Source organism: Micromys minutus (genome assembly GCF_963924665.1).
Source record: "Micromys minutus genome assembly, chromosome: 27".
Lineage (NCBI taxonomy): Eukaryota > Metazoa > Chordata > Mammalia > Rodentia > Muridae > Micromys > Micromys minutus.
This window is the reverse complement of record NC_137962.1, coordinates 6,877,966-7,022,144: the sequence shown is the minus strand read 5'-3', so window position 1 is coordinate 7,022,144 and position 144,179 is coordinate 6,877,966. Positions and strand designations below refer to the sequence as shown.

The following is a 144,179-nucleotide window of genomic DNA, read 5'->3' as shown; positions in this document are numbered from 1 at the left end:
GCCGCCTCTTCCTTTTATAGCGATTTCTGGCCGCGCCGGGGCCGGGCTGCTACCGCTGCTGCTGCTGCTGCCGCTGCCGCTGCTGCTGTCGCCGCGGCAGGGCCGCTCGCGAACCTGCGGCGGGGACGCGCGAGCCGCCGACCCGGAAGCGGCGAGTGTGCACCGCAGGCTCCCGCCGCCAGCTCGCCCGCCCGTCCGACCGCCAGGTACGTGCGGGGCCCGCCCGGAGCCCGCTGCGGCGTCGCCGCCCTGGTACCCCCTACCCCCGGCTGCAGGGAGGGAGGGAGCGCCTGGGGCGCCGAGCACCCCGAGGCTGGGGCGCCGGGTCCGAGTGGCCGTCCCTGGGCACACCCCTCTTGCAGGCTAGGAGAGCGTTGCAGGGCCAGACCCGGGCGCCGCGCTGCCCTCCGCTAACTTCATTTGGGGGTGGGGGTGTTCCGGGCCACGGCGGCTGAATTGAGGAACCAAAAGGGCGAATAGACTCGCACCAGCCTGACTTCCTCCTGCCCCGACCCCCGCCGGCGTTTAAACAGCACTTCCTCTTTGCCCGTTATGTTTTCATCATCATCATCATCGTCATCATCATCGCTTATCATTTTTTTTAATGGAAGTTTAGTGATCAGAGGTGGAGGCATTTGCAGCTCGCAGGGCTTTCCGGGGGTCGTGCGCACACAGTAGGTCTGGAAGGAACCTGTGTGTCCTCTGAATGTGGGTCTTGTGTCTGGGGTGGGAGGAAAGAGGAACCCAGACTTCCTTTGCAGGCAGAGCCCTAGGGGGTTGTCTCAGATCCCCCACCCTGCCTCTAGAAATGGAGGGGTGGGGGAGGGCTTGAGTGTGAAGGTGGCGCAGCAGGGAGAGTCACGTGGATGTGCACCTCTGTCTAATTCCTGCTTCTGCCATTCACTAGCTTTGTGACCTTGGGCAAGTTGTCTACCTTCTCTGGGTCTTCGGCTCCTTGTGTCTGTAAAATGGGCTGCTTTGAGTTCCCGCCTGCAGTAAATGGGACTAGGTGTCCTGGCCTTGAGGTACAGGTCCGGAATGTCACCTCCCCTTTAATGCCTTCATCCCCTAAGACACGTGCCAGGAGCACAGGGAAGCTTCCTATAGATAGTTGTGAAATGAATTAGTGGCTGGTAAATTTCGAGAAGTGAACCAGTGACTTCCTCATTTTTGCCTTCTTTGCCCTTAACTTCCATTCCATAATCATCAGAGCCATATTTTGTTACCTCAGCCTCCAGAAACCCACGGATCCCCAGAGGAAATAGTGACTCCCTCTGAAGACACTTCCACTCGGATTTTGATTGAGACTCTCCCTATTCTTAGAGGGTTGTATTCAGTGTGGATAAAAAGGAAGCTTTTTTTTCCTTTGCTATGGCCAGATGACAGTGGAGGTGGCAGGCAGGGCTGCCAGCTGGAATGATTTCCCAGGTCCTGGGCTCCATGTAACTGGGAAGGAGGCTAGGGAGAGGTGGCTTTTCTCCTGTGGGAGAGCCTGCAGAACAGGTCAGCTGGCTAGGCTTTCCTCCTGGGAGGCACTTTGTTATAAGTATGCTGTAGATTATGAGTGTGAGTGTGTGTGTGGGGGGGGGAGGGAGACAGACAGACAGACAGATACAGATTGAGGGAAGAGAAGAGGGTGGGTATTTGTGCACTTTGGGAAATTTTAATGAAAAGTTGTGATGTCTGACAGCCATTCCTCCTGCTCCTCCTTTTTCATGTCCAAAGCCTTGTGTGCATGTCTCTGAAGACCTTAGAGGAGGCGGTGATATCCCACCCAGGCAGGCAATAAGTCTGAGAGCGACTGCTACTTGTTTTGTTTATTTCTTGACGTGTTGAGACAGAATCTTATGATGGGTCACAGGCTAGTCCAGAACTTGTGGTAAACGTTCTGGCCTCTGCTACCTGAGTTCTGAGACCACAGGTGTCCAGCTAGCTCACTTCCATCAGTTTAGAGAGGCAAGCAGGCGTCTCCACACAGACACTGCTGCACATCTCGTGTTCGTGCACATGTCCACACAGAGACACTGCTACACATCTCTTGTTTGTGCACATGGTGGCCACAGTCACCTGCGTGGCCAGAGAGAATCTTTCCATTTTAGCCAGACTTGGAGTGACTGCAGGACTTGCCAGGACTCTCAGCCCAGGAGAGGGGGTGCAGAATCATGGGTTAAGCCTTGGGGCTGCAAAACTAGCCTGGGGTTCTGGTGGTCCTCTGCATTCTGAATGCCTTTTTGTCTCCTTGACAACTGTGCCTGACTTATGCTGGGAAGATGTACCTGCTTTCTGACAGAATGAATAAGAAAGTGACGACTTCCCTTCTGTGCCTTGTGAATACATTATGTCTACATCCCAAGGTCAACATCTGGTCTCGAAGTGACCTTTGCTGTTGTTCTCTGGTTCTTTCTGAAGTAAAAAGTCATGGCTCCTAGTCCCTGGCAGGCCTTGCATAAGAACAGAGAGGCACAGAAAAGCCTCCCAAGGGACACCGATGCTAGGAGATTATGGCCACATGTTCAGCATCTCTGCCATCTCTTTGATTGGAGAGACCACCAGTCTTGTGGCTTTGCTGGTATGGGCACTTGGCTATCTTTAACAAATCCATCTGAGGCTGTGCTGTATAGACTTAAAATGGTTGCATGAACTGGGTGTGGTGGTGCCTACCTATAATGTAACACTGGGGATGTTGAGGCAGGAAGGTCACTGGTTCAAGACCAGCCTATGCTGTGTGGTGAGTTGCTGTCTGACACAAACGCCCACAACTTCAGTTCATCTGTGTGGTCAGACGTACATCAATATCACCTTGAAGGTGAGACAGTTCCCACTGCACTGGGTAGCTGTAAGAGGGTAGGATCCCCATTTACACCCCGTTTACTCTTGCTCACACATGCACATCCAAGGTTTTGTGCAGTGTTCTTATCTGAAAAATGGGCAGCTGAGTCGTGTGCTTGAATCTGCGTCAGTTATGTGATGGAGTCCCGAGAACAGGACGGTTGGGGCAGCCGTAGTGGCAGCCTTGCTGGTCAGAGCATGGACAGAGTGAACGCAGGAACCCCTCTCTTTTGTAACTGCAGTGAAACTTCCAGAGGCAAAGCAGAAGGCCAGGGGAGGAGGACTAATAACTTCCCTAAGTTATTAGTTTTTCACAGGTTGCTGAAGACAGTGTGTGAGCTCCTGTGTATCAGTAGCCCCAGGGACAGACTTGCTAGTGCATGTCACCCCCACCTCTCTCTGGTTTTCTCAACGCATCCAACCTCTATGTGCTTGTGACACCCCTCCCTTATCATCTAGATTCTGGGTATCTTCTTCCTGCTTTTAGCCAAGACTTGACTTCCCCTGTATCTCAAGTGGACCCAGTTTAAATGGTTTTTAGTAGAGCTTTAGAATTTAGACTTAAGATAGATCAGAAGGCTAGATGGCCTTGGGTTAAAAGCTGACTCCCTAGTCAAGGATAAGAGGGACAATTACCCATACCCGACTACCAGCCCACTCTCCCTTCCACCATCTTTATCGATTTCCAGAGGCACTGAGGGTGTGCGTTTGGGGGCCAGATTGACCACATTCACTGCCTATAGACTGCTTACCTTGAACAGAGTCCTTCCTGTGTCTGTGGACTCCCTTCATCTGTAATGAAGAGTCATGCTGGCCACCTGATCTGGCACTGGGATCAACACAGGGTTGATATGACAGTACTGCATACAGTAGGTGCTCTGTAAATGTTTTTGCTTCCTCACCTGAGGTCACCATCCTGTCCCCCGTACCTCTCCTCTCTTGTTCTGCTTGGGAAGCAGCTCTGGACTGGGAGGCTGTTCCTAGAAAGATCTGGAGTCTGCAAGCACTTGGAAGTCCAAGAGTGTTATTTTAATCCAGTTGGTGACCGGCTGGTGTATGGGCTTCCACTGAATGAGAGAAATCCCTTCAGAGCTCGTTGGGACTCAACGGACGAGTCACCCGCTCACATTCTGTCCCATTTATTCCCCGCCCCCACTTGTCGGAGGCTTACTAGCTGCCATCTGCTCCATGAATATTGTTCGTAAATATATAAATAATCGAAGTCAATGAAGTCTGCTGGAAGAAATGTGGCCGAGAATGGTTTTTATAATATTTAAGATAATCTGAAACTATTAGAGTTGCAGTTAAAAACAAACAAACCGGAGTTGTGATCAGAAAGGCTCCCTGTCACGTCAAAAGCGAAGGGAGAGTGTTAGTGGAATGTGGAGAAGGACCTGGGAGCATCTCCTGTGTGTGGGGTGATGGGGTGAGGACAGCTCGATCCAAGGGACAAGGACCAGTGCTAGTGTGTGAACCCCAACTGGGCATCCTTGAGACTCAGAAGGGCTCTGAAGTGACCCATGCCTCAATTCTCTCTGGAGTACATACATTCCAGGTCCTAGCTGGTCTTCCATGGAAGGTTCCAGAAGGTTACTACAGCCAACCTCTTTTTAAAACTAATATGTATTATTTACATATGGTATGGGTTTTATTATGAAATGTATATGTACACACACACACATTCATGTCTTTTTGTTCATTTTGATGACTGTCAGTTTAGTAAGGGTTGTGTACTGGAGAGCCGGCAAGTCTCTCTCCTCCAACAATCTTAAACTGCGTGTAGTTTCGACCCAGTCAGTGAGAGGTGGGGCCGTGTGAGCTTCTCCCTTTCACGGCAGGCTGTTGATGGGCCACATCATGCCCCGAAGTCAGATCCACTTGCTTTCTGTACCTTCTGCCCTCCTTCCTATGATGCTCCCTAAGGCTAGACTCTAGGGCGTCCTGTTAATGCCCACAGTTTGAGAGGCCTCACGTGAGACGAGCGGTTCCCAGCTTGGGTGTGGCCGAGTCACTTATGATGCCTCTGCTCTGTGAGCCACATCCAGTAAGGCAGGCTACAGGGATGCAAACCTGAATCGTGACCCTGTAGGTTGCCGAGGCAGCTAGTAGCAGAGGCAGGTGTGTTGGAAACACATTGCTAAATGCCCAGGCCCAGGGTAGACCTCAGTGTAGGGCAGTGCAGCTGATGGAGAAGGAACGCTCCACTACCTGTCAGCAAGGGTCTCCTCAGCCCGGGAGAGCCAGAAGGGGGTGCGGCGGAGAGAGTGAGCAGACGCAGCGTTCCATGAAGTCTGACTGTGGCCGAGCTGAGGACCTCTTTGAATTTCTAGAGTTTTAACTCAACCCTGTCCTCTCATTTAAACTGACAAGGCAGGGGGAACCCAGAGGCAGCCTTCTGGCTGCAAAGGCCACTTTTTCCTCCGGCCCACTGGGACTGTCTGCTCGTACCTCAAGAGTGACTGGCGACTCTGCTTTAGAGATAGTAGGATGCTGGGGTCCTCGATGTCCCCCTGCCCCTGATATTCTCAAGATGGGAAGAGCGATAGCTTTGAGATCATCCCGTGGAATACGAAGCTCTTCTCATCCTGTTTGCTTAGGGTAGGGGAGGACATGGGAGGCCTCCGTATTTACTTATCTGCCAGGAGTCTTATGCCACTGACCTTGCATGGCCACTTGGGACTTTCTAGGATTTAAACTGGACCCTGGCTCTGCCGCAGTACTGTGTGGTCTTGGGCAGGTCACATTGCCGCACTGAAGCAGAAAGCTGGGCTGATGTCCCTGCTTCCTGTACCTAATAAAGCATCCTAGTGTAGATGCTCTGGCAACGCCCCCTTCTGGGGGACACACAGAGCCAGGTTCTTGGAGATCAGAGATGGCTGCGAATGAATGTCCTTAGACTGTCGGGTGGCCTTATGGAACACTAGATGTTCTGCAGAGGAGGTCAGCATCTTTGAAAGGGGCCAGTGGTGTGGTGGGTTGAGACGCGAGCCTCTGGAGCGAGGATGTCTGACTGACTGAATTCTCTCTTCTTGCAAGTTGTGTGACCTTGTTTGGCATCTCAGTGCCCATTGCCCAGAGTTGTAGCTCTTTGAAAAATATTTCCCGGAGCTTGGCTTGGGGTTGCACATCCAGGTGTTGCTATCCCTTGAGTCCCCAGGGCTAGGGCTCGGAACCTGGGGACACTGGTTGGAGAAAGGTCTACTGCCGTGACTTCCCCGGCCCCGGCGTTGCTCAAAATCAGGGCGAGGTAAGACACGTGGAAGTGAAACTTGGGCGGTCATGTCCCACAGTGTCTGCCCTGCTTCCCTGCATCAGCCTGTTCTGTGCTGTTCTGTAATGCTGGGCACCAAAGCCCAGCTGGAGTACACTCGGATCTAAGAGGCTTCCGAAGGCAGTGACTCATCAGACGGCAGTCCTGTGTGTTCTGAAATGTGTTTTACAGCCATCCCCGAGCACTCATTCCTGCCTGAGATCTCTCCTGCCGTTCAACAAAGTAATAAAACCAGTAGCTGCTGTGTGTGCTCCAGGCCTGTGATGCTGTCTCTTGGGGGAACAGACAGGGTCTGGCGGCCACTCACACAGTCCCTGTGGGGCCTTAGGAGGGAGTTTGGGTTTTTTTTCTTCTGACTGACTCAAGCCCAGCTCAGTTATCTTCATTCAGATGCCAGGGGCCAAGAGGGTGAAAGCTCTGTGATGTCAGACAGTGCGTGCATTCTGCCTTTTGAGTTTGGGTAGCCTATCTCTCAGACACTTGGTGAGGCAGATCGTGTTTACTGTGACAGTAGTTGAGAAAATGGAGACAGCATAGCGCCTGATAAGGACAGCAGGAGCTCAGACATTCCACATCACCTTAACTGCTCACTTTTCCCTCACCTCCTTCAAGGGACCTGTGACCCCACCAGGAACAGAGGCTTTCCTGGTAGGATTTCTCCCTAGCATCCCGGAGAATAGTCAGCCTGAGAGTGCCCACTCGTAGGCCGCCGTGTGTGTCTGGTGGTGACTTATTTCTGGTTGATGTGCATGCACAGGTGTGAACCACAGCTCACTAGTTCACATCCCACGAGTGTCACTAATTTGGCTAGGCTAACAGACCACTGGGCTCCAAAGGTCTTCCTGTCTCTGGCTCCCTGGCATTTTGAAACTGCTAAACCCTTTTCCTAAATGTGGGTTCCAGGGATCAAACAAAGGTTCTTTACCTGCTGAGCTAACTCCCCAGCCCCCCATTCCTCTTGACACGTGGTCGGTTTGGTGGGATTTGTAGGTGCAGCACGGGCGCATGATTGGCATTTGTGCGGCCTGTGACAGTCACCCCTCAGGAGGTGACGAGGGCAGAGGAAGACGTCACAAGGCTCTCGGTTCTGGTGGGAGTGCGTGAATCTGAGTGGCGGGTTGTGGGGTTTGTATACAGGTCCACGTATGTGCACATGCACTTAGCAGGCAGGTCTGGGATTCACACCCCCTTTACACGCTCATGCTCTACTGCCTCCCCTCGAGAACTCGCCAGAACTGTGCGTGCATTCCTTCCACAGCATTTCTTTGCTCACACCTGGGGTGTGTCAGACCTGCCCGGAGGGAGGCCAGGCTACTTCAAAGGATGTTTTTAAAAATGTACTTATTTGGGGGTATATGTTTGAGACAGTCTCTCGTTGGAGCTCGGGGCTCTGTCCCTGCTCACCAGTGCTGAGTGGGGTTCTGGAAGTCTCGACTCGGCTGCTCCTCTTATGTCAGGGCTTTACTGTTTGAGCCGTCTTCCCACAGCCACTTAAAATAGTTAGTAGAGAGCCTCATGCATCTCAGATGACGACGTTAAGCCCCTGATCGTCCTGTCCCCACCCCCCAGCTATTGGGGTTACCGGTATGTGCTGCTGTGCTCACTCTGTGGGTTGTACTTTATGGGGTACTAGAGATTAGAACCCAGGGCGTTGTGCATGCTAGGTAAGCACTCTACTTAACTGATCTACACCCCACCAAACCCAGAATCCCAACTTTATTGTTTGTTTTTGAGACATGTCTCACTGTGTAGCCTGTCTGCCCTGGAACTGACTATGCAGAAAAGGCTCTGCTTCCCAAGTGCTTGGATTAGAACCACAGGCCACTAATCCAGCATAACATCCTTATTTTTAAACAGCACTTTCAAGACATGCTAAAGCCCGGTCCTTGATGCCCATTACTGGTGTGACAGTGTGGACAGTCCATTACCCTTTACGGATGTCACAGAGTCTGTGTGGGTTAGGGTCTGGTCGGTTGGCCTGAAATAGGAAAAACCCTGAAGGTCACCCAGGTATCTTCCCCAGCCTTTATCAGGCCATTGCTCACACAGGAAATAGGATGACTAAGTCCTGAGCCTTGGGCCAGACAGAGAAAGAGGAAGTGCTTTCCCTTGGGAGGGTACTGCCCTGGGGGCCTACTGTCCCAGTGTTGAGAGGTCAAGTGTCCCTGAACAGTGTGACCCCATGTGTCTTTGTGAGACTAACATTGAATCTCTTCCAGAGTGGTACCTGTTCAGACATGCAACCATGGTCCAGGAAGGTGATGTGAGTTTCACAGTATCATACAGGAGCTTGAAAATCATGAATGAGTTCCTGGGCCAAGGGCTAAGCCCTGCCGAGGGTCATGCAGCCAGTGCGTGATTACAGGAAAAACTAGTTCTCTTGACTAGACTGTCCCGGAGAAGTGGGGTGTGAGCTGTTGGGTCTTTGAGTGACCATCAGCTTGGGGCACCGTTTTCTGTTGTCATTTGAGACAGGATGGTTTTCTAATAGCCTCCAATTAACAGTCCTTACTTAAGACTCAGAATACCACAGAGAAGACCTGACTAGAGAGTCCCATCTTCACCATGAAGAGTGGAAGGCAGCCCAGCAGGCGGAACTTGACAGAGCTAATGATTTCTCACCTAGCCCTCCCCCAAAGGACGGGGCTCTGCACACAGAGCTGAGTCCAGAGGCTGTGTAGTAAGATCGACACTCTAATGTTCACATTGAACTGTGGTAGACAGGACCCATGCAGGAACAGCACCTGGGAACCAGGAAATGGTTCAGTGAGGAGGAGATCACTGGGGCTTGCTGGCAGCTAGCCGAGTTCAAGGCTCAGTGACGGACCCTGATTTAGAAATAAGGCGGAAAGAGAACAGTAGAATCTTTGGTATCCTCTGTGCACATAGACACATACACAGAGATAGATGCGTACGGAGAGACACACGGACACACACCAGTGGCAGCACTGAGTGTGGGGAAAAAAGGAAATACAGATGAATATGTAACACAGCACAAGAGTACATGTATGTGCTATTTACAATTACCTATCACTGTTCCAAAATATTCTCTCTCTCTCTCTCTCTCTCTCTCTCTCTCTCTCTCTCTCTCTCTCTCTCTCTCTCTCTCTGTGGGGATTGAACTCAGGTTCCTGGGTAAGCAATTGTTCTACCACTGAGCTAAATCAACAACCTCCCCCCCTTCTATTGTAGGATCTCATGTAGCCCAGGCTGGCCTCCAGCTCACTGTAGTGAGGGTGAACTTGAGGTGGTGGTCCCCCTGCCTGCACCCCACAGTACTAGTCATAACCCATGTACAACCTTGCTCAGTGTCTTGGGTGGTGGCGCTCAGGGCTTCTGGTGTTTTAGGCCTGTAGTTGACCAGCTGAGCCACATCACAGTCCCCACCCCTAAGGTTTCTAAATGAGTAGAAGGAATTAGAAGAAAATGAGTCTGAGGGGTGCGTTTGAATCTGCCGTAGGTGAGCAAGGTGTCCATTGTGATACACTGAGGACATATGCAGTGTGTGCTACACTGAGTGCTTCTGGTACCCAGGCTGGGTTGTGCAGGTTTGCTGTGCCTGTCCCCTGTCACCCCAGGGCTGGGGAGTCTGATGGCTCTTCAGGAAGGTTTTAGGGGTTCTGGCTATCTGATGCAGAACAAAGAGGACAAGAGAAGTGACCTCTCTTTCCCGACTGGACAAGGCCTGACTTCGTGTTTTTAAGGAAGAGTTTGAATCACACAGCGAGTTTGTGGTTATTCTTTCCCCTTCTTGGAATTGATCTGAAAGCGCTGGTACAGGGTACACTTGCGCTTGGTCCCCAAGGTCCCCCTCCAGTAGGACTGTTTTGTTCCAGCAGCTTCTTAAGGTAGCAGTTGGGGTGTGGGAAGTGGGGAGACCACGTGTATGCTCTTGGCTTGCCTTCTGACCTCCCTTCATCACGGTCGAATGTTCTCTGCCCTCTCTTCCTTCACGATAGGCAGTGTGGCCTGAAGTGTAAGATCATCCTTGGCTTAACACATTGAACACTTTCCACAAAACAAGGAGCCTGGCCTTTTGTATCCCCTTTCCCACTTTACATGGCTTTGAGGAAGGGCATCTGTTTGATTCCATCTGCTGGAGTTTTCTCCAATGTCTTGTAGAACTCCAGGCAGGAAGAAGAGTTGGGAACACCTAGGATCACCTGAGTTGATTGGTAGAGGAAGACTTGGTGCTGTAAAAAGTGTCACTGTGTGAAGGCTGCCTTGTTGGTCTCTGGCTGTGTCTTGGAATGGCACTTGTGTATACTCTGGGGACTGATATCAGGAACCAGCCATCGTTACAACCTTCGGTCTGGCTGACTCACTTTTGGGAATCTCTCCTAAGGACACAGTAGCAAATACAGGAAGAATGTTGTCTGGAGACCTTCAGCTCAGCCGTTACCTGTACAACTTGAATAGAGATGACAGAGTGTCTGACAGGGCCAGGTACTTGTCACTTGTGGTCACAAGGTTGGAATGGACATAGGGCTTCTGGGAGCCAGGGCCTGAGGGAAACACACAAATGGTGTCAGAAGGTCTGGTGAGGGCTGAGAATCCAAATGGGTTTCTGGTTTTTGTATATTCTCTGCCGTGTGATTGCAATTGCATCCTGTTCTCCTTCCTTCCCCTTCCATTTCCCTGGCCTCTCCTTTTCTTTTCCACGGATCCCAGCACTTTACCATTTCCAGGGTAAAACCCGTCAGTCAAAATTACTGCATGTGTTTATTTTAACTTATTTTATGTGATTGTGTGTCAACGTGTGTGTGTGTGTGTGTGTGTGTGTGTGTGTGTGGATGTGTGCGCGCGGATGCACAGATGCCAAGAACACTTCAAAGGAGTCGATCTTTTTTCACTGTGTGTCCTGGGTTGTCAGTTGGTGGCAAACACTGTTACTCTCTGGCCCAGCAGCCAATTAATTAATGAAGCCTAGGCCTTGTTGAGGTCTGGTGGCACTATGAGCAGACAGCTGGCCCGTTTGACATGATAGGCCAACCTCCCCTAGGTCTACACACACTTTTTCACTCAAGACTTCTCTAGAATCACTTTGCTTCCTCCCAGTGAGCATCTGGTAGGATTGATGAACTCTAGACGGACCCAGTTCAGAAACGGTGTGAAAATTATGTAGACATTTTTTTCTTTGACAAAAATGAGTGACAGCTACTGACAGACAGTAGCTGAGGGTGGGCTGGGTGGCAGGCAGGATCGGTGACCTCAGGCTTTCAGGCGCCTCCCTGGCACCTCTGTCCTCTGGGTTGTTTGGGGTTGTGTCTTCCTTTCTGAGCAGGCCAGAAGGAGGCGGCAGCTGAAGGTGCCCCACAGGGGCCATTCTGTGCTGAGTGTGGAATTGCAAATTCCCAGACACCCCATGGCATTTAAATGGCATCTCCTCAGGCTCCTGTGTCTGTCATGCGGCCCACTTGTCATCTCCGCCTGTGTCCCAGAGGGAATCGGGTTTAAATGCCTCAGACATTTTAAATTTCCCTTTTCAAGCACTGAAGATTGCCCACAGGGCCGTGTGTTTGTTGGGTAGGACCTTTGTGTTTAAAGGAAGGGTACAGAGCAGCCAAGGTTCTCGGTACCTAATTTATGTCTGGTGAACAAGTGTACACATTATATTTCTGCTTCGGGTGGACAATTCAAGTTGATACCTTTTAAATATCTATCTCAGTCTTCTCTGAAATCTTCCCTCCTTCCTCCCTTTATTTCTTCTTTCCTTCCATTCATTTTGAGTTTCATGATGTCTTCCAGGCTGGCTTGGAATTCACCATGTAGCTGACCTTCAACTGCATCCTGAGTGTTCTCAGTGCTGGGGTCACAGTGTGGGTTTTTCCCTGTAGTATAGATAGGGCCGTGCCCATGCTAAATGAGTGCTCTACACGGAGCTACCCCTCTGCTCCATAGGTTCATTGTTTCTACATGTATGTGTTTTTGTGGTACAGCATCTGTGTTAGGACCCCGAATAGATAGTTATCACATATCAGAAAAATCCCTGTTTTGCCCTTGGATGGAGGGCCTGACCTAGGAACCAGGTCTCTGGGTGTGTCCTTGAAGCCACCTCCACAGAAGAGAAGTCTTCTGAATGTGGATGGCACTGTGCTATGGGCCAAGATGGCACCAGCATTCACACGCTTGCTTCCTGACTGTGGAAGCTGCCTGCTGTGAGCCAGAATAAGCCCCTTCTGTCTTAATGGCGTTTTCTTCAGGTGTTTCGTCACAGCGAGGAGAAAAGTAGTAATTATACTCACTGCTTACTGGTCTCTCCTGGCCCTGTGCTCCCTGTCCTCAGCACCTCGGAGAGGAAGTGAGGTGTCCCTTGCTTCCCTGGCTGTGTGGAAAGGAATGGCGGAGTGCTTGCCCGCCCTCACTCCTCAAGGAAGACGATGGAAGGTGGAAGGAAAACTCAGATGATGGGGTATACTCAGCTCACTGCATCCTACCCACACTGGACAATTCCGTCAGCTCAGCAAACCCCTGCTGGCTGCCCATCTGCTCTGAAGCATTGGCAACATGGTTTGGTCATGTGGAGCCTCTGAAGCAAAGGCAGCACAAGATGGGCTTATCGATTGAGTCTGTCCATCTCAGGGTGCTAGGCAGCTCTGCTGCGTGCCACACGCACTGTCGGTAGCTAGATTGTTGGTTCTGAGTGTTGTTTCTTGAGGGGATGAGGTGGAGTGTGTGTTCCTCACAGGAGGCCCTTGATTATCATCCCTCCCAACTCTAACCATAGGCCAGGGCGCTGTTGTGTTGCCCACCATGGGGTGTGGCTGCTGTGCCTGTCACAGGGGAGTCTGTTCCTTCCAGTGTCCTCACCGCCACATAAGTCTCACACGTGGGATGAGTCCTCTGTAGCACGGATAATTGAGAGTTCACTCTAGGAGCAGGCATCTGTGAATAGATGAGCCTGAAGAATGCAGTGTGCCAGGTTTGAGTTGAGCTGAGTCAACTCACCGAGTTTAAAATGAGCTCCTTGGCCTGTGTTCTCAGTGGTGACCAAACACTAAGTCCCAAATCTTAAAAACAGAAAGAAGGAAGCCAGGAGTCCGAAAGGGGCTTAAAAGTCAGCATCGCCGTGCGGCTCCTGTCCAGTTTGCGTAAGTGTTGGCTCCACTCTCGTAAACACCCCTGAGGTCAAGCTCACAGGGGCCACGGCTCTTGAGTACTTGAGGAAGCATTTTGGAAAGTTGAAACTTAGGTTGAAAGATTTGTTGGAAGCTGCATGGCTGGTCTGTGCCGGAGTGGGGACTTATTTCCTTAGCCCTGGCTCTGGTCAAGGTCCACACATGTGAATTACAGGCAGGGGTCGGGGGAGGTTCGAAGAGTGATGTCAGAGCCACGGTTTCCTGGGAAGAACCTTTTGAGGAGGTAGGGACATTCTTCCCTTTACTCTCAGTCCTGTGCAATGCCTTGTACTCAAAATTAGCCTGTCCTCATGGTGGCTGTCGACCCTCCCATATCCCTGTTCCTTGACTGGTTCAGCGTTTTCTCCTTTGTGTGACACTAGGAGATCCCCCAAAGATCCTAGAAGCCACACGGAGCCGTCTTGTTCAGGGAACTGAACGTTGAGGTGGGGTGGGACGGAAGTAGATGTGTCTCCTTGCTGAATAAGGACTCTTCTGCCTTCTGATAGCTGGTCATGGCCCCTGTTCTCCTCCCCATCCCACCCCCATGCAGAAGGAACTCTGCAAAGTCTTCTGAGTGCTGAGACTCAGAGAAATCTGTTCTTTGAGGTGGACTCTGAGTGGTGTCTTACTTGGGATGTAGAAATTCTCAGGCTTCTAGGACAGTGTGAGACATTCAGAAGGAAGTAGATATTATGGTGGAAGTCCCCATGTTCCCTTCTCCTTTCTTAGATCTTAGGAGTGATATATGGCCTGGGGTCATGGGTGGGGCAAATCCATGCTATGGGGGAGTGGTTCTGTTCTTCCCATGTTTATAAGCAGGTGTGATGTATGAGCTGGGCCCAAGCTTGGGTTAGCAGCAAGGATTGGTTATTAAGCAGAAGAGACAGGTATTGCCCTCAGATGGTACCAGGCTCGGGGACATATTGCTATGGACACATATAATGTGCTAAAATGTTGTATTCCAAGTTGGCTCTATAAAATTCACTATGTAGCTAAGGGTAGCCTCAAACTTCTGATTCTCTGAGACAATGTGTGTGCGACTATACCTGCTGGGATGCTTTGAGTTGACTATAAACTTGACAGGAATTGGCATCGCCTAGGAAACAAGCTTTGTCCAAGAGATTATCTTGGTTAGATTAATTGAAGTGGGGAGCCTTACCCTGAATGTAGGCAGCATTATTGCCTTGGCTTGGGTCCTGGACAGCATAAAAAAGATGGTCATACTCATCCTAGGATAAGTAACTAGCTCTCTTGCTTTGTGGGTGTTAGGGATCAGAGCTGGGGTTAGGTGCAAGCACTCTGCAAACTGGACATCATCCCAAGCTTGTGCACAACTAAAACAAAGAAGTGTAGGGGCATGGTAGATGGAGGGGTACGTGGAGGGTAGAGGAGAGAGAGGTGGGTGGAGAGAGACGGGGCTACGACTTGGCTGCCTGGGAACTATCCACTGGTTTTCTTTAAACTTAAGCTGGCGGTCGATGTAAGAGGTGGTATTCTTACTCATGACTTCTGTATGTCTTAGATATTTTACAGTAAAAAAAATTAAAATAGAGCTGTGAACAGGAACTCATCTGGAAGCTGCACGTGAATCTTCCTATGTGTGCCTAGCCTTGCTCAGGCCTTGCCAAAGTCACCAGGAACTGTGGAACCAAACCACCTAGAGGATTTGGGGAGGAGATTGGAGGTCAGTGCTGGGAAGTGTAGTTCGTAGAGAAATACCATGGATAGTATTTGATGTTTCAGAGACATCGCAGCGGTCCTTCAGTAGGTCCTTGACTAGAAGCCAGATAGGCTTTGATGAGCAGGGAGATACTTCAGTGTGGAATTAAAACCCAGACAATTGCCAGAAAGGCCCTTGAAGTGTATGGGAGCCCCTGCAGAGCTGGGCTGGTGGTGGACAGGCTGAGAAAAATGGGCTTGTATAGAAATGAGGCAACATGGCTTGCTGAGCATCTTGGGGTGACTATTGTCTGGCATGAGAGGCCATCTGGGACACTGCTGCCTGGCCTGGGGCTGGGAGGCAGCAGCAGAGCCAAGCCCTGTGTTCTGTGGCTTGGGGAGTAATGTATATTCAAGATGGTTTTCTTTGAATGCATCACAGAGCCAAGGAAAGCCCTCGGGAGCAGGATGAAAGCGTGATGGGGAATTTCATCAGTGCTTAATCAAAGGCATTGATTGTTTTCTGGGCCTTCTGCTTGCCCTCTTATTGTTGTCTTTATTTGTGGAAACTTGTTCATTATGGTTTCATTAAGGCCGACCCTGGGCGCCACCCCTCTGAAGCTCCCTTTGATGTCTGGGAAGCCATCCCTGTCCTTGGAGAATCCTTCAGCCTCCTGGCTCCTGGACCTCTTGGCCATTCATCGCAATCTAGGCCACATTCACAAGTTTCGGAATACTGGTGCTCCATGCTGACCTATGGTGTGGGAGGCAGTCTCTGTAAAGGACTCCCACTGGTACCTAGGACAGGGGCCCTTTCAGGTGCCTGAGGTCTCTGGAGATAAGGTGGCCTCAACTTGTGGAATCTTTCATTGGCTTCATGTTTGGGGTACGAACATGAGTTCTTCCTCCTTAGGCAGGTCTATGGGCATTTGAAATGCTGTCTTGGCGTGCTGGGACCACCTGTGGCAGGCGGGCGGGAGAAGGAAGCCACATTGGCTGCATCATCTTCCTGGCCCAGAACAGAGAAACTTTGTACACATCTCTTGCCAGGGAGCAATTAATTTGCAGGAAGTGATGGTTTGCATTTACCCTGGCAACACAGCACCGGGTTCACTTCTGGGCCTCAGCCTCCTGCAAGTTATGCTGTCAGGGCTGAAAATTTACAGCATCTTCTGATTTTATTAGCCAGTCTGCCCTATATTTCATCTGCTTTCTCTTAAACACTTTTTTGTGGGTCTGTGTTTATCAACTCTGAATAAACACACATCCCAAACTTTAATTAGGAAGCTTGCAGCAGCCAAAAAGAAAGTCAGCACTGTTTGTCTTCTTGGGTGACTCTTGACATCAGGGAAGACGAGAGCCCCGCCCACGGTGGGAATTCCGGTGCACTGGAGCGAAGGATACGCCCTCTGCTGAAGCCACAGGTTCCGGACTTTGTCCATTTCTTCAGTATTCATTTTTAAAAGTCTATTTAAAAAAAAAAAAACAAAAAAACAAAAAAACAAAAAAAAAAAAAAAAAAACAGGGTTTCTCTGTGTAGCCCTGGCTGTCCTGGAACTCTCTCTGTAGACCAGGCTGGCCTTGATCTCAGAGATCTGCCTGCCTCTGCTTCTTGAGTGCTGGGGTCAAAAGTATGTGCCACCACCTCCCAGCAAGCTTAATGTTTTTACTGTAGTTTATGTATGTGCGTGCGTATGTATAATGTGTGCGGGGGCACATGAAGGACAGGAAGATGTTTTGGAGTCAGTTCTTTCCTTCTACTTTACAACACCTTGGCTCTGGGATGGAACTCGGGTGCCATGATTACACAGGTGCCTTTGCCTGCTGAGCCCCGCAGTGGCCCGATCTGCCATACCAACACAGCCCTGTCCGTCACTCTGACCTGTGTCTTCCCCGCTTGTCTTCTCCTTCCCTTCATCTCCCTACACAGGTAAATGTTCAAACATGTATTTGTGGTGTGTATGTGTCTGCATGCTCATGCCTGTGGGGGTTCAAGGGTCAACCTCATGATCCTTCTGCCTCAGTTTCCCAATGTTTTGTCCCCAACAGTGAGTTGATCACAGGAGGGGGCTGCTTTGATCCCCGAGGAGGAACCCTCAGTGCTGGCTAGAAGGAAAGTTGGTCTGGAGTCTGCTATTAGCACCTCAGCCATTTTGCTAACAGAAATGTCTTGGGCAAGTCACGTAAGCTGAGACACGTTTCCTGTTCTGTAAACTCAGGGAGGGACGCACCAGGGCTGTACCTTCAGAGTCTTCCTGTCCTTTCCTGCTGGGTTTCTGGTTCTCATGACTCCCCATGTTACTTACTGGTCCTGGGAATACAGCAGTGTCTGTTCCAGATGAGTGAGTGTTCCACTCAAGTCAGGAGGCTTCCGTGGAAAGATGGAGGCCAATGGTAGGGATCTTCTAGCCTTGGGAAGATGGAGGGCACTAGGTCTGGGGTAAAGGGGAGGGCTTCCTGAGGAGGACTTCAAACAAACGGTGTCAGTGGCTTTGGAGCCATGTCATCTGTTCCCAGCTTTATGCAATCTTACCAAGGCACGTCAGACATGGAGGCAAAAGTAGCTGTAGTGTTTTATAAACAGGAAGAGGTGGTGTTGTAGCAGTGTGGGTGTGAGAGCTGTGGAAACACCTAACACATGTTGCATCTCATTTCCTGAGGACCATGGTCTGCCCCAGAGCCCCCAGTATGCTGGGTTTTGGGATACCCTGTGCCTCAGGTTCCCCTCCCCCCAATCTGCCCAGAACTTGACATTTGTAGCTTACCCAGTCAACAACCTTTCCTATGAGGGTCTTCTAATAGCCCCCTAGTCTGTCCTTGGGAGTCTGTCCTTGGGACCATGGTTCTAGGGCTCCTGACTGACTAGGAGGTCACTCGTTGGGATGTGGGAGCAAATAAGTGGGGTAAGGACCTCTGACCCTCCATTGCAGTCAGTGTCCTTTCTGCTGCCACTCAAAGGCTGGAGAGTGGGCATCGTGCCCGGCTCTCTGAAACCCTAGTCTCCAGCGTGGGCACCATTTTCAGAAAGGAGAGAATGAAGGCCTGCATGAACCGTATGTAGGTAATGGCGGTTAAGTTCTCCAGAAAGTAGCTGCCCTGAGGTCGGGGGGGGGAGGGGCTCTTTCTGGAAGTGACCTTTTTAACCACTTGAGGTGTTTTGAAATAGCCAGTACTTCAAATTCTGCTTCATGCGTGGTCTCTGTGGCGAGTGATGGAGAAACACCTCCTCTGTCAACACTGGGCTCTGGGTGGTGTAGACACAGAGGCTTTGCTCTTACATCCTTTCCCTGTCAGCAGTGGCCCGAGCTCATGGATCTGTGTTTATCAGCTTTAAGTTTGGAGGACTGGGGTGTCTCTTGCATGCGTCCTATATTTAGGGGCATGGAGTGTCTGTGTGAGTCTTCCTGCTTCCCAGCAGGCAGCTGTGGTAGACCAGAACACATTTCCCCAGCACACCCTAGGCTATGAGGCCTTCAGTAGGACCACCTGAGGGTGGTCATGGTAAGAGCTCATGGAGGTGGTTCTGTTCTGGGTGGACACATGGTGGCCTGGCTGAAGCCAAGCTCTCCCTCTGCTCTGCCTCTTTTGTTCAGTTTCAAGTGTGCTTTTCCAACTGGCCTCTGTGTTTGGGGATTTCTCATTGTACAGCAAACTCACATACAGAGTTGTCTATACAGTGTTCCTGGTTCTGCTGTCTGCCACTGTGTTATTGATAGGGCAGGAAAGCATGGAGGGCCATAGTGGAGCTTATTTGAGGTGATAGGGTTGCTCTCAGAACTGCTGACCTAGACAGGGACCCTAGACAGGGTCTGTCACCTGAGCTGGGTGTGGCAAGGATGAAGGGAGTAAACTGGGAAGTAGGTGGATGATGAGAAGGTTCTTCATGCAGGAAGCATGTGGACCAGAGAGGGAGTGGCAGAGTCAGAGAGGAAGGCAGAAGCCAAGGATGATCAAACACTTCCATGTCAGGTGCTGTAGTCATGTCAGTAAGGACAGACTCCGGTTTAGGCTCTGCTGGACTCCGGGTCTCTGTTGTGCTTACACTGCCCATGTGATGCCCAAGTATCCATAGACAATCTGGAGTGGCTGTGCCTGCTTCTCAGATGCTGGGTCTGATTTGGCCTGTGAGCTTTAGCTGACCCCGTTCACCTTCACACCCATGCCGAGTGGCTTTTATCCCTTGGACAGTGTGTGCATCTGCTAGGACTCAGGCTAAGCACTGAACACACTCAGTAGAAATAGCTAGGGCACACAGACCTGTTCGTCTGGTCCATTTATCTGATGTTTCCTCAGCAGTCACCCCTGTGTGAGCTTCACCTTCGGCTGCCCACCTCAGTCATAAAATGGCTGCAGGCCTCAGATCTGTTTCTTTACCACATTCTTCTTGACTGGCTTAGGTGAGGTTCTCGCCTGAGCCTGGTGAATGAGAACAGCTCATGCGAACGGACTTTGGCCTAGGTTCTCTCTTCCTTCAGCTACCACAGATCCGGACCAGGTAGCTTGTCCGGTGTGGAGGTTAAGGGAGATCCCGCCAGTCTCTCGCCTGCTGCTAGGAGACGGTGAAACAATTGCTCCATAGAGCACAGAAGAGTGGTGTAGTCAGGCTCACAAATGCTAGAAAAATACCACCTCTGCAGTGATCGAGCATTAGGTCAGAGGGAGGCGCCCACACTCTGCGGCCTGCAGTACGATGGCAAAGTCACTGGAACTGTGGTGGGGCCCTGCCGTCAGCAGAACCTGTAGCCCATTAATGGTGTGAAGGAGGGACACTGAAGGCTCATCACTGATGTGTTCTCAGTACCCGGAACCAGGTGAGGTACTGGGGCGAGAAAGATACTCTGTTCTCAGTGGGTAGAATGAATTAAGGGGTCTGTCTGCCAGTGCGCGTGGACGACAGCCAGGCCCACCCAGAGCAGGGTCAGTCCCATCCTTCATGATGGCCAGGGGATACCCAGGCCACAGAGGAGAGCTTGCTCTTTCTTCTCACCCTGTATCTCTTCACTTTGGCTTTCAGGAGGCTCAGGGCCTGGTTGGGACTGAGTCACGGCAGCGGTTGCCGGCTCTCAGGTTCTCTCTGCTCCCTTCTTCACCTTATACTTTCTTATAAACTGCTTTGGCTTTGTTTGAAGAGAAGATAAAAATGCTAAAGAGAGTTAGCTATAGGGCTGGCCAGTGGGCTCTGGAGCGCTGCCTCCTTTGCGGAGGACGCCTGCATTCCTTACTTCTTGTCTGGGCTGCGCTGGCTGATCTTGGACATGGGGATTTCAGGCTGTGGAAGGCCAGGCCTGGTGTCCCTGTCTCTGCCTCCTGAGTCTCTCACTCCGTGGGTAGGTCTATTGCACTCATGATGTAGCTTTGACTGGTGAGTGACACCCAGTCTCAGTGGCTTTCTGCTTCTATACAAGGGGTTGGAAGGTGGGTCTATTTCAGATGCCCGGGGGACAAATCCTACAGTCAGCCCATTTTTCAGTTTCATCAGATTTTTTTTGTTTGTAATTGGTTTTGTTTATTTTGGACACAGGGTTTCACCCTGTAACCCTTACGGTCCTGGAATTTACTATTTAGATTAGATTAGCTTTGAACTCAGATACATACCTGCCTCTGCCTCCCAAATGCTAGGACTAAAGGCAAGTGACTTCATGCTCCATGCCCTTCACTTCCCGTGTGTGTTCTGCCTGCATGTGTTCACTGCAGGAATGCACCATATACATTCCTAGTGCTGTCTGAGGCCAGAAGAGGGCGTCAGATCCGCTGGAACTGGAGCTACACATGTTTGTGAGCCTCCATATGGGTTCTGGGAATTGGACCAGGTACTGTGTAGAACAGCCGGTCCTCTAACCACTGAGCCATCTCCCATCAGATCTTTTAAAAGGACAAGTCAACTCTTGTTTTCCCTGGACTTAAAACTTTCAGTAGCTCCCTGTCACCACGAAAAGACCAAGCAAATCCCCAGATCCTGCAGCCCAGCCTGCCTTCCCCGGCGCCCATTGCTTCTGCTCTTTCTCTCCGTCTGTAGCTCCCACGTCCTTCTGCGTCAGCCTGTCTGTCCGCCTCTGCCTGGCATCCTGTGCACCTCGCTCTTCTTCCTTCCCCATTTCCTCCTTCCACTTCTGGTAGGCTTCCTTGCAGATCTTTAGATTTACTTTTTAAAGACTGGTTCTTATGTATGCCTGGCTGGCTTTGAACTCCCCATGTTGCTGAGAAAGATCTCGATATCGAGTCCTATGCCATCTCCCAAGTGACAGCTGTTTATTGAGCGCAGGTGGACAAGGTCTCTCTGTATTTACCATATAGACCAGGTTGGCCTTGAGCTCACAGCAGTCTACCTGCCTCTTCCCCCAACGTGCTGAGAACGAAGGCATGCACCACCATATCCAAGAGTTATGCTTGTTCATGTATGCATGCATATATCTACATTTATGTACATAGGTAGGCATGGTGCCCACACACCTTTAATCCCAGCACTGGGGAAGCAGAGGCAGGCGGAGACTTTGAGTGGAAAGTCACCCTGGTCTCTATTGAGAGTTCAGGCCCTCTAGGACCTCAGCGAGACCCTGTCTTTGTTTGTTTGTTTGCGTTATTTTGTCTTCATTGGTGTTTTGCTTGTTTGTATGTCTGTGTAAAGGTGTTAAAAGCCCCGGGACTGGGGTTACAGACAGATGTGAGCTGCTATGTGAGTGCTGGGAATTGAACCTGGGTCCTCTGTAAGAGCAGCCAGTGCTCTTAACCACTGAGTGATCTCTCCAGCCCCCAACACCCTACCTTTAAAACAAACAAACAAACAGAGCCCCATTTATTCTCATGAAATGTGCATGATCAATCTTTGAACATACATTCAGTTGGGATAAGTGTTGGTGGGTCTCCTCCATGGCATTGCTTTGTGCTGGGCATTAGTAGCCACAGAACCAAGGGCTTGGAGAGGCAGCAGCTCTTGGTCTGGCCTCACTCCCTCCAGAAGATGCCACAAAGACAGGGAGTGACTTGTGGTTTTGTTTTTGCCCTCCTGCCTTGATGAGGCAGCTGGTCCAAACCCTGCTATCTTCTGAAAGTCCTTGCTGAGAGAGCAGTGCTTCTTACCTATTTTGGGGGGTGTTTGCAAAAATTCTGTGTCTCTGGACTCACTTTTTAAAGTAACAAATGAGATGGGATTTCAAACCGCTGACAGATTTAGATTTGTGTAAGCCTAAAACTTTTCTCTCTTTTTGAGAACTGATCCTTTATGTATGTGTGTGAGAGGGGATTTTAAATCAGTCCAGACTCCAAGGCCTTCCTCTCTTCCCCTCCAACCAGCTGACCACCCCACAATTCCTCAGGTCCTCCTGGCTTGAGTCATCCCCCTCTCCCCAATCTTCCCTAGACTTAGAAGCCTAAGTGACAAGATCATCCTTGGGTCATTCAGCCCCAGGGCAGCCCCGCTCCACCCTAGGCATCCCTGGGGGTGGGATCCACTCAGGTGGGTTGTACCTGAGCTCTGTCTGTGGCTTTGCTTTTTGGTTTATGGTAGCTTTATTGTGATGAATGTTAGACAGAATAGTGGCCCCCAGTTGTTCTTGTCTTCATCCTCAAAGCCAGAGAATTTGGTTACTTCCATGGCCACAGGTGTGACTGGGTGAGGGACATTTACGTGGGAAGCTGATCCTATTATCCTGTGGAAATCACAAGTCCTAAGTAGACACCCAGGAGACAGATGTAGCCAAAGGTTAGGGACAACAGAGTCGAGGCTGCAATGTCTCCAGGAGCTGTATTCTGCCAGAAGCTAGAAAAGGTAAGGTGTTGGTTATTCCCAGTACTCAGCCTCTAGAGACTGGTCTGTTGACACTTGGGTTACAGCTATAAAACAGTAACTGCCTACAGCAGCTTTAGGAAGGTGTGTTTTGCCTAGTAGAGCCTGCCCATTCTAAGATGTTTTGTCACCTTATGATTGATGTGACAGACCCATTATACTATTTCAGAGCATCCTCCTCAACCATTGGGATCTTACACCTTCTCCCCCAGCCTGAGGTAACCAGGCAACCAGCACTCTGAGCTTTCTGTCAACCCAGCAGAGCCTGTGCATTTCATATACATTAAATGACAGTGGGTGGTCTTTGTTTTGGCGTAGAGCCTCAGACAGCCTAGGCTGGCCTTGCAATTTGCTATTAGTTGAGAATGGTTCAGATCCTAATCTTCCTGCCTTTGTCTCCTAAGTGCTGGGATTACAAGTGTGAGCCACCATGTCCAGCTATTTGGCTTCCTTTTAACTGAGCGTGTATTAAGGGTCCCCCCACATTTTTGTCCGTATCTTATTGGTGAGACATGTCTGTTGTGTGGAAGTCACTACTCTGTGGTGCACAGTCTTTTTATGCTTTCTGTACGTGTGTAGTGAGTAAGGGAACAGAGGGTATTCAGACTCCTTGCTGTGTCTGAGCCACTATGACCTTGCAAGATGCTCTTTGGTTGACTGGTGAAAGAGTAAGAAGACATAGTGACCCAGAGTGTGGCAACTTGCAGGGTCTGGGAGATGCTAGACAGTTTTATAAAACACCCCCACAGCTGCCTATGGTGGGCCGTTTGCCCATAAGGCAGAGAGTGTGAAACCACATGAGGCTCAAGACCAGCAGGGTTACGTCATCTCCAGTAAACAGATACCATGTTCCAGAGCCCCATGAGGTGCCATCTACAGAGAAGATGACATAGTGAACTTCTGTGTGCCTTACAGTTTGTTATTTGAGTTTAAATACATAATGAAGATACGGTCATTTCTAGGTGTTAGGAAGAAAGACAGACTGGGGCCTTTGGATGTGATTTCAGGGGTGCTTGGCATTTCAGCTTTGACATCTGTAAACGGGAAAGTTTGGGGCTGAGGATTGGCCCAGTAGAGTGCTTGTCAAGCATGCATAAAGCCCTGGGTCCCGTCTCACCCACCAGGGTGAACTGGGTGTGGCGGTGTGTACCTGGCAACACCAATTTAGAGATTGAGGTGGGAGGGTCAGAAGTACAAGTTCGTCCTTAGCGATGACAGGATTTGAAGCCAGACTTAGGTACATGAAGCCCAGGGTTAGTTGTGCTACGTACTGAGGGTCTTTGGAATTAACTGTTCACTGTTAAGAGTTTCATTCGTAGGCTCTCTCTCTCTCTTTTTTTTTTTTTTAACTTTTATCGACTTTGTGAATTCCACATGTACCCAGTCCCATTCATCCCTTTGTATCTGTCTCCGCCCTTACTACCCTCCCCTCAAAATCAAGTAAAACAAAACTGTGTTGTCATGAAGCTGCAGGGTTGTGTGTGTCACACATCTACCTGTACTTTCACTGATTCGATGCCTCTGGCTTCCACTATCAATACTGGATCCTCACATGCAGGCCTCTCAGATATCCTGTTGTCCTTCCTGTTCATGGAGATCTGCAGCTTTGGCTCTGCGGGACAGGCATGTGCTCCAGCAGATTGTAGGTGGGGTAGATGTTGGGGTGGACAACTGTCAGCCCCCAGCTCTCCTGTGCCCGCATCACCAGGGCATGTTCTCCAGGACTACAGCCCACCCGGTTCTGCAGCCACCATTACCCCCTTCCACCTTAGGGGCAGCTCTACTGTACTGCCCCGGAAGGGTTCAGGGTCCACTTTCCCAAGTACTGTATCCTTGGGCTCTGTCTCGAGGCCTCCAACTGAAATACAAACAGTGGGCTGTTTTAGTTTTCAATTACAATAGTAAAAACTGTTGTTGTTTTGCTTTAATTAGATAGCAAAGGTGATTGAACACAGGAACTTAGAGTAAGCTAGGTGTTGGAAGCTCTGGAAGCCCTGAGGCACTTGGAGGGAGAGAGTAGGTTTAGAAGGTCCTTATAGAGTGGACTTCAGCCAAGGGAGAACCTAGGGCTTTAACCGAGAAGAGAGATGTAGAACCTGAGCAGGTCGCCTTTGTGCCATAAATGAGAACCTTGAAAACCTGTTCCTTCCAGGTGACAGGCCTGGAGGTAGAAGGACCTCCCAGAGCTGGGAGAATGTTTGGTCTGCGGGCCTCAGCGCGGGAGGGCTGAGGAAGAGGACTGAGTCCTTCCTCAATGATGGATTTTCCCTCGGCACTGAGCATGTCCAGGTGTAAGAGCACCAGCCACTGCAGGATTTACATCATGAGACAGGTGACAGAAGGGACACAGAAAAGATGAGAGTCGGGTCCATAGTGAAGGATAGATGTTCAGGGCCCCACCTTCCTGGCAAGCCACAGACCCGACACTGGGCCAGGACAGGATGTGGGGAGTCGGTGACAGCGGCAGCTTGCCACCCACTGAACACTGAGCCAGTTGCTCTCTGGATTGCCAAGGACACTGACAGAACTTCAGCTAGCCTGAGTCACTAAGGTTAAAGACCTGATTGGGTGGGGCTGCCCCAGTGGCCCATTTGCCGAGATTGGTCTCCTTCTGTCTCTCAGGAAGTCTCTGTTCCAGGTGGCAAGAGGCCACAGCAACTTGGACACAGCCTCAGTCTCCTGCTGGGATAAAAGGCACCCTCCCCACCCCCAGCAGCTTTATCAAATGATAGGAACACACTTATTGGCCAGTCAGAATCTTAGGTCTGTTCTTGAATCATCTGTTAGTTCTGGAAGGTTCCATGCGTTGACTGTCTTCTCGTAGGTTACAGACCACCCCTGGTGGAACACATGGAGAGATAGTTAGAGGGTCCCATAGGAAACATTGGGTGCACTTCCAGAGGAGCATGGAGCTGTCAGGCAAGAGAGCAGCTGTGTATGGCAAAGCATGGCAGGGCCTGGCAGGGCATGGTCCTCTTCCCTGACCACTGACATTTCTGTTCCATTTGGTGATTTGTACTTGAAAGCCAGTAGCTGGAGGGAGGGAGGTGTGGCTGGTTCCATGGCCTGCCTTGCAGTCAATTCTACACAAACCCACCATCCTTTCTCTTTCTCCTTCTCTCTGTTTTCACCTCTCCGGAGGCTCTTCTGTGCTAGTCCTGTAAGTTCCCTCATTCATGCCCTGGAGTGCCAACCAGGACGGCTGACACTTGTCCCTGTGATAGACCAGCTCTCTTGTCTACAAGTCCATGCTGCGTGCACTACCTGCAGCTGGGAGGGAGGGAGGGGGAGGGAGAGGGGAGGGGAAGGGGAGGGAGGGGGAGGGAAGGGAGGGGGAGGGGGAGGGGAAGGGGAGGGAGAAGAAGGGGAGGGTGGGGGGAAGGGGAGGGAGGGAAGAGAGAAGACACAGGGAGAAACCAAAGTACTGCCCCAGCCTGTGGTTTTTCCATGCTGGATGCTGGGAAGTGTGAGGGCATGTGGATAAGGGGGGAGGACTCTGCAGCAGTGTTTCCTTCCCAGCTGGTCTGGAAGCAGGCCAGAGCTGGTGAGCAGCTGAGGGTATCGCTTCCTGCTAGTTAGAAAGCACCATGTGGCTGGGAAGAAAATGCTTTTCCCCTTTGCTCTACCTCACCATGAACCTTCAAGGACGTCCAAGGACCCTTGGCAGAATGGACCTTCTGTAGATCTGGTGGGTTGGGGAGGTCCTGGAGGATGTCAGGAGGTGATTGCTCTGGTAGTGGGCTGCTTCCTCAGGCTCTCAGTGGGCATTTGCCTAGTTCAGGATCTACTATCTTCCCTCCCAGAAGATGCTGAGCCACCTTGGCCAGCCACACTTTATTTGCAAACATTTATTTTGTGGGTCCCCCATCCTTTGCCCAGCTAGTTCAGTTTTATGGGCCTTGGATATCGAACAAATATTTGTCATTCATTATGAAAGTCTTGAATGGAGAATGAAAGTGTTTACTTCTCATTAGTTCTGGGCACGGGGGTGGGGGTGGGGGTGGGGAATGAGGTGCCTCTGGCCATAGGGTTGATCATCAGTGCCAGTGGAGGGACTAGGCACCCAAGAGAAAAGCTAGGGGAGTGGCAAGGGTTAACTTGCCTGGGTATGGGGCTAGGGGCATTGAGACAGATAAGGCCAGGGAGAAAATAGGCCTTCGAGTGGCCAGACTCCAGATCAGGAAACAGGCAAAGAGGGCAGTTTCATTTAGTGAGCCAGGATGAGAGACATCGTTAGGGTCTGTTACTAGGTCATTCCCAGGCTTAGCTGTGTGTGATTTCTAGGTTAGACTTTGTCATGGGTCTGAGTGTAGAAGAAACGGTATATACCTCATTCCATGCCACCTGGGGTTTTCGTTGTCCTTTAGGACTGAGGACAAGGAACCTGTATTTACCAGCTGTCCCTCTGAATGACATCATTTAATCATCTTTATCAAATCTTTAGTGGTAGGTATCACCATCACCATTTCATGGCAGGGGAAACTGAGCCCAGAGAGGTTAAGAAGCTTTTTCCATGTAATCCAGCTACTAAGTGGGAAGCCTGGGTTGTGGGGCTCTGCATATATGTCAGAACCTCTACATGAGGACATTTAGAGTAAAAGTGGATGGTAATAAATGAGACTCCTAGAATGTGTAATGAGGTTTTTATACTGACAGGCTGTAAGAGGGAGATAAATGGGTATTGGGTGAGAAAGGTCAGTGGGCAGCAGCCTGGAGGATAGGGGAGAGGACCCTGAGCTGGCTCCTGTCCCTGCCCTGCCTGTCCTTTCATGTATCATGTGACTTTGTGTGAGTCATGCCATCCCGGAGCGGGTTCCTTCTCACAGAAGCAAGGGTAGCAGCACAGTACTACCTACTGCCATTTCCCAAGTGACGGGGCACTGGCATACCTTGGCTGCCTAGGGCTTGTGGGAAAGAAGCACTTTCTCTACTTGCTCAGCATAGGTTTCTGAGGCCTGGGGAGGTTGGATGGAGGGAAGCAGACTGTCCTCAGATAGCCATCTGACTGTTGTCCCTGAAGTCACTGGGGAAAAGGGGACTTCTAGATAATGCTTCTTCATTGGAGTTCCTCCCCAGCTTGGTTGCTGAGCAGAATGGCTGCTGTGGCATTGGCAGTCAGAGGGAGAGGCTCCAGCCCTGTGGCACCATCACCCAGGAATCCCTGTTCCCCAGGTCTGTGGTGTAATGTTTCAAAAATGCTCCCTGGGTGATTAGGGCCAGCTGCTGTTTCCTCCTGAGACCCACAGGCCATTTCTACCAAGGCACCATATTCAGTACTGGCCCAAGAGAGATTCCCAGTGTGCAGCTGCTTCTGAGGGCCACTACCCTGCCCGGCACAGAGTGGGGTCAGAGTGGCATCCTCTGCAGGCAGGGGGGCTGCTCAGCAAGCGCTATTTCCTCCCAGTACCATGCCCATGGCCCACTGGTGAGCACACTTCTGTCCCATCTGGGGCCCTGCTCGGTTTTATTCGTAGGATACGTTTATAGTTTCATTAAGGTGTATATACTTGGTATGCACAAATTGCCCAGATTTAACTTTCACATCTTGGTGAGTTGAGGCAGTTTCCTTTATCATATTCACAGTGGCGATGGCTAGGCGTCGTCTGATAAAACAAAGGCAGCAAGATGAAGGCGGGGGATAAAAAACGAGGTGTGGCAAGCTCCAGATGTCAGCCCTGGCCTTGGAGACTCATTCAAAATGGACAGGGATTTGGAATTTTGATCCAACTGATGCTCTCAGTATGACATTTTCCTTTTTTTTCCATGAATTTTGTTCAGCTACATGTTGAGAAGTCCTATTTTTAGAAGTTCTTCTATAGACCAGCTGATTTCTGAATATTGATTAAAAGAATGAGAGATGAAGAAAGATTTGTTTGAGATAGTGAGTGATTCCGGGATCTACAGACTCCTGGGCTGGACCCAGGTGTGCCTGATGTGTTCCTTAGCATGAGTATCATGGGATAGATTTCTCTTCCTGGCTGGCTGTATTCCAGTGCCTGTAACATAGGCAGGTAAGCTGAAGGCAGTCTTCATCATAGGTAAAGTTTTGCTGATACCACTGGCCCCAGGAGCCATGTGCCAGATCAGAGCCAGGTCTGTGAATGGGAATGTGTTTAGAGATGCTGAAAGGCCTGGGCGGGCTGTGGAATCCAGTTGCCATCCACTGTAGAAGTGACCTGGTCGGGACTTGCTTTGCCAAAGCTGGGAAAGTCGGTAACAACTTGGTCCCTTGGTTCACTACACAGTTTTTATGTTGATGCCGCTGCTGACTGTCCTAGGAGCTCTAGGCACAAGAAGGAATGTGCTCCCCACCTACCCTAGGCCCAGGGTGGTGCGTGACCACACCCTGGGTGTTGACTCTTGGGGAGCTTGGAGACCCCGAACCTGGGAGACTCAGCAGGTGGAAGGGCTGGAAGTGAGAACTGCCGACTCAGGGATCACGTCAGCAGGACCAGGACCCCAGAGGAGTGTCCTCCATCTTTCAGGTCAGCAGGGACACATCTTTACACCGAGAGGATGTTTGATAGGCGCTTCTCCACTAAGTCAGAAACACTGCTCTTTGTTCATTGGCTAGGGGTATGTGCCCTTTTCCCTGTGTCACAGGGTCAGGGCTAGACTGTGATGGTTCTGGGAGTCTCCATGTCTGTTTAGCATGTACTAATAGAATTCCATCCTTATCTGCCTCCTGCACACCTTCACAATGTGTTCATTAAGTCAGAGACCATGTGTAAGATGGGAGGGACGTGGCTTGTTTGTGGAGGCCTTGGATAGCACTCATGGAGCCTGGGGTCAGTTCCCAGGACTGCGACCGAGACCAAACCTCACTGACGTTACTATTCACATCGTCATGTTAAATCGATGGGTAAGGCTTCCAAATACTTAGCTTTAACACTTGCCAATGTGTTAATCTCTACTGTTTAGTTGCTGTCTTCCTCTTAGGACCACTGGTCTTCCAGGGCTAAGGCCAGTTGGTTACTGTGCTGAAGCCTCGTTAGAAACAAATGGATCTTGCTTGTGTAGACCATGTTGACCTCGAACTCACAGAGCTCTGCCTACCTCTGCCTCTACCTTCCAGGAGAGGAGGCCGTGTGCCACCATGCCCGACTAGGGACAGCATGAATGCAAGCTTACATTCTCTAAGTGTTTGGAAGAAAGGGGAAAACGTTGTTTCGGAACCCGGGGTGCAGTGAACAAGGTCTGTCTAGTGCCCTGGCACCATCTGAAAGATCCATGCTGGGGCCTTTTCTCTTTCTTTCTTTAGTCTTTGTCTTCAAGGGACAAAATTACAGAGTCAGAGGATATCAGATAGTGTGTGTGTGTGTGTGTGTGTGTGTGTGTGTGTGTGTGAGAGAGAGAGAGAGAGAGAGAGAGAGAGAGAGAGAGAGAGAATGTTCATATGTGGGCGTGTGTGCACAAGAATAGAAACTGATAGGAGGTATCTTCCTCAGTAGCTCCACCTTATTTTTGAGCTCTCTCACTGAACTAGGAGCAGAGTGACTGCCAGCTCTCCTGAGGTCCCCCTCTGTCCCTTCCACCCCAGCTGAAAGTGCACATTGCTATGCTCAGCTTTTTATGTGTGTGTGGAGATCGAACTCAGACCCTCCTCTCCTGCTTCCATGCAGCCCTTTCTGACTGAGCCATCTCCCAGCCTCTGATGAAGCTTTTCTACCCAAGACTTCAAAGCAGCCAGATAAATTTGAATCCCTCGGGCAGCCACACTACAGTTTAGTGCTTAGCTGGCCAGAGTAGAAAATGAAACATGAGTTAGAACATGTCTAGCTATGTAACATACTGATATCAACATTAAGATTATCACTTCAGTGACTACTTGTACCAGATGTCCGCCCCGAGGGTGCTTCTGATCTAATTAAAAGTGTCAGGACGGTTACTAGGGGCTAATAGAAAATGGCAGTGAGATTGGGGTGAAGTGTTTGACAAGGGCTGAGACAACCTTTAAAAGTTACCACTGTCTACAACTGTTCTCTTCACTGTCTCCGAGGACACGTGTTGGGGCCGCCACGGCGATTCTATCTATGGCTGTTGTCATTTGAGCCATAGCCAGTGTATATACTTCCCTGGGCACGAGATCCTAGTAGCCATGGCCTCACCTCATCCTAGGACTGTCAGCCACTCTGTTCTTACCGAGAGATCATGACATCGTTTTATATGATCCCTAATGTCTGGGTGGGGGTTGGAGTCTTGTTAATTTAAGACATGGAGTGACGATTTTAGGGGGAGAGGAGGCACAGGGAAGGGAGGAGATGCAGAGCTCAGATGACCCGTAGAAAGGTCCTCTTTTCTTGGCACATAAGGTGGGAGTAATTCAGCCCAGTAGGGCAACCAGACATGGAGATGTTCTGTTTATAGTGAAACCTCCTTCAGACTCAGAAGTTACTTTCGTGGGCTGGAGAGATGGCTCAGTGGTTAAGAGCACTGATTGCTTTTCCCAAGGTCCTGAGTTCAAATCCCAGCAACCACATGGCGGCTCACAACCATCTGTAATGGAATCTGATGCCTTCTTCTGGTGTGTCTGAAGTCAGCTACAGTGTGCTTATATATAATAAATAAATCTTTAAAAAATTGCTTTTATTTTTTGTTTGTTGTTTTGTTTTTCAAGACAGATTTTCTAGACTTCTCATACCCAAAGGTTAAAAGCCTTTCAGGTTCACAGAGACTACAAATTAGAATAAGAGGCAGTTTGTAGTTAGTTGTGATGTTGTTTCTAGGTTACTCAGAGAACAGCTCTGTGTTAAGTGCACATCCATTGAATGAATGGATGCCTGTATATCCTTGGCTTTGAGATTTTCTTCTCCCAAAATTTCGAACATAACTAATTTTCATGAGTTGCTCTTTTTGTGTCTTTTACCCTTCTAGAAGGCCTTTTGTGTGTTCTTGCTACTTTATTACTACATCCTCTTAATCCCGTGGAGCGTGTTCCAGCCTCATTTAGAAAAGCGATGGTGAATTCCAAGTGAAAATAAATCTGAAGACTTTGTTCTAAGTAGTGAATGTTTATTGCATTGTTACTATTTATTAGTCCTGTTCTCGGGGAAAGTTTTACCAGCTGAAAGGCGTGACCCAGGTTTGCCGGGACTCTTTTACAGGGCTCTTGAAATGGAGCAGGGATTATGGGTGTTAAGTTTATAATTTTATCATCAGGAATAGAATGCCATGGTCACCAAAGAAATCTCAAGTGATAAACAAGCCAATAAAGTTCCAAGATGAATTCTCGGAGGGAAGAAGTAATTATTTGAATTATATTTGCCAGTTTAATTAACATTTATTGTCTTCTGGGTAACAGGCACTGCTGGGTACTTTTACATCTGCTATTTTATTTAATTACAAAGAGTTCTTCACTTGCAGATAAGATTTCCCAGGGGCTTCCCTGGGCTAATGAGTTAGCCTGCCTGGTGTTTCTCAGGCCCAGCTGCTCATGGGGATCACCTAGGGAGCGGCCGGGCCATCTGGTGCTGGGGCTTCCTCCTCTGGGGACCTATTTACCTGTGCAGGGTTGGCACCCAGAGCAGCATGTCAGAGCTCTGGACAAGCTATCCAGGTTATTTCACAGAAGAGAATACCACCCTGAACTTCTCAGCAACAGGCAACTGTTGTGACGTTCAGCAGCTGAATTTGTGGTGCCACGTGGAATATACCCGACACCTGTTTTTTTCTTCCCTTTGTCTGTTTCCCATTGAGTGGGGTGTGGGGAGTGTCAGGATAATTATGGAATGAAACAGGCTGGCAAAACGTTTCCTGAAATGTCTGAGCTCCAGAATTTCCCGGGTTAATTTATAGTCTGACTTTCCTCTGCTGTGTTGATCAGAGACATCCTGTAGGTGACTTGCCTACTAAGAGGCTGTGTGTGTGTGTGTGTGTGTGTGTGTGTGTGTGGCTGTGTGTGTGTGTGTGTGTGTGTGTGTGTGTGTGTGGCTGTGTGTGTGTGTGTGTGTGTGTGTGTGTGTGTGTGTGGCTGTGTGTGTGTGTGTGTGTGGCTGTGTGTGTGTGTGTGTGTGTGTGTGTGTGGCTGTGTGTGTGTGTGTGTGTGTGTGTGTGGCTGTGTGTGTGTGTGTGTGTGTGTGTGTGTGTGTGTGTGTGTGGTGGAGTTGCACGTGTACAGGGGTCAGAGAATAATTTGCAGGCAGCAGCTCTCTCCCCGTACCATGGAGCTCAGGCATCTTAACCCACCGAACTTTCTCAGAGAGTGACAGAGACAGACAGACAGACAGAACTAGCACCTTGGTGAGAGTGTAGAAATCATAGGACAAATCTGTTGAGTCAGGTCTCCTATTTTATGTGTTCTTTAGGCTTGAGTGGCAAATGCTTTTACCCCTTGGACAAGCCCTTACTTTGATTTTTTAAAATATTTATTGGGAGCATGCACATGATATGACACGTGTGTGGAGGTCAAAGGACAACTTGTGGGAGCCGGTTTTCTCTTCTACCACGTGAATCCTGGAGATCAAATTCAAATCATCATGTTTGGCAGCAAGCATCCTGCTCAGCCATCTTGACACTACCATCCCTTTGTGTTTTGAGACAGGGTCGTTCACTGTTTCAGGCTTACCAAGTAAGCCAGGCTGGATGGCCAGTGAGGCCCAGGGCTGACTGGGGCCGTTCCAGACGTGGGCTAGGCAGGCTCCACTGGTAAGCAGCCCCGTAACATCTAGTCTCATTCCTCTTGTGCTTGGCTCTGCTTGGATACTCTCCTGCCTCTGGAGAGCTGGGATTTGTCTAATAGCTGTCATTGTGGATAGAATCCCCTTGGGGAAGCTCTGCTCTTATCCAGCTGAGCTAATGGAATACCTGCCTGCCCAAGCCTGTTCTTGTGCCCTCTGGCCATTTTAACTGGACTTGCTCTTGATGGGAGAGCCCTGGGAGGCTGGGAGGTGTATGGCCCCTGAAGCCACAGTTCTGGCACTGTGAGTGCTTAGGGGCCTTCTTCTGTATTCACTGTAGCAAAGGCTGCTGGACCTCAAAAGGGCAGGAAACGTGGGAGTGAGAGACGGTTAGTCACCTGTCTTCAGATGCCACCTTTCTTCTGCCATAGGCACTGTGCCCAGGGTTTGCCTCTAAGCTGTGCAGTGGTCAGCTTCTTTAGTGTTTTTAAAACAAAGCAAGCCAAGACTTTGGTGAGAATCCCCAGACCTTTTCTCATTTAAGGATTTTGTGCAAGGCCTTAAAACGTTTCTCAAGTAAAGAACTTGTCCCCCTGTTCTGTTGCAAAATTCTTGTTAAAGAATCAGAACAAGAGGAATGGAAAAAGTGGCAATTGTATGTCTTGTATGTAGTATGTATATACATGTACAATTTGCTTATGGTATATATGTATGCATGATATATATATGTACCTGTGACATGGGTGAGTATATGTGGGGTATATATATGTGTGTATGGTATATACCCATGTGTGTGGGTATATGAGTTGAATGTGTGATGCATGTATGTAGTATGATAAATGTATGTCATATGTGTATGCATGATATGCTTGTGTGTGTGCATGTGTGCTTTCACATTGTATTTGATAGATATGTTGTATATGTTTAAAAGGAATATGTGTGATGTGTATTCATTGTATGTGTGGTATGTGCTGTATGTGATTTATAGGTGTGTGGTGTATGTTGTATTTGTATATGTATGTGGTATGTTATGTGTACATGAATATGAACATGTGTATAGCATGTAATATGTGTATGTTGTGCTTGTATGTGTGCAGCATGCATGTAGTGTGGTATATAGGTATATGTTTGTAAAATGTGTAGTGTGGGTTATACTTGTATATGGTGTTCATATATGTGTGATATGGTATATGTACATGTGGGCATACACATTTGAAGATATGGGTGTGAGCATGGCTTAGACAGTCTTTCAGTTGAGTCTTTCTTTAAGCCATTTGCAATGAGTTTTAGAGAGAATATTAAAGCATGCAGCAGGAAGGGGAAGGCACTTGCCCCTGTGAGCAGAAACAGAGCTGACAAAGCACACGGGGTTGACAGCAGCAGACAGTGGCCTCCTGAGACAGCGAGGCCCGGCCCCACACCTTTTGTGAATAAAATGAAGTGGGTTAAGTGGCTTCCGGTATTTTCAGAACTCAATGAAAAGCTAAGTGAGCACTCCCAGGCAGCTGAAGATCTGATCATAGAAAAGGGCACTCGCTCTGTTCCACCTCCATCTGGCAGTGAGTGTGTTTAGACGAACCTCTGCCTCCATTTCAAGCTGGAAGCTGGTCACGTGTTAAGAGGGATGTTGTTGAACCCTGGATTTCTGAAAACTCTGATTCCTAAGCTTCTGCTCTAAGAGACTCACTTCCAAGAGTGAGAACTCGGAGGGCACTGTGGATGTTTGCTTCTTCTGTGCAGAACAGAAACCCCAGACAGGAAATGGTTCAGGGACAGAATGACTGACATCAGTTCAGAGTCACGTTGAGCTGAGCATTTTTTTTTCTGGGACCAGGGCTTCTGTAGCCACCCATAATTCCAGGACCGTCTATCTTAGAACTTGGACTCTCAGAGGATGGCATGGCCCGGCCCCACCCTCTACTTCCACAGGCTAAATGGTCCTTAGTTACAGACCTTTGCTGCTTTGCCCTTTCTGTGCAACTTCTCAGAGTAAGCTCTTACTTCCCCATCCATCGCCCCTTTCCCCGGCCTCCTCCTCTGTGGCTAGTGTTATTTTCAGCACTGAGTGAGAGAAGTATTTGAGAAACACCGCTGCTATGTGTGTCTAACCTTTGACCCATGGGCTGTATGCTGCAAGGGTAGTTTGGAATGTAGCCCAACACAACATTGTAAATGTAGCTTAAAACATGATGTTTTAAAGCCTTATTTCATGTACATCTTTTTCTTTGACAGGGTATCACTCCAGCTCTTGATGGTCTGGACTCACTGTGTAGACCTGGCTGTCTTTGAACTCACTGAGATCCACTTGCCTCTGCCTTTCTGAGCACTGAGATCAGAGGAGTTTGCCTGCTTGAGTTTCTGTGTATCAGTTATTTGCAGGTACCTGTTGAGACCAAAAGAGGGTGTCAGGTTCCCTAGAATGGGAGTGATAGTTGCTGGAATTGCCTGATGTGAGTGATGGGAACTGAACCCAGGTCCTCTCGGCAAGAGCAGTAAGCACTCTTAGCCACTGAGTGATCTCTCCAGTTCAGACATGAGATACCTGTGTGATGTTTGTTTTTGTAACTTGATTGTGTAAGTTTCTTTGTTTGTTTTCTCCTTGTTTAGTTTTTTAGAGACAGGGCTCGAAACCAACCAACCAACCAAAAACAAAACCCAAAATTCGCTTTCCTGGAATTCACTATGGGGACCAGGTTGGCTCTGAACTCAAATCCTGCCTCTGTCTCCCAAGTAGTGGGATCAAAGGTGTGTGCCTGTGTCTGGCACTTCCATATTCTTGAGCGTCGTCTTTGTAGATGACAGCCCATGTGGAGATGGCACTTACAAGTCTTCTTCGTAGACCATGTGACTGGTATTGGAGGGAGTCATAGTCAAGGCCAGGATTTAGAGCAGTGGCTTTCCTCGTGCTGCTGTGGCTGCTTAATCATTGCCACTCTTCTTACAGGAGAAGACACCGAGGCCCAGAACCCGAGTCGTCCTTTTAAGGCCACCGCACTGGTAAGTAACAGAGCTGGCATGGGACCCTAGCCACCTAGCTCTAGACCCTACACTGCTCACTCTCACTCTGAAGAAACAACAGAGTGGGCAGCAGTGGCCCAGAGTGACTTCCGCTTGAGCAGAAGTGTCCCTGTCCCATGGAAGGGACAGCACATAATGCATCCTCTCCTTCAGCTGGGAATCTGTAGGCTGTCAGATTAGTAATTTAAATAACTAATTTGGAGGCAAGGTGATACTTTTACACTTCCTGTCATAGGTACCGGTAGCAGCAAAGATTTCTGGGCCATAGACTGTGTAGACATTTCCCAGGTCAGCTCTCACAGTGGCCCCACAAAGCTCAAGGTCATGGAAGAAAGGACCTTGCTCTGGCCATTCAGTATTCACACCTGGCTCACAGGCCAGTGCTGTAACCAGTGTGATTTTTGTCACCCTCTGAGGTCACCTGTGGGAAAGCCATTCTTCTCAAGCTCAAGTGCACCCTGACTGGCAGGGCGAATACATTTTCTGTCTTCTTTCCCTGTGCCTCTTGGTTTCCTCACCACATTCCATGTGGCTGGCCAGCTCCGTGGTCAGCTTCAGCAGTGCATGGAGCCCTATGGAGCCATGCGTGCAGTTAAACACAAATCTTATTCTCTACAGCTGGATAAATGTTTAATATTATATCCAAGTTAACTGCCTCAAATATGAGATTCAGTATTTCCATCATGCTGGAAGGCTCCCTAGAATTGCCTGATTAATCAGCACTATGCTGACCTTTATCATGTCTGTGTTTTGAACTTATACAGATGCAAGCATAATTGTTCAACAAAACAAATATCGCAGACGGTCATGTCACTTCACCTGGCAGACCTCTGTCTTGTAGTGAGTATGCACAGGTGTGGATCTGCTATTCTTTCTGTTAGTCTTGGTTCTTGGTGCCTTTTAAGATTTGAGCATTTTATGCCATCAAGTGTCTCCCATATTTAAATATTGTAATTATCACACAGCATGCCCCCTAAGTCTGAACCACCTCTTCCATATGGTGCTTAGCTCAAGACACCCTGTTCAGGCTAAAAGACGTATGTGATAAAAAGACAGTCAGCTTGTCTTCAGTGTGAGGCCGTATGGGATTTTCGAACCACTTTGAAGTTTTCAGTTCTTATATTATATTCTGATGGCAAAGACTAAAACCTAGGGGGAGATGCATTTCCTAGACATTTTACGTTTACTATTTGTTGCATGGGAAGGGGATAGTATCATGTGAACAATTTTTGGAGCCTGTTCTTTTCATTCTCCTCAGTGCGGGTTCTAGGGATTGAGCTCGGGTCACGAGGCTTGTGTGGATGCTGCCATTACTTACTGAGCTCTGCCGACAGCCTGGAAGCTAGAATTTTAATGCCAACAGGATCGACACATGAATGAGTGGGTTTACTGACCTGGAAGTTTTTGCTGAGATGATACATCATGCTGATTTATTTGCACAGATATTTTCCAGGACAAATGCAGAGTTTATGGAAATAAAAGCATTGAGTCTTGTGGAGTCTGTAACAAAACATTCTAGAATCAACCAGAAATTCAGAGAGACATGTAAGTCAGTGGTTCTGTGTGAGCAAAAGCTGTGACACATGTGGGACTTTTGTAGCCAAAGATTCCAGTGACTGAGGCTTTGATTCTACAGTGAGTCTAGAAGTAAGGCCTGAGAGAAGGTGGGATTGAGAACCCAGGGGCCTTAGAGAAAATGTTTATTTCTTCGTGACCACGGGGCTAGAAAACTTCATGATCTGGAAGTTTATCATGAGTTGAAAGAACATTACCTACAAGAAATAAAAACTTGGTACTGTACTACCACACACACACACACACACACACACACACACACACACACACACACACACACGTCGAATCTCTATCTTTATTACTTATGACATGATGTCCTGCAATCTGAACGGTTAACGTAAGACTTGGTTTAATCTGAACGACAGACTCAGTCTTACAAGATATTTCATCAGTGCATCCCGACAGGATTCACATAAGAGGAAAAACTACCTCCACAGAGTCAGTCAGACACCAAAGACTACTCAAGACAAGCCATTCCAGGATGCTGGTGAATTTAGCCATCCAATAAAACTGTGAAGTAGTATATTTAAAATGACCAAGGATGTCAAAAAGTAAAGTAAGGGGGAGCAAGATCTGTAAGCCAGCTGGAATGAGATGAAATGAAGAGAGTCATTTATTTCAAGTGTAACAGGAGGGTTTTTAAGGAATAACTAGTAAGAAGAACAAGTGAACGATCGTACACTATTATCCTCACTAAGTGTGTGCCAGACACTGTTCTGAGATCTGAGCCCAACTCACTTATTCTCAGAACAAGTTGTGAGGGGGCATTATTGCAGCCATCTGTATTTCTGTTTATTTTACATTTCTAATTAAATATAATGATATCATTGCTTCCCTCCAGCCCTTCCAATATCCTCCCCAGTCTCAGCTTGATAGCCTCTTTCTGTTTATTATTATCACAAACATATAGACAGACACACAGATACAACTCGAGGAGTCCATTTTTACTTTTCCTATGTATGTGGTTTCAGGGCTGACCACTTGTATTGGATAACCAATCAGGGGCTCAGACCTGGGAGGGGCTGATTCTCGTGTCATGTAGTTCTCTGTCTAGGGGCTGGGTCACCATGAGATCTTCCCCCTTCCATGTTAACATGTCTGTTGATATTGTTGTTCAGATCTTATTCAGCAGCCCATTCTTCCTTCCTTCCTTCCTTCCTTCCTTCCTTCCTTCCTTCCTTCCTTTTCCTTCTTTAAAATTGGATATTCCCTGCATTTACATTTCAAATATTGTCCCCTTTCCCTCCACTCCCATCCCCCCTCCCCCTCCACTTGCTTCCATGAAGGTCCTCCCTCTCCCAACCACCCTCTCCACCTCAGTGCCTTGGTACTCCCCATACACTGGGAAAACAAGCCTTCATTGGACCAAAGGCCTCTTCTCCCGTTGATGCCAGACAATGCCATCCTCTGCTCCATATGCAGCTGGAGCCATGTGTGTCTCCATGTGTGTCCCCGTGTGTGCTCAATGGTTGGTGTTGTAGTCCATGGGAGCTGTGGGGGGTTTGGTTGGTTGATAATGTTGTTCTTACTGGTTGCAAACCCTTTCAGCTCCTTCAGTCCTTTCCCTTGGGGTCTCCGTGTTCCGTCCGATGGTTAGCTCAGCATCTCTCTCTAAGAGTCACATAGCAGAACTGCCTGCTGCTCTGACTCTCAAGCGTCCTACCTCCTCACCACTTCTGCAGCGCCGCCCGAGCCGGGCTCCACACAGCCCACTGACCTTGTATTGTGTTCAGCTGTCATCTCTAATTTATAGATGAACAAAAAACCAAATGCGATGAAATCCTGTTATTCACAGCAAGAATTAGGAATAGTCAGCAAGTGGTTAAGGGATCTAAATATAAATGACTAGTAAAGGGGCACAGAGGGCAGTACTTTTCGCCACACAGTGGGACTAAAGGAGAGACCAGAGTAGGGTGCATAAGAATTGAATGTCTTTTGAGATTCCCTGTAATCTTTGAGATCTAAGAATTTGTGAGCATCATGGGTAAGACATTCAGGGAAGGGTGGCAGAGCCTCAGTTTGCACTGTAGTATATGTTGACATGCTGATAAATGTTTACAGCAGTCTCCCTAGGAAAAGGGGGAAAGGCTGATTTGTAGCATTTGGTGATTTCTCTTTTTTGAGATTTTTACTTTGGGTGTTTTGCCTGCATATCTGTCTGTGCACCACGCCCATAGAGGCCAGCGAGGGTGTCAGATCCTCTAGAATTGGGGTTACAGATGGTGTTAGCCAACCATGTGGGTGCTGGCAAATTGAACCCGGGTCCTCTGAAAGAATAGCTAGTGTTCTTAACTAGTGAGCCATTGGCTAGTCCTGTATTTGCTGCTTTCCATGGTGTAAGTATTCCCATGATGACCAGTTTCAGGCTAGCAATACAGTGTCTCCAAACTTGGAGTTAGAAGCTGTGAACGTGGTCAGGTCTCTTGAAACGACTCGAGCTGGCTTCAGCATGTCAATGGCTCACATGTTTATGCTATTTTTAAGCTCTGGTTCTGGGTTGTGCACCTAGGAGCGGAATTTCCAGGAAGTAGTAATGTCACGGGTGATTCATAGGGGCAAGAAGAGACAATGGGACAGGAGCAGAGCTCTGCCCTCTTTCTTCCCCTGTACTTAAAGGCATAACAGGAAAGCAGCCTTTTGTGAATGCGGGCAGCAGCCTGGCATAGTCCTCAGACTTTGACACCATATACATTTAGCTAAACACTAGTGTGACGTCCTCACCCTCCCAGAGTTTATGGCTTCCCCAGACATGGGTTTTGATGGGATTTGCCGTATCAGATATGAGCTCCATCTTGTGCAGTGGGTCTCAACTCTAGTCATAGAACAGTTGGGTACCCCAGGACAGTTGTGCCACCACTGCAGGCATAGAGCTGTCTTGCTTGGAGGGCTAATGTTCTAATTTGTAGGGTTCACAGCAGAGCAAGGCCGCCGATGCCTTTTCTTTACCAGTAACTGCATAGTTCCTTTCATTATCACAAGATCTAGAGAGTAGGAAGGGAACTTGCTCTCAGTTTTACCTTGATTTCTCTGTCTTGCAACCAAGGAGTGTGTGTGTGTGTGTGTGTGTGTGTCTGTGTGTGTGTGTGTGTGTGTGTGTGTCTGTGTGTGTGTGTGTGTGTGTGTGTGTGTGTGTGTGTGTGTGTCTGTGTGTGTGTGGGGGGGCGTCTTCAGGAATAAGATCTTAGGATCTACTTTCAATAAGCCATCAACAGGAGATACAAGAGCCTGTATTTTTTGGGGCTTTGCTAACCAACAACTTATAAGGTAGTTAGGATTTAGTTTTGAGTTGTGAGAAAAGCGATATTCAGAAAAGTAGGCATTCATATATATGGAAAAGAGAGGAGCATGAATATTTTTCATAGCTGTCACCATACACAGCATGGATGCTTGCTTGGCTCTGCTTAGAGTATCGTTGGGAATCTGCTGTGGGTAGGTGACACCTGACTCCGTGTTCTTTTATATTCATTTGAAGTTTTAAAGTTATTGTTATTTATAGACAGTGTTGTTTTATATCCCAGGCTAATATATCACCGTGTATCCCAGAATAGTCCAGAACCAGTGATCCTCCTGCATCAGATAAGTCATTATACCACCACATTTGCTCACATGACACTGTGTGGTGAAGGATCAATTCTACTTAAAAGACTACTTGGGACTAGCATGGAGGTCAGGCTGATAACCCAAACACTTGGAGAGGTAGGCAGACTGAATGAAAGAGCAGGCTGGGCTCCACAGAAGACAGACTGTTTAGGGAGCCTTGGATAGAGCCCTTCCCAAGTTTAGAGGGAGTCGGCAAGTCTCCAGTAGGAACCCAGCAGTAAGTGCTGGGCACTTCTCTGTGCCATCGGGCTTAGCCAGTACATATGCCGCTGTAGGTCTCCTTGGTGTCTGACTCTGCCTGGATTTTCAAGGGATCCGTAAATAGGTGATAAATATCTGTGAATCTCATTTTCAAGACGTGTGTGTGTGTGTGTGTGTGTGTGTGTGAGAGAGAGAGAGAGAGAGAGAGAGAGAGAGAGAGACAGACAGACTTGTATCAACTCCTAGCATGCAGTAGATGAGTTTGGTGGCATTATTTAGAGGGGTTTTATAAACAGGCACTGCTTAGCCATCTAGGGGGATCAGAGGTGTCTCAAGCTTCCCTGCCACCTGCTGCTAATCTCTGGTGCTCTCTACTCCCTGGGTTACTTGAAGGTATTTTGTCATTATTAATTGTCTCAACTTGTAGTCTATTTGCTCTGGAAACTCTGTTTCTGGAACAAATGAATTCCTGATGTGTTTAGCAAGCAACAAAGGTGAGAATTTGTCCCACTGTGTCATCCATTTTTGGACTTATTTGATCCACCCACTGCTTGTCCAGGATGTATCATCAAAGGCCCCAAAGACACTGACTTCTGTTCACTGACAAAGAACATTTATGGCCTTTCTTAGCAAAATAAATGTTCCCAGAGGATATTTCATCATTGCTGTTGCTGCGGTGGAACTCATGAGCTGTTTTATAGAACCAGAGGTTTGTCTTCTTGGCGCTCCTTGGTTAGTTTAGAAATAAGTTCCCTAAGTGGCCTATTCATCTTAAACCTTTATGACACTGTCTGCGATTGGTGAACAGAAACCCAAATAGGTGAGAAGACAAGGATGGCAGCCAGCCTAGAGTCCGGAGATGGGGACGGCAACTTCAGCTTATGGTGGAGATGCCATTAAGGGTAGCACACCCTCTGTCACAGGTTCCCAGTGATAGTTCATTTGGCTATGCAGTTTTCAGTTCTGGGGGCTCAGGGTTCCATTAAGCTCTTGGCAGATGATTGCCTACGCCTCAAGCTGTTATGGGAGGTTTTAGTTTACTGGAAGGTGGGTGTGAATCAGTGGTGATATCTGACTCCCTGAGACAATCATTCTGTCTTCACTGAGTGGAGATGGAGAGCAGGCTTAACTACCCTTGCCCTGGGAGACCCTTCCCTGTTACCCCTCAGGCTTGTGTTGCACTGTGGAGAATTTGACTCAGTTGGAATCTTACTAACTTTGCACAGCTGTAGGAAAGAAAGGGTGGCCACTTCCAGAAAAGTGATGTGGGTCCACCCTCTTCCTGTGCTCGAAGGAACTCAGACCTCTCTTGTTCAGATTCTTTACATCTCCTAACAACTCCAGCTTGATCTGGCCTCTGTAGAAAGGAGATTTGATTGTTTCTTTACGTGAAAAGTTTAAAGATAGAATTTAAGGCATAAAGAATCCGAAGCCTAAAGTCTTGCTGAGTCTGGACACAGTTTTTTATCCATGGATGAAACCCATTTCTTTTCCAGATTGGTGTATCATTTAGCAGTTAGTGGTTCCAACAGGTTTAGAAAGGTCACCTTCCTAATAATCCAGCTGGAAGTCACAGAATTGATCTTACTGTCCCTCTGGTTAACATGCACATGACCTAAACAGTCTCTGCTCCTAAGTGTACTCTGCAATCTGATTCAGCATTCTGGACCAATGCCCGCCCATTGCATAAGGTGGGCTGGTCTCTGAATACCTCTTGGGACACAGGGGCAGAGAATAGGGAGAAGGGCTCCTCCCCTGAAGCAGTCTGGGAACTGTTTTCTGAATGATGGGTAGGTTTTGAGTTCGTGTGTACGGGCTGGGTGAATGAACGGAGGAATGAGCAGAGGAGACCGATAGTGTGGGGTGGTTGTACGGAACTTGCCGTGGGTTTAACAGATGGCGCTTTGTAAAGAAGAGGGATACTGCTTTGAAATCCAGCCATTAAATTAACTGAAATATTTAACAAGAGACATGAGACAGACAGATATGTGATGGCTGCTTCTAGGTGTATGCAGGGCATTGACAGGCAGGAGCAACAGTTGGGTCCCTCTTCTGTGTCCTATGTGCTGGGTAGACACTTCGTTCTCACCTCACTTTAATTTTTATTAGGAAATCAATTTTGCTGACTTGGTTACTTAGTGGTTAAAGGTACTTGGTGTCAGGCCTGATGGCCTGAGTTCAATCCCTGGGATCCAGATGTAGAAGGAGAGAACCAAGTTCTGCAAGTTGTTCTCTGACCTGTGTGTGTGTGTGTGTGTGTGTGTTTGTGTGTGTGTGTGTGTGTGTGTGTGTGTAAGTCCTCCTGCCTTAGCTTCTTGTGCTGGGATTCCAGGTGTACACCATCTTACCTGGGTCTTGTTTTATCCTAGGAATTTGTTTTTGTCAGAGAAAGACTTTGTAGCGAGGTCAGAGTTGTGTCTTCTGACAGACTCACAAACTCCTTTGCTTCCTAGGTCTTTGGCTTGGCTGCTGTCTGCCTGGAAGACTGCCCAGGTCCATCAGGTTTTCCTCAGGATCTAATCGTAGAATCTTGGTCTCCTTGCCTTCTGTATTGTCCACTCATTTAGAGACTCGGTCAAATACTAGGAACCCTCGTTTCCCTAGACTTTCAGTTTCCCTGAGTTCCACATCCTTTCTGGTTAGCTAAACCTCTAGGAACTTGTGACTGTCACACTGATTAGCCTGGGACTCCTGATCTATACATTCGGAAAGCTGGGAGACCTTGTTTAATGTACATACTCTTGTGGGTTGCTGCTCCTGACAGGAATGGGTGTGTATGGTGGAATGGGAAGCTTGAGGCATGCCTTCCCTCTTCCCACTTTCCTGGAGCTATAAAGCCCACCACTGTACACATATGATGACCCTGCTTTCTTTCTGAGTCTCAGAGTGGCGACATGGTCAACAAGGTCAACTGCAAAAAGAGGGAAATACACACTCTGTGGTAGGCCTCTCCTGTTTTTTGACATGGTTTGTTCAACTTTAAGGAGCCCAGTATAATTACCCCACTGTGCAGAACAGGGGACGGGGACCTTGGCTGTACCTACAGCTTCATCCCAGGCCTGTATGGTCCCCTACACCTGGGCCTTCTTTTCAAAAATCCCTGAGACCTTAAATGCTTCTCAAACTCCAGGTGGTTTGATTCTTTCTTTCCATCCATTTACTGGAAAGAAATAAACTTGTTTTAGGGTCTCTGTACAAAAAAAGCTGTAAGACCAAGTTTTAGGGTGACCAAGACCTGTTTGTGTTCTCAGAGAGAACCTGAATCTGAGTTAAATCAACGGAAATGCGCTTACATCTCTGCCCCTCCTTTTAGTGAGTCATTCAGGTTGGATCATCAGGTGGGGTGTGCTGAGCTGCCACTGACGACGCCCAGTTCAAAGGGGTCATCGCAGTGAAGTGATTGACAGAGCAGGAAGCTGAATGGGCTCCAGGCACATTTTCATCAGAGCCCTGGCTTGCTTTCTTGGCAATGCTTTGGGCTCTGCACATCTATCTCCTGGCTTCATTCTCAGCTTCCTGCCCTTTACAGCATCTTGGGATGAAAGAGGTACCATCTCTCTGCAGAGTCCTTGAACAGAATTGTCACTCGTCTCTCTGGCTGGGTCCTCTCAGGACTTGGATCCACTTCTCAGCCCAATCACCATGCAGAGCAGAGGGGACAGCATTGTCTTAGACTGTTCAGGACCCACCTTTGAATTGAAGACAGTGGGTGGCAGTGACAATTTCCAGATGAGATGCGCCACGGAGGCTCCCCCTTTTCTCACGGCAAATTCTCCTGACAAGTCCACACTGGTGGCCTGCTTTGTTTGTTTTGAAAGCATTTTGCACATTATCATAGTGACTCGAATCCAATGGGCAATTATTTCCATTTTACAGGTGAGGAAACCATTGTAGGGAGCTCAGGACACTGCTGGACTTCAGGCACTTGGAAGCCAGCCAGATGTGTCTGGACTGGATTCCACTCTATTTCCCTTTTGGGATAGTTTGTAGAGAAAATAGAATCTTAATAGAGGCCCTAAAAAGAGGTTTCTAATGACTCTTCACAGTAAGCAGGGCCTTGGGCATAGTTACTACTTTTTATTTCAGCTTTTAGTAGGAGAATCCTGTCTGCCTTTTTTGTTAAGCAACTGTGGATGGGAGGAAACTCATTTCCCAGGTTCCGGGAAGTAACAGATAATTGAGTGAGCCCCCAAGAAAAGCAGAGCCATTGTGGACTCACAGTGATTCAGAAGATACAGCCTTAGATGCTTTTACAAAAATGGGTTTTCTCTTCTTTTAACTTCTTTGCCTGAGGCTGCTATTTGTTTTCTTAAGTAATAGAGTAACCATTATGTAATCTATACAATGCCTCCTTCCCTTGGGCCCAAGTAAACTGCGCCTCCAACAATGCAGAATGTCTTTTCATGTTGGCAAAGAGTTTACATAAAGCTAGTGGGAGCCTAAATTAAACTGCCAAAGCAAAGGCAAACAGGCTGGGTTTTCTGGGTTTCTCCAGATACTGCAGAGACAACATCTCACAGCGCAGGAAGCTGATTTGTTGAAATCATTTTGTGCTGGAGCAGGATACAGGCATGCTGTGCTCTGTGCAGAGCGAGCACGCGGTGCCCGGAACCTCGTGGCCAGGTGAAAGGGCACCTGCCTGTTTAGGGGCCCCTCAACTCTCCTACCCCAGCAAACACATTTATCTCAAGAGAAATGAAACAGAAGTGGAGACCCAAATGGTAGGCGGTGACTACCAGTTTAATTTCTCTTGTGACGAGCTAGAGCAGTTGGGGGAGGAAAGGGTTTGTTTGTCTGGCCTACTGGTTCCAGTCTGTAAGCAAGGAAAGCCAAGGCAGGTAGGCACTGAAGAGACCATGGAAGAACCTTGCTTACTGGCTTACTTTTCCTGTCTTACTTTCTTAATACAGCCCAGGCTCTCCTGCCGGTGGATGGCTCTTTGTGGACCAGGCCTTCCTACACTGACTACAGTTAAGGGAATCTGTTATAGACATACCATAGGCCAGTGGTTCTCAACCATATTGTTTCTGTTGCTACTTTATAACTGTAATTTTGCTACTGTTCTGAATTGTAATATCTGATGAATATGCAACCCCCATGGAAAGCTCGTTAGACCCCAGAGGGGTCACGATGCATAGGTTGAAAACCTCTGGCATAGGCCAGTCTGAATAAGGCAACTTCTTAGCTGAGATTCCTTTTGGTCAGGTATGTTGGAGTTGGTGCTAAGTTGACACAAACTCCAACAGTAACTTAGATGCTGTCACCCCCCCCCTTGAGTTCTTGTGACTGTTTTCCCACTTTCGGATTATTACGGAATGGTGCTTTACCTGTGCTTCCATTATGTTCTCTGTTACTGTTCTGGATCATGGACATAGAAGTTCAAAGCGCAGCCTCTGTTCTTAATAAACAGCCATTGGTTGGTCTCCCTGGATTTACTCCCATCCTCTCTCATCTGTGTGATTTTCCAATTCTGATGACCTTGAACATGGCGGAATGGCTCAGCGGAACCTAGAAAAGGTGTAAAGTAAAACAGGGCATGAGAAATGCCTGTGGTTAGACATTTTATCCTTCAACAAGGTTGTTGAGACTTGTTGACCCTAGCTAGAGACTGACCGTGATGGCTGTCTGTAGTGGTAAATATTACTGTACTGTACTGTAAAGAGGTCACCGAGCACCACACTGCTGCAGCTACTCTGTCCTCAGCGGTCTCCCGGCCTCCATGGCTAGCACTGCAGTGGCCACCTGTCTCTCGGTTCTCTTGCTGTGGACTCTGCTCACATTTCCAGCATCCACCCCCTGTGGTTAGAGTCACAATTCCCAGTAACCCAGTAAAATCAAAACTCTATAGGCTTGAAATTTATCAATCAGATTTATATCAGTAAATTCTCACCCCACAAAATATCCACGAAATAAACTCAGAGCCAACTGATATTGATATAAACTCCCCATCTAGATAAGATAAATTGTCCAGTAATAATCCATCCCTTATAAGGTATTTATAGCTAACTGTAGCTATTTAAAGCTACACAGATCTGGGTTGCCTTCTCTTCCTCCGTCTTGGTTTCTTCTTTCTTCTCCTAACTCTCCTGCCTCTCAAAAATTCTGTGCCTGCCCAATCCTTTTCACTGCCCAATCCCAGGCTTTGCCTTATCTTGTGCTTGCCTACAGCTGTGATTAGGTGTGGGATTCAGATTGCTTCCCCACAGCAGAACCTGGCTTTACTCTGTTACAACCACAGCTCCTAGAGACCAGGGTTGATGTCACCTGGGAGACACCAAGTTGTATGTGTACGTGTGTATATGTATGTGGGTAGAAATGTTGCTGCCTCTGTGGCCTTCTATTACAGACTTTAATGCAGAGCTTTTTAAATTCAAAGATGAAGACAACATACTGGCAGGTTTAATGTACAGACTTTGGGAATGAGCATATTCTCTCTCTCTCTCTCTCTGCGTGCGTGCGTGCGTGCGTGCGTGCGTGTGTCTGTGTGTGCATACCTGTGGAGATCAATCTTTAGACGTTGTCCTCCCTGATTTTTAAGGCAAGGGTCTCTTACCTGGCTTGGAATTTGCTAATTAAGCTAGGCTGGCAGGTTGAGCCATAGGGATCTGTCTGTCTCTGACTGTTGCTGAGATTACAAGCACGTACACCACACCGAATATCTTTTTAATGTTGGTGCTAAGGATCGACCTACGGTCCTCACGTTTTTACGGCAAGCACTTTAGTGACTGAGCCATCTCCCCAGCAGAAGTCAGCAGTTTTGAAGCTCTTTAGCTGATTCTAGTTGCAGAAGGCTCTACAGCAGTGTGGTGTGACTATACCATGATTATGGTCTGGGTTTTTTTCTCTATGGAGTGGGGATTGTGACAGTGACAATGGTAATGACTGACATCTCTAGGCCAGGCCATCTGCTGAGTTTTTACAGATGTTCCCACTAGTCCTCTCCGTATTCTCTGTGTGAGGCTGGAGAAGAGAGGAGGGGCCGCCATGCTGATGTCTGGGGAGTTGACTGATGGGCAGGTAAAGGCTACAGAAGAGGCTGCTCTGCTTGTCTCATTCTCCCTGAGAGACCACTGCGGTCGTCCTGCGTCTGAGATTGAGGTTTCTGTTGTTGTTACCACAGCATAACCTGTCCGCATCCTGGTGGATACAGCCGTCCTTTTAATAACCACAGTGGACTGAGGAGTCAATATTCAGGACCATAGTTTGCAGAGTTGTGCATTTGATGTGAGTTTATTTTGACTTGTGGCTTGGGAGGAGAAAAGAGCACAGTAAACCAGGCTATTAATCTAGTCCGGTTGATTCTTCCGTGAAAACCGCTGTGCATGTCTTTAAAAACCAGATGAAATCAATTAATAAAACACTGTCTTGTGCTTTTGCGCACTTTTCTCAGTGCAGTGCATGTCTTGGCGCTCTGTAAACCTCATACTGTTGCTAGTGTGTCGAATGCCTCCCAGAAGGATGGAGAGGCATAAACAGGTCTGTGGGTTACCATCAAGTGAAGAAAGGAGCCGTGCTTATCCAGCGTGCACAGAGTTCTGACTGCACTCTGGATGTAAGAGTTGTGTGGACTGATGGGAGAGCACCAGGGAAGGTGCTCGGGGAGAGGGGGAGAACTGGGACGCCTCCCTCCAAAAAATGACACCAGATACCAAAGCAGGGGATGCACATTGTTTATTAGTAATTATCAGAAAACAAAACAGGACTCTTGTTCATGCCTCAGGGAGTCAGACGGAGCTTTGACCATGAACTCAGTTGTTCTCTGGCAGTATAGACAGGAGCCTCTGTGAGCTATGTGGCCTAGATCTCAGGTCTGGTGGGGTGGGTGGTTTGGATTGTGCTCCTCATAATCAGTTTCTTGACACCTTGGGCTCTCAGTTTTTTAAAATGTAAAATATTAAAGATGACTTTTAAAGTTCTCGCCTTCAAAAATTAGGGAGTTCAATGGAAACCCAGTAGACTGAGGTGGTTAGTTTTATCAGCTTGATACATTCTAAAATTTTTAACCTGGTGAGTCTCAGTGAAGTGTCTCTAGATTGTTTAGGTCAAGTTGGCTTAAAACCCACCCACTGTGAGTGGCACCATTCCCTAGGCAGGGGATCCTGAATTTTGTTACAGTGGAAAAAGCAAGCTTAGTACAGGCATGCATGCACAAGAGTATGCTCTGCTCTTGCCTGTGGATGTAATGTGAACATTGCCTGCAGTTTCCTGCTGTTTTGGCTTCCCTGCTTGATGGAGGGTAACCTGGAACCACGAGCTGAGATAAACCCTTTTACCCCCAAGTTTGTCAGCACATTTTATCACAGCAATAGGAAAGGAAACTAAGACATAGGCACACACACAAAACATGACCTGCTACCTGAAAATGGTAAGCATAGAAATGGATAGAATTTTCTCTGAATTCATGGGTCAAGGCAAGCGTAGGGCTTAAGTTAAAGGCGCTGTTCTCCTTTGCAGCTGAGAAAGGGATGCAGTCTCTTGGTGTCTGTGCTCTAACATGAACCGTGTACCAGGGTTTTAGAGAAGGAGCTTGCTAAACCAGTTTGTGACTTAGACCATATTGATATTCCTCCCCTCCGAATGCAGTATCTCTAACTTGAAAAATGTAACTGTGAGAAGCTACGTTCATTTACACTTTTAGCTCATGTCTGAGTTATCCTGTTGTTTAAAGTTAGGGATTTCATATACCAGTGTCTATAACTAGTGACTCATTTAGGCTACTTGTGAGTGCTATTCCACTCATTCCTCTGTGATGCCTAAACGGGCTCTTGCTTTTAGGGCTGGAGTGACATTAGCCCCCAGACTGGAGTAAGTCAGCGCTGTTGGCCACATATGCCCCCGACTATGGCTGCAGCTGTGTGCCAGGTACATGCTCTGTGTCAGGGATTATACCAGAGTCAGTGCTGGCTCAGGAGTACTGGGTTAGCAAGATGGAATGGCCTTTGCCTACAGGAAGCTCCTAGTGTTCAAGAAACCATTATACCATGTCAGTAACAGAAGGCTATCAACAAGCAACCAGGCTTTTGAGAATACACACAGTAAGGACTCTGACCTGGTTCTCTCAACATCGTAATTGCTGGACATGGCAGAGAGCTCAGGCAGGCAGGTGGGGACTGGAGGTGCTGAAGGCAGTGAAGGGGGCACAAAAAGCATGACTGTGTCTTGAGAAACTTAAAATGAGGCCTTCTTGGGACATCTTACTCCTGTGACTTCTTGAAGCCGAGGGAACAGTCCCCACTTCTTAAGTTTACAGGGTGTTGCGTCTTTATTATTAGTCGGTTGTAAAGCACTGTACCAGGGTAGGATGGTGGCTCCATCTTTGATCCCTGTAAGGGAAGGCTCTTCATGTAACTCTGGGTGCCCCCCAGCAGTGTGTGACATGGAATATCTTCAGCTTGTTCGTGAGCTTCTGTCCGTGGGACTCAAGTCAGAGCAGTGCCATGTGACAGTCCCAAGTGCATGTTTGTGCATCGTTAATGGGGGGTGTGCACCTGGGAATGGTTTAATAGGCACTAAATTGTAATTAAAACTTTCAGGTAAGTTTGCTCTTCTTCAGTGGTGTCGTATTACCTACTTTTCTCTTTTCCCTGTGATCCCGTTTCCAGTCGCCAGGCTTCTGTGCCGCTGGTCTCTTCAGTGCTTCCTTCCAGCTCTCCCGTTCCAGTGGCTGTGTCTGTGTTTGTCCTGCCTACAGCCTTCCCATTCAGTTGCCATCCTTTGAACAATAGACCTTTCTAGACACTAAGGATTCCTCCCTACTCCTACCCTGTGATGGTAGGATTTTAACTTCTCTGGTCTTTCCAACCGTAGTTTCTCCACATACTGTGTACACAGATGGCATCTTATGATATACACGATTTTCCACTTTATTTATTCTTTTCACATAATTGCCATACATTTTGTTTTTTGTTTGAGTTAGGGTCTCAGTTCAGGTTGGCCTTGAACTCAGTTGATTATAGCTAGGGATGACCTTAAACTTCTGATACTCCTGTCTCAGCCTCCAGAGTGCTAGGATTAGATTAGCATGTATCACCATGCCCAGTTTATGAGGTGTTAGGGATTGAAACCGAGGCTTCATGAATGCTAGGCAGGCACCTTAGTTCCCACCTCCTAATAACCATAAAACTTTTTTTAAAAGTGGAAAATTTTATGTGTGAATGTTTTGCCTGCATGTATGTATATATACTACATATGTGCTGCAGAGGCCAGGAGGAGGTGGTAGGTCCTTTGAAACCGAAGCTATGGACAGTTGAAGTCCTCTATGTGGGTGATGAGAACTTAACCGGGGTGCTCTGCAAGACAAGTGAGTTGTCCTTAACCACTGCGCTGCCTCTCTAGCCTCTCAGAAATTTTAAATCAGCAAATGGACTCCTACTATGTGTCAGGCATTGTTTTAGGGGACAAACCAGAACAAAGCAGGCCTTATAGATGTAGGTTTAGTTCATGGAGAGACAGTAGATATGCTGTGCTTTCTCAGGAGCTAGCAACATGTGGAGAAAACAGTATGTCGAAGAAGAATTACAAAGTATCTTCTCCTGTTACTGTGTACTTAGTAACCATATATGATTCTTGCTGTCAGGTAGTGTATTGGAATGTCAGGACCATGAATGCACCGAGAATGTGTGAGTCACCAAGGACAAACCCTTTACTCAGAGATGAGCAAACAGATTCAAGGAAAAGAAATGCCGTGCTCAAGACCTGGTAGCTAAGATAGTTTTTATTCATTCTAAAGCTTCGCTTAGAACCCTATTGTGCTATTTCCCTTTTATTTTTGTTTCTGTAAATAATGCTGCAGTGAAGCATGTGACACCAGCATCACCTGAGTAGAATCAAACACTGAGTTCTTCCACTTGCCAGGTAATGTGCTGTGTCTCTGGCAGCAAGTGTCACCCTCTTTTCAGGTGAGCGAAGCATTCCTGCCTGGCCGAGCCCAGACTGACTCGGAGCCTCTGTCAACAACCTTCCAAGTCTGAGCATGACCACAGGAACGTCAGAAACCGCCCTTCTTAGTTATGTTTCCTGACTTTGATCAAATTCCTGGCTGAGGAGGAAGGGTCTGTCCTGGCTCAGGCTGAGACGCTGTGGTGAGGATCTCCTGGCACCCGAAGCCTGACATGGCCAGTCAGGGAGCAGAGGACACTGCTGGTCCACTTGCAGCATCTCCTTTTTATTCAGTGTGAGACCCCAGCCCAGAAGATCTTTCCTTCGTTTTCCAATTAAAATCTTGGCACAGAACATGCTTGCCATTCCTGTCACCTGTCTCAGCAGCAGATTCTTATGCTGAACTCTGAGCCACCGTCCCCTCAAATTTCAGCTATTCCAGTTACAAACTGTTTACTTCTTTGGTTGATGGGCTGCTGATAGCTCCAGGTGGTGAATGGGCGGCAGGGAGTACCGCTGTGTGGAAATACAGCACTGAAGCAATACACACACGGGGAGAAAGTGGGGAGCCCATGGGAAGCCCGTCAGAAGGTGGGTGCACTGATAAGGCCTTTTGCTTTCTGTGACATTGACGAAAGCCATTTTTTCACCTTACCTCAGACTCAACTAGTTACATATTTCATGCTGTGTCTGTATGGTAACTGTTATATAGTCTCTAACGGTGGTGTGTGTTTGTTGAGGAGGGACAGCTAAGCTGTGTGAGGTAGAACACAGCAGATTAGTATTCAGATATGAGCCATTCTTACCAAAATACACTATCGTTATATAGATACATAATAGCATTTGGAAGGGTATCCATATGTTGTGGGTGGTTGGATCATGCGTATTTATATATTTTTCTTTTTGCTCATATGTATTTTCAAATTTTTGCTCCAGTCAACATATTACTCACAGAGTGAAAAAAAAAATGGTATAGAGGTCCACAGCAGCTCAGTTACTGCCCGGCCCTCTGATTACTCACACCTTATATTTTTGGGGAGTCTTCTAGCAGTTGGGTATTATAGCAGTACAGTGCTCCTGGTCACACCAGTGTGGTAGAACCCACTTCCTCTTCCTCTTCCTGTTCCTCCTCCTTCTCCTCCTCTTCTTTTTAAGCTAAGAAGCATTAAAAATGACAGTTTGTGAAAGTTAAATGCTCTGAGAGCAAGTGAAGGAAAGTAGAGGTTCATCTTTAGGAAGGACTTTGCAGCCAAGAGCTGAGACTCAGCCATGGGAAGAAAAGGTGGATGTGCAGTTCTGAGATGTCACAGCTGATGCAGGAGAGTGGGGTCCTTTTTCCTTGATATAGTTCAGTAAGAGGGCTGTAAAAAGGACCTTCAACAACTCCTAGTTAATGTTTTGTTTAATAGTGGGAAGGTCTTGGGTTTGATAAAGTGTCTTCCTATCCCAGGTCTCACTGTTGGCTCCCATCAAATATTCATTGGCTGCTCGTCCACTAGAGGACTGTGGAGTCTTTGCTTGGCAGCTCTGGCTGTGGAGGAGATGGTTGGAAGGAGCCTCTGGCCTTATCCTGGGAAGAGGAAGGGACAAATTATAGAGCAGGTTTTGAATCTGACCTAGCTGCATCCAGAATTTTGAGGTGGCTTTGGTTCTGCTGTTAGCCAGTGCTGCACAACAGTTCCTTGTGGGACAATGAGCCCCATCCCTGGATGTCAGACAGGTGGGAAGTAGAACACAACTGCTCTCTTTGTGCTTACACATCGTGAGTGTGCAAAGCTGTTACACATCGTGAGTGTGCAAAAGTGTTATACATCGTGAGTGTGCAAAAGTGTTATACATCGTGAGTGTGCTGTCTTGTGGGTTTTAAGGAAACTGGGTAATGTAGCTTAAAGTCAATAAACGTCTTTAGAGTCTTTGACCCAGCAAATATAATCCAGGGAACTTATGTGGTCGTATTTCATCCTCAAAAAGTGGAACAAAAGCCAAGATGGCTGCCACAGCAGTTAATAAGGACAACTCTTTGGGTTCAGAAAGTGTCTTCCTATATAGTATTTCTGAGAGCTCCATGCCATTCCTGAAAGTAGGTAGATTCCTGTCCCCAGGCCAGGTAGGAAACGGGAGGTTAGAGACATTGAATGAATGGTCCTAGTTCACTAGTTCGCTCCGGCTCTGCACTTTGGTATGTGCTTCCTTGCTCTATGGGCTTGCCTGGGAATACAGGGTGCAGTGGCAAGAATCAGGAAGTTGTCAGGAAGGAAGGGAGGCTGATGCTGGAGAAACTGACACTGGAGGAGGTTGAGATGATGTAAGTCCTGGAGCAGGTATTGCTACACAATCCAGAGTTTTATAGTGGCTTTGGCTCTGTTACTACCCTGTGCTTCCCGAGAATGCACATGTGGGGGCGGGGAGGATGATGAATGAATGAATGAATGAATAACTTGAAGTGATGAGGGCATTTAACAGCAGCTTCTGGGAGAGAATTACACATCAGTAAGTTTTCCCCCCAGAGTTGTGCAGTGTCTACATGTAATTGAGTTGCATAAGCCTCCTCTCCCTAGAGAATGTTGTAGTTTGCTGACCCTGAGGCCACACTTTTTCAAAACCTTTTACCTAAAGGCTCTTTCTCCTGGCTTCACTCCACCCTTGCAAAAATCTCCATTGTGAGCAGGACTAGGGTCAGCTGGCATGTTGGATACAGACAGGCAGCAATGGAAGGGAACTGAGCTATTGCTGCGCGGTGAAATACTCTATAGCTGTTAAAGCTAATTGCATCTGTGGGGAAAAGAGAAAGGCTTGGGAAACATGCTCATCTCAAGATAACAGTTAAAGCAGTGTGTGCCTGAATGGGGAAAGATTGGAGAAGAGGTGTGAAAACCAGGGAAAGGTAACTGGGACCTGACCATCTACTTAGTGTCCTCAGCTAAGAACTCTCTGTAAGTGTCCCTACAGTTCCTGTTTCCTTTGACCCCAGTTTCAGTCAGTCATAAACCAGGGAAATACATGACTACATATCTTAATTTTAGCATTTATATCTACAGGACCTTGAACATGCCAGCCAAGTGTTCTACAACTAAGCAACCCCCTAGTTCCAGGCCGTTGTCAACTTGGACCCCTCCGGAGCCTCTCAGCTGGCCTCCTGGCCTCTATTGTCTCTCACAGTGGGCCCATTTGGACATCGTGTTCCAAGTGGTCTTGATAGGAAACATATCAGATTCTGTTTCTCCCTTGGCTACAAGTATCTCTTTTCCTGTCACTGTGTTAAGATTTGCCATGGCTTTGGCTTCTCCTTATCCTTCTCTCCTACCCCAGTTGTCTCCTAGACTTCTCTTGCTCCCTCACTGCACCCCTTACTTGTCCTTTTTTCAGTTCTACGGACCAACTCCAAAGGTCCTGGCTTTAGTGAAACCTTCAGAGTTGTTCCAAGCAGAGTTGGCTCGTTCTTACGACATACGTTACAACATCCTCTGTTACCATTACAAAGCTCCTACTCTCTCAGAAACCTCCAGAGACCTCGAAAAGGGACCATGTGTTCTCTACCTCAGACCCTCCCATGATTCCTGAGATATAACAGAGGGGATAGGTCAAAATGTTGATTGAACAGAACAGTTTATCTTAACATTATAAAGATTTGTTTTCATTTGTGTGTGTACATATACATATGTGTCACCATGTGTATGCAGATTCCTGTGAAGGCCTGAGAGCATCAGACAGTTGTGAGTGGCCTGATGTGGGTGATGGAAACTGATACACACAAGCACACACACATTAACAAGCATGCGCACACACGAACATGCATATCCTCTGTAAGAACAGTTAACAGAGTGTTAACTGCTGAGCAACTCTAGCTCTGTCACCATCTTCCTGCTTTAAAATGGATTGAATTATAAAAACGTAAAAGAAAACAGCATTCAAAGAAAGCAGTGGGATCTTCTGAAGCTTGAGAAGGTAGGCAGTGTGGTGTACGGGGAGAAGCAGACAGATTGTGTTCGGATCCTGGAACTGTCACACACTGAACCCCGCATTCCTCATTTACAAAGCGGACATGAAAACAGTACCAGATGGGATGTCTGTGAAAAGCAGAGGAGGAAACGCAAGTCAAAGGGTGAGGACGATGCCTGGCACCTGGAAGTACTGTGGACCCCAGAGATCTGAGGTAGCTCCCATGGCTGCAGTGTCTCTGACTGGCCGGTTCTCTTTCGCAGACGCCTTCTTGGGGTCCTTCTGCTTGCTTTTGTAATCTAAAACTTCTAAACCTTTGGCCTCAGCTGAATGAAATGTGATCGTGGTTAGGCAGAAGGACGGAGAAAGAGCTGTGGAAGAATACATTTAGCCCTTCCTGGAGGGGGCTTGTTTCCTGAGCCACCTTTCTGCCCGTGGGCAATGGAGAAGGTTGCTTGTTTCTCACTATGTCCGCAAGAGGGTCCAGGGCTGATGAAGGGAAGCTGCTCTGAAAGGAGCAGTCTGTGCTCTCAGAGGAACTTGTTCGATTGTTCTTGGTAATTAGCCAACTCTTTCTGGAGTATAAGCACTTTAGGCCAATGTCCACTTTTCATTCCCACAGATAGTATTAAGGCTGGGGGATGGAGATTGCAGTGTGAAATTTGAGGCTCCTCAGACAAGAAGCTGACAGCTGCCGTGATGCGCTCCTAATGGTTATGGCTGGAGATGTTCTAGCTGATCTGGAAGTTCATGGGAGAGATTTTGGCAGTTGCTGTGTGGTTGCTTTGAACTGATATCTGAGGGACCAGTCAGATACATGGTGTTATATTCATGGGCTAATGAATGCCAGTGTATGTCAGGAAAATGGACCAAGCCTTATTGGATGGTGAGGATAGTTCTATTATTCATTTTAGTAAAAAATGATGAAAACCTGATATAGTGTGGTTTCCGAAGTCTCCTGAAGTATAAAGATCTGAGATGTAGGATTCTTGCCCTTAATGTATGTCACCCCACCCCCCGGCTCCCCTGACTGTATTCCATACCATATTGTCTTTATAAAATTGAAGAGGCAGTCGGGCTAAGACAAAGGCTTACCACAGTAGAAGACACCAGATTAACTGGCTACATTTATCAAGGCCAGTGGCTCTCAAACGATCATTGCTGGGGAGTAAAGGGTAGGCTTTTATGATTAGGGTTACCAACTGTCCCTAAGTTCACGAGTCAGAAGTCGTATGGAGATTTGTGTTTATATATGCATCCTTCTAGGGAGAAAAAATAAAGTCCATACTTCATTTGGGGCCTTAACCCCAAAATGCTCAGAACCCTTTACTTCCATCTTAGTGCTGTGCTCAGCAAACTAAATATAGTCATGGGAGAGGTAATTGTGTTAATCGTTTAAATTTCAGTGCTAATGCTCTGAGTTTTACAGCAGAATTCTAATGAGCTAGTAGATGAGACCCTTTGTGTGTACAGAAGAGAAGTAATTAAGTGTCGTAGCCCTACATCATATCAGAATCGCAGCCCACTCGACGTTTCTGCCAAGTCGACCCCAGAACAAGGGTCTGATTTATCTAAAAAGACTGTGCGTGGCAAGCCACGTTATCAAGTGGAGTCTCATTTCTGTTCCCAGACTGATCATTTAACACCTCCCAAGGGCGTCTTGTGATAGCATCACAGGCGATAACAGTGCTTCTCCTTAGGCCCTGGGGAGCCTGCCTGGTGCCAGAGCCTCCTCTGGAAGCGCGAGGCTCAGTACCAGGCCCGAGGGGGAAAAGCTTGCTGCCAAGTGCCAGGCCTCCTCAGGTGCGGGATGCTGGAAAGCATCGTCTCCCTGGATTTAGTTCAGAGCCTTGGTCTCTTTCTGAGCTTGTTGACCTGTAATTGTTCACTACAACAGTTAAGACCCTCGCAACCTCCTGCGAAGGTGCTGCCCCTTTAAGGGAGGGCGTGGTCTCGTGCAGCGTGGCCGCGCCCCCCGATTTCGTGGGTGCGCCGGACCACCTGTCTCCGGCCGCGCCACGCCCCTTTCCCGAGGGGTGGGAGAAGAGGGCGGAGAGGACGGTCTAGGCTTTACCTTGCGCAGCGGTCGCGCGGCGCATGCGCACGGCCGGACAGGTCCGCGGCGCCCTCACTTCCTGGCACTCCCCCTCCCCCTTCGCCGTTACCCTGTACATCCGGGTCTCTTGCCCTCCCCACTCCAAGCCGCCGTCGCCGCTGTCGCCTGGCTCTTCGCGGCTCCGCCAGAGGGGCAGGTGCGGAGGGGCTCCCGGTCCGGCCGCCGCCGCCGCCCGCTCCGGGCCCGGAGCTCCCCCTAGCGCCGTGAGGAGCCGCGGGCAGCTGAGAGAAGCGCGGCCGAGTGCTGAAGCTCGCGACGGGTGAGTGACCGGCCGGTAGTCTCCTCACGCCCCTTGCGCCGCGGCGGGCCGCGCGGCCGCCCTGCGCGTTCCCGGCCCTGCCTGGGCCCGGCCTCCGCCCATTCATTCTCAGCGTCCGCTCTTCCGCCCGGGCCGCGGCGCGTGCTGAAGCCGGCGGCCCGGTACCGGGCGCTTCTCGGCTTCCCTGCTTCCTTGCATGCCTTCCTGCTCCCGTGCTCCGCTACGCTCCGGCTTCCAGGCTCCTCGGTGCCCCAGCGCCCCTGCTCTCCGGGCCAGCTCTCCCGGAGCCCTCACCCCTGTCCTGAGACCACGCTACCCTTTGCCGGGACACCCTGCGCCAATGGAGGGTTTGCGTGTCTTTGCTCCCATCTCTGCGCCTTTCACCTAAGAGGCCAGACCTTCCAACTTTTAATTCCCTGCATTTAAAGTCCAGATGCTCAATCCTAGGGTGTGGTCTTAGTGTGCTTTTTACTATACTTATCCAAATCTATGTCTGTCAGAGTCTCGTGAGAGTGGCCATCGGGGTGTGTGGATAACCTCGTGGCATCTGTGGGCCACACCACCTCCCTCGTATTTTTTCTCTCGAGCATAAAACGAGTCAAAAAGGGTTCTTTTCTGTGATTCCATGCCTGCTTTGCAGTATCACCTGTTTGTACTGTTAGTAGGACTTTTTCTTGACTCTGACAACACTTAGACTCCTTTATCTCCTTCTCTTGCAAAATACTGCTGGAATGCCCAAACCCTTGCAGAACCACAGAATGCCATTCTGGATAAAGCAAAGTATTCTGATTCGTTGACACTTTCTCCCTTTTCTTGAAAGTATTGACTTTGACACCTTTGAACTCTGATGCATGAGAACTGTCAATCAATTTTAAGTTCTTTAAGTCTTGCAGTTTGGTATACTGATGTTCCATATGTACTTTTCTATAACCAAAGGAATTCTTGTCACTTGTGTGTTTGGCATCTTATCGCACATACTTTTAGATTAGTATATCCCAAGAAGAAACAGATCCTTTTAATTCTTTAATTGTGTTTAATAATGGAAACAGGCTTAGTGATGAGAATGGCCGTAGTTGGAGCGTATTTGATAGTCTGTTGTAAAGTTTAACTGAAACTGCCTAGTCGGCATCTATAAAATGAACTAACAGCACTTTGTGCGCTATGACTTTCATAGTCCGTTATGGTGAACCCAGTTCATTTCAGAGCACACATGGCACATATCACTGCAGCCATTACCACTCTGTAATGGCAACAGCAGCGTTTTCTAATACCTTTCTCTTTCTGAGCAACTAGGTTGTTTTGTTGCTGTTGTTGTTCTTGCACATTGAGTTTGTTTTGTCTCCCTGCTCACTTTAGGCTGTGAATAGCTGCTTTACAGATTTCTCTATTTAAAAAAATGATGTGTGTTTGTTTGTGGAAGTGCAGGAGTCTGTGTGATTCTGTGGAGTTGATTCAGAGATTGAACTAAAGTAGCCAGGCTTGAGCCATCTCATCCTGCCCCAGCAATAAGATTCCCCCTGCCTTCTTTCTTTTCAGAGTGGTCCTGCTAGATGATTTAGAAAGTACCTTATAACTTCAGTAGTCATGTGGCTGCCTTTCTTTTCTAAGAAAGAGACCATTTGATCAAAGGGACTTGGTTAATACACTGCTTTTGGTTGTCCCAGCAAAGAGTCAAGGCAGTTGATATATAGTATAGGTGATATTTAATGGAATTCAAAAGTTCATTTCTCTGAGCTTTCTTAAAATAGGTTAAAAATAACGTGTGTGGAATGGTGCCATGTTCAAGATTGTTTGACTCACATTTGAAGTAATCATTTGTCTTTACTTAGTAAACAGTAATTGATGGAGAAGTGCAGAGCGGTGGTTTTTTCATATTACTCCTAGTCCCCTTAGGGAAAAGCCTGGAGTATCACTCTTAAGTATTGATGCTTCAGTTGTTGGAGACGATAATTTTCTCTTTCCCTGTTTAAGGAAAGCAACAGACTGTATTATTTGAAAACACTTGTGTTAGTGTTTATATTTTGTCTATTATTTTTGGTTATCCTTTTCTTTTATAGCACAGCTTAGCAATTTCTTCCTGGTGTATAGTGTATAAATTGTTAATATTTTGGGCATCCTAGAGTGTGACAGCAGTTTTGAACTGTTGTAACTATGTGGCAAAATTTTAGAGGAAGGTGTTGATTGCTTTGAGTTGCAGATTCTCAAGTATACCAAGTATTTGGAATTTGCTATGTTGGGTTATTAAATTATTTTGAGATCTTTAGGGGACAGAGAAGAATAGACATATCATTTGTGTTATGTTTTAATTTATAGACTGGACTTGTTTATTTCAAATGGGTGTTTGATACATATATCTTGCCAGCATTATGAACAGAGGCCAGTTTAGAGCATTTCTAAATGCATTTCATTTGTTTTCTAAGAGTTAGCATAAAATGTTTTGGTTATGGGAGTTCTGTATCTGTTTACTAAAGTAGATTAATTTATTCAAAGTTTTTTTTTCTCCACATAGCAAAGATGGCATAATCCAACAATGCCGGGGTAACTCAGTTTGGGACTAGTCATGCTGATATGTTACCAGTAGCTAACACTTGTACAAGTGTTTCTTTAGACCAAGGAAGTATTCTAAGACATGGTTTAATTTTAAAAGTCTTGTTAGATAAATAGCGATACGGTTGTCTGACATGTGAGTCAACTGCTAGGCTTCAATGTTGCCTTATACCCACTAAATTAACTTGGTGACAACCCTGGAAGACATCAATTAACTTCTAATTCATTCTTGATCAACATCAGGAAACTAAGGCTCAAAGAGCTTTGGCTACTTGTTCAGTGAAATGCCATTTTGACTCATGGTCTGTAAATAAATTTTTATTTTAAGGTATTAGTTTGAGGTCTTTTTTTACATTAACTATTTAGGGAGTATTCTTCAGACAAAAAATCTCAATTTTTTAGCCAGGTGGATTATGTTCGTTTTTTCTGTCTTCTTGGAATGTATACATTCTTGTTCACTAGTAACAACTTCCTCCCCTTTGCACTCAAGCAAATAAATAGAATGCAAATTAGTGTCATTTGTAACACTCTTCAAACAAGGAAATCATTCTTAAAGTTATCTTACTCTCTATAAATAAATAGACATACAAACATACACACACAGAACATATGTACTTCTTATATCTTCACATCTGAGTAATACAGTCATGCATGAGTATGACTGGTTTGTAAAAATATACTCTTGGGGTCCTTAGTTAGAAGTCATGATGCAGAATTATTTTTTCGTAGCTGTTTACATGCTCCTCTGGGGAAAGACAAGTAGTAGTTATTGTGAAGCTCTGAACATTTGCATTCTTTTCTCCCCTGCAGTAATTTCTACTTAGTGTAATTTGCCTAGTGCATCATGTGGCATATGTTAAATCTTGAGTGATAAGTGTCTGGGACAGTTCTTCCAGTCATCAATTGGCATGCTTTCAGACGAGTTAATTTCTAATTTGAAATAGGGAGATCCTGAGATTATAAAACGGGAGTACTAAATCACACCTGTAGTCCTAGCACTTGAGAGGTAGTGGTAAGATTACAAATCCAAGGCCAGCCTTGTTTACATGACACTAGATCTCTGAACAAACTTCTAAAGCAGAAAATGGAAATGCCAGTCTTTCTCATAACACTGTGACATTATTGTAATCTGTCTTTCCTTCTTTCTTCCTTTTTTTCCTTCTTTTCTCTGTCTGCCTTCTTCCCTTCTTTCCTGTCTGCCTTCTTCCCTTCTTTCCTTCCTCCCTCCCTCCCTTCTTCCTTTCTTCCTTTCCTGTCTGCCTTCTTCCCTCCCTCCCTTCCTCCCTCCCTCCCTCCCTCCCTCCCTCCCTCCCTCCCTCCCTCCCTCCCTCTCTCTCTCTCTCTCTCTCTCTCTCTCTCTCATCTTCACACAACAGAGGAAGCTGCATAATTGTTGGTATGTGAATGGCTATTAATTTACCCAAGTAGTTACTGAATACAAATCAGTATAACAGTGAAAAAAAATCAATTGTAGACCCTTCTTGTAGAAGATAGAAAAAATAGAAAATCTAAGTGATCTGTTTTTTTGTTTTGTCTTGTTTTTGTTTTGTTTTTTTCCCTAGTCCCCTGATAAAACACTGACAAAACTAGCTTGGAGTAGAAAAGAACTCATTTGTCTTAAAAGTTATTGTCCTTTGATGGAAGCCAAAGCAGGGACTTAGCATTAGAGAAGAACTCCTTAGAGTTTGCTGGGTAGCCCAGCTGCGTATGTCTGGACTTCAGTGCTTCTGAGGACTAGGGAGACTTCATCAATTATATTTCTAGTCATGCCTCTCCTTAAAGTTGCAAACAGAGTATCAAGGAGTGTGTGTGGTGGTGGTGATGGAGGGGGTAAATGTGTAAGTAGTCAAGACTTTCCACTGCAGGATTCCCTTTCCATTACCCAAAGGAGTTTTTAATGCTTTGACTGACTTGCATAAATGACAGCAAGACTGTTATTTCTTACAGTACTTATTTTAGCTTAGAAGGTCCATTGGCCCTGCAAGAACAGCTCTGACCTGGGCCACTAGACTTGACCCATTTTCATTATGTATCCTTCTCTCCATCAGTGCAGATGGTGTTTAATCATCTCCCTACCAACTACCAGGGTCACTCTTGGGTTTTGGGATGCTGTTTTATTCCCTAGAATGTAGTCCCCATATAGAGCCTTTACCTTTTATCTTAGAAAGTCATGCCTCTTGGCAACATTGTAGTCTCAAGACCAAAATTTAATATTAAAAATCATTAGTCTTGAGATCAAACCTTATTTCAAGTTTCTAAATTTCCATTCACATTTTTGTGAATGCTGTTAGAAGCCACAAAATTCTTGTGTCATCCTCTTTAGTATATCCTCTGTAGTAAGTAGTGGTAATTAGATTATCAGCAGTGATAATAATATATGAGCTTTACTATACAGAGTAAAAAGCGCTAGGTAATACTTGGAATCATTGGGTTAATATTTTAGTCAAGTTTTGCTATTAGGAAACCCAGATCTTTCATAGGGAGCTTGTTGTTTTGTATGTTGTCAAATGTACAAAGAACTGAAATCAGGCCTGTCTTATGGAAGGGGACAAAGTTTTTATTTTTCATAGCTGTTCACTGTATAGAAATCTTAGATGGTAAAGGACAGCTGGTACTTCCTCAAAATATGCAAAAGTTAGATTAGCTACAGAGTGTAATTTTCTTATGTCTATATGTAAATTGCCTTGGTAAATCTGCTTTTTAAAAAAAGTTCTTGAATATAAGAACAGTACATATTGTGATTGGAGTCCTTTTTCTTTTGTGGTTTATTTATTTATACTTTATTGTGTAAAAGTGTTTTGTCTCATCTGTATTTGTCTTTATTTGTATGTGTACCCCATTCTTTCCTCTTACATGTGGAGGCCAGAAGAGGGTACCAGATCTCCTGCAACTGAAGTTCCAGGTAATTGTGAGTTGTTATGTAGATCCTGTAACCAAACCAGTAGCAAATGCCTTTGGCAACTAAGGCATCTATTCAGCCCTTATTATTCATTTTCTTGATATATATCAAGTATGACCTTGATAAAGGTTTAATTAATTTTCTCTGGGGTAAATGCATAGGTCAATAATATTTCCCGAAACCTTTGATATCTTGCAGTCTGAAGATTATTCATTACACTTGGTCTTTCAGGGGTGTTAAAGTGAAATGTGAGGAACTACCATGGTGTACAAGATTTGAGACTCTTGCTTTTATTACATGAAACTGCAGTAGCTCTCAGTTTGAATCCCTTTGAGTGTCAGTATAGATTTGTGGTTAGAAGAACAGCTAACACAGGTATCTAGAGGAAGTTTATATTTGAAATTTTTCTGTGATTCTTTAAATTTTTTAAACAGACTAGGACTCTTTATCTTCTAGTTCTTAATAAGTTCACTATTTTTAGTTATTTTTTGTAAAGTTGTATACTGTGTGTGTGTGTGTAAGATAAGAGGCTCTGTAGCCCAGGCTGGCCTGAAATTCAGTGTGTAGCTTAGGCTGGTCTCAGACTTTACAGCCAGTTTTTTTCCTCAGCTTCCCAAAGTATTAGGATTGCACATGTGAGCTACCATTCCTGGTTCTACACAAGTTAACTTTAGTTAATGAAGATTATTAATTACCTTCAAAATTTGTGTTGTCTTACATAGATAATTGTTTCCAAAAGTAAAATAGTCAATTTCATTTACTTCATTTAGTTTATTTAAGTGTTCTTGAATACTTGGAATTTTTTAGATACTTGGAATTGCCACTTTAGTTATCAGAGATGGTAAGTTGCTAGTGGGAAATGTAGGTACCTCAAAATCAAGGATTAAAGCATTTTGGTAATCATTCCTTTGATAACTAGGACTTCTATATTAAAATGTAGATGTAGTTAATTTTTTTCCCTTTGTATTTATAGAGTATGTAGAAATAAATACACATAACCTGGGGTTGGTATTCTTTAAAGTAGACTGCCTGTTCCACCATGGTATAAGTGGTGTTGGCAACTGTCCAGTGTTGTCTTTGGCATGTAGTATGAACTCTTAGGGGTCTGTTTGCATAGTAGGTATGTATTTATTAAGAATTGTAGTGGATGACCAGCCTTTGTCTTTGTAAATTAATTAAAAAGCAGTTTCATTGAAGTATACTTTACATATAAACTATTTGTATTTCAGTTGAGTTTTAATAGCTCTTTTTATATTCTGGACTCAAGTCCTTTATTAGTTACATTATTTCTTAAGTATTTTCTCTCAGTTTGTGTCTTAATTTTTTTAGTGCTATCTTTTGAAGTATTTGGTAGTTAGAATGAGAATGGCCCCTGTGAGATCATAGGTTTGAATTCATGGTTTCCAGTTGGTGGAACAGTTTCAGAAGGATTAGGAGGTGTGGTCTTGTTGGAGGAGGTGTGTCACTAGGGATGAGCTTTGAGGTTTCAAAAGATTGTTTCCAGTTTGCCTCTTAGTTGTGGATCCATATGTGAGCTCTCAGCTGTTCATGCTGCCATGTCTTTTTTTTCTTTTTCTTTTTACCATCATGGCCTCTTAACAGTGAAACCATGAACCGATTTAAATGCTTTCTTTTATAAATTGCCTTGCTCTTGATGTTTTGTCAGAGCAACAGAAATGATGGTGTTTATGTAATTAATAGTTAATGGGGAGGAGAGACATTTTGTTTAGTGTAGCCAGTGACGAGGTGCCATTAGATCGTCAAAATAAAAACATAAATAGAAGCAGGGTGACCACTTAGGAAGAGAAAGGGACCGTAAAGTACAGTGAAGAGGACAAAAAAGGTAGCAGGGGTAAACATGATTGAAATATATGTGTACATGAAGGGAAATGTTCTGATGAAACCCATTTATTATGTAAATTAACATGCTAGTAAAACATTTTCACAAGAATTGTAAACAATACAAAATGACATTTTTTTTTTTTTTTTTGTTTTTTGCTTGCATATGAGAGTTGGAAAAAGGAGTATCAGGGGTTTGTGTCAAGCCTCAGGTATATTTATCAAGTTTAAGGCCAGCCTGGATGGCTGAGACCCTTGCCTCTATAAAGCAAACAAATACTTTTAGTGGCAGGTCTAAGAAATATACACCTGGCAGTAGACTCTAAGATTCATGCCAATGTTTTCTTTGAAAAGTTTGATGATATTCAAGTCCTTGCTATTTTGGACAACTTAATAGTCTGAAGTAGGTTTCTAGTTAATCTTTCCCATGTGGGTGTCCTGTCACATCAGTGTCTGGTTAGGCATCTTGTGATAATCAGCTGGTTGCAGATGAATGTGCATATTTCTGAGCTTTGAAGTTTGTTTTAATTGATCTCTGCCTTTGTTAGTACCATATGAGTACTACTTTTGTGTGTGTGTGTGTGTGTGTGCGCGCGCGCGCGTGTGTGTGTGTGTGTGTGTGTGTGTGTGTGTGTGTGTTCATCTCTATGTTTAAGCTAGAGGCTGCTGTTGAATGTCTTCTATCACTCTACTTTACCTTTAAGAATCTCTCATTGTCCTGGGGCATGTCAGACTGGGTGACCATCAGATTTTAGGGATCTAACTGCCTCTATCTTTCTACGGTTGGGATTGATGGGCATATATTGCAAAAGCTAATTTTATATGTGGCTGTTGGGGCTCTGAATTCAGGTCCTTATGCTTAAATAACAAACACTTTAGTAACTGAGCTATCTGGATGCCCTTTTCCTGATAATGACAGTTTTTCCTACCATATTTTAATAGTTAAGTAACAATAGCCCCCTTCTCTTGTCTACTTTCTTTTTTCAGAACTGAGGATTGAATCCCACACTGCTAGCCACTAAGCTGTGTTCCTAGCTCTCTTTTGTTTTGTTTTTGTTCTTTTTTTTTTTTTTTTTTTTTGAAAGAGATTCCTAGACAGTTCTTAAATTCATGATCCTCCTGCTATAAGCCCACTAGTAGCTGGGATTATAAACTTGACACCATGGCAGACAGTAACTGTTTTCATGCCAAACTACGATCATGTTTATTAAAACAGTATAGAAAACTAAAACCACCGTGATGTTAGTCACTGGGTGAACATCTTCTCAATCTTCTGTACAGAAGTACACTCATGACATGGCAATACACACATTCTTCACATTCCACACAGGGCACATTTGCCCACACTTGATCTTCCTGGGTTTTGACTTTTTCTCTTTTCTAAATACACTTACTGACAGCTTTAAAAGAGAGCTGATTTTTTTTTAAAGATATATTTGTAATTCTTTGAGATATTTACTTGGGAGATTAGTTACTGGGTGTGTCTTTTGTTGGTAATGAAAGTCGATTTACTTATTTTACTTTTGGAAAGATGACTTTAAAATAAATGTTCAAATGTGTATTGTATGAATAACATAAATGACATTCTGTGTGAAGCTTGAACAAAACTAATCCCCAAGTCCAATTTCAAACAGATTTTTAAAATCTGCTCTGAGTTTTAGTACTGCATAATCTTTTAAAGCATTTGGTGACAAGAAGTATAGATAGGGCCATAATGTCTATAAATGTGTAGGGAGAGCTCTGTTTGTTATCATGAGAACAGTTTCAGCATGCTCAATTTACCATGTGAGTACAGGAATGGTGGCCTTTGCTGTTTAGCCTTTTGTGAGTTGTTAATCCCACACCCCTGATACATCCTAAAATAAGGTCAGAAACAGGGACTTTGGATAGCCAGGGAAGGTCAGATCCTGCTATCAGAAACTCTCCTGCTGTTTGAATTTTTCTTACATAGTATTTAGTATGATGAATATATGGTTTAAAGATCTTATTAAGTGATGTGATGATTATAAAGGCTGTAGAAACGACTTACTATTATAAAAAAGGTAATTTAATCTCGTAAATGGAAGAGTTTAGAGGTTTTGAAAAGTGAAGAATGACAAGACTGGGCAGGTTAAAAACTAATGTAACATTGATTTGTTAGAAATTTTAATTTTGAAAGGATATATTTAAATTAATTAGGAATCTCGTGTAATAAAATTATGTAAGTGAAATTTTTTTGTACTTTTATGGCAGCTCAAACCCACCCAAAAGCCTTACCCACAGTGGACAAGACTTCCATCACTGAGTTATATACCTGGCTTTTTATGTTGTTTTAAAGTTGAAACTAAGTTTTCTCATGACACATTTGTACAAAGTGAAGTCTTAATAGTAGCTACTTTTGTGGGATTACATTCCCCCCCACCCACATTTTTTTTCCTTCATTTTTTTGGTGGCAGGGCCTGTGTGGCCTGAAACTCATTATATAGACCAGGCTGGCTTCAAACTCAGAAAGATCCACTGCCCTCTTGAGTAAGTGCTGGGGTTAAAAGTGGGGGCTGCTACATCTAGCCCCAGATTACAGATTTTTATTGTCTTTTTATGGAAAATTTAGCAAACATAAAACATTACATAAGAAGATATGAAAGTGAAACTCTTGTAGATTTAGCCAACAGATGCTCCTTACTCGGGTAAATTGTAAAAACACCTTATAAGCCTTGGCTTAGTTGGTTTAGTGGCAGCAGTGGGAAGCATGAGGCCCGAGTTTAGCACTCATGTGAACACCTAAATATTTTGGCAGTGAGCATCTGTATCCCTAGTGCTGGTGAGGCAGAGACAGGCAGGTTTCAGGAGCTCAGCCAGCCAGCCTACCTGATTTAATGAACTCAGGATTCATTGAGAAATTCTCTCAAGAATAGACATGTCAAGATAACTCAGTAGCTACAAGCTCTTGGCCTCCAAATTCTGACTACCTGAATTCAATCTCCAGAACCCAGATTCAGCTAATGAATGAAAAGAAAACTGACACCCCACTTCCAGTTGTCCTTCACCTCCACACACACTCTGTGGAGTGGACACACACATTTGTAATAAATAAAGTATAGTATCATATAAAATGACTTAAAAATGTGGTGAGGTGTTGAGGGAGCTATCATATACATATGCGCACACATCCATATAATTTTTAAAGAGAATCAGAAATGGATTTTAGGACTTCTAATAACCTGTCTTACCTGTTGATAGGAAATATATGCTGAATGTTGGAGAATAAAACTAATTTCATTGATATACACCAGAAAGCATATAAATTAAATTAGGGGATTAACTGAGATGGAGAGTCTTTCCTTAATATCTTCTGGGTAAATTGGAATTATAGAATAAAAGGAACAGTTTTATTATAGAGGGAATTATTAAAATAATAATAGAAACAATGATAATAATAATAAACCAACACTGGCAGGCAGATCTTTGAGATCTAGGCCAGACTGGTCTATATAAGTTCCAGGGCCAGCCAGGGCAACTTAGTGAAACCCTGTGTCAAAGAAGAAAACAAACAGAAAACACTTATCAGCTGTTCTTACATTGTTAAAATATATGTCTCTTTTCTCTGTCCTAGGAAGTCTTGAAGTTCTTTTTGATATTTTAAAAAGTAATTGCTGTGTTGGGGGGGGGGTGGATCTCCCCACCCCCAATGTTCTGGTTATTTAATTTTTAGATACTTGCAGGTCATGAGGCATGGACTTGTTTATTACAGTACTCACTTAAAAATGTGCCTTTAGCATGTCTCTCTTCAAAGGTCTTTCTCTCTGATAATACTTTCAGAGCCTGTGAATATCTGTTTTCTAAAAACGTGGACCCAGATGCTTAGCATAGGAGAGCGCAGGTGGCACTCTAAAAAATGGCTCTTAATGTTTATCTGTATAGTAGCTGTCGATTATGGCTAAATTATGTAACTTACATTTTAACACTAGTTTCAGGTTTTAGTACAAAAAAGATAAGTAAATAATCCATTAGTGAACATTGGTAATTATTTCCTAATTAGCTTTTGACTGTATACAGTTGACTGTGGACTTAAAAATACTTTGTGTCAAAAAAGATTAGGAAGTGGTTGGTTAACTTACAATAAATGGATACTTTATATACTGTATAAATATGAGGTAAGAGAGATGCTCAGCAGTTATGAGCACAGGCTGTTCTTTCAGAGGACCCAAGTTTTATTCCCAGCACACACATAGTAGCTCACAACTGTCACTAACTTTGTTTGGTTCCAGAGGATTCAGTATCTTCTACTAGCTTCTCTCTGTACCAGGCACATAGTTGGTGCACAAATGCATGTATATGCACACTTCTACATATACAATAAAATAATTTTTAAAATATTTAAAATGATGGATTATTAATCATTGATCTTTTCTTTGTCCATTTTGCATAATTACCACTTTCCTCCGTATTGAGGATTTCCCTTCTTACTATACATATTTTTGAGATACAGTCTCATTGTGTAGAAGTTGGAGAAATTAGAGTGGTTTTGTGCTTTTTAGTGGTACTGAAGAACCTCCATTGTTTTTGAATTCTTTGTTGCCCTAGATTAGTAAAACCTGTTTCTTAACGAATTAAGTTTTATTTCATCATGCACCCCTTTGTTATAATGGAATGAGTGGTGTTTAAAATGCCTGTTTTAGGGGGGTATATTTTTCTTTTCCAGCTTAGGGGACATATCAATACAAAGCCTTCTTTTAAAAGTTATTTTACTAAATTTGAAGCATAAGAAAATGTCTTTGGAAGTTGTTAGTGCTTGCGGTGTTTTTTTAACACAAGGCAAACTCAGAAATCTTTTCTTCTCTAGCTTTCTCTGACACTCTTTAGACACGATTAAATTACTTCTCATCTGTCTCCCCATACAGTTTAAACCACAGAGCTCTAGCATGGCATTTTATTTAATTACAATGTTTTGTAGCAATCTGTTTACTTGTCATTTCATAGACCATGAACATCTTGAGGGCAGGCTTTCTTTAACTTAGCTTTTTTTTTTTTCTTTTTTACTGGATACTTTATATGTTTACATTTTAAATGTTATCCCCTTTCCTGGTTCGCCTCTCCCATCCTCCCTCCCCCTGCTTTTATAAGGATGCTTCCCCACTCCTACCTCACCACCCTGCTATTATAAATAAGGCTGCTATGAACATAGTGGAACTTGTGCCCTCATTATATGTTGAAGCTTCTTTTGGGTATATGCCCAGGAGTAGTAGAATAGCTGGGTTGTTAGATAGTGCTATGCCCAATTTTCTGAGGAACCTCTAGACTGATTTCCAGAGTGGTTATATCAGTTTGTAATCCCACCAACAATGGAGGAGTGTTCCTCTTTCTCCACATCCTCTCTAGCATATGCTGTCATCTGAGTTTTTGATCTTAGCCATTCTGACTGGTGTGAGGTGGAATCTGAGGGTTGTTTTGATTTGCATTGCTCTGATGGCTAAAGATGTTGAAACATTTCTTTAGGTGCTTCTCAGTTATTCAGTATTCCTCAGTTGAGAAGTCTTTGTTTAGCTCTGTACCATAGGGTTAATTAGGTTTTTTGGAGTCTAACTTATTAAATTCTTTGTATATATTATATATTAGCCCTCTATCAGATGTAGAATTGGTAAATACCTTTTTCCAACCTGTTTGGTTGCTATTTTGTCCTATTGACAGTGTCCTTTGCCTTACAGAAGCTTTGCAATTTTAGGAGGTCCCATTTTTTGATTTTTGATCTTAGAGCATAAGCCACTGGTATTCAGTTGAGGAAGTTTTCCACTGTGCCTATGTGTTTGAGGCTCTTCTCCACTTTTTTCCACTGGATGGTTTTAGCTGCACTAAACCCATCTGGTCCTGGGTTCTTTTTGGTTAGAAGACTTTTCATTAATGCTTCCATTTCTTTAGGGATTATGGGACTGTTGAGATGGTTTATCTGATCCTGCTTTTAACTTTGGTACCTGGTATCTGTCTAGAAAATTGTTCCTTTGGTCTAGATTTTCCAGTTTTGTTGAATATAGGCTTTTGTAGTAGGATCTGATAATTTTCTTTAATTTCCTCCATTTCTGTTGTTATGTCTCCCTTTTCATTTCTGATTTTGTTAATTTGAATACTTTCTCAGTGCCCTCTGGTTAGTTTGACTTAGGGTTTATCTGTCTTGTTGATTTTTCTCAAAGAACCAGTTCCTGGTTGTGTTGATTCTTTGCATAGTTCTTTTTTGTTTCTACTTGGTTGATTTCAGCCCTGAGTTTGATTATTTCTTGCTGTCTACTTCTTTTGGGTGTATCAGCTTCTTTTTGTTCTAGAACTTTCAGGTGTGCTGTCAAGCAGTTAGTGTGTGCTATGTCTAGTTTTTTTGTTTGTTTTTCTTGGAGGCGGTCAGAGCTTTGTGTTTTACTATTAGCACTGCTTTCATTGTGTCCCATAAGTGTGGGTGTGTTGTGCCTTCATTTTCAATAAATTCTAAAAAGTCTTTAATTTCTTTTTTGACCAAATTATCATTGAGTAGAACATTGTTCAGCTTCCATGTGTATGTTGGCTTTCTGTAACTCAGCAATTTTTGACTCTGCCTTGCACTAGTGTATTGGAGGACCCATATTGACTATTGAATTTTGAGCATTTTGTGTTTTAGAATATGTGATAAGGCATTTTATTTTGTTGCTTTACACACACACATACACACACACACACACACACACACACACACACACACACACACACATACATACACACACACTTTCTGAATCCACTTTGTCTGTTTTCACCCTAGCTTGCCTGTAGACTGATTTCACAACATCTCTAAAACATGTGTTGGGACATAGCATTTTAAAGTTTTTCTAAACCATTACTTTGATTGCTATCAAGACATGCAGTAATAAATTATGTATTTCTGCAAAGTCATTGTGGCATTTGAGTTATTTTGGCAGTCTGGGAAAACTAGCGCCTATAAAGTCATTGTGAATACTTGTACTATTTTAGTTAAGGTTTTTGTTTTTTACATTAATTTGTAATAGAAATTGTATGTTTTTCCCAATTCTGTCATTTATCTGAAACATATATTTTGATATCTCATTTTTCTATAGATGTCTCTTTAGCAGAGTGATCAGTTTTTGTGGCCTTAAGCATAGATAAGCCATATGTCTTTGTCTTTTCTATTATGCTTGGTTAGTCACTCATTCAGCATATATGTACACATAATGGAGTCTGCAGTGTATCAGAAATTGTGCTTTAGGGAATGCAGTAACAATACATGAATTCTTATTTCAACATCATTTTTCAGAAAGAATGGAACATTTTCATGAGTGATGTAAAGGTGGATCTTTTTTAAAAATTATTTATTTATTGTATGTATATGAGCTGTCCTCAGACACACCAGAAGAGGGCATCAGATCCATTACAGATGGTTGTGAGTCGCCATGTGGTTTCTGGGAATTGAACTCAGGACCTCTGGAAGAACAGTCAGGGCTCCAGCCCCTTGGAATAAGTTCTTGACTTGACTTTAGTACTGTCTTAATTTCTAAATTTCTTATAACTAGTGTGTTCCATTAATCTAGTTGTCTTAGTCAAAGTTCTATTGCTGTGAAGAGACACCATGATCACAGCAACTCTTATAAAGGAAAACATTTCACTGGGGCTTGATTGCAGTTCATTGTCGTGGTGGGAAGCACAATAGCATGTAAGTCACACATGGTGAGGAAGAGTAGTTGAGAGTTTTACATTTGGATCTGCAGTCAGTAGGAAGAGAGAGAGAGATAGGAGGGAAAAATACATTAAAAAACAAAAATTGGGCCTGGCTGGAACACTTGAAACCCAAAAGCCCATCCCTGGTGACACACCTCCTCTAACAAGGCCTCATCTATTCCAACAAGGCCATACCTTCTAATCCCTTTCAAGTAATGTCACTCTAATAACCAACAACTTGTAGAAGAAACTTTTCTTTAGTTTACAGCTTAAAGGTATAAAGTCCACAATAGTCCCAGCAGATGACTGGAACAGGAGGCTAGTGGTCACATTTGTGTGCATACCAGGGAGTGGGACTACAAGTGGGGTGAGGCTACAGGCAATCAACGCCTGAGTATATAGTTGAGCATAAACTGTCAGAAGATATGCATGTGGTGTTTTTAGTCAGTACAGTGACATGGTTTGTATGGTGACAGTTTACAATCTCAGTTGGATGCTATTTGACACTGTCAGTTTCTGTAGTTTGTTCATGTGTGTCTGTGTTATGCCACCTGCATGCAGGTGCCTACAGAGGACAAAGGAGAGCTTGAGTTTTCTGGAACTGCTCTTATAGGCATCCTACTGTGTGTGCTTAGAACTAATGTCAGACTTCTTAATTATTTATTCAGTCTAATGGTTGTAAAATGTCAAAACTAAAGTTGTTGTTTCTATTTGTTTATTTCTGTGAGTATGCATATTTAGAACATTAACTGTGGTTCATTTGAAAATCAATTTTCATTTTATTCTACCAAAAATTAACAGGGTTTTTTATATACTAGATACTAATCTTTCCTCAGCTATATGTGTTCTGAGTATCTTAAAGCTCAGTGATTTTTACTATTTGGTTTCTTTAAAGTGTTAAGTAGTTCTTGTTTGTTTTGAGATAGAGACTCACCTTGTATTCCAGGCTGCTTTAAACTCATAATCTTTTTGCCTTAGGCGCTAGCTGTGGGCCACCACATTAGTCTTAGAAGTTCTTGATAATTAGTTTGATCAAATTTGTTAGTGTTCTCACTGATAGGTAGTGCTTTTTGTAACATTTCTGTGAGCACCTTGCTTGTGTCTACTTTGGGACCATAAAGAAATATTCTGAATTTCTTTCCAAAAGTTGGGATTTTTCTGTGGGATTAAGTCCCATGGAAATTTATTTTTATTTATGACATAGTATAGGCACTTTTTTTCTTATGTAATACTCCCCCCACCCCCAAATTCTGTTCAGCAGTCTTCTTTCTTTAGGGGTATACATGTGTGAGCACACCCTTCCAGCCTATTTTATATGTAAGTATGTGCTTGTTCATAGGGTGTATATTCTGTTTTTCAATACTGTGTTTTCTTTGTGTGGCTAGTCTTCATACCAGTACCATGATGTCTACTATAGTATCCTGAAGTCTCTTTGGGCAAGCTGACATACTTGATTCCTTAGACATTTTGATTGCTCTTAGTTTTTTTTCATATAAATTTCAGAATTTTAAGTTAAAAAAGAACCCTTTTGCAGTTTTGTTAAAAATGTTTTTAGGCTAGGCAGTGGTGGCACACACCTAGTCCCTTCATTCACAAGACAGAGACAGGCATGGATCTCTGTGAGTTCAAGGCCAGCCTAGTCTACAGAGCTAGTTCCAGCACAGCCAGGGCTGCCCAGACAATCCCTGTCTCAAAAACCAAAATCAACCATTCAAACAAAAGTCTTTAATATTTATGTGAATTTGGGAGAATCTATTAATATATATCAGTCACTATCATAATAACCTCTTTAGGTTATGGATGTGACCTCATTGTCTATGGCTTTTTCCATAATGTTTTATCTCTGTGCACATAACTTCTTGATTTTATCACATTGATTCCTTGTTCCAATTTTAATGCTAATTTGTGGCACTTGGTTCTCTGTCACATGAATCCTAGAGATTAAACCCAGGTAGTAAGACTCTTTTATAGTACCATTTTTACCACCCCCTTCCATCCTACATAGAGAACCTGTGTTCTTTGAGTCTAGCTTATTTTGTATAACATTCCAAATTGATTTTCATGCAAATATCATACTTATTTTTTCTATTCCACTCCAGTAGTAAATGCATGTTCCCTTTTCCCTTCATCTTTACCAGGGATGTTGTGTTTGTTGGTGGTGGTGGTGGGGTGTGTGTGTGTGTGTGTGTGTGTGTGTGTGTGTGTTCGTGTTCGCCAGTTTATGGGTGATGGGGGGGTAGTTTAAGTTTAAATTTACATTTCCCTGTTGGCTAAGGATAGTCAATACTTTAAAAACTTCAATACTTCCTAATTCTCAAAATAGTTTTAGTTTGTATTTTTTGACAGCTAAGAACATTGAACATTTTTTTTCAAACATATATTGGTCATTTGTGTTTCTTTTGAGGACTATACTATTTCCTTAGCCATTTATTGATGGGATTGCTCCCCCCAACCCCCTTTCTTTTTGAGACAAGATCTTCTGTAATCCAAATGCTATATGAAAACAGCCCAGAGTTTGTGGTTATCCTGCCTCTACCTTCTGAGAGTGCTGAGACTGCAGATCTCCATCACCGCACTGCTGGGATTATGCAGCAGTGGAGATTAAACTCAGGGCCTTGCACGTGTCCCAGGTATGCTGACTAGTTTTTGTCAGCTCAACAGCTACTAGGGTCGCTGGAGAAGAGACTAACTTGAGAAAAGGCCTTCATAAAATTGGCCTGTAGTCAAGCCTAAGGGGCACTTTCTTAATTTGTGGCTGATGAGGGAGGGTCCACTTCTGGGTTAGTAACACTGGGTCCTGTAAGGAAGCATGCTGAGCATGCATGGGGAACAAGCCTGTGAGCAGCAACTCTCCAGGGCCTTTCTATTAGTTTCTGTCTTCAAGTTCTTGCCTTGTTTAAGTTTCTGTCCTGACTTCCTCCATTAATGAACTACAATGTGGAAGTCAAGCCAAATAAATTCTTTCTTCCCCAACTTGGAATTGGTCATAGTGTTTCATTGTAGTGATAGAAACCCTTAGACACCAGGCAAGCACTCTTGGAGCTTAGATTAGCTACATTCCCAGCAGATTGGATGATCACATGTGAGTACGTGTGCATGTGCCTCTGTGTGTGTTTTTCACTTGAAGTTCTTTATATATTCTAGGTACTGATTTCTTGTGTAATGGATAGCTGGCAAAATTTTTCTTCCGTTTTGTATACTATTCTTTTTTTACTACAATACACTTGAGACTTAAAATTGATGATACTTTCCCTAAATACTCATTGGTTCCAAGGCCACTCCTGAAGATACCAAAATCTAAGATGATGCTTAAGTCCCTTGCATAAAATTGAGTAGTATTTGAAAATCATTTACATAATATAGTTTAAATAATGTATAAATTATGCATACTACCTAATATAATATAAATGCTACAGTTATACCTTCTCATTGGAATAACCACAAGAAAATCTCCATTTAAAGCAAACAGTTGTCATCTGAATAATTTTCATCCCAGATTGTTAAGCTCCACACTTGGTTGAATCTGTGTATGCAAACTGTGGTTATGTTTTATATACCTCGATATTTTATCTATATTTTATGTATCTACTTCTCTAGCAAAGAGGATACTCTTAATGTAACCTTTTCTTTCTGATAAGGTCATTGTATAGTAGTAATCATGGCATAAAATGCATTAAATGTCAAGATTTTTATTCAGGAATTTGAGCTCTGGTATATATTCATCGTGGTTATTTTTAATAGTATAATAATTCTAATGTGAAATGTATATCTTAATCTGTTTTTAATAATAAATAAGACCAGTTGTGACCATGTTGAATAAAACATCATTTTCATTAATCATCACACATTCTTTGAGATTATATTTGCTGTTTTACAAATAAAGGAAACTTATGTGCAAGTGTTCCCTTTACAAAAAGTGAGACACTCAACAAAATAGTAATTTAAATAATAAAAATTCAACTTTAGTCTACTTACTGCAGAACCCATGCACTAAATCATGCTGTAGGACTTGTAGTTTATTATTAGGGAGTGTGTGTGTGTGTGTGTGTGTGTGTGCGTTTACTGTTTTATCTACCTGTTCTAAGTTATTGTAAGTTTTCTTCCTGATTATGAATATTAAAGAACTATTTAAACATTAGTATGTTCTTTACATTTAGTTAAATTTATTTTTGTGTATAGGAGTCTCTGGGATTCATAAGGGTGTTAGGGCCCCTGAAGCTGTACTTACAGGTGGTTGTGAGCTACCATGTGCTTTCTGGGAGCCAAACCCAGGTCTTCTGCAGGCTAAGCATTTTAACCACTCAGCATCTCTCTAGCATTTATTTTAGCTTTAAATACTTGGTAACAGCTTTCTATCATAAATTTCTTATCATCCTTTAAATTTTAATATACTACTCCAGTAGTTAATAAGACAATATTTCTGAGATTTAGTTCTGAAAAATAAGTTATAATCCATCTACAATGTACTGGCTGCAAAGGGTCTCAGTTTTCTATGAGATTATTCTAATACTACTTACTAAATAAATCTTTCATTGTATTGTATAATCATAATACCTTCTTCCTCTAGAGTATTCTTGAACTTCTGTTTCCTTTTCCAACTTTTCTAATACCTATCAATTCTTTAAGGTTCACCTTAGACAAAGCATCTCTTTACTATCTCCTAATTCTTTTGTGTTTCCTCTAGCTATAAATCTACACTCTTATCTTCCAGAGCACTATTTAGAACAATTTCTCAGAATACATTTTTACCTTATATTTCAACTTTCATAGTAAATTATGTTTTGATTCTAAGGAGCACAGCTCATCATCTTGTTTCTTGTGGTCTCTGTTTTGGTTTAAGTACATTATAAACTTTGATTTTTTTTTAAATTGTTATATATTAATATTTCTAGTTTCTCCCTTTCTTCAACAGTACAACTATAGGAGTTCCTCTCACCTATTGTTTTGCATAAAAATTTTTATAGGTTAGTATCTTAGTTACTTTTTTTTTAACTTTATTTTAAAAAACAAAGATAAATGTACAGATTTTTAAGCATTTTTGCATAAAAGTATACAAACACATTTTTATAAGGTTGTAATTAAGTATTTGTGGGTACCTATACATACACATATGTATATATGTAACCATAATATAGGAAAATAGGTTATTAATTTGAGGAGATAGGAGAGAAACTGGGAGGGGCTTTAGGAAAAAAAAGGGGGATGTGATACAGTTCTATTTTAATTAAAATATATTCTTTTTTTTTCTTTTTTTCTTGATCTTCACACAGTCTGTGGGTTGTTTCTGGGGTGTTCAGGGCTTTCTGGGGTTAGTATTCCATTATCAGTGACTGCATGTTATGTCTGTTCTTTTGTGACTGGGTTATCTCACTCAGGATGATATTCTCTAGATGCATCCATTTTCTTGAGAATTTCGTTAGGCCATTGTTTCTGATAGCTGAGTAGTACTCCATTGTGTAAATGTACCACAATTTTTGTATTCATTCATCTACTGAAGGACATCTGGGTTCTTTCCAGCTTCTGGCTATTATAAATAGAGCTGCAGTGAACATTGTGGTGCATGTATCTTTGTCGTATGTTGGAGTATCTCTGGGGTAAATGCCCAGAAGTGGAATAGCTGGGTCTTCTGGTAGTATTATGTCCATTTTTCTGAGGAACTACCAGACTGATTTCCAGAGTGGTTGTATCAGTTTACAACCTCACCAGCAGTAGAGAAGTGTTCCTCTTTCTCCACATCCTCACCAGCATCTATTGTCATCTGAGTTTTGGATCTTGGCCAATCTTGACTGGTGTGAGGTGGAATCTCAGAGTTGTTTTGATTTGCATTTCCCTGATGGCTAAGGATGTTGAGCACTTTCTTAGATGTTTCTCAGCCATTTGATATTCCTCAATTGAGAAATTTTTGTTTAAGTCTGTACCCCATTTTTTAATAGGGTTGTTTGCTTCTCTGGTATCTCGCTTTTTGAGTTCTTTGTATACCTTGGATATTAGGCCTCTATTTGATGTGGAGTTGGTAAAGATCTTTTCCCACTCTGTTGGCTGCCGTTTTGTTTTCATGATAGTGTCTTTAGCCTTACAGAAACTTTGCAATCTCATTAAGTCCCATTTGTCAATCTTTGACCTTAAAGCTCGAGCTATTGGTGTTCTGTTTAGGAAATTTTCTCCTGTGCCTATGAGTTCTAAGGTTTTCCCTACTTTCTCATCTAATAGTTTCAGTGTACCTGATTCTTAGTTACTTTTCTATTGCTGAGTTAAAACACCATGACTAAGGCAACTTAAAAGAAGACATTTGATTTGGGGCTCAAAGTTCTAGAAGGTAGCACAGTCCATGACTATCATGGTGGGGAGCAAGGTGGCTGGCAGACATGGCTTTGGAGCATATCTAAGAGTTTACATCTGATCCACAAGCATGAGTGAAGGACAGTAGGAAGGAAAGAGGACTGAGAATGGTGTGGCCTTTTGAACCTCAAAAACCTACCCTCAGGGACACACCTTCAACAAGGCCACACTTCCTATTTCAAGTAGTTTTACTAGCTAGGGCTGTTCTCATCCAAACACTACAGTTTGATTCTTCTCTCCAAAGAAGTATAGACTTATTTTATAGTATTTATTGTCAGACTTTTGAACCTTGTCAGTGGCCCATTAATCAATCCAAATGCTCTTTTCTGTTTCTAAGATGATTTTGAAAGTTGTTTCTCTGTATATCAAGAGAACCATGCACAAATTGAGTTCAGTTAAGCCTTATCTTGTACCTAGGTTTTGTAGCTAGTTATTGAATACCGTGTAACTCTAATACAGTGACCAAACGCTCTCAAGTCACAACTTCTCATGTCTTACCTTTTGCTGGAGGCAAAGAAATTTTTTTTAATACTTCAACTTGGTTTGTTGATACTAAGTGGTACTTGGGTTACTCAACTTAAGTATTGACTAGTGTTATTTATGACTTGATATTTTGTTCCAAAGGTAAATATGATTGCTGGTGTTTTGTCAGGTATTGGTTTATTAAGAGCTTGACAATATAACTTCAAATTTTCTCATGGTTTTATGCATGTGGTTCTGGTTTGTCTCTGGTTTGTTAAAGTGGCTAGCCAAGAAGCCACTTATTTCTGGGTAGCTGCGGTAGTAGTTAGTGAAAGTAGCTTGTTTTTGCAAGAAAAAAAAAATTAAAAAGCTGTTTATTCCATTGGTATTAATAAAATTGGTCTAGGAAGCTTTCTTATGAATAACCACAGTGATGTTAGACTTTGATCACAAGTGGCTCAAATGCAGATGGAAGATTTAGAATTAATACTGTAAGACATTTTAGATAGTGGGAAGTTTTCAGAGGTTTCAAATCAATGGGTTAATGACTAAAGATAGTTTGCAGAGTATTTTGTTTACCTACTATTGAATAAAACATACAAATGTGTGCATGCCTTAGTTAGCAACTTCTACATAAAGTGGTTACAACTCTGTATTTGCTGACTTTTGTGACTTATATAGAACCTCAAGAGTTTGTAGATTTTATACAACTAATGGGATGAGGCTTTTAGAGTAGGACATAGAAAGGAAAGGAAGAAGTGAAAAGGAGCCCAAGATTTTAACTTGAGAACCTAGAAAAGCAGAGTTGCTACATGAGATGGAGGTTGCTCCAAGTAGATCAAATTTGAGAAGTAAAAATACAGAGTTCCGTTTGGGACAGGTAAAACGTGACTATCCCTTGGAGAAACTAAGTAGATGGTAACAGTGTAAGTACAAAGTTAGAGACCAAATGTGAAAACTTGAGCTATCTAGCTGTTCAGTATAATTGTGAGACAGAATAAGATCCTGAAGGGAGCAAAGAACCTAAGATTATGCCCTTGGTACAACAATTTCAGGAGTTTGAAGAAAGAGGAGATCAAGAAAGGAGATTAAGGTCCAGTGATGTAGGATGGTTTAGAAGGCAAATCATCTGGTTTGACTTTAGAAACGGCATAGGACAGACAGACTTTTGTGCAGGGATCTTTTTGGGGTTCTGTTAGTAAGAAATAGTTGGAAGGTGGAAAAAAATAAAATGGGGAGGAAAGACCATTCAGAGATACATCATTGAGCAGGTCATCTACGTGAACAGCTAACTGACTTATTTTTCCAAAAGCCTTTGAGAAGAAAGGAAAACTATCCTTTAAATAGGAGCCAAGGAGAGTATTTATCTTCCAGATCTCCTCTCCTGTTGGTCAAAAATTGGCTATAATGTTTACACTTTTACTTTCTACATTTGTCTCTCTGGATTCAGAATTTTATGGGCATTTCTTAGGCAAAAAATACCTGTAGTCAGTGAGCCACAGAAAATGCAATTGAGATTCCATTAGAGAGAGATGTTGTCCACTTTCTGTGGCATCTCTTAGATGGTGGTCATAATCACAGTAGATGGTTAGTAGAAGTCAGTAGAAAATGGCTCATCCCCATGTTTTTGGTCTTTCTTTTAGCTAGGACTGCAATAGATTTATTCCTGAGTAATTTAGCCACCTTCACCAAGGGTTAAGTTCTTTTAGTTGAGTATCCTTTTTGTGGCATATTGCAGTAGCTGCTGGCTTAGTTGGCACTGGATAAGATACTATTTTCATTTACTAGGTCATTGGTATTTGCCCTCGTTTGCACTATGAAGTGGCATCCACAGGGCTTTATGGTTGTTAGGGTTAGTTTTTTGCCCATTTTTTCCCTCTTCTACCCATGGTAAGTTTAACACACTGTTCCAAAATAAGGAGTTGAAAATAGCAGGACAACAGACGATGCTTAGAGTTCTGCAGAGCTCTTCTGTTTCCCCCGTAGAAGGCCTTCTCTTTCCCACCCTGCCCTTTAAAAAAAAAAAAGAGCAAGCAACCCTAAAACTGATCTGGAACACTTGGATGAATGGATTTTCTTTGCTATTTTTGCTTCCATCTGTTGACTCACTTAAAAAAAGAGAGAGACACACATTTCAACATGTAAGGGATAGTGTTAAACATAAGATCATTTGCCATCTGGGAACACAGTGCTACATGTCCTCAATATAATAGATACCCAGTAATACTGCATGGAAATTGTGTTTGTTAAATCCAGGGCTCCAAAGTTATAAAACAAACTTATCAAAAATTTTTTCATAAAAAAAGTCAGCAGTTACATTATTTTAGATGTGAACTAAGAGTCACAATGGTTTATCTCACAGGTGTTCTTAGTTGCAAAATTATAGTGCAGTCATTTTGAAGTGGTAAAACCTACTTGAAAGCACATTATGGCTTACTTTGGTTTTGCCAAATTTGCCAGTAGCAAGTGATGGGATGTTACCATGGAATGTGTGTTTTAACACCTCAGATAAGACTGGCATTGAAGACTTTCTCACCCAGATGAGCTTCAACTATGGTAAGAAGTACAAATAGGACCCTTTGGCTCCTGTGATAAAGATACAAAGAAATTTCCAATTGTCTCTCTTGTTATCCTTTTTCATAGTCTATGATGAGAATAGAGTTATGTTCTTGGATACTGAATGTCTTGAATGCTACATCCTTGTTGTTGGGTCATTTATTTATATTCTTATATATAGTAGGTCCTTCATATACAGTGGTTGGATTCATCCAAGGAAATACATGTGTTACAACATTTTGTGAATGTATGGTGTGGTGTGTATATGTAATGTATGTGCTTTTTTGTGTAGGTAGTTGTGTGTGTATGTGGAGGCTAGAGATCAAAGTTGGGTGTTTTTCCTCAACAACTCTTGGGGGGGGGCAGAGTATGAGAATGTGATATGTGTGTGTGTGTGTGTGTGTGTGTGTGTGTGTGTCAGTGTGTCAGTCTGTGTGTCAGTCTTTAATTCCTGAAGCAGTTTGGATAGACTGGCAGGCCGGTGAGCTTGGAAGAATCTCTGTGTTCCCTTCTTTGATTCTGGGATGATAAGTCATATACCACTATGCTCAGCTCTGTATGTGGTACTAGGGAACTTGGCTACTTAGTTGAAGTTTTAGTTATAATGATTTATTTGAAAGTATAATGATGTTTTAGACTCTTCTTCCCTTTCTTTTCTTTAAACAGATAGAAGGACAAGGACAGAATCACCAGCACTGGCTGAAGGTAAATATGTCTTTGGGGAAAATGAATGTATTGAAGTCAGTATAAAACTTACTAAAAGTATATTTAGATACAGTTGTATAATTTTTGTCTTAGAACAGGGTATAATGGAGAACATATAAATTAATTAGAACTTTGATTGACAGCCCTTTAAATAGGGGAGATATATGTTTTCTTTTGGATTCCTTTCTCGGTTGTTTCTCTGTAACCAGTGGAACTGATCAATAAAAGTTCAAGATATAAGTTTAATAGTATAAAAAGTGAGAGGGGGAGAATATGGTACATATCCATTGGGAATTAGAAAGAACCTAAAGGGGAGACACAAATAACTAGTTCTGATAAGGTCTGCTGACCTTCAGATGCATACTCAAACATACATATGTAAATGTACCCTTACATAATAAGTAGCAAAGATTAAGTAAAAATGTTTAAAAACCTTAGAAGTAATGAATACTAAACAATTGCCATTAAAGGGTCTTGAGTACATACATATTTGTAATCTTTTATTTATTTTGCTAATATTTTACTTTCAGAAATTTATAGTTATTTTAAAATCTTATTTTATAGATGTAATTCATGGTTTTCAAGTTAAAATTTTGTTGTAAAAATCTTATTTTTATCTTAAAAATTTCAGTTATTTTTAAATCTTTAATATTTAAATGTTTAAATACTTAAAATATTTAAGATAAATATTTTATCCTAAAATTCTGACTTCTTTTAAGTTACAAAGGAAAACATACTTATATTTCAAAACCAGTCATTTTATAGGGTGGATATGACAGTCCTCATGAGGACCCCTCAGAATTGTCATTATTTCCACAATCTGTGTCCCATTGGCATGCTAAGAACATCTTTGGTAATCTGTAGGAGCCTGTGACTGCTGACCCACAGTAATGGTTCTAATGACTCATGATTGTGTGAGGAACCCAGTTAAATTGAAATACTGTCACAAATATGTAGATTTATGGGAGGCTAATCTGTCCTTTCACCAGAGTATGGAACAGCAGTTCTCAACCTATGGGTTATGATCCCTTTCACAAGGTTCCCTAAATTAATTGAAAAACACAGATATTTACAGTTTGATAAATAACAGTAGCAAAATTACAGTTATGAAGTAACAATGAAAATGTTATTGTTGGGGTCACCACAACATGAGGAACTATATTCAAGGATTGCAGTATTAGGAAGGTTGAGAATCACTACCTTAGAATAACTGCTAATACTGTTACCTATTTGAATGCATATAATTGTAATGAAAATATTTGTAATTTTAATTAGTAACAAGTTCATGGAAACTACTATTGCTATAACTTGTTGACTATAATCTTGATTAAAAGAGTTGTTATTTTTCATGTAGAAGCTGGTAAAATGTTTCCTGTTCAGTTTCATAGACATTGTGGATTCCAGAACATTGAGAAACCACATCCTCCTTCAGGGAGTGTAGTTTTTCTGGTCCTATATAGCTGATCTTAAAAGAAAAGAGATGCCTGGTATGCTTGTAAAGACTAAATCCAGCATTCTGGAGGCTGAGACAGGAGAGGAGCATTGCAAGTTTGTGGCTAGCCTCTGTTACAAATAGAAAGATCTTGTCTCCCTAACGAGGGGGTATATGTTTATTCCTTTAACATATCCTAATAGTATAGATTAGAAGTTAGTGAATAGGCTTTGAAGGAAATTCTGTTTGCTGGTCAGTAATAACAGAAACAATATGTTTTGGAAAAGAACATTTGAGAGGCATTTACAGGTTCAGGGAATGGAGATCTGTGGCAGTTTGGTTGATTGCAAAAGCATCACCAACATTGGTTTTGAAGGGACCAATTGTATTATGGTGATACTAAGTTCTTTCTGTAAGTTTGATCTGGCCTTAGTGCTCCATCTTAAAGATGTTCTCACAAGCTGCAGTTCTGGGTTTCCTAAAGGGAATGCTACTGTTCCACCAGTTGCTGGTTTGACCTAAATCACCAAATTTCTCTAGTTTCTTAGGTTTCTTTCAAAAGATTGAGGAGTTGAATTTTCCCCAACATTTCATACACCCTTTATTTGGTATTCATGCTTCTGTCCTCTTTCATTTATGTTCTTTTCTCTTTTATTCCTCCCAGCAACTTTGGACATATGGTAGGACTATTAAAGCAATAAATGAGTTGAACTTTGTCTTATATAAGTATATCTAACTTATGTGCTATATAAGATAAATTTATTGTGTTATTACAACTTTAAAAGCTGTACTATTCAGTGACATACTGTGTTAAATTTATATGCTATATGCATAATACATTTGGTCTTATAATGGTCTTAAACCATTTAAAATTCTATGCTATTAAGAAAATACTTTTTAAATGTTTAATTTGCCTTAAAAAAATAAAATCACCAGCATTTACATTCTTACTTTGAATGCCTTGAAATTTGAGGCTTACCTTGGCTACATAGTGAATCCTATCTCAAATAAAATAAAATTTACCCAGGGGTCTGTTTGTACTCTTCAAATGAAGTAAGGCAGTATTTTTTTAAACTGATAAAATAAAAAAGAAAAAAACAAACCAGTGTATTTATTTGTAATTACCACCTATTTGACAATGTAACCTTGTAATGATGGCCATTTCCAGAGCATTGCAAGAGAAATGATTCATAAGTATAGAAGATTATTTAAGTACTGTCTTAGTCAGGGTTTCCATGACTATGAAGAGGCACCATGACCAAGGCAATTGTTATAAAGGACAATCTTTAATTGGGGCTAGCTTCAGGTTCAGAGGTTCAGTTCATTATCATCAAGGGAGGAAGCATGGCAGCATCCAGGCAGGCATGGTGCTAGAGGACCTAAGAGCTCTACATCTTGTTCTGAAGGCAAACAGGAGAAGAATGCTTCTTTCAGGAATTTGGGAGGAGGGTCTCAAAGCCCACCCCTACAGTGACATATTCCTCCAACAAGGCCACACCTCCTAATAGTGCCAAACATAGTCAGACCACTATTACAAGTACATATTTTGGTCTTCAAAAGAATTCCAAATGACACATTTGTGGGAATCTCTATGCTTATTGTCACCTTGAGTGAGCTTTTGATTATCAGAGTCACCTAATGCATGAAAGAAATCATACTGGAAAGATAATAGTGGGTTTGTCTGATTATTTTGCTTGAACTTGCAATGCTTTTCCAAATAGTCAATTACTTTGCCTAGCTTTCATATAAGGTTTTGTGCCTATTCTTATTGTCATGTGATGTGCTGTTCAGTTGATATTCCCAAGTGTCCTTTTTAAAAAGGACATGGCAGAGGAGTGGATCTGGGGGCAATGGTATGTTGGGGAAGTTATAGAGAAGTGGAGAGATGAGAAACCAACTCAGGAACAAAACCATCCTATAATCTTCCCAGCCTGCAAAATGTGCTGGGGCAGTGGCACAGAACCTTCCGGGCTTCCCAACTATGAACTGGTTTAATTGTAGGCTCATGACAGAAGGAGAAGACTGTAACTGACAAATCTCACTGTAAAGAAAAAGTTTTGGGAAGTAGCAAGCAGGAGAGGTGCTTTGAAGAGCTAGGATTTTATTTACATGTATTAGCAGCCAGCCAGCTTTTGCTTCTGATACGTTATATAAGTTAGCCATTTGTCCTGAGTTTCTTTGAGATTTCACAATATAGAAATAAATGAGCAAGTTTGTGAATTTTAGAAAAATTACCAAGAAGAGAAAAATATGTGGAGCTTTTGATTTTGTATTTTGATTATAAACCTGGAGGACATATATCTAGGAGAATGAGTTTTAAGCTTTAAGTGTGAGAATACAGAAAACAATTTTCCTGTGCTAACTTATTTCATGCCAGACCCAGTAAAGATCACTGATACCGTTTAAAGACTTAGAATAATCATTCTTGCAAAACATCTTTATGCTGAAGTTTTTTTTTTCAGTTTACAAATTTTAGTACTAGTAATTTCAGAAATCTGAGATTTTTCTCAATTTCATCCATTACACTTATTTAGTAAACATTACCATTATTTAGTGGATAAAGTACGACACTTTGGATAGACAACTAATACCCCATGGAAAGGTCCACTTCAATTGTTCCTTTAGTCTTCAGTGCTAAAGAAACTCCTGTGGTGTTTCCTAAACATACAAGCTTTGCTCTTTAGAAGCCAACCCTCATAATTACTAGTCAGGAGAAATAAATTTTACCTTGTGAGTATAGTGTAATAACCTAATGGGGGTAACAATCTTTCAGTTTCCTTCTTACATAATTGAAGATACCTCAAGTTCTATTAACTATTAAATAGAAGGCTTTTTAAAGATTTGGTTATTTATTGATGGCTACTGAGAATTAGAACAAATGAAGAAAAATTAACACATGAGTGATTTCAGCTTAGTATACAGATTTCATATTCGTGAGACGAGGATTTATGTCATATGTATATTCAATGACAAATTGAAATTTTTTTCCCCCTAAAGATTGGCTGAAATCTGGGCTGGAGAGATGGCTCAGTGGTTAAGAGCACTGACTGTTCTTCCAATAGTCCTGAGTTCAATTCCCAGCAACCGCATGATGGCTCACAACCATCTGTAATGGGATCAGACGCCTCTTCTGGTGTGTCTGAAGACAGCTACAGTGTACTCACATAAAATAAATAAATAAATCTTAAAAAATAAAAACGAAAAGATTGGCTGAAATCTGAAATCTAAGTTCAACAAAGAACAGTTAAACAATAACTGGATACCTACTTGGATGTTATAAGGGAAATTCCAACTGTGGTAAAAATGCCTGTAATTGAGCCTCCCATTTTAGCATGGATGTTCCCTTCCTTCTCTGATGTAAAATTTTCATGATTATTGGTAACTACATGTGAAAACCATTTGCTGTGTCTTAGTCCTTACAGGGATATTAACTTAAGGTTAATATTAGTGCTTGATCCACATAGAAAATAAGGTACACCCGACCTAGTAGAATATTTCTTAATAGAAATTATGAGAAGAAGAAAGCAAAGGTTACTGTTTCAGCCCTAGTGAGGTCAGCACTAGACTTTTATTCCTGCTTAGGAAATTCTGGCAGATTTCTGAGCTCCTCCCCTTTTTATTCCTAAGAAGTCTAAAGGGCATGGCATGGAATGTTAGTGTGGAGTGGGCAGTAATTTCTCTGTAGCCCTTATTCTTCATGCAAAAACTAAAAACAGTGTTATTATTTTGGCCCTTGTAATGTTTGCAAACATGTGCACCACTGTTGAAGATGATGAGTTAGTTCAGTGATAGGAAAGAGCTTCATGGGAAAGTCTTGCAAGTTTAGTATCTTAGCAATAAACATGTTTTCCAGCCTTGCTCTCCATTTCCATAATCTTCATTGAGTTTGTTTTTGAGTTATAATTTCATAGGTAACACAGGTAAATTTATACTGTTTTGGGGGTGATGATTATCCTTTATCTACTTGCTTTTTTGGTGAATAAGTATTTTTAATATACTCATCAAAAATTCATGAATTCAATAAATATTTGTTGAAATTAGCTATGAGAGTATACTCATAGCTATAGAATACTTTGAAATATGGAAGAGATGAATACTTCCTACAGTTTGGCCAACTTTGCTGTCATTGAGGAACCAACACATTTTGTAGTTTATAAACCACTCTGAAGGATACAAAGAGCTTATATATAAAATAGTCCTAATAAAAATGCCATTCAAGTGCAGTGAGAGAAATTACAGAACAGTCTTACTTATAATCTAAAGTAGAATGCTAGGAAGCCAAATTGAGAGCCATGCATGATAATGTAGGAGTCTCAGGGAGGATCCTGAGTTAGAGGCCAGGTTAGGTGACCTAGCGAGATTAGAAGAACAAAAAAATGTGAACCAAATCTGAAAGTATCTAAAGATCCAGGGATCTAAGAGAATCTAACCATAGACACTTTAAAAATGGTTTGGTCCTAAAGAATTAAAAAATGGTTTAGCAGTAGAAAAGGAACTCAAATAATTTACTGTATTCTTAGGTTAGAGACATTGTAGTTGATATCGTAAGATGACATAGTTCTGCCTGAATAAAGTATATAGTAAATGTAACTAAACATCTTTTTAGGATTTTGTAGTGGTGGAAATAAAAGGGGTGCCTGTTAATCAGTATGTGCTGGTACCTGTTCATATGGGTACACAGAGGCCAGAGTTCAACGGTGCTCTTCGGATGTCATCCACTTTGAGTCTTAGAACAGGCCCTCATTAGCCTGGAGCTTGCTACATGGTACTGTGTGGCCAGTCAGTCCCACAGATCCGCCTGTTTATTCTGTGCCCAGCTTTGTATGTGGATTCTGGGACCTGGCTTATCCAATGGCTGTAAAGAGATGCCATGACCACATAAAGGAAAACATTTAATTGGGGCTTGCTTACATTTAGGAAGTTTTTATTTTCATGGTGTGAAGCATCTAAGTAGACATGGTACTGGATAATGTAGTTGAGAGTTCTACATCTGGATCAACAGGCAGAAGGAAGAGAGGCACTGGGTCTGGATTTAGCATTTTGAAATCTCAAAGCCACCCCTAGTGACACACTTTCTCTAGCAAGGCCACACCTCTTAATGCTACTCTCCAGTCATTCAAATATATGAGTCTGGGAGCCATTTTTACTCAGACAACCATAGGTTCAAACTGAGATCCTCGTGCTTGTTTAGTAACCACTTTAGTAACTGATATCCCCTCAACCCACTTGATAATTTTTGTAGAATTTGATAACCACATAGAATTAAAGGCTAAGAATAGGTGGCACAATATTAAAGAATTACTATTTAGCACTGAGCACAAAGAAAAGGTGGCAAATTGAGTTGTTACTATAAACAACACATGAGCAAAGTTGAGAAATGTCAGGAACTAAATGAGGAAGCAGTTCCCTGTTATATAGGCATCAAATACTAGTATTAAAGAAGTCCTTATTTAGAATTCTTAAAACTTGGGAAGAAAAATAGTGGTAGATCAGTTAGCATTGAATTAAGAAAACATCAGCCTGAGAATTTTTTAGAACAGAATATGATACTGAGAATTTCTAATACAAAGGTATTAGACTGAAACAACCAAAAACAGGATGAAATAGAGCAATGAAAAGGAAAGAAAGCCAAGATAGGCCTATAATTCCAGCTATTCAGGAAGCTGAGGCAGGAGAATCATAAGTTCAAGACTAGCCTGGACAAATTAGTAAGACCTTTCCCCCCCAGATAACAAGAGCACTGGGGAGGAAAGTCAGTGGTAGAGTTTTTGTCTAGCATACCCAAAGCTGTAGAGTCTGGTCACCTGACTCCACCTACAGGAAAAGGAAAATAAAAGACAGTCTGCTGCCATCACCCTGTCCCCACTATTAAGCAGTTGCTATGCTGTCCTGCCTGGGTACTTCTGCTTTCCTCCTGCTTTCTCTTTACTCTCCAGAGCCTTCCATTGGCATAGTTAGCAGAAACTGGGCTGTGAAATGTCACACCCAGGTAGTGTAAACACAGAAAGAGGGCATGTATTTAAAAAAAAAATTGTTGTGTATTTTCAGTTATTTCTCAGCTTAAAGAAAGAAGTAAAACTTAATTCTGGGTAGTCTTTACCAACCTCACTGAGACTGGATGAGATACTCCTCTTTGTTCATGGTTTCCTTTGCCCATTTCACACTGTCAGTCTGGTAATCTCCATTTGTTTCCGAATCCCACAATTCTAGATTCTCATTAACTATCAGCAGTACCAGATAATATATAATTCTTTTAGAGCCATTTGGGCCCTTATGTAAGACTAAATCAAATAAAATAAGTCATCTATGATTTTTAGCATATGTATTAGGAGTAAGGTGGGTGTCTAAATTCTAATCCAAGCCTTTACTCTAGGCATATTTGATTGAAACCCATGTACTCTGTAGTGACTGACCACACTTTAAAATGCTTTATTTATTAATAAATACAAAAAGAAAGACATACCTTGTTTGTATATTATAGTAATCTAAAAATAAGAGAATTCCTTGAGTATACCAGTAATTATTCTAGTTCCAAATAGCTACTATATGTAATATGTCTTTTAATGTCATCACATGGAGTGTCCTGGCTTAACTCCCATACTGTGTGTTGTCTCTCATTTAAGGCATTTGTAGCTAGTTAATTTGTACTGTATTGTAATTTGGGCACATAAAGCACATGTACTTTATATTGAGCGCCAAACTCGTTTTCAAAGTAGCCATACCTGTTTACACTTCCATCAGGAGCACACCCATTGTTCCTTCCCCTTTCGTCAGCATAGTACAACTTAGGAATACACACACACACACACACACACACACACACACACAACAATAAAATCATTTTAAAAGGCTATGTTCCCAAATTAATCATTACCAAAACTATTGGTATGTATTTATTTTGGAACATGACATACAAAGAAACCCATAATTCAAAGCAAAATGGTAATTCAGAAAACATTAAGGAGGACATTTTGATACTTAAACAAAACTGCTATTAATATTGAATATTCACAGCATTTTGAATACTCTTGTATTGCTTTGCCTGAATTCTCTCTGTTAGCTGTGATGGCTGAAAGCCGTTCAAGTTAAATGCTATGGAAGTCAGATATAGTACCATTGTTCAGGTTCACTTACACTTCCATGGATTGATCTCTCAATTTCTTATACATGACTTGATAGCTTCATAAGTAAATTTTATAGTTGAATTAGGTTCTTCATTTTAAATTTATAGGTGAAATAAAAATTGAAAGTGGATCCGCTAGATGTCACTATAGGAAAGATGTCATATGTATACTGTCAAGGGTGCAGTTTTACAAGTAAATTCACTTTATATGAGACACATAGAATAAAAAGCCAGCTTTCTCAATTTTAATTATTTTACCATACTAAAGTTAAAATATTTTGATACTGGTATTTGCCTTTAATAAATTATGGTGACAGTATTATCTACTATAGTGAGCATTTAATATTTCATTGTGAGTTGTTAAAAGACTGGTTTGTCTTATAATACGAGATTGTCAGGGAATAAAAGGGTAGAAGCAGGATGACCAGTTGAGTCATTGAAATAATCTTAGCAAGAAGCAGTGCTGTTACGGGATAGGATGGTGGAGCAGTGAGTAAGTAAGTCATACCTCTGTTAAACTAGTGACAAAGAATATTGATAATGCCAGTATATTAGCTGCTTTTGACAGTGATAAGGTGGGGCTTGAAAACTGACAGCATGGCTGTTACTTGGTGGCTTTGCCACAACAGTTTAGTAATGTGGACTTGGCACAGTGTTTGGTAGATTAGGTTTAACAGAATGGGAATTGCTGAGGAAGCAAAGCTGCTTTTAAGGAATTTTCCTGCAAAGAAGAAGCAAGGGAATAATGTGGGAGTTAGGGAAGGAAAGAGAATAATAATACTTTTATTTTAAGATAGGATAAATAAATGCATGTATCCTAATGGTACATATATCCTAATGGGAGGATACACAAAAAGAAAAACCATAAAATAGGAAAGAAACTTGGGGGAGTGTATAATAGTAAAATGAAAGCATGGGGCTGCAGAGATGGCTCGGGTTACGATCACTGGCTGCTCTTCCAGAAGTCCTGAGTTCAGTTCCCATCAACCATGCGGTGGTTCACAACCATCTGTAATGAGATCTGATGCCTTCTCTCTTTTGGCACATGGGGTGTACATGCAGATAGAGCACTCATACATTCAATAAACTAAACAAAGAAGATAAACCTAGTCAAATATTTTGGAAGTTGAAATATGAGAATTGCCTTTTAATTTTTCTCAAAAAGTGAGTTTTAGTGGCCTTGACATGGAAAGCCTCATTGTAATTGTAGATGTTAAGAGGAAGGTAGGAATTGATTAGAAGATTGGGAGTTGAAGAAGTGGAGAGGACTGGTGGCAGACAATATTATTTACACTTATCAACCAAGTTGTAAAGGAGACAGGAAACATGGTGCCATAGTGAAGCAGAGGAGAGGTTCTGAGCTCTAGAGAGCCAGCGTTTGGAAGGAGAGATGGCTTAGGGATAGGTGCAAAGGGGGATCCTGAGGTTACTAATAAAGCAAGTGAACACAGACAGCTTGCCTCGTTTTAGAAGTTCTCACCTTAAAGCATAGCCATACATGGGAAGAAGGGCTAGAAAGTTGAGCTAAGGACACTTATTCCAATATTAAGATTTGTGATATCACAAAGTGTGGTATATATTTGGGTGTTTGGTGCATAGGTATGAATACTCATGTACATGGGGAGTCAGGGAGACACTGCGTGTCTTCCATTATCTCCCTCCTTAGTTTTGACAGTCTCTGACATGAATCATGTAGGCCCTGTTAGGCCAGCAAGCTCCTGGGGTCGTCCACTGGCTCCATCCCTTTAATGATGGGTTATAGATGGGAAACATTTGCAGTTTGCATGTGAAAGATGGAATAAGGCCATTTCTTACATGGAAGAATGGTGAGAGGTTTGAGGAGGGTTTTTGTGTCGTTTTTTGGGGGGCGGGGGTTTAAATGTATGGAGTTGTCTCTTGGGGTAGCTATTCAGAGGATGTTTTGGTATTCATGGTCATGTATTTGAAAGCTGCAGCTGTCAACAAGGAGTACTTGTGCCTCCTGAGAAACACTTGTCACTATTTGGAGACACCCTTAGCTGTCAGTGAATATGGACACTGGGCAACAGTTGTGATAGTTCAGTCATTCTCTCCCAGAGATAATTTTGCCCTAGGGGGCATTTGTGGTTTTATAAGCGTGCATAGTTTTACTGGTTTCTAGTGGGTTGAGGCTCAGGATGCTGTTAAATGTGCCACTGTGTAAGGTAACCCTCAGTAACAAAAGAACTACCTAGCCAAGTGGTACCAAGATTGAGCAGCACCAGATAAGCAGTCATTTTCAAAGTAAGCATATTGGAGTAAAAATAAGAAATTGTACATCACTGCACTGTGGAATGAGGATGTCAGGACCAGGTATACTGCAGTGGTGAGGAGTGCAGGCCCACATTAGGGGATGATCGATGGAAACCAGCAGGGGACATGGGAAAACAAACTTAGCTAGTACCAACATTTTCCCTGAAGGTGGCAAGGTGTACATATTGCTCCCTTCTTTCTCCTTCCTGTATCATGATGTATGTCAGGAAGACTGCTCTAAAATGACATTAGGCAACATTCTTGGCACAATGGGCTAAAAATGGGCCTTATTTTACTTAGAACTTTGAAATCCATTAAGTTGGAGGCCTTTGCATTAGTTACTCCCCTGATGCTGTGATTAAACATCAAGGCCAAGGCGGCTTATAGAGCGATTCATTTGGGCTTCTAGAGGGTTAAGATTCATCATGGCAAGGGAGGCATGTTAGCACAAGCTGGAGCAAGATGCTGAGGGCTCACATCTTGGATTGAAAGTAAAAAAACAGAGAAAGCAAACTGGGTATGTTACGTGACTTTCAGACCTCAAAGCCTACCCTCAGTGACAAGTTTCTTGTAAGCCTATCCGAACAGCAGGACCAACTGTAGAACAGTATTTACATATCTAAGCTGGTTGGGGACATTCTCATTCAAACTACCTCTACTATTTCATGTCTAAAAGGAATAGAGCCACTTTTCACTCCCCTTTCCTCTTCCTCCTGACCAGTTCAAGGTAATTTGATGATTTAAAGAAAGTGACTACCTTTTGCTTGGGTATAAAAGCTTGATATAAGGCTGTCTCAGTTAACATAGTGAATTCCAGGTAGCCAAGGCTACATAGTGAAACCCATCTAATAGTTCACTGTAATTATCTTATACATTGTAAAAAGTTTAATTACAGTGAACTATTTGATATTTTCTTCTAACTCACTGAATCCACTTTCATGAAACATTGTACAAAGCAATGTTGAACATTCTATTGAACATGATATTCAGCGTAATAAAGATAGTATAGATTAAAAGGTAGAGCTGGGGATATGGTTCAGTTGGTAAAATGTTTGCCTTTAAGGGTGAGCTTAACCCTAACCTTCACATAAAAGCTGGTTTGTAAAGTGTGCACCTGTTATTTGTGCACAGGGAAGAAGAGGCAGGCAGGTCCCTGGAGCTCAGTGCCCAGCAGCTTTGCTGATTCATAGGCTCTGGGTTCAGTGGGTTCTCTGTCTCAAACAAACACCAGCAAGAACCAGTGTGGAAAACTGTTAGAAAACGCTTGACACCAACCTTTGGCCTCCACATATATGCACATGTGCCCATAGGGCATGTGCGTATGTATACACTACTAAAGAAGAGGAGGGTTTTGATTTGGAAGGAATATTCTTTGAAAGAAATAAAACCAATTTAGTATTTAGTATAGTTTAGCATTTTATACAAGATATGTTTGTCTTACTGACTTTGGCCTCTAATAAGAAACTGTTACACCTGTAACTTGTAACTCCCTGGGAAGCTGACTGGGATACAAGCTAGTGTGAGAATAGGTAGGAGTCAGGACAGGCACTGAGCTCTAGTTCTGTTTAGGGTTTTAGAATGGAAGTGAGCAATAAGGTATCTTCTTTTTCTTGGTGGAAATATCATTACTTTTAATTTTTTTATCATGTATATATGTCTGCAATTTAGCAGAGAAAAAGGAATATTGTAGGTAGAGGGGAAGGGGGTTCTGAGCAGTTCTGACAGTATTCTTTGTTTGAAGTCTATTTACTCTAGCTTCTAGGTTTGAGCCTGATTTCCTGACACTAAGTTGGAACAGTAGCTGGTTCTGTATGTGGTGTTTGCTGAGTTAACTTTTCAGTCACATGTCATACATACAGCTGAACAATCAGTTAAGAGTTGATAGTAAAGTTTTGTTGAATCTTAAAGGAGAAAAAAATGTGATTTATATAGTAATTTTCTTAAGTGGTTAATTTACTGATTAACTTTAGTCTAATGGTTAAAACTGTTTTAAATATTTTCTTTGTATTTCTAATAGGATTTGATTCAACTTGAAGGACAAAACCTTCATTAATTTAAAAATAATGGTCTAGATATTTATGTGTTTTTCAAACACTGCAATTAATTTAAGCTTAGAATATGTACCTTAAAAGTCTTAAAAAGAACATTAGCATAGCTTTGAATCAAGTGTAAATATTGGAAGTTATATGTAAAAATATTTTTCCCCATCTTGCTTATATAATTTTTAATATGTGAAACCAGGGGGACAGGAGCTATAAACTCAGCTGAGTGAACCTTTGTTGTTCCAAGTTACCAATGTGAGAACCATGTGAACCTGCACCTGTTGGCATCTATGAGCAAACCAGCCTTGCTGAACCCCAGGCCTCTACTTCAGCCTTTTACTGGAACTAAATGATGTTGCCATTTTTATTTTTAGGTTTGCTGGCATGGGTAATCTCATTAAGGTGCTAACCAGGGACATAGACCACAATGCAGCACATTTTTTCTTGGACTTTGAAAGTAAGTCTCTCTAGCCCTTCACAGCTGGTGCACAATGGTAAAGGTGGAAGATGAATTATACTCACACCACAGTGAAGGCCAGCCAGGAATTTGTTAATTAAACATGGGAATCAAACAAAGGTTGCATGATTTTTTTTCCCTTAATTGTAGGCAAACATCACCATCATATGTATAATTCTTTAGTTTCTCATTTGCTAAAATCATGTTGAGTCTGTAGCCAGTGGTGTCCTTTCATTAGTCCATGAAGCAAGTAGCCTTATGATGAATATTCTAATAGTATGCTTTAGTGACTATGCCAAAGTCTATTCTCTTATCTTACAGTAATTTGCCTTAAGAAATAAAATCTGTGCTGCATATCTAAAACGAATACTTTAAATAGCTTCCATAAATTTTACAATCAGATTTGGTGAGAAATACCCGCTATATTCTTTGGCATAAAGGAAGTAATTTTTACATTTTAAAATGAGATGTGAAGGTGAGCTTCGGCCAAACTTTAATATTTGGCCCTTAAAAAAACTTGTTTAGAAGGTTTGATGTGAATAATTCTTGATCAGAATTTTTTTTTTTCAGAATACTAGCACTATTGGAATACTTAAAGAATTTTTCATTATAAGGCCATTAATGAAACTTGTCTTGGGAGAATTTTGAGAAGAATTAGAGCAACAGTTGTACCATTATGTACAGGAAAAGCCATATTTCACCTCTAGGTCCAACACATCAACACCTTGAGAACCCGGTTTGCTGTCTGCCAGAGCACAGTCTGGGTAACCTGAAGGATGAATTCATGGCCTAATGAACATTTTCCCTGTTATTATTTTTTTCTTTAAGTCAATTTCAGATGTTCTTTTTATAAAGGGGTATTTTCTCTTTCTCATTCTTGTCTTGACAGGTACCTTAACATGGGGAATCTTCTTAAAGTTTTGACATGCACAGACCTTGAGCAGGGGCCAAATTTTTTCCTTGATTTTGAAAGTGAGAAGATGATTTTATATCTATTTCTCTTTGCCTGCAGTAGACTGCGTTTGTCTTGCACTAATGAATGTTTCCACTTTGCCATCTTTTTAACTGCTTTGCATGACTGAGCTATGAATTGTTTGATTAAAACTTCTGGTGCCTTCTAGAACTGAATCATTTTATAAAGTGAATTATAGTAATAAAGTGTCTCTTTAAATTTCCAGCAGATTATATCTCCTAATTGGCAATTATTTTATTATTTAAGCCCCATAATAATGAAAACACTTATGAAAAAATTAAGGAAAAAAAAATCTAGTACCTCCATGTCTGCTAATAAGAGCAGTATTTGAGGGAAAATTGTATTACAGTTGAGAAAAATTCCTTTTGTATATATAAAATACTTTAAACTTGGATCAGTTCATGAAGGCTATTCAGAGCTCAGTAATTTGGGCATACTATTAAAAGGTAAGTGTGAACCTAAATTATGGAATTTTTACAGATAATTTGAGAAGTTAAAATTATTTTGTGTATTTCAGGAATTCATTTTATTCTGACTCTGAGTAAAAAGAAAAGAAAAATAATAGGTTCACAGACCTTTAAGTAATCTGCCTTGTATCTGTTCTGTGTTGCATGACTGTGTTGTGGGCTGAGAGCGGCAGGTAAGTCGTTGAGCTCTGTGCATGCTCTGCTTTGGCTTCGGCTGCCAGGATTGCTTCAGCTTGTCTGATTGTTAAATTGAGAAAAATGATTTTTAAATTGATGTTATAGTGTGAATGTTGCTATTTTAACGGATAATTAGAAAATTGTTAGGAAAGGGTGAAGAGATGTTTGTAATCATGTGTTTTGTTATATTTGAACAGATTTTTAAGTACTGAAATTTTTAGACTTCCTGATTTTGAAAAACAAATATCTTGAAAAGAGAGTCATTTGTTTTTCACCTTCAATATAATTTTTATTCTATTTTATGGCCCATTTCCACAGTTTATCATTTAAGCCAGGGAAATGATTGATGTATACATATGTATGTACGTACATACATACATACATACATACATACATACATACATACATACATATTTCCATTTTGTAGAATACTTTGTAGTCTCTGATATGTTCCTACTTTTAGTACATTTGTACAAAAATCTGTTGCAGTCTGAGTGCTGTGTGTAGACTAATAAAGGAAGAAAGCCAAAATCAAGACCATTAAAATTGTTGGGATTATAGGGAAAGTGCATCAGATGAGTATTAGTTTTCTTGACCCTTCTCAACAATTGGACAGTGCTGTTCTAAGTGCATGTTCAGCATGGATTTTAATCAGCTTGAGGATGTTGAGCAGACTGCTGATGTAAAGAATGTTCTTCCAGATGAGGCAACTTACATTAAAGCTGTATTAGTTTATTTGCTCTGTTTGAAACTTGGTCCTCTATATTTTTCTGCTCTTCTGTCTTCTTTTTCCTTTGTACCAAATGTCTTAAATTTGCAGAATCTTGGCTTTGATATAGTCAAGATCTTGTTCAAGACTTGGCACTTGATGTTTTTATAAAAGCATTTTTTAAAATTAAAGTATGAACCATAATTTAAATGTAGAACTTGAAAAGATTACTAGATCTTGGTTTGCAGGGCTGAGGTGGGGACATTTCCATCATTAGCTTCACATTTTAAATACCTAGTACAGTGGTAGGAAAAGGTTCAAGTTACAACAAAAATAAACAATACTGTACAACTGTGTGTAAGCCTTTAAAAGTAAACTTTAAAAGCTAATTTTTTAAAAAATGTGTGTTTTGCCTTCATCATATCTGCGCACACATTTGTGTGATGCTGGTATATACCAGAAGATGGCATCAGCTCCCCTGGAACTGGAGTTTGCAGGTAGCACTGAGCTGCCCGTGTAGATGCTAGGAATTGGGTTGGGTTCTCTGGACGAGCAATAAGTGCTCTCAACCACTGAGTCAACTCTCCATCTTAGAACATTTTAAATAATATTTGTTGCTTGTATACCGTAAAAGAGGCCTCAGTGAAGACACACTGTACCAGGCTAGAATTTGCTCCTTAGAATTCAGGTGCTTACATTTTCTTTGGCTTCTGATACTTGTGGAATCTTAATTTTATCTTATACATTTTTAATATTTTTCCTCTTTCTAAAAAAATACTCAGTTTTGAATTTGGAAACTTTATTATTAAGCTACTGTAAAGACCATTAGATAACTTCTTTAACTGCTAGCTGTTTTGTACTAGATCTACCAATTCTTTGCTGTTTTAATACAGCCGCATTATTTGATTAAAGTAGTTAGAGCTATCATATTTTTCTAGATGTGGAATAATATTCAGGTCACCAAAGTAATTCAGATCTCTTATTCCAGTCATCCTTGTTGGTTAGCCCCAGCTGCACACAACATCGTTTCATATACAATCCCTGAGGACAGTGGGAAGAAGCAGCAACATGCACAGTGGCGTTAAGACAGATGCCATTCTGTGTTCAGCTTTTGGGCATCAGAATGTACCAAATTATATAATCTCATGCTTTTAAAACATAATTTTGTGGTGCTTAATAATTTATTGTATAAATGAAAACTGTCAAAGTCATTATTCCCTTAACCCACACCCCCTTTCCAGGTTTCCACTTGAGTCCATGTACACTTGGAGCTCACGTCATGTAGACCAGCCAGCAGGCTAGATATGCAAAGGCTGTTGTTTCACTGCTGCCAAGGGCACCTCAGTCTGTCTAGTAGAATAGAGGAAAGTGAAGAATCACAATTTCATTTACATATTTACATTTAGGGTGTAGAGCAGAAGGTGTAAGAGTTGGGTAAGATGATGCTAGAGGTGGGTGTTGGAGAGCAACTCTGAAGTAACTACAGCTCAGGAAGGTTACTATGGAAGCAGCAACTTGCACAGTGGTTTTAAGATGGATACCATTCTGTGCTCAGCAAAACGTAGTCTTTAAATGCAGGAATTCTTTTTACGTTCTGTTAAGGTAATGAGTTCAGAATTGTTCCATAATATTTGGCAGCAGATATGCAAATAACAACATATTTTAAAGTAACATGCCAAAATGGCAGCATTGTATAGCTTCTTCGAATTCTTAGAGTTACCTACTGTTAGATTGTTAATAGCGCGTTCTAGTAAATCTTCAGCAACCGTTATGTCCGTGGTTCATACAGTTCTCATTCATAAAACAGAGGAGGGACTTGTTTTGTGCCCCTTCTCAGCCTGGAAGCTTAGTATTTGTTACACTTGATTTATGTATATCAAAACAAGTCAAAATAGAGTTTTTATAAAAATGGTTATAAGCGAGAAATAGGATTTCCCTTTTCTGCTTGTCTAGAGTGCCTGCCCACTAAGTCATATATTTCTTCTCAAGTTTTGTGTTACCTGTCTTCCCTCGTAAAAAAAAAAAACAAAACATAACACTCACTTTTAAGGCTAATGTTATTTTTTTCCAGTTAATTTCTTACATAATTTCAGTACCTTTTGCCTTATTCTAGGAAAAATCTGCTAGGTACTGAGCTTATGTACTGTGCCAGTGGGGTACAGTATGTATTTTGGTTCCTAACTTCATGGAACTTAGGTAGATGGGCCTTAAATATTTACTGAATAAATGATTGTAAGGTTGGAGCTGTAAGTCTCATATATTATAATTGTAATTTTTATGTTGATTCCTTTTATTTCTCTTTTCATATTACAACCCCCCCCCCCACTATCTTCTATTAGTGATTACTTTCAGTGATTCTTTGCTAGAATATTCTAGGGAATTTCTTCTACCTGGTAGGAAATTGCAATGATATGACTAAAATACTTATTAATTTTGCCTTCAAACAAGAAGAGCAATTGGAACATGTCTTAATTTTTATTTAATAAAATACACATTTAAGTATGATGAACAATGACTGTTTTCCCTCAGTAGGTACATTGTTTTACATTCAAATGAGTATCATTTTGTTAACAGGCTGTGTGGGATGTCTTCCTTGGAAAAGTAAAGCTATGAAAAATCAAAGTGACAAGTCTTGGTTGCATTATATAGAAAATGCCTTTTTTTTTTTAAAGAAATGCTTTATTTTATATGTTTTTTTCTTCCTCTCTAGTATTTCACCCTTTGCATGATTTGCTTTCAGTAAAGCAATGCTTACTTGTCTGCTCTTTCTGTCTGTCTTCATTTCTACAGCAGTCTTCAGCAGCTTTCAAAATTATAAATGTGACTTTCCTGTGACAGTCTAAAAGATGTTTGATCAGTGTGGTGCTGGGTGTTTTTCCCTCTAAGGGAAACTTGAATCTTCTCCTTTACTTTAAATTTCTTGGTACTCATTAAACCTTACTAGTTATTAACTACTTACAAGGTCTATTTAAATCTCCTGGATAATGTTTTGTTTGTATGTAAACTCAATGTCACATTTTTATGTTACTAGCCTAGTGACCACACCAAAATACATATTTTAGTCTTGAAATGATACAGATGCCTTCACTATGTGGTAAATAAAATACTGTCCTTTGTCATGAGATCTCACCTCATAACTGCAAACTGTGTCTGTAGTTCCACAGTCCATATGAGACAGAACTGAACTTTAATTTTGCATGTACAAAGTATTTCTTTATGCTGCATCTGGTGTAAGTATAAAAGTGATGGGTGTGCTTTTTAAGTGGTGTTCCTAATTATTGCTTTGAAAATATGGTCTGGCTATATATAGAAACAGTATTGCTTTAAAATGACAACCTGATACTTATAAATCTAGACAATTATCTACAATTAAGTATTTGCTCTTTGTAGAACATTTGTAACTTTGAACACCATCTTTTAATATTTCTGTTGGTTTCTCTTTTAATTATTGCATTTTTATTTTTAAAGAGTAATGAAGGAAACAAATATTTACACAGATTTTTGAAATTGGCTTTTCACACTTGTGTTTTCTTGTAGTGCTGTCTTATGTATTAATTTAAACTTGGGTAATGTAATTGTTCATCTTAAACACGTTTTATATTATTGACTAGTTGGCAGATAATAGGGGGAACTGAATCACAATTTACCCAAAATATAAAATATAGAATTTCAGATGTTTTTACATTCAATCTCATGTTTGAAATACAGTTTTCTAAGTAAGGGGACAAGTGAGTATAAAGTCTAGCAAGCAGTTTTATACTAATTGATAAACAGTGAGTCTGGTCAGAAATATTCTGAATTCATCTTTTAAATTTGGAGTAGCTCTCTTTTCCCTAGAAATAAAGTTAACATGGAGGAATCCTGCCAGCATGGTTCTTTCTTAAGGCATTATTTTGCATACTCTATACCGTATGTGTAGTATTGAGTGTGCTCTAGTTGGAAAGATTTATGAAATACTCTTTGCTTGAGAAGTCCACTCTTTTTGCCTCAAAATAGAAAGGAATATATTTAAAAGATTTACCCTTAGAGGAAATAAATAACCATGCTATTAAAAGTGAAATTTTTGTTACCTTTTGTCTGACAGAGAGAAACCCAGATTTTGTCATCTTTCAACATAGGTTTTCTAGTTAGCACCACTGGTGGTAAAGATGCTTGTGTGTTTGTACCCCTGATTATAATATTTATAACTGTAATTACTCCTTTGTTTTTTTCCCCCTCAATCCTAGATACGTAGAAAATCAGTTTTTGCTTTGTCATTTCAGAATTGCAGCAGTGATCATGTAGCTGAAAGTACCTTGCTTCAGCTAAGCTGCTCAGGAGCTCTGAAGTGGTTTTGTGGTTTGAACTCCTGTACAGGAATCTTGGCCCTCACACTCACTGATAGAGAAGTTAGGTGATATTGCCATAGGCTTGGTCTTAAGCATATTATCCTCTCTCATAACCTCATATGGTCCCAGTTGTTCAGACATTTTAAAATGGCCCCTAGCAAGTCTCAGTTGTTAAAACTAAAATGAGCTGTATAGGAAAATGAAGTAGCCTTTAAACTATAGATTAGCAAGATGCTTTAATAGGTAGACTTCATTTTATTGCATTTAAATAAAATAGTGATGCTTCATTTGTTTCGTTAGTGACAGTGAGGCATGCAGTACAAAAATGTGATTATTAAGCATATCAAATACTGATGGGCTTTTTAGTAATCCCAGCATTCAGACTGAGGCAGGCTTACAAGTTTAAGGGGCAGTCTGGGGTACATAATATGCTAAAGGCCAGTCTGTACTGTGTAGTGAGACTATCTAAACAAACAAACAAACAAAACCCTGTAAGTAGTACCAATCTAAATTTTAATTAGAATTCTCCAGATTGGTTCAATATACCACCATAATTTGTAAATTAAATTAGATTAAACATATAATAATATTTCCTTTTCTCTTGCTTCCTTATAGTTTGTATAAATTTGAAATTGGTTTAAATGTGTTTTCTATAAAGTGTAAAATTTATATTTAATAATATCTAACTCATTCTTAGAAATTGGGTTTATTGCTTTTAGTTAATACATGTATTAAAATATTCATGCCACTGTAAATTTTCTTGTGCTTTCATGCTGTTTAGATGCCCAGCCTACAGAGTCTGAGAAGGAAATATATAATCAGGTGAATGTAGTGTTAAAAGATGCAGAAGGCATCTTGGAGGACTTGCAGTCATACAGAGGAGCTGGCCATGAAATAAGAGAGGTAACGTGCTACAAAGGAGAAGTGCTATGTACTTGTATATGATTTATTTGGCATCTGTTTGTTATAGTCACATGAAAATTAGGTTCTTTGGGAACTATTTATTTATGTTTTCCTCTTTCGAGAAAGAATATTGCTTTCTGGCTCCTCTCCCCAGCACCCTTCCACCTCCTGCTCTATTTTTCAATTCCTAAGCTTCCTAGAGAATGTGAAAACACCCAAGATAGTTCACCTCCACACCCCCCCCCCCAATAGTCTTAATGCTACAAGTGTGAAGTGAGGTATCTCTCTACCCTCTGTTCTCATCTCTGAATTGGCCTCCCTACTGCATTCCTATTTTTCAGAAACCAAAACTCCCCTGCTTCTGTCTTTATTCTCAAGTTCCAGTCTAGGACTTTACTCTCTTTATGTTTTCTCTTAATTACACCTTTGTTTGGTTTTCTTTCCTCTGCTCTCTGATACAGTGTTCAGACATCTTGCCTCTAGACCTGCATTTCTCCTCACATTTCTTGAAGGCAATGCCTATGCTTCGTTCCTGCCCTCCTTGTACAGAGGTCATCAAAGACCAGTCTTTTGGGCTCCAGTCGATTATCCTCTGACGTCTAGAGTAGTGGCACCTCAGAGTAAAATGCAGAAAGAAGAGGATACTGTGGTTACTTGCTAGCTCTTTAGTGTGAGGGAGGAGAGACACCAAAAAATGACTCAGTCTTTTCCTGTTTGCGACCAACCTGTCTTGCAGAACGATCTCATCTTTGCTTTGGTGTGGAGTGCCCTTTATTTCTTTCCTTCACATGTCAGCAACCTATTTCCCCCTAACTCTTTGTTCCTAGTACTTTACATGTGTGATGTTTATGGTACTCATGAACCTCAGAAAAAATAGTGGAGACTTGGTGTTTATGTTTATACCACTCACTGGCCAAGCTCCAGCGTTAAACTCCAGTTCTTACGTATTCAGTGCCTAGCAAGGTGTAAACTTTTGAGCAAATCAATACTGGAGCTGTGGACTAAACTTACCGCTTTCATTCTAAATCTTAACATTTTTGTGAACGAAAGACTGTGACTATTACTATGAAATCAGATACTGAAAACATTTAAATATAATTTGAAACTCAGACATGGAAACAAAACAAAAATAGCTTTACTAACTACTCAGAAAATTGTTCTTTCCTTATAAGTCAGAAGAATTCACAGATTATTTTAAAATGAGTTTGATGTTAATCTTCATGTTGATTAAATATAGATGAAATCTTACATCATGGTTACTTTTTTTTTTCAGTTACTTTGTATAGTAGATGAAGCAAAAATAAAACTCATTCACTACAAAGACACTTATGTATTTTTCTCCCTATAGGCAGAACTCTTAGGATTAAAAAAAGTTTAGTAATTTTTCAATCAGAAGGGTTTCTCTGTTTGTGTGGGAAAGGCTTGTTCCCTAGTCTCATGTACACTTCATTGACTTCTTGCTTAGATGGAGTTAATTTCTTGAAGAGAGTATCATGGTAGGAATGTTTATATAGGTCATTTCAGAAAGGCCACATGGGGCTGTGATGCCAGAAACTCTGAATACCATGGCCAAAGATTGGAGTTCTCCACATGTCCTAGGTATGTAACAGAGCTGATTTCTGAGGGCTATAGCTACATATAATTCACATTATTCCACATTTTTTGATGTGGAAAAGTAGACATGTTTTAAAGTATATGTGTGTGTATACATTTAAAGGCTTGTGTAGGGAAGCAAAAATATAACCATAGAGCACTAAAGAACATAAAAGTATAAGAGGGAAGATATAGAACAGTGTAAGACCTTATCAGGCCTTGAGATATCCTGTGCCTTGAACTATCACTAACTGTTTGGTAAAGGGCTTGAGGAGAAAGAAGTTATGCTCATACCTATAATCTGAGCATGTGAGGCTAAGGCAAAAGAATGCCCTGAGTTTTGAGGCCAGCCTAGGCTACTGAGTATGACCCTATCTTCAATTAAAGCAAAATAACCCAACCAAACAAATAACAAAAGGAAATTAAAGATGGGAGTATGTAAGTAAAATAATATAAAATATGAGCTGGGAAGCATATCGTCTGTGGGTTGGACAGATGTAGACAGTGTTGAGGCAGTTGAAGTTTCAAGAAACATGGGGGCTGGAGAGAAGTGTATATAGTGAATTAACGTACACAGCCCATTTATTTACTTATTTGCACCTAATTTATTCACAAATAATTAAAATCTGAGTTTAATTTAATTTGCCTTCTTGAGCTTTGTTTTTGTGTGGGTAGATTGAATACTAGTGCCTTGTGCCTTCCTTACAAGGCAGCTCCTGCTAGAGTTACAGAGTTTTGTCTTTCAGATGCTAACGTTGGGTTATTTAAGATGTTAGAGAAAGCAAAGCAGGTTCTTAGAGGAAAAACTACAGTGAGTTTGATAGTTTGAAAAGGCATCTGTAGGCAGAAGGAAGGTTAAGTAGGGATCAGAGATGGCATAATGGGGTGAAGGACCAACACTGACAGGCCCGTGTATATTCAAGAGCCCCAGCTTTGTCTTGATTTCTTCCCTTCAGATCTGAAACTGGGTTGTTTTGTTTGTTTGTTTTTTATCCTCAAAGAACTTGGAATCCAGGAAAGCATCTTAGTTCTAAACAATGAGTATTTGCAATATTTCTAAATTGCATTTTTCAGGTTGATTCAGGTTTCCTTTGGCCAGGTCTCTTAGAGCTAGTGTGGACCGTGAAAGTTGAATTATAGCTTCTTGGCCCTTTCTCAGAGTTGGAATTTTCATTACTTTGTTTCTTCCTGAAGGCATACCAAAAGTGTCTCTACAATAGAAGAACAGTATGAAACATTTTCTTTTTGTGGAGCTGAATGACACTAAGTTGCAATATAGCTAATAAACAATGTTGATTTTATTATTGTCTGTTGGGGGAAAAATTGTCCAAACTTGGAATTTCTGTGTCTCCCATTCTATACTTTAAACATCCAGATCTCTTTCATTTGCTACAACTTAAAAAAAAAAAAAAAAAAAAAAAAGACTGTTGTAACTTTTAATCCTAACTTTTTGTTTCTTGGATTTTTTTAAAGGCAATCCAGCATCCTGCTGATGAGAAGTTGCAGGAGAAGGCATGGGGTGCAGTCGTCCCACTAGTAGGCAAATTAAAGAAATTTTACGAATTTTCTCAGAGACTAGGTAAGCTTAAAACTTTGTAGTTTTTACTTGCCTGGTAAGAAAACATGCTTATTGGGTTCAGAATTATTTAGATGACTTTTTACAATACTAAGGTTGGCTTTGTATCTGCTGTGCAGGTACAATAGGTGCATGAGCACATGGTGTCGTACTCATAATTATTTTCTCAGGCTTTTGAATTATTTAGACTTTTCCTCAGCAAGTTGAGATTTACAGAAGGAGATCTGATTTCTTTGCATGCTTAAGGATCTCATCATAACAAACTACTTGGGCCGATTACAGGCTGTTTTGAATCCCCATCCCTCATGTTGGAGTAGAACTCAGACTTTTTGTTTGGTAATCAAGTGCTTGCCACTGAGTGGCATCGTAACACTTAGGACAGACACTAGATATGGTGAGAAAAAAGAATTAGAGAAATATAGTTATATAAATATTCTTTTAAAAAACTGTGGGTGTGGTGTAGTGTTGTGTGGTATGATGTGTTGTATTTGGAAACCAAAGGTTGTTAGAATGTCTTTCACTGATTCTTCTGCTTATGCTTTTGACTGGTGTTACAGGCATATGCTGCCATGCTTGACTTTTCTGTGGGGTCTGGACATCTGAACTCAGCGCCTCATTTTTGTGTACGTGTGTGTGTGTGTGTGTGTGTGTGTGTGTGTGTGTGTGTGTGTGTGTTTCCCCCCTTTGGTTTTCAATGCAGGGTTTCTCTTTGTAGCCCTGGCTGTTCTGAAACTCACTCTGTAGACCAAGCTGACCTTGAAGTAAGAGAGAGATCTGTTTGCCTCTGACTCCCAAGTGCTGGGATTGATTAAAGGCATGCACTACCACTACCAGACTGCTAATTTCCTTCTTAGGTAGTGAACTGTTTGTTTGCTTTTGACTGAGGTAGGATCTCTGATAGCCTAAGTTGATCTTGAGCTGACTATGTCTGAAGTACTTTAGTGTACTTGTTGCTCCTGCTGAGGACCTGGATTTTATTCCTAGTACTCATGCGTTCTCTCAAAACCATCTGTGATTTTTATTTCTAGAGAATGTATCCTCAGTGAGCACCATGCATGTTTGTCTATGTCACAGAACAGGTGGGGAAGTCAGATTACAATAGTTGTTTTTTTTTCCTTCTCCCACCATGAGGGTCTTATAGATTTCCTGATCGATCTCCTGACTTTGACACACCCACACTTTTTTTTTCTTTTTTCTTTTTTCTTTTTTCTTTTTTCTTTTTTTTTTTTTTTTTGGTGACATGTTTTTACTGCGTGGTCCTAGCTGGCCCTAATTCATTATGTAGACCACCAGGCTGGCCTTATACTTACAAATCTGTCTGCCTTTCCCTCCATAGGGTTGGTTGCTCCCTACTTCCCACTGTAATTTTGAACTTTTGATATTTCTCTTGACTTTCTGGTTGCTAAGGCAAGCATACCAGGTTTATGTGGTCTTGGGGATTGAACCAAGGGCCTCAAGACTGCTAGGCAAGCATTGTCTCAACTGAGTCACACCCCCAGCATGCTGTGTCGCTCAAAAACATTTAAAGATTTAAAAGCAAAAGCATTCACAATAATTGTGTTCCTCTGTGCTGACTGTGTTATGTCTGCCACCCTCCAAACTCCCCAAGTCATGTCCTTTGAGTTTTCTTATGACAGTTGAAGCTTTGGTGTTGACAGTTATCTCTAAAGAACTTTTTACAAGGGTTTCCTCTCTTCTGGTCATCTCATTGTTTCCTCCTCTTGTTCTAGCTCAACAACTCTGTAAACTGGGTACTGTCAGAATTAAATTGCCCTGGTAAAACTCCACCTCACCCACAGTGGAAAGGCTGGTTGTGTGTGCCTCATAAGGTGTAAGAGTGAATGAGAAGATCAAGGAGAGAACGGTTTTTTAAGTTTGGGGGCAGGGATTAATTTTTCTCTGTATTCATTTCATACATATGTTAGTATCATTAGAAAACAAAGTTTGAGGGCCTTTAGAGCAGAAGAAAACTATGGAAAGTTTGGCAGCGTGTTTAAGAAAAAAATAGCATTTGCCTATATTTGATCAAGCTTCAGGCTTAATTTCAGCATTTTGGGTGCTTAGGGTGCTAGAGCTACCATACAAGGGAAACAGAAGACAGTTTACCTTGTGCCCTTGCTGTGTAGATTTATGCTCCGCATCATTTCAAGTTTGAATTTATGGTAGAATTAGCTCTTTCAAAGTTTTCATTAAACAAAATATTACAGTAGGTAGTTTGGGTGTGTGCAGTAGTGACAGTGGTAAGGTGTAGCTTTGTCTTGCTTACTGAGGGAAAGAATGTGCATCTGAATGGTGGTTGGAATTGAACTCCCTGACAAGTTTTTCATTTTTGTTTCATTAGAAGCAGCACTAAGAGGCCTTCTGGGAGCCTTGACTAGTACGCCATACTCCCCCACCCAGCATCTAGAGCGAGAGCAGGCTCTTGCTAAACAGTTTGCAGAGATTCTTCACTTCACACTCCGGTTTGATGAACTCAAGGTAGAGTCTGCAGATACACTTCTCGTGAAAATCTTGTCTTTTCATTGAATAGTGTGGGAAGGAACCTTTTAAAACCTGTATTTAAATGATTTCTATCCAACTGGATAGCTAGATTTGAAATGGTGGCTCTTTTAAAGTGGCAGCCAGCCAAGTTCACAGGAGTCAGTGTTCACTGAAGTCCAGGGAATTTGTAAGCAGAAAGTAAGCCTGAGTTCCTTCCTTCCTTCCTTCCTTCCTTCCTTCCTTCCTTCCTTCCTTCCTTCCTTCCTTCCTTCCTAATTATTTCAACTATTTTATACAAGACATTTCTTTTTTCTCCTTTCCCCACCATTTACTTTCTTTTTCCCCATTGATCATGTCATCTAGCTTTTTATTATATTTATACCTATAAATCTCATGTTGCAAGATGGGGGCAAGTAAAGAAACAAAACAGAACACCCTTTTCTTCCACAAGTCAGGGTTTCTCTGTCTTAAAACAGCTTTGGCTGTTCCAGAACTTGCTCTGTAGACTAGGTTGTCCTTGAACTCATAGAGTTCCACCTTCCTCTGCTACCTGAGTGCTAGAATTAAAGGCAAACAACTCCACCACCTAGCTTGCATTGTTTTGTTTTTAATTGAAGTCCTGAGTTCAAATTTTGAGACTTGAGTTTTCAGGATCTTGAATACTTTTCTAGAAAATGTAAGAGTTATGTTTCTAACTGTTTTACTTTTTATAGTATTATAGACAACTGTTAATTACAATGAATACATTGGGCACAAAAATGCAAAAATATAAAGTACATGCATATTTGTATGTAAATATCCTGTATACTATATATATATATATATACACTTTTATTCAAAACAAGTACTCTTACATCTGTTTTTTTTTTTTTTTTTTTTTTTTGGTTTGGTTTTATAATATCAATATTCCAATAATCAAGCTCTTAAGTATTACCTAAAGTTATTGAAAAGGAGGAATACATAATGCTCATAATTGGAAACCAGTCTATAGTTTTACAGTTAGCATGAATGCAGCCATGTGTGATAGTACACACCTTTAGTCCCAGCACGAGTGGAAGGCACATGCCCAAAGGTCTCTGTAAATTCAAGGTCAGCGTTCAATACATAGTGAGACCTTACCTCCAAGGTAAAAAAATGCACTGAATAGTTCAAAAGTACTACAGGCTTGTGTGAGTGTACCAGGCAGTTGTTAAAGTTACATGAGAGTGTTAGGTTACTAGTTCAACTAAATTAGATCTTCACCTGGCTTACATTAGCATTTGATATATAGCAGGTATCTTTCATACATTATAGTATTCTTTCATACATGTTCTCCCTCTTTAGATGACAAATCCTGCCATACAAAATGACTTCAGCTACTATAGAAGAACATTGAGTCGTATGAGAATTAATAACGTCCCGGTAAGCTTTTGCTATGAATTAGGTTTAGTGGTGGTAAGAATAACTTGATTTTATTCTTCTCTTTGTTCATTCATCTCCCCTCCCCTCCCACTCATTAGATAAGTTGTATGTTTGTTTGCTTTGTTTTTTTGAGACAAGGTCTTTACATAGCAGTGACTGTCCTGGAACTTACTATGTAGACCAGGCTCTCCTGGAACTCACTGAAATTCACTAGCCTCTCCCTCCAGCTTATTCAGAAGTTAAAGTTCATAATTATCAGCAACCATACTGTGAAAGGAGAGCTCAAACTATTGCAAACCATATAACACGTATTTTTTTCTCCTGCCTTTAATTTCTACAACTACTTCAATAAAATTGTATTTTGCCTTTATATCATTGATACTTTAAATCTCCTTGTATTTTTATTTTAATTGAGCAGAAAATTTTGCATGAATGGTTATGGTTACAGTGGTGAATCCTAAAAAAGATTGACCCAGAATGAGAAAATTAACTACCAAGTGGCTAGAGGTCATTTGCCTCATACTGATGAGAAAAAGTCATTTCTGGGCCTGTGCCTTGGCATCATACCGTCTTTCCTGGTTCCTTATGGCTATGAATCTCTTCTATCCTCCCAAAGTGTTTAATACTTTTCTTCTACTTTGATGGATTAAGATACTCTTTGTGTTTAGAGGACCCATGTTATGGTACTAGGTGTCAAAATAGGAGAAGTCACAGCACAACTTTATGCTCATGTTATTAGTTTAATGTAGATGTACTAGAGCTGTGTAAGTAGTGATAAAGGGTCAGGGAGAATTTTTAAGTTCCAAGGCAGCATTTATTGATATATTTATTGATACTGAAAAATCTCTATGAAATTGTTTTAAAATGGGCACCAGATTAGAGGTAAAGGGTGTCTCTGTTCTTAACACCAATTTGGGTTTATACAGACCATCTAGTGTGAAACTGATTACAGTATCTGTGTTGATTCTTTTTAAAATTTCCACCTGGTAAATAAAAACAACACTCAGTCTTTTGCCCTCTTTGCCATCTCTGTCTCTACACAAGAGCCCAAGGACTCTGGAGAGATCTTCAAACTGCCTTACACTCATAATAGTTATCTACAAAGTCAGAAGTTCTCAGTGAGATCACTCAGACTCGGGTTCCTGCCCATCTTGCCTTGTATCTCATCATCCTTTTTTTTTTTTTTTTGTTTATCTCAGAACCCATTTTCCTCTCTCTTTCAGTTAATTTGTAGGACATAACTTCTTTTCTGACTTTTTGGGATATTTACCTACTATTATGGGTTGGTTTTCCTTTCTTTATTAAACATTTACTTGATACTCCATTTAATACTCTAAATGGAGAATCAAGTAATTTGTATGGAAAATGCTAAATGTAAAGTAGCATTTAAGGCTCTCTACAGTCTCACATTAATTTACACTAGGTGCTGTCTGCTATTACACTGAATGTGTCAAAATCGGCTCTTTCAAGTCATTTTAAAAATGTATTTTCTTCTGCCGATAGAAATACATTGTTCATTTATATATACATTATCACTTCTAAAAGCCCAAGTCTTTAACAGTCCTCATTTTTCTTCTAGTCTGAGATTCCCTTCCTGTATTTTATCATGGTACTGGGTAGATCTTTGTGTTCTTTAGTTTTCCAGAGCCCTTTGAACAGTCTCTTGTGTAGTAAGATGTCCTGTCATCGTATTACAATTCCATAATACCATTTGCTATGTTTGAATAGATTGTTTTTCTTTTTAAACAGTTGCTTAATGTTATTTTCAGTCTCTTTAAAGAGTAGTTGAGTGCTATTTGAATACAAGTCTGAACTTAATTTTAAAGGTATTTACTAAGTTTGTTTAATAATATGTGAATTAATGTCAAATAATTTCCACACAGGCAGAAGGAGAAAATGAAGTAAATAATGAATTGGCAAATCGAATGTCTTTGTTTTATGCTGAGGCCACCCCAATGCTGAAAACTTTAAGTGATGCAACAACAAAATTTGTATCAGAGGTGAGTTGCTGGGGACCCTCTCTGCATTGATGCTCTTCCCTCGCTGCAGATGTGATTCCCATTCCTATCTTTAGACCGGCACCCCTAAATGAGATCTGCATGGGCACAGCTGCCTACTTGCTTTGTAGTTATTCTGCAGGTACTTTGAGTACCTAAGTGTGCTCTGATTGCCTTTTATAACCGTCCTCTTCTTCCTGTTTTCTCCTCACTAATAATAAGCAAAAATCTCAAGGATGATCATTTTAAGTTCCTTTCTGCATTGCTGTCATCTGGTCCACAAATCATTCTCCTGGATCCTCTGAAGTATATGATGATTGGGAAAACGTAACCCATGCTCCTGCTACGCACCCAGATCCAACTGCTGCCTCTTTACCTATTCTTATGTCTACTCTTGTTCTACTAAATTTCTTTCACGGCCTGGAGAGCTGGCCTGCCATTAAGTCTGATGATTTCAGTCTGATTTCTAGGACCATAAAGTAGGGGAGAGCAGACTACCCAAGTTCTCCACTGTGGCACAAGAGAATACCCACACACTCTAAGTAAGATGTAATAAAATGAATAAAGTTTCCCTTCAGGATAATCTTCATAGCTGAGCCCCTCACCTCCTGTATTTGAAAGGTTGTGCTTATTCTTGCTCACCCAACAGAAACCTCTTTTAAAGGCAGCAAGTTCCTGACTGTCTTTGTACATGGCTCTATCCCTCGATTGTGAAACAGTGATTAGAATCAGTCATTGCCTAGAAAATTATTAGAAATAAGAGCCAGATCATTAGCTGGTTTCTGAGGTTCTATAAAATTTTAAATTATTCTTAAGGATCACATTTTTTACTTTTACTTATTACTTCTTTTGTTCTCTCTGTCCACTTACAGAATAAAAATTTGCCAATAGAAAATACCACAGATTGCCTAAGCACCATGGCAAGTGTATGCAGAGTCATGCTGGAGACACCGTGAGTACGAGCTGAAGGGTTTCACCTCAGCAGCACTGCTAAAATGACTATTCTAAAACATATCCAAACCCAAACGTGGCTTTATGGAGAAAGAAATGAAGCTTATCCTAACCATCAAATGTTGAATGTATGAACAAAGTCAAAATAATTTGGCAGCTTACTCTATTTATTTTTGAAACATAGAGTTGGACTATGGGCACTTCAATTTTTCCCCCATCAGAACAGGAGTTTCATGATTTTGAGGGTTCCAGGGAAGATTCCTTTCAGAAGGCTTTACTTATATTTTGTTAGCCACATTCTCTCACACTTTAGTTTTCTCCTTGTTTGCTCACAGACCTGATTCTCTGAAGGCATTTGTGGTGCGTGATGGATGAGAGAGTTCTTATTAAAGACCTGTTGTTTTTGCATCACTGGTTCCCCAAAGTGCTCTCCCATGCACTGTGTTACTGGTGGACTCGGGGCAGGAGGACAGGCGCCCACCTCCTGCTAGATCAGTGAGCATTCTGAGTCTGGTCTACACTTTGCCACATTGTATTCTGTGTAGATCAGAGTCTTGTTTTCTTTTTACTAAATGAGACTGTATAATCGGATCCTGTAATATAGTAGATACACATAAATAGTAAACCTGCTTGCTCCGTTGAGCAAGTGACTTTTCTCATGATGCTAAGCATTCATTCCCAAACTCGTATTTCAGGATGATCTTTGCTTTCTCTGAATTGTAGAAGAGAAAATAGAATACCCTGGTGGGTACAAATATGGGGACCACAATATGAGGGTTGTAAGACTTCATGTTCATTTCCTCTCCCTCAGGGTCTTGTAGAGAAGGGATAATGTTGACATTCTTTTCAGAGATCCAAGTAGTCAGCATCAAGTGTGAGTATAGTCAGTTCATTATAGAGTTTGTGATATGCCTCACCCACCCAAATCTGCCTTCCAGGGAATACAGAAGCAGATTTACCAATGAAGAGACAGTGTCATTCTGCTTGAGGGTAATGGTGGGTGTCATCATACTCTATGACCACGTCCATCCAGTGGGAGCGTTCGCCAAAACTTCTAAAATTGATGTAAGTTTCCCGTTGCTCTGTGTGACCGCAAATTGTTCTCACACATGGAAATAATAAGGTTTTATTTAAAGAATAACAGGCTGGACTCAGGGATTCTGATCACAGTTTGTGATTTGGCTGTAATTTTTCTCCACTGTCCTGTATTTCTGGTTACTGGTTAGTATGTAGGTATGTTAGATGATTGAATGATGTTACTGATAGTGAGTGGTAATGGTATTTCTTTTTAGTATCTATAATTATTATATAAAGTTCATATCCTTTGCATAATAACCAAAGATAAGGTATATTTCCATATATTAAAAGTCAGCATTGGTGCTTCCTTAAGAAAGTAAAAGAGCCTATATTTTTTTATTTTGTTGTTATTGTTGCTTTTTCCTATTTATAATAGTTTATTGCTTTCTACTTTCATTATCTGCCGGAAATGAAATAGTTTCTATTAGAAATGAAGTGGTTTTTCTTGTTTCTCTGTTTACTCTTGAACATTCTAACCAGTATTTGGTGGGGATTATCTGATAATTACTACTTCAAGCTCTTAGCATTTTAGGTCTCAATTATGGATTGCTAGCTTTCATGTGTATCTGTCTTATATAACGAAAAACGAGTTAGCATTAGCTTATTCGTGTGTTAGCCATGTCCCAGGATTTTTACCTTGTTCCCGTGTCCTAGAATTTTCCATTCACTGCAGCAGCTTCTCTTTAGGAGATCAAGTAATACAATTCCTAGGCAGTGGTAGAGTATGAGACTGAACCCACACCTCTTCTTTCAGATTTATGCTGCCGTGTTTTTCAGACAACTAGACTGATCTTGAAATAAGATCTCCATTGAGTTTTTGTCCCTCTGAGTAGCCTGTAGAAGAGCCTACTGCCTGCCCATCAGTCAGTTTTACCAGCATATGTCTTCGCTTAGTTCATTAGTGGGAATGGGATTTCATTTTGACTGGTTGCATTCCCAGAAAGTTTTGCCTCACTGAAAGACTGAAAAGAGTAACATTTGCCAGCTCCACACCCAAGAATGATAAGTTAGCATTTCTAGTGTGCGCTTGCTTTAGTTCTGTAGTTAAGGTTCCAGTTTTAGTTTTGCCTCTTTTAAATGAATGTTATATAAACATTTACTTTTCTTTACTTTTTATCTTTTCTCCTCAGATGAAAGGGTGTATCAAAGTTCTTAAGGACCAACCTCCTAATAGTGTAGAAGGTCTTCTTAATGCTCTCAGGTGTGTATATATACTTAAGGATGGCAGAAAAATGTTTGTTAAGTGTGTAAATAGCACTTAAGAGACACTTTAGGAATGTTCAAGCCGGGGGTTTTGCTTATTGGTAATGTTGCTTCAAAGCAGCAATATAATATTGTATAATTAGGACTTTGTGTAGACAAATGACAATACCAGCTTTGTTTCTTGGCTCAAAATTTTGCTCTACTGTTTGCCCTTTAGAAGCAGGATTGCTTCTTGTAACTTTAATGCATGTTAATTCACAAACATGGGAAAATTGAAAGAAAAATCATGTAACCTGACTGTGTGTAGCTTCCTAGTGTTTTTTTCCTACACATATAGAAAATCATAGCTCTGTAATTTGCTGCCTGATGACTGAACAATACAGAGTTCTATGGTAGTTCCTTTTCTCTTGAGTAACCAAGTGACACTTCTGTATTCGTGGCCCCATGTGTGCATTACCTTTGTTTTGAAGACTCATTGTTGATTTAGTTACTGAAGCTTCTACTGTGCTGCAGGACATCATTTTAAGTGAATACCGTCATGCTTTATAACACACTGGCACAGAATCGACTTAAAAGAATTTCACAACCTAGAAGCTAATTTTCTATACTTTATTATTTGAGGTTTAAGCAAAAAATATATTAACATAAAAATATTTATATCATAAATCAAAATGTTAATTCATTTCAGCTGAGTGGAGGTTTCACCCAGCTCTTCTGGAAAGTGCTGTGTGGGCAGTTTCAGCCTGAATAAAGGAGATCTACGATAGATGGACATTGGCATGACAAAAGCTTAGTTTAATTAAATCTGTGTACTCTCAGGGTATGGAGGCCACACACACAATGCTAAGAATTTTTTTTTTCTTTCTTTTGCATTGCAAACTACATTTTAAACTTAGCTATGTATGAGCCTCTTTATATTCTTTCTGGATAATATCTGTGTTTCAGTGTGTCAGAAAATCTATTATGAAATATATTGCTAAAAATTAGGAATAAATAGCCTTGTGTGGCGGTACCTTTTAAACCCAAAGGCCAGCCGAGTTTACTTTGTGAAAGCCTATCTCAAAAACCCAAAACAACTTCATGGTAAAGGAGGTTCTGAAGGGTTTTAGTATTTCTTATGTTACTTTAAAGGAAGCATGCTACAAGAGTTGTTGAGGACTCCTGCAGTACAGTGCTGCCTTTAGAACTGATGTGTGGGGTTAGTTCAGTCTCTTTTTCAGTGTTAGAGCCAAGTGGGGGCAGTAGTGTCGAGTGCGGGACTGAAGTAAAGTGTTTCCACTGGAGACAGTGCTGAAAAAAAGCAGAAGTATCTGTTAATTTTATTAAGTTGTAAGGAAAGCTCTTGAACCTCATTGTTGATAGTACGCATATTCTGTGTTTGGCTCTTTTTTATCTGGGTTTTGTGATGCTAGTGGTTGTGCTTTATGGAGTTCCAGATCACTGCCTCTGGAGTCTCTTTCCTTGGATCTGAGTAGAGACTCAGGCACTCTCATTTCATGGCTAGTACTTCTTAAAACACTGCTAAAGCTAAGACATCAGAGCCTAGTACAGCTTTCTCATAACAACCAAAACCAAACAAACTTCTTGCAAAATTAATGACCAAAAGATATTTGAATGGAATTATATTTGTATATATGTCTTGAATTGTTTATGCAGTACCTTCTACTTTTAGTATGATAAAAAGGGGAAGCAATGATTCACTAATATTTTTTAATAGATATCTGGGACAAACTCTCTTTACTCATGAGAGGGAGAAGGAGTTGTGAGTCTGAGTGTAGTGCTCCAGTACTTGCTTCTTTGCTGAACTTCACATAAAGGTAGAAATTGTTTTCCTGTAGAGAAGTCACGTGCACTCGAAAGGGGACTTGGGTTTTGTGCACAAAGGATAGTAAACCCACTGTGTGTGCTTTGCTCATTCAAAGTCAGTGTGGTTGTTGCCTTTGCTGAGTGGTGGTGCAGCAACTCTGGCATGGTCTTCCATGGTAGGAATGCCAGAACTGCCTGGAGCATGACCACATTCCACAAAGACAGTCAGGGAGTATAAGCATTGCTGGCTGCTCTGCGGTAGAGACTTAACTGTCTACATTCCTTAGTTACTCAGTAAAGGAAAGGGGAAAGAAGCCATAGAAATGGGTGACATCTATTTCCTGAAACTGAATAGGGTAATATTTGGCCATATATGCTTTGTCAATCTAAATGAAACAGAACAGTTTCCCCATCACTACCATTTCATTAAGTATTCCTCTTTGGCAGTGATTCTCAACCTGTGAGTTGTGATCTCTTTGGCAAACCTCTCATTCACAAAACTACTTATGATTTATATAACAATAGCAAAATTACAGTTATGATGTAGCAGTGAAAATGATATAGCAATAAGGTTGGGGGTCACCACAACATGAGGAATTGTATGAAAGGGTCACAGCATAAGGAAGGAACCACCCTTCTATAGACTTCCTTTCCAGTGTCACACCTAACTTCCCTCCAGTTATTTACTGGACACTCATTATGTACCTGACACTACAGTATCTCTTCAGTGAGAACAGTTTGGAAGTGACTGCTGAGAAACAGTTCATGCTAGGTGTGTGATAAACATATCTGTCTCTTCATTACAAAGATTAAAGATAGAATCTTTACTCTTAAAACTTATTCAGAATGAACTGAACTGTTGTTTAAATTTCTTTAATATATATTGTCTATCTATTTAAAATGATCTAGTGTTTGAAAGTTGTGTAAAATGTTTATCGGCTAAATCAACCTATTTGAATTATCTTCTGAATACATTCCACATCCAGGCATTGCAAACCTCTGTCTATTGCTGACCAGGTCCAATTTTAGGAATCTCTTACTCCTTAGTAGCAGCTCCTCACCTGAAAGTCCTGTAGGTTCCCCAGCTCTTACTCAGCATCCTGTCACTCCTTTCATTGTTCTTGACTTCCAGAGCCCTACCCCTGAGCTAGTTCTAGTTAACCTTTCTTACACTTTGCTCTCAGGCCTTCTCTAAAGATAGCTCCCAGTTGTCCTTCTCCTGTTGGGTAGGTGTTGTATTATTTAAAGAGTCAGTGTTTAATTTTAAAATTGAATATATCATCTTGTTGCATTCAAGTTTGGACTTACACACTTATTAAAAATGCACCTACCGGGAAATATGGTACTTAGAAAATGTAAGTATTGTAGGGTACTATTTTTATATAACACAGAGTGAAGCTGTAAGGGATGTGAGTAAAATCTTAGAGTTTGAAGGATGTTTTCTAGAATAGCAACATAAAGTCTTCCATTATGCCAAGAAGGAAACCTCAGATAATTCCTGAACCAACTTAGTATTTTCCAATGCATCCTTTTAAAATATGATTTTTATTCTTTGTGAATTTTAGACATGCATCCAGTGGTTATTCCACTCCCCACTCTTCCCCTTCCAATACTACTATTATGTGAACATTAAATTTTGAATTTTATATGCTAAAACTGAATATTGCCTATTGTTTTCTCTTTCTCTCTTAGTGATCTAAAAATCTAAAAAAGAGTGTATGTACTTAATTCACATGCTGTGCAAAAATAGTCTGTATTTGGGTCAGGAGCCATAATTTGCCAACATGTAGGATAAATCTGTTATTGTCTTATCAATGAGAGGTCGCTAATTGTTTCAGACTTTTGGCTAATCATTTCAAAGAGGTGCTTATAACCAGGCAAACAGCCCCTGGCTGCTCCGGTTGGATGCAGGAGAGAAGTAGTATGAGCCTGATCAGGATTAAAACTGCCATCCTGATTGACCAGCTACTCATCCTGGCATATTCCACGACCCATACAGACTTTTCACTTCCTAACATTGTTCACTCTATTTTGTATAGGTACACAACTAAACATTTGAATGATGAGACTACCTCCAAGCAAATTAGGTCCATGCTGCAGTAAGAGCTGAGGAGCAAGCCCCTGCTGCAGATGGAGCACACAGTGTTCTTCAGTGACTGATGCAGTCTTAGTGAATGCCATTAAATCTTATTCTTGCTTTGGTTTCTTTCCTCTGTTCCTCTTCCCACTTTTTTAATCATGATCTTGTTCTTAAGACTTCTTTTCTGTGCCAAAATCAGTAAAGTTATACTTTGAAAGGGATTTTGTCCTTTCAAAACAGGCCATCTAAGGCAGCTAATTACGCATTGCATTGAAGTCTCTACTGAGAAAAGTTCTGTGACTTGAACTAAATATTTTTAAATGTGGATTTTTTTTGAAAACTAATATTTAATAATGCTTCTCCTGCATGGCAAAACTGCCTATTCTGCTATTTAAAACCCTCATAAATTTATTTTCTACTGCCGCTTTTTCATGTGCAGCCAAAATGAAAATGTTTAAATTAACTGTGTTGTACAAATGGTACCCAACACAAACTTTTTTTAAATTAGTAAGACTTCTGTTTAAAGGTTTAAGTTTGCATTTTGACTTTTTTTGTAAGATTGTATGTTGTGTGTTTAACCTTTATTAACTAACGTTAAAAAAACTGTGATGTGTGCGTAGATTATTACGTATGCATGTTCATGTTTAAGAATGGCTGTTGATAAAATAAAAATCAGCTTTCCTTTTTCTAAGTGTGGCTTGGTTTACTGAGGTTTCTGGAAGTTTCCCCTGTATATATTTCTGTGGAATGCATATACACATTACATAATTTTTTCTCTCTTAGGCAATAGTATGTCCTTTTCAGTTGTTTATCTTTGTCTATGTACATAAGTTGAACTGCTTTTAAAACTGTTGTGTATAAGATGACCAGTGATTGTGTCACTAACCTGACTTGTGTTCTGATTTAACCTCTGTGAGCGCAGTCATAGAAGGAAAACCGTGCTTTCTCAGCTCCCAGTTTCAGGAGTAGAAGGGCGGCTTCAAGAAGCACAGGGACTCTCAAAAGCAAGAGGAGCCCTTGACGCTGGAGGACAGTGAGCAATAAGCCTACGTCCAGAGGGAGTAAGTGAGAGACTGTGATCTCACTAGTGCTAGGAAGTGACCGTGTGTGTCAACCTAAGATAAAGCCCGAGTCAGTGAAATTTATTTTGGTTGAGAGAAGCTGCTTGAAAGTTGTCTCATTCAGCCTTGTCTGTGGTTTAATGACATGGAAGATGATCTCAAGCTGCCCTCTGGACCTTCTCCATCAGAGCGCCAGATTGTGGTGCACACAGCACTTGGTGATAAAGTTCCTGTTGACTTCTCTGGCCTGCTTACTCATGTCCCATTTCATACCTTGTTCTCCAGCCAAGCTTAACGACTTGCTGTTTGCAGATTGTTCCATGTAGTGTTGCTTCATAACTGATCTGGCTACAACCTGAACCTGGTCTTCTCTGCTTCATGTCTGTCTGACCAACACCAGCTTTCATCTTTCAAAAGTCAGCTTCTTTTACTTCCTCCAAAAACCATTTACATGACATTGACCATGTCTTTTAGGAGTCTTCTAACAGTATTACAATAGGCTTAACAGTGCACTCCACAAAAGGTGATGTCTGTCTGGAACCTGTACATATGGCCTCATTTCGAAGGACATTTTTGGGTGAATGTAAGGACCTTTGGATGACATCGTCCTGGATTAGAGTGGGCCCTAACTACACTGACAAGTCCTTTTAAGAGAAAAGAAGGGGAAACAGACACTGAAGGTCCTGGGAGCATAGAGGCAAAGGTAAACACATGTCTTGAAATTTCCTGGACCACAAAAGCTAGAAGAGGGTCATGGAATACTTTACATCAGAGCCTCTGGAAGGAACCCACCCTGTTGCTGTTTTTATTTCAGACTTCTATTATGATGAAAAAAATAAGTTTCTATTCTAAGCCACCTAGTTTGTGGTAAATTTGTTACATTCAACCTAAGCATTGTATACAACTGTCTCACAAAACAGCCTGATACATCACTACACTCTTATATCTTCTCGGATACTTATGAGAAGTTACAGTGTCTAGATGCTGCAGAGACTGAGAACTTGAGAGAAGAGCCATGTCATATTTCTTCAGTGTCCCCCAGCAAAGATCTTGCATAGTACCTAAATACGGAGAGCTGCCAAGTGCGGAATTGAGTGAGTGAGTGATACTGATAAATGACACAGATGTAGTGATCCTGCTGTGGCCTTTCAGGTACCATGGTGCACACTCTGCATGATGAAGATTAGGTGGGCAAACAAAATCGTTAACTCTAGCCTAGGGGTCAGCAGCCCGGTCGGTGGGCCAACTCACCTCCTCTGTACCTACACAACCTGTGAATTAAGAATGATTTTTAAAACGTGGGGGGAATAGAAGATAACATGTTTTTCTAAAAGTTGAAAAATATTTTGTAGCATGAGAAAAGTCTATGAAATTCAAACTGCAGTGTTCATAAATAAAATTTTATTGAACATAGCCTCCTCATTTGTATATATATTATATATGGCCATTTGTTCATTGTAACATTGAAGTACGACAAAGATTGTATCAGAGGCTTAAAGTATGTACTGGCCCTGCACAGAATTCACTGGTCCTTTTCCTTGAGAGAAGAGCAGGTTTATTTGACAGCCTGGGATCATAGGGACACACTGCTGCTTTGTTGGAGGAGCTGCTTCTGGGGAATGGGCTCAACCTCAGATCTGATACTTTCCAATCACAAGATCCAAGGGGCATGTTGGCATGTTCTGCCTTTTTTTTTTTTTTTTTTTTTTTTCCTCTGCTTACAAAGCTGTGTTCAGAGTGAATGATTCTGTGGCTGGACATAGCACAAGCCCCAGCAAAGGGTCTCCTTGTCCACTGCTAGGGGCAGATACTACTCTGAAGCTTGCCTCCTTTTGCCCCTATGGTTTTCTTAAAGGATGCTTCTATCAGCATATATTCCAGCCTATTTTTAGACCATTTGCTCCTGGTTAGAAACAGTGGAGTAAGCTGGCATACCTTTTACCAAAGCACACGCGGGAGTGTCTTCATCCTTCAATCCCTTGGCGTGGACTCATGGTGCTTTCAACTTCCGTATCCTTACTTTACAAAGATTTAGATTAACTTTCTGGGCCACCAAGATGGCTGCAAAGTATTTTAGACTTATTAACATGATTAGCATCTGTGTGCTCAGACCTTAAGTTTCTGAGTTGAAGTACTTTTCCAAGTTTGAAATGACATTCTGGTTTTATTTGAGATTTTAGTAACTGGCACACCAGAGATTCTGAAAGGAATAGCCCTTCAACTGATTGTATAAGCACAGATGACAGTAAAGACCTGTAGATTCAGAACCCTGTGACCCAAGGTAGCCCCGTGCAGGACTACCTCAAAAACACTGAAGCATTTTGCGGTGTTTGTGAGGTGGAACCCAGGGTCTTTTGCATGCTAAGCAAGTACTCCTTCACTCTCCCAGTTCCTGCAGCCTTTTAAGTGGCACGCTTCAGTGAGTGACATGCTGCTTCGTGGAGCAGGGTAACCATCTTTAGGTAAGGTGTACCCTTCCATTGCCATAATCTGTGTCCTAGGATGACAAAGATGAGTTTCCTGCGTGTATAAGGGTTTTCTGAGAAGTCCATAGTGAAAATAGTATAGCTTTTGTAAGTCAAGTGGGCCTGGGCTGCTTGTATATCCCTTGAGCCACTTTAATGCCACTGAGGGTGTCATTTCCTTGACTATTAAGTAGAGTGGTGTTCATGAGCATCTTGAGAGTTGGTGCTGCTGTGATGTTACTATAGAGATAGTGTTTCTGGTACAGAGCCTCGAGGCACACACCAAGGTACAGGTGTTTACACCTGAGTCCAAAGAAGTGGTGAGTTCGCTTTTTGGCATGTTAGGCATTTTAAGTATGCAAATTCTTTCCAGTCTGACTCAACGCTTTAAAAAAATAATTATGTGTATAAGTATTTTGCCTGCATTAAGTGTACCATGTACACTGATACTCAAGCCAGAAGAGGGCATCAGCTCCCTTGTAATTGGGGTTACAAATGGTTGGAAGTGCGTGTTGAGTACTGAACCCAGGGCCTCTGCTATTGAGGATAATGAGGGCTTTAAATAAGCTGTTTCTGATCTGAGATAAGCCTACCCTGTGGTCCATTCCTGCTAAGGAAGCAGAGCTGTTTGATGAGTTTGCTTGATAGGTGCAGACCCAGGGGCTATTCATCTCTTAGGATGCTGTTTCTTCCTATCACCGTCTTCTGGAATCTATTATCCAGCACAGTTAAGGAAGTGATCATGTGAGGCTTGCTCAGTCCCTGATTTTTCTGGGTGGTCAGTTTCTCCATTCCTAAGAATTGGTCAGGTACTGCTATATTCCCAGTGCTTTGACATTAGCACACTAGAGTGTATGGTACCATGGAAGATGCCAAAGGCTGTGGGAAAGCTCAAGACAATTGAAAAGGCAGTTTGCAACTTAGGGCTCATTAAAAAGTTATCTTGTGAGCCAAGACAGGAAGGAGAGATGGCAGCCTTCTGTGGAGAAGGATCCTGGGGAAGGCAGCCAACAGCTGAGAACAGGCCAGTAGGTCTGAAGCTGAGGGGAAGAAGGGAGGTGCAGCCAAGAGGAATGGAGCAGAACAGAGAGCCTTTAAGGCCATTTGAAACAGGCTGTGCCTCTAAGGCATCAGGAAAGAAATGATATGGTCTATTTGAAAGGCTTCATTCCAGCTATCCCAAGAGATGGGAAACAGAAGCAGGAGCCAGTTAAGCAGTTGGTATCATTGAGGCAAAAACTGATGGTGAGTTTGTTGGCAATCTGTGTGAGAAGCAACCAAGATTGGAATGGGATTTGAATATCGGGGCAGTGAGGGCCAAAATGGAGAATAAACTTGGCCTGGGTACCTGTGAGGATGGGTAGAAATGAGAAATAGGTTGAAGAAGTTACTAGGTTGAGCAGGGACAACTCATAGGGGCATGAGAGGGCCTGTGGAGTAAGCAAGAGGTTTGCAGGAAGACAGCTGGGTAGCCCAGATAGGGGATGAACCATAGTGCAGGTTCTAGACACACACACACACAGTGGAGGGCACCCTTGGAGAATGTAGGTTTTACCAGAAAACGGTCTGTCACAGAAGAATCTTGTAGAGAGAAGCTGAGAGTGACTCAGGTATTGCATAATTAACAAGGGAGACTGAGAAGAGCCTGGTCTACCAGGGAAGGACACAACTCATTTTTTCTTGACTTCTCTCCTGACTGTCCCATGCTCTGACACTGTATAGTCTTCGGTGCAGTTGACTGGAACCTGAGTAGCTTGTCCCATTATGTTAAAGGTGGATCAAAAGAGGCCAACATAGAAAATGCAAGGCAGGACAGCTTGTCCAAGTCCTGTGTTACCCTGAAGAGCTACTTCTCTGTGTGGCCTCAAACACCTTGCACCATACAATAACAACACTCTTGTAAGCATGTCAGAGTTTACAAAGTTCTTGTGCTGATGAATTACCACGAATCTCCTTTTACAATGGCAGGTTTTACCTGAGTATAGATGGGACTGTGCTGCCTAAGATAACAGCCAAACTTCTGCAGCCAGCCTGCACTGCTCAGAAAAGTCCTGACGGGATACCAGTGAAATTCTGTCATCAGCTGACTAGAGAGGGTCAGTGACATCCTAGGCTGCCAGGCCTCTTCAGGCACTGTCCTAGAAAGCCAAAGACTTCGGTCAGCAGATAGCTGCAGCCCTGAGGCATCCATACAGTGCAGAAAGCTGAGGCACCACTGTAGGGTCCCAGGTGAGCTGGCACCCAGACTTCTCCAGCCCCAGCCCACAGCCCTGCACCAGGCTTAGGATGAGGACCACATCCTCACTCTTCAGAGCACAGAGTACTCCTGTTGGGAGAGGAGAGGTGGTTTCCTCCATCCGATTACAGTTGTGCTCCAAGATGCTTGCTACCTGCAAGAAACTACTCAGAAGGATAGCAGGGACCACCTAGGCCTTGGGTGGTGGCATCTACCCTCAAGCAGCAGTCAGGAGCCTCTGCTTCCTGTCTACAACCAAGTTGTGGTTTGGGGATTTGTGCTTATGCATCCTTCCCTTAATCCTGGGTGTTGTACAACGCCATTTCTACTCCTGTGCACATCCTTTGACTGATGCTGGCTGTAATGAAGCATCCCTTGCACTCCCCAGGGCCTTCCAGCCTTTGCTGTTCTGCCTGGCTGCCCACCATGACACCTGTGGATATATGATCTTATTTCCAGTATTGCCCACCATCGATGGAGGAGTTGGGTGGATGGGACATCCTCTCACCCTTCACAGTCTCGGGCTTGGCAGAGAACATGAGTGAAATGGGCGTGTAAGGTACTTCAGGATGCAGGACAAAGTGGGATCCTCAGTAAGAGGCTGCTCAGAGCTGCAGGCTGCAAGGCCAGACCCAGAGCCTGCTCTCTGGAGTAGGGGCTGCATGAATGAGTTGTAGGAATGACGATCAGATCCTTCTACAAAGCTGCTCCATCTGTTCCACATCTCCCTGAACCCCCTACACTCCAGTACCCCCTTGTGGTTCTCACCAGCTCCAGTTCCTCAGATAGGATTTGTCTCTCTATGGACTGGGCCAACAGGCAATGCTGGGGTTCACTCAGTGCTGAGAGACATAAGGAGGGGGATTACCAAGTAGAGGTCCCAGGTAGCTCTATTGTGTTTTCTGTGGACTCTGGAGGGAGGACTGCACCTCAGGGGTCCCTTGCTGAGGAGAAACTTAGTTCTGGAACCTGAGCTATCTTTCACCAAGATTCTAAAAGGTAGAAACTACATCCCCCTGGACAGTGTCCGTGGAGCTGACAACAAATGTCAGACAGGGTTTTCACATGTATAAGCTGTCCCACTGAGAGTGGTCTTGAGACTTGATCGAGACTGCTCAGACTGCCATTAATGCAGACCCAAGACACCACACTAGCAGCCCAAGCTTCAGCCTGGGGTCCTCCTTCCTGTTCACCCTTCAGAGTCTGCCTTCAACCACCGACCCTCACTCTTACCTGCTAGGGCTCCAAGTATATAAAGGATATCCCTGCCCTTTTAGCATGACAAGGTGCTTGTAGAGTCTTGGAGGATGCTTAAGACACAGCCTCCAGGGCCCTCCAGCTGTGCCAGCAGCCCCGTGTCCAGAACCTGTTCCAGCTGCAGGGAAAGGGTATAAGAACAGGTCCCTGACCATTCAAGGAGTCGCCCCCGCCTCTGGAAACCCACTAGTATGCAAAGAGCCTGAATTTGGGCTGAGCTTGGCTGAACCAGCTTTTTTCTAACTGGGCGGGGTGACAGGGGTCTGGACCTCAGGGTCTGATACAGTAGCAGACCCTAAGGCATGGCAGTCCGTACAGAGCCTGCCTTACATTCCCAGAAGTGTGGGAGCCTCAGTGAAGCCTTGTCTGCTGTGAACATGCCACCATGCTCTGTTCCTGCCTACTTGGCCCTCCCTCTGTCTGGCAAGTAGGTCATCACCGTGTCCCCCAGCTACCACAGTACTACTCGTAGTAGCTCCTGTAGGGCACCTAGCAATGTGGCCCGTCGCTCTGAGGACAGTGTGACCAGGTCCTACAACTGGCTATCTGCTTGGTCCCACAGGCTGTGGAAGTTAGACTCCTCTCCTGATTCCTGGCTGAAGGCTAGACCTGTAGAGACCAGATGGACAGCCACTTAGTTTTATGCCAGGCACTTTTGCAGGGGTCCTTTGTGTTCCCAGCGTCTCCAGAAATCCAGTGACACAGGAGTGACCATGTGCAGCTCTCCCACATGAACCGTGCCGTATATACTCACCTCATTCCTTCCTCTGCACCTTTACCAGACATCTGCAGGGCGTCTTGTCCAATCCAGGCAACCACAAATCTCAGCCAGCCTTCCCACCTGCCACTTCATTGCCTTCCTATTTTCCCTTCCCCCTGGCTCACTTTACTTTTTCAGGTGGAGTCCTCCACAATGACCTAGGAACACCACATAGCATCTGGGGATCATAGAACCATGTCAGGGCGGTCACCAACCCTGGCAGTCACTCACCTACCCTGGTGTTCCTGTAGAGCTTTCTTTCAGGGAAGTAAAGGACAGCTGCATGTGGCCAAGCAGGGACAATACAAAGAAGAAAGGACATCTGGTCAGGGGGGCTGTGTCTCCCGTGTGCTAGACAGCAGGGGTGGGACTGGGTTGGGATTCTGCAGGGTTACCCTACGGGGCATCCTAAAGCAGCCCAACCCCTGCTACAGAGAGTGCTGCAGGGACATGGCCGGCTCCTGAACTCATGCTTTTCCTCCCATGGAGACAAAGAAGCTATCTCCTCTGCCACCTTCTCCCACTCAAGGCCACACCAAGAGATCCGGTGGCCAGGGTGAGTGCCGAGAGCTGGTGCCACCCAGGCAGTTTCCAGACATGGGTGGGGCAGCAAGGTCCACCACTTCTCTGCTCATTTTCTGACTACACATATGCAGAGAGACTGTTCCAGTGGGGTAACAAGGGCCCTTTCTTTTGCAGAATTTGGCCCTTCTGCAGAGCAGGCAGGGACAAGCTAGGTCCCCGGCATGACCTCAGCAGCGTTCTTTTAAAGTCGGGTCTTTTTAGATGACCTGACCGGCAAGCGGCTCAGCCAGTGGGAAGAGGGAGGTAGGACCTTCTTTCCTTCTTTCAGCTTCTTGCTGCTTGCTGACATGTCTGCTGGTAGGGGGTGGCTGGTGGGGAGCTTACCCCAACTGTCTTCTCCCACTAGCTGTAGAACCCTGTAGGCCAGAGTGCTGCCCTGTGAGATACTCACCATCTTCTCTGTGTCCACGTGGCTCTGTCCCTGGACCTGTGAGGGAGGCAGGGAGAAAAGGACAGCAGGCCTCCAGCGTCCAGAAGCTTCAGGAATAGGGTTTGGGTCTTAAGATTCTTGGAGGGCTGGCTTCACAGGTAGGCGAAGGTGAGGCCAGACAGACCCCCATGTGTAGCAAGAACACAAACTATGCTTGCATAAAAGGTGTTTCTAGAATACAACCTAAGGCATTCAGAACTCAAAGAGTGCACCTGGCTTGGTCAAGTTCTAAGAACTCACATAGCAGAGGCACTAACACGCCCTGTTCTATTACCTGTGTCACACTCATTTGTGGACACTCACTTGGAAAATGCTGAGGTGCAGGTATTGGGGCTGGACTATCCCAATGGCCATGAAGACCCTTTCACCCATTTTCCACATAGCAGCCAAGGCTTAAAGAAGTGAAGGCATGGGAGGAAGTTGGCCCTGAAGCTAGGCCTTCACGTTTTTCTGCCTACTTCTGCCCACTCCCTCAGGAGGGAGCCACTAAAAGCACCAGTGATAAGACTACAGAATCAGCCAGAAGTGGACACATAGCCAAGTTCCAACTAACAGCACACACACACAGTTGTGTCTATAAGTTTGGGGGGTGTGCTCCCTCTTCCCTGTCTGTTGTGTGGGGTGTACATGGTAACTGTGGGTACCATAGCCATGATGTTACCTGAAGTGACAGACTGGAAGAACAGAAAGACCAGACCCCTGAACACTGTGGCTACCACTGGGGCTTTTTGGCTCCTGTCTGGACTTTTGTGTAACAGGAAAATGTTCTTCTTTTGGGTCAACATTACTTCTTCGTTTCCCCTCATTTGCCAGCAAAGAACTGGAGGTCTTGGTGTTCCTGGGATTCTGGGTCATCGCAGGAAGTGCTGTGTCCTAGAAAAACCCTACTTTCAGCAATCTGAGCAGGCTGGCTGCCTTATCCTAGAACCCAGTCTTCTGACATTCAGTATCTCATGCACTAAGATATTGCAAGAAGGAACCAAACTGAAGTCATTTTGAATAAAACTTCCACTTTGAATAGGAGTCAAGTAAAGTTTAAGTGCCCAGACCTTCCTGGGTAACTGACGTCTAGTTGGCAGAAGGAGACGTGTGCTGGGTAACTAGCATCCTGGTTGACAAGCTGAGGCATGGAAGGGAGGGAAGTTACTATGCCACAGTGGTAACAGGATAAATAGTTTCTAAGAGAGTCCCCTACCCCTGATTGTTGGAAAGTGTAACTGTAACTTGACACAGATAGTGATGATTTTCAAGCCTAAAAGCTCTATAGCATCCTGGCTCCTGGTTGCATTTCAGCGCATGAGTCTGTTCTGCGTCCCTGATCCATCAGTAGTGGCTTTATTACAATAACCTTTTCTGCATTGACCTAGTGTTGTATTGGATCTAGCTTGGACCCCGTGACAATATCAGCAGCAAATGTTTAATTGCAAGATACTGTCCTTGTCCCAGCTGCCTGCCCCATTGTATGAGCTGGGTCAAAAGACTGTCACTCTCCTTCAGGAACATGTGATTAGAAGGCATGCGGTCGATGCGTGTGCTTAGAATGCGTGTGCTTAGAATGCATGTGATTAGAATTAGCATTTTCAGACTATGTTGCTTGCTCGTAGCACTGGCTCAACCAAATATGTATTAAAAACACATATCAGACTTGAACTTGAACCCCACCTCTTGCTGGCACTGTGTTTTCCTCAGGTTAGGGAACAGACTTAACAGACACACCTGGAATCATCAGCATGAATGGAAGAAGCCTGTTGAGTGCTTACAGGCAGTACTCCATCACGGGAAGAAGGCTCTCTCTGAAAGTGGTACCTACCTGACTGTGGGCATACTAAAGGGTTCAACCACCTGGGTCTGCAGCTAAATAGGTGGGAGGCAGTGAGTCCCAGAACCTAGAATGTTCATGTGAAGTCAGCCTTCCCATGTAAGAGGCTGAAGTAAATGACCTAAGCTTGAATGTTTGTAACCAGGTGTGCAGATCTTCTACTGTGAAGGACACATGCTATGCTCTTGATTCTGTGCTATTTCAGCTTACACTGCATCACATCTGTAACACCAGGTATCTGGGAGACAGGGATAGGACGTCATTTGGGTCCTGATTGGGCAATATACTAAAACCCTGATTCAAAACAGAGGGAAAGAGGGGGCACTGGGGCGTGAACATGAGAAACCTCAATAAAACATGTGCAGACAGAGCTGAGATGGTGTCATCTTCCAAAGGCTGCATTCCCCTTGAGGGTAGGAGACTTCTAGGTAGAGCATCTTCATGAGGTTGGTGCTATTCACTGCTCCAATCTCACCACCCACCATGTACCCACTCTGGCACACTGCATTCCTGAGCATGGCCCAGCTGTAGGAGGGATAGCTGTCCAGCTCCTAGCATTTGTCCATGGCTCTGTATGGTGTTTTGCAGGGTCTCCACATCCTCAGTTACCACGGATAGGCTCTCCCTCTCCTTCCGGCTCTGTAGTTCCTGGAGAAAGGAGGGCCGAGGCGACCTCAGTTTCCCGGAGGGCACAGAAAGCAGAGCAGATCAGAGCAGGGAGGGGTATCTGCCAAGCTGGTGCTTCCTGGCTTGGTGCTCTTTCACTGATCTGTATGGGGTTGAGAAGTCTGCTTGTGTAAAGTGAGTGGTGGTCACCTGAAAAGGGGGAAACTGAGGAAAGCCAGGAACAGTCCACTTCAAGGTTTCAGATATCCAAATGAGATTTAAAATTCAGGAAATAATGTTAAAATGGATGAAAAGGACCCAGATTGCTAACCTGGGAAACCTGGCAGCAACTGGGAAATCCCTCAGCTTCGGGCAGGTGTCTCCAGTTTGCTGAAGCTGCCACCGTCCCTCTTGCCACCCACTCATAGAGTTCACTTTCCTTTCCTGGCCTGAAGCCTCCAAGTCAACATGTGGGCCCCGGGCTCACTCCCATGGGTTTACTGCCTCATGTGCCTTGACAGGCTGGGGCACCCTAATACTGGAGTAACTGTGCCCATTGTCCCCACCTGGGAGTCCAGCTGCCCACAAACCTTCCCTGGCTCTCACCTCTTCTCAAGCAGCATCTCCCAGGTACAAGGGGAGACCCAGAGTATCTGCACAGCCAGGGCAGAGAGGCGGGTGGCCTTGGCGCTTCCAGTCACCTGGCCCTGCGGCCCAGAGCTCGGGCTCACAGTCCCGGTCAGTCCTCCTGCCTCCTTCAGGTGTAGATGGGCCTGCTGTGGTTCACCTCTGCAGAGAGAGCACAAGCTACAGTCTGGCAAGGTAAGGAGACAGGTTGCAGCGTGGCTCATGGCATAGCTTTGGCCTTAGGTCTCAAAATGGCTGCCGCCACGTATACATTGTGTGCGCCACATGGAGGACACTGTGTGCTCAAAGCCTCACTTTCGTCATCTGCACGCAGGAAGGGAAGAAAGAGCAGCAGGGCTTTAGATCTGAGGATGACAGGCAGATTTGGCGCTGTGGGCTCTGGCACAGGAGGACTGGAATGCACCGCAGCCTTTACTCAGTTTACTATGGAGCTGGAGGGACGGCCCAGCGATGACAGCGCTTCCTCCACGAGACCTTCCAGTGCCCAGCACCCATGGCCCTGCTTGCAACCACTTGTCACTCCAGGGCATCCATACCCTCTCTTCTGGCTTCTGAAGGAACCTCCACTCACACGGTATGCACACAGGTGAACACACACACACACACACACACACACACACACACAGGAGCACACATCTTAAATAAAATAATTGCTTAAGTGTGCATATATTGTTTGTGTACGTGTGTGTATGCATGTATGTATGTATGTATGTGTGTATGTATGTGTATATATATATGGCATGAACATAGACAGAGGAAGAAATGTGAAGGGAGAAGGGAGTGCAGGAGTAAGGCATCTTTGTGACAGGAGCACTGTCTGGGAGGAAGGAGACCAGCAAGAGGGAGGAGGGCTGGGGACAGGGACAGAAATAGGAACAAATTCATGTATGTGTGTGAAATGGCAGGAAGGGCTACTCTGCCGACCAGAGTCTGATCTTTGGGACACACATGGTGAAAGGAGAGAACCAACTCCTGAAAGTCGTCCTCTGATCTACACATCACTGCTGCTGAACACAAGTGCCCACCGCCCACCGCCCACCGCCCACCACCCACAAGGAGTAAATAAATGTAAGACACAAAAAATCTGTTCAAAAGAAAATGCCATCATGAAACCCACTGTTTTGTACTCTTAACTTAGAAAATTAATAAAAACAAAAAACAGCCTAAATTACATGGAGGAACACGGGGGTGGGGAGCCCTTTTCTCGCACATACAGCCACGTGACTGTGCTAGCCTCGCCCAGGGGTTTCTGAGTCCCTGGGCAGAGGCCCGTTCAGTGTCTCAGTTCGTTCATCGGCCTCCCTCGGGAGTCCCGCCTCGCTCTGCAGCAGCCTCTCGGAAGATACCTGCGTCAGGACAGCCAGGCTCCAGCACATCCAAGAGGGAGAAGTCTGTGGGGACGAGGGGCGTGTCCCAAGGCCAGAGATGATGTTTGTGCTTCTTCCTCACCAGGCAGAAGGGGCGCAGGCGCTGAGAGCTGTTCAGGCGGTCCACAGGCACCAGCTCCCCCTTCCTGCCCAGCTTTTTCTCCAGGCTCTTGGTACTCCTCAAGAACAAGGATGACATGCTCCTTGACGGGCAAGAGACAATACCATCCAGGGCTGGATATGGGAGTGCTTCCTGACAGCTGCGAGCTGCGGGCTGGGCTGGAAACAGACGCGAAGACTGGGAGCCCAGGCTGACTGCCCGAGTCACCCCGATCCAGAGCTAGGTGCCAAACTCTAGTCTTAGAGTGGAGGCCACAGCTGGCCCAAAACACCGTTCAGGTTACCTCAGCTGGTGACACCGGACTTAGAAATGCTTTCAGGACCACAGACATGCTTCTCTGGGTTACAGCTGGGAACACAACTGAATCCCCCGTGCCATGTAAGGGGTGGTTTAGTCATATTTAGAAAAATGCTCATCCGTGTATCTCTGTGAGGACCTTCGGCAGCTGGCCTAGGTCCACGCACTATAGCTCTGCATTTTGGCCCCTCTTACTTTTTCAAGGGCATTGGGGACCCAGGTATGATCTACAGAGGGAGGAGTTGGGTTGAGAAAGGGGCAGGAATCTTACTCGCCTTCCCTGTGACTGTACAAATTCCGGTGTAGAAGGATCTAGGGTGAGGCCCCAGTTTTTTCTATCTCCGGCCGCGTTGTACGTCTTTCTCCCTTGGTGCTGAAGCCAGGACCTCCGTGCAGCAGTCTCTGGATTCACCTGTTTGTTGCATTTGTACCAGGCGTTGATTTTAGGATGGGCCTTGGGCTGTGACGAGAAAAAGAAAACAAATTGGGGCAGGTTGGAGCTGGTCTAGGGGTGACTGGGAGGCTGAAGAAGATAGCCTGGCACAGAGCCCTGGTGACAGCCGGAGGTGCTGTCATCTCTTTGGGGTACGTGTAGGGATTCAAAAAACAAAACACAAAAAACAAAAAATCCAACGTCTGATTTGTTTTAAATAGGAAGGGACATAAAACCTTTTAAGTATGTCACAATATAAAAAAAAGGTATATTCTATATTCTTTATTCCAACAGTATTAAATGATAACTTTTAATATTTCTGTGGTAACAAGGTATCAGTAAAGAGAAAGCACCTGGGTCCAAATCAGGGAAGTTGCAGAAGGAGGAAGCAAGCGGAACTGGTGTCCAGAGAGGCCTTGGGACACGTCCCTCAGCTTCGCACCTCGGGAGAGCAGCTGGTGGGTGACCTACTGCGCCTGCGCAAGGCGGCTTTGGGCACGTGGGGTTCCTTCCAACCCTCATTCTGAACCACAGGATTCCAGCTCTGCCTCTGCTGTATCCATAAAGCCTTTTGCTGGATAACTGTAGACTTCAGCTCCTCCTGACACACCCCCCACCCCTGCCACCCGCCTTCCCAGTTCTCTCTTCTACAGATGGCAACACCCAACCTCTCAATCTTTGGGTTTTCTTCCCTTCTGATACACATGGTGGCTCATGGCCACTGTAAACTCTCCACTTCTTTCTGCTTTCCCCATCCGACTGGGGTTGGGGGAGGCACCTTAGCCATTACCCACCCCATTCCTGCCTCTAGGCCTGCAAGCCATGGGAACCAGCTATTGCTTCTGTTTTGAAGCCTGCTCTCCATCACTTGCTCCCCCTCCGAACTACACCCCCCGCCGTCCTCTCCCACCTACAGTCAGTTCTTGACAGACTGATCAATCAATGCAAATACTGAACTCAGCCTCTCTAAAATGCCCACTCCTGACCCTCATACCTGGCTCGTTCCAGGGCTACGATTTTTAAAAGGCTAATCTATGTTCCCAAAACTACAAACTGCGTCTCTAGTCTGTCAAAGAACTCCAGACCGTTCTCCTTTTCCCTTCTCACTCTGGGAGCCACACCCGAGATACCAAGTTTCGCTCCACACCCAACTTCCAGAAGGGGTGGGGAGTTGGAGTGAGCACCTCCCCTCTACAGGAAAACTCTCACCAAAGGCCCACGCTGTCTGCAGAGACACGAGTGTCACGATGCCGCCTCTCTCCATGGTTAAATGCACTCCTGGGATTTCAGTGTGCCCATTTTACACGCGGATATGCAGCTGTTTGTTATTTGTGCTCATGGGAAGCTCAGAATTCTACAACCACCCCCCACCTTCTTAAACCATATGCAACAGAATTAAAATATTATAATCTTCCTCATCTTGTAAAACTTCTGAAAAGAAATGACGAGGAAAGGGCATGGCTAGGTACGGAGGAGGAGTTTGTTGTGGATATGAGGGAGAGTCCGAGGCAGGAACTTCTGGGAGAGTCCAGAGTGGGTGTTACCCTGAGCCATGTGGTGGGGGGGCGGTGGGGGGAAGCCAGGGCAGCAGCCAAGAGGACAAAAGGTAGAAAAGGGTGGGTAGATAAGATGACTGGATTGTACAGGGATGTTCTTTTGGGAAAGTGGGGGTGGTCTGTCAGCCATACTCTAACTGGTAAGGACTAAAGGATGCTGGGAAAACCTGGCGGCCAGGTCCGCATTGATATGTTAAATAGGCACTTAAGACTTGCAACTTCTATCCAAATTTTTAATGTTCCACCATTTTACTATGTAGACCAGGTTGATGTTGAACTCACAGGAATCTGCCTGGCTCTGTCTCCAGAGTACTGGTATTAACGGAGCCATACCAACTGACTTTCCTTACAGTCAGACTGAGACAAGTCCAAGCACCAGCATCCCACTTGATGGCTATTCCCAGTTATTGCCTTGACTATATCTGGAATGAATTACAACCCAGAAAGGAGGGGGAGAGGGGGGGAAGGGGAGAGGGAGAGAGACAGAGAGAGAGAGAGAGAGAGAGAGAGAGAGAGAGAGAGAGAGAGAGAGAGACAGAGAGAGAGACAGAGAGAGAGAGAGAGAGAGGAGACCAGCCTGGTATAGGATTTAAAGCCCACTGCCAGTGACACAGCTCTTTGTAAAGGACACTGCTGAACATGGCTGAACTCCTAATATCTCCCAAATAGTTTAACAACTGGCGACTAAGCACGCAAATCCGAGAACCCATGGGGATCATTCAGTCTCTGCTGAAGAAAGTTTTTTTGATGATGGCCAAGAGCTATACTTATCTGTGAGTAAAAGGGTAAGTGTGCAGAACCAATTAACACTGGTTTAGGGATGTGGAGGCAGTAGGGTCTACTTTAGGGTCCGTGACCTAATCAGCCACAGGACATTGGCTAGATGTATAGTAAGTAGCAGGCATGAATTCCTTTCTCCTGAGCAGGCCTTAAATTAGGAGGTTGTTGCTTGTCTCAAAGATAGAAATGCCACTAATGTATCTTTGTGCACAGCTAGCCACGATGGTCGTTACTGTCATTTAATGGCTTTGCAGCTAGACAGGATTACTGATTGCTTTCTTGATTTCCTCCTTGGTGGAAGGAAGCAGAGAGCTTCCGGGTCAGTTCCAGCTCCCCTCCTCCACGTCCTGTGTCTGAAGTGTGTCGTCTTCAACGAGACTCTTCAAGTTCTGAGAGGCAAGCAAGGGAAAATCTAAGCCCCAGTTTCAGATGAAAATTGATTCAATGTCCATCTCCTGGGTAGTCTCGGGGTCTGGTTTCTTGAGAGGATGATGCCATTGAGGAGGGATCACTTCCTCGTCGGCCTACTTTATTCCACACCACAGACCTTCCTATTCATTCTCCTGCTGTATGGTATAGCACTTACTGACTTCTGTTAGTGAATAAACCTGCTTTCTTAGACCCTAACTTAAAAAGCATGACTTTCTATCCTCTCTTTTAAACTGTCTGACCTGTTTTGTATCCCAGAAACTAAACTCTTTCATTGAGGATATTACCAAGAGACACGTTGACAGTATCTGTCTCCAAAATTTCTGGTGCTAGAAATTATCTCAAGATTCCCTAATCAGGGTGATCCTTTACCCAACAAGATTAAGCAATGAAAAAAATCAACGGAGTCCCCTTCTTCACCTATTTGAATTGTAACTATTCTCATCAAATTTACAGGGAAACCTTTTTTCCAGGCAAAGATAGATAGCTACTTGGCTTCAGGGAGGTCTGAGAATTGGGGGATCTGTTCACACACTTCCCACCACTGTTACGACTTCTAGTATCACTCTTACATGGTGAGGAAACAGCTCACTGCTACCCAAGTCCCTGACCCGCCCAAGGGTTCTTCATTCATGCACTTTGTGTATCTCCATCTTTGGAATATTGGTCTTCAGTTCTATTTTCTTTTCTGTTGGTCTTTACTGGGCTCAACTACAAGATAATGAGTATTTAAAAGTGTGAAACAAAGCTCTCTACCTTCTTATGAGAGAGTGAGGTGGATTTCAGATCCAGCTGAACAGAAACAGGTACAAACTTTGCTGAGTCCACTTAAACCCACAACACTGGACCTGCTCCTGTATGTCTGTTTTCTTTCTAAGTGGGATATATAGGTATAGTATTAAAGCCAACTTAGTTTCATAGTTAAGTTGGGTTCACAGTTTAGGTCCCCTTACTTTGATTGTGTGTGTGTGTGTGTGTGTGTGTGTGTGTGTATGTGTGTGTGTGTGCATGTGTCTGTGTGTGTGTGTGTGTATGTGTGTGTATGTAGGGGTTTGTGTATTTGAGACCACATTTTGCTATGTAACCATGGCTGTTGCAGTAAATATTAAAAATATTATAATGCTTTATCTCTCTATCAGCCCTGAGGTCTCACCTCCTCAGGCCTGGTTTTAGTTTGAAGCTGTGCACACCTTTGTCGCCAGGTCTGAGTCACCCCCACGGCCCAACTAGTCCACGAAACTCCCTTCCCTGGCGGTTTTCTACCAACCCATTCTCTGTCTCTGTCCTGGGGGTATTTCTCTACCCCAAAATCCCACCTAAATACAACTCTACAGCCTGATAGCTCTTATTCAGGCTTATATATTCAACTATCAATCCACAAACCCTCTACACAACAAGATTACATCAAATAGACAAAGATACAAACTGCCCTTCTATATGAGATATTAGACCTATAAAATCCTTAATGCTCATAGCTTTTTAAAACCAATCAATCCCACCTGGGTCTAGCTTGTCCTTGGGAAACTCTATATTACCATGATCTCTACCCTCGGTCCTCTGACCTCTGAGCCCTCTTCTCTCTCCACTTTCCTCAATTCACCCAGTTCTGGCTTTCCTTTATTTTACTAATTAAAATGGGCAGGTTCAAATGACATCATCTCTTGAGTACGTGACTGGGCAGCCCTTCTGGGGGAAGTGGAATTAACATTAAAATACAAACCGCTTCAGGACAATCTACACATGGCTGGTCAGGAACTTACCAAGTAGAACCACACTGGCCTTAACCTTACAGAGCTCTTCTTGAGTCTCTAAGTGCTGGGATTAAAGGTGTGTGCTATGACATTATCTTTAGTATCTTGAATGATGCCCTAATGAATATTTATACCTAAGTACTGGTTAATTTGTTAGTATCTTTTTAAGGCATGTTTGTATCAGAGGAATCACAGTTCATGGTAGTAACTTTCTAGGTAATTGCCATCCATACACACCACTACTAGAAATATTATCATGGTTTGTTTCTATTAATAGATGTATGAGAGTCATTGCCATTATTTCATTAGTGGCAAAACAGTACTTATTTAAAAAAAAACAAAACAAACAACTTCTGGAGGCTGGAGAGATAGCCCAGTGGTTAGAGCACTGACTGTTCTTCAAGAGGTCCAGGGTTCAATTCCCAGCAACCACATGGTGGCTCACAGCCATCTGTAATGAGATCCAGTGTCCCCTGTAGTGTGTGCATGTGACAGTGTACTCACATACAAAAAACAAAAAAGTCTTAAATAAACACTTTTTTCTAGTGAGTTTCAAGTTTTTAAAATATAAACCTGATTTTGTTTTTCTCTAGTGAGTAAATATTTTGTTGCTTAACTTGTTTTCGAAGTTAAGTTCCGTACTTAGACCGAGCTGAAGTGAACCTTTCCTTCATGGGGTTGTTTTGTGTCAGGCACTAGTTATAGCACTGAGTGAAGTAACTTTCTCAGTGCCAGCACAGCCCTGAATTCTCCCACTGCAGATCTACAGCCATGTCACACCCAGCACATCCAGGAGAAGGTGAGTGAATCCTTCTAACCCCATTTCCTGATAATCACGAATCAGACTTGCTCAGCTAGTTTTCTTTATGGAGAGGTGCAGTTTCCTAAGAACAGTCCCTCCTCTGAGCCAGGAGAGTCATCCGGACACACCTACACATGCTCTCTGATGCTGACCCACAGCCTCTTGGACAGTGAATTTGAACACTAGTTCTGAGCTCAGTGCTTAGTTTCTGGAGAGAAGAGTTCATTCCTGAGCTTACCTGGCCGGAATACTGCTCTGAAAACTGACTCAGATCTGCTCAAAGGAGAGAAACGTAGCAAAGAGAATTACGTTGATTTGGTCCTGGAGTTAGTACAAGTTATACTTGGATTAGAAGGTCCGAGAACTAAGAAGCCACATTCAATTGTACCTGGAAGAGAAAAACCAGCTTCTGCCTGGTGAGTACTAGTGGGGATGAGGGAGAAAATAAGGCTGAGTCAGAGACAGATCTTCAGGCTGGTTTGTGAAATGAGTTGAGGGGGTTTTCCTGAGTAACATAACCTCTGGGGAAGAAGGCATTTCTTAAGTTCCCCACGAGGAAATTAGTGGAGAGCTCACGAGAGTGTGGAAGGGCAAAGTCTGGTCTCTGACACATCTCTGTTCGGGTTCGGTGTTGTAGATGTAATTGGAAATGGTCCCATGAGGACTTTTTCGAGATTGTTGACTGATGGGTTTTATTATATTCATATAATAACCAATTCAATGAATTGGTTCCTTGTCATTGGAAATCTTGTTCTTTGCTGTAAAGAGAATGATTTAATCTTAGTATTTTCTGCAAAGTAGTGTTAAGTTCACGGATATCTACAACCAAGGTTTTGATTTTCATCCACACCCTTTAGTCTCAAAAATTTTCTCTCCGTGACAGTTTCTATGATCCTGTGCTGGTATGTATGATTAATCTCTCCCTGGCTTTCAAAATCAGCGTGCTGAGGTAGGAATTCACTTTCCTTTTCTGCTTGGGAATGACAGGGAAACAGTTCCACCTCCAGCAGGTTGCTCAATCTGAGGTCCTCCGCACTCTTCCCCTTTCCCAAGATCTGCACAAAATCCATAATTAATTTTTAAAAAGATCTGTATCAATCTTGAGTCTTCACCCTACTGTAAGCTGCGGATATGTCTTATTTGAATATTGCCATGAATAGCATTCTTTGCTGTTGGGATATTTTTAAAGAAAGGGTTTTTCAGTGTAACAGAGCCATATTGCTCATTGGTAGTGCAACTGGCCTTATGGATTCACGGATCCTATAGCTTTGGAATAAATTGACCATTGGATGAACATATTAAGAAAGGGGCTTGGAGAGATGGTTCAGCAGGTACAACACTTACTGTACATGTATGAGGATCAGACTCTTTTTTCTTTTTACAGTTTTGCCTGTCTTGGAACTTACTCTGTAGACCAGACCAGGCTGGGCTTCATTTTGGAGATACACCTGTCTCTGCCTCCCAAGTATGGGAGTGAAGGTATTAGATTCCATTGCCCCAATTAGGATTACACTTCTAACCCTAGGGACCCATGTAAAGCCCAGTAGGCAAGGTCCAGCCTGCTATCTCAGCATGCAGGAGGTATAGGAGACTTCTGGGGCAAGCTGATCAGCCAGACTAGCTAAGGTGGGGGAGCTCCAGGGTCAGGGAGGACTTTACCTCAGTACAGAAGATAAACGATTGTTCAAGTCATTCAGTGCCAACCACAGACCTTCACATGCACCCAAATGGATGAGCATTCATAGAAAACATGCATGCATGCATACATACACACACATATCATGCATATATGTATGAATAGAAAAGGAAAATATTTAGGGGCTGGAGAAATGACTCAGCAGCTAAGAGCACTTGATGCTTGTCTTATTTAGGGTTTTACTGCTGTGAATAGACACCATGATCAAGGCAACTCTTTTTTTTTTTTTTAATTTTTTTAACAACTTTATTTTAAAAAACAAAGATAAATGTACAAATTTTGAGCATTTTTGCATAAAAGTATACAAATACATTTTTGTCAGTGATTGGCTTTTTTCTTTTTTAAGGTTTGATAGTGTGCATTAAGGTCTTACTAGTTACAATGAGCATAAAGTACATGTAAAACAGGATGTAACCTGGAATTAGTCAAAAGTTTTCTTGGTGTGTAAGGATTGAGCATAATGGTTTTTACTTTTCTTTTTTTTCTTTTCTTGAACTTCACACAGTCTGTGGGTTGTTTCTGGGGTGTTCAGGGCTTTCTGGGGTTAATATCCCATTATCAGTGACTGCATATTATGTCTGTTCTTTTGTGACTGGGTTATCTCACTCAGGATGATATTCTCTAGATGCATCCATTTTCTTAAGAATTTTGTTAAGTCATTGTTTCTGAGAGCTGAGTAGTACTCCATTGTGTAAATGTACCACAATTTTTGTATCCATTCATCTACTGAAGGACATCTGGGTTCTTTCCAGCTTCTGGCTATTATAAATAAAGCTGCCATGAACATTGTGGTGCATGTATCTTTGTTGTATGTTGGAGCGTCTCTGGGGTAAATGCCCAGAAGTGGAATGACTGGATCTTCAGGTAGTACTGTGTCCAATTTTCTGAGGAATCGCCAGACTGATTTCCAGAGTGGTTGTACCAGTTTACAACCCCACCAACAGTGGAGGAGTGTTCCTCTTTCTCCACAGCCTCGCCAGCATCTGCTGTCATCTGAGTTTTGGATCTTGTCCAATCTGACTGGTGTGAGGTGGAATCTGAGTTGTTTTAATTTGCATTTCCCTGATGACTAAGGATGTCGAGCACTTCCTTAGATGCTTCTCAGCCATTCAATATTCCTCGATTGAGAACGTTTTGTTTAGCTCTGTACCCCATTTTTTAATAGGGTTGTTTGATTCTCTGGTGTCTAGTTTTTTGAGTTCTTTGTACACCTTGGATATTAGGCCTCTATCTGATGTGGGGTTGGTAAAGATCTTTTCCCACTCTGTTGGCTGCCGTTTTGTTTTCTTGAAGGCAACTCTTACAAGGACATTTATTTGGAGCTGACTTACAGGTTTAGAGGTTCAGACCATTACCATCAAGACTGGAACATGGCAGCATCCAGGCAGGCATGGTGCAGGAGGAGCTGAGAGTTCTACATCTTCATCTGGAGGCTGCTAGCAGAACACTGACTTCCAGGCAGCCAGGATGAGCATCTTAAATCCTACACCCATAGTGGCACACCTACTCCAACAAGGCACACCTACTCCACACCTTCTAAAAGTGCCAGTCCCTGGGCCAAGCATATACAAACAGTCACAGTGCTCTTCCAAAGACTCTAGTTCAGTTCCCAGCACAGATGACGTTCTGTCAGAATGCACAGAGATCAAACAGCTGTGCTTCTGAAACCCTGAGCCAACATTAGCCCCTTTTCCATTGAGTCATTTATGTTTAGGCATTTTTCTCATAGCAACCTAACAAAACGTTACTAATACAGTAGCATTTCAAGTGTTCTAGAGAGAACTTAAAATGTTACTGGGAGTGTGTGGTCTTATGCAGATTTTGATATCTATTCAGAGCCTAGAACACTATATAGAGTTATGACTGTAAGTGTGGAAAATGTTGTCTATAGTATTTAATATATTGTGGTAAAATATATTGAGTGCTGCCTTCAACAGAGCACAGATCCAAGCCTGCCTAGCAGATCTGCAGGTTCCTCACATGTGCAAAGGAAACACTAGCAACACCGTCATTCTCTCTCTGGCAGAGAGCATTGCTGTAGTCTCTGGGTCACGGAGGGCTTGAGATAATTCATAGAAGTAGGATCGTGTGTGTTCTTGACTGACATGGAGTTCAGCATCCTCAAGATTTATCAAATTATTGCATTTCATAAA

The 144,179-nt window shown here is 42.9% G+C and overlaps 1 protein-coding gene across 5 annotated transcripts; it reads left to right on the top strand.

Moving 5' to 3' along the window:
• Positions 1-36,223: 36,223 nt before the first annotated feature.
• CYRIB (CYFIP related Rac1 interactor B) lies at positions 36,224-129,517 on the top strand. 5 transcript variants are annotated; one of them, XM_080939775.1, is made up of 13 exons: positions 58,515-58,865; positions 64,279-64,314; positions 83,842-83,880; positions 98,095-98,177; positions 104,641-104,762; positions 107,829-107,934; positions 110,273-110,409; positions 111,736-111,813; positions 113,697-113,813; positions 114,683-114,762; positions 115,700-115,826; positions 116,969-117,039; positions 129,406-129,517. In XM_080939775.1, the coding sequence occupies exons 4-13, from the start codon at positions 98,105-98,107 to the stop codon at positions 129,494-129,496; spliced, it is 1,002 nt and encodes a 333-aa protein (XP_080795901.1). In that variant the 5' UTR covers positions 58,515-58,865; positions 64,279-64,314; positions 83,842-83,880; positions 98,095-98,104; the 3' UTR covers positions 129,497-129,517. The 5 variants fall into 5 exon arrangements, with proteins under 5 accessions (XP_080795900.1, XP_080795901.1, XP_080795903.1 ...); XM_080939777.1 differs by lacking the exons at positions 98,095-98,177; positions 129,406-129,517 and adding exons at positions 97,123-97,205; positions 120,887-123,365 and having other exon boundaries at positions 58,516-58,865; XM_080939774.1 differs by lacking the exons at positions 58,515-58,865; positions 64,279-64,314 and adding an exon at positions 36,224-36,276.
• The last annotated feature ends 14,662 nt before the right edge of the window (positions 129,518-144,179 follow it).

What these genes read in the sequence shown, in the direction of transcription:
- CYRIB (XM_080939774.1), top strand. Translation starts at nt 98,105, where the DNA reads ATGGGGAATCTTCTTAAAGTTTTGACATGCACAGACCTTGAGCAGGGG. An exon ending in TTTTTTCCTTGATTTTGAAA is followed by an intron (nt 98,178 to 104,640) that starts GTGAGAAGATGA and finishes CATGCTGTTTAG; the next exon opens with ATGCCCAGCCTACAGAGTCT. An exon ending in GGTCTTCTTAATGCTCTCAG is followed by an intron (nt 117,040 to 129,405) that starts GTGTGTATATAT and finishes TTTCTTTTGCAG; the next exon opens with AATTTGGCCCTTCTGCAGAG.